Consider the following 134,057-nt stretch of genomic DNA (forward strand, 5'->3'; position numbering starts at 1 on the left):
GAAGACATAGGACAACCCATACAGTAGCCAACTGAGCAGCCTTTGGACCAAACAGACAGGTATTGTAAAAAGAAGCAATACACATTTATGATCAATTTTCTATTTATTTTAGGCTAGGTCCAGACGGGCCTTGTGTCGGCTCCAGAGTGAATATAATGGGTTGATTTCAACTTAAAAAATCTTGGGTTTCTTCTCCAAAATCCACCAAGTGTGTGGAGTCAACACAAGGCTTCTGGACACGATTCCGGATTCAGTTCAAGGTAGGAGCTGAAATCGGCCTGCAGATTTTAGCAGACAGATATCGGCCCTGTCTGGCCCTAGCCTATCAGTTCAGGCAGACTGCCCAAACAATCAGAAAAGCAGGAAGAAAAAGGAGCTGCAGCCCTGCAGAATGATTGGAATGGGTCAAGGTAAAGAACAGATCTGGGCTTGACTGGCTATCTTATGTTTGTACTAGCTCAGTACATGACACATATTGTGTGTCAGTCTCCCTTGGATCTGTTATCTTCTCAGAGTAGCAGACACCAAGATTACCATAAAGAAATACAAAAGCAGCCCGCCTGACTGAGGTTTGTAAATCACACACAAAAATACCATGGACTCCAAGCACATAAATGAACAAAACAAAGGAAAACAAAGGGAGGAACCACTCTCCAGGGGCACCAGATTCTTTAGGAGCATTTTGGGGTCATTTCTTTACTGGAGCTGTATTTCTGGGTCTGATATTGTTCCGCTCTTTGTTATGTTCACTTGGTTTGGGTTCGTTGTTTGCTTTTGTAAGACTGATCTATTTTGGCATTTCAGCAGTACCATTTTTATTTTTCTTGGCCCAGTAATTGTTCTCACATACCACAAAGAATAAAGCTCTCTATACACCCCATAGAGCTTCCAGGATTTTATCCTTCACAATTTGGGAAATGTGATGCGTTCCATTCTCACTGCATTTGAAAAGAACATTATAATAGAGAGCCACGCCAATATCCATAGATCTGCTCACAATACACAGGTCACCAGCCTATTTTGTCACAGCAAATACAGATTAATGGATACTGCTTAATTGTAACATTTTATTTTTTTTAAACTGGAATCTGTATTTTTGTACAGTTTAAAAGTCAATGAACTGTGGCTTTTTAAGGAAAAAATCATTAGAAAACTAAATGAAGAGAGATTTATGGCTCACTGATATGTAGTCAGGAAGCTGTTTTTGGGACCCTGGTTAAACAGCAGGGTAAACTGGGTCATTAAACACTTTGCTTGTGCCTTAATAAAACCAAAAAGCAGTGAGAGATGTTGTGCATGGGTGAATGTTTTTCTTCTCCAGTTGATTCATGAGATTCCGTTTAATACACAAACAGCCACATTCTATAAGGGTCTGAGATGTCAGGCAGAGCACACAGCACAGTGGAGGAGGGGTGCACAGCAACACATTACCAGTACAACAATGGACTGCAAAACAAACACATACCAGAAAATGGTGAAAACTGCACAAATGAATAATTATTATGCTCAATCTATATAAAGCCGACATATTACATATTATTTATAGAACAGTATATACTGTATACTGGTATATTTATACCAATAATGTTATATCTAGTTAATCCACTGTATACAGTGTGGAATATTAGTGCTTCATTAATGCTTGTTCATAATATTATTAACAAATTCACTCACTAAAAGGCAAGTTTTAATACAGGGCTCTGTTAAGTCTGTGCATGCTGTTTTTAGCACCTCATGCACAAAAGTGGGTACAACCTGCAAATTTGTCCACAGATCTAGTAAACTGTAGATGCATGCATTCAGAAAGAATCTTAAAGGGATCTTGTCATTGGAAAACATGTTTTTTTCAAAACTCATAAGATAATAGTGCTACTCCAGCAGAATTCTGCACTGAAATCCATTTCTCAAAAGAGCAGAACAGATTTTTTTATATTCAATTTTGAAAATCTGACATGGGGCTAGACATTTTGTCAATTTCCCAGCTGCCCCTGGTCATGTGACTTGTGCCTGCACTTTAGGAGAGAAATGCTTTCTGGCAGGCTGCTGTTTTTCCTTCTCAATGTAACTGAATGTGTCTCAGTGGGACATGGGTTTTTACTATTGAGTGTTGTTCTTAGATCTACCAGGCAGCTGTTATCTTGTGTTAGGGAGCTGCTATCTGTACAGTAGTAAAGAGTGATTTTTTCAGAGCATGACTTGGGGCAGCTGGGAAATTGACAATATGTCTAGCCCCATGTCAGGTTTAAAAATTAAATATAAAAAAATCTGTTTGCTCTTTTGAGAAATGGATTTCAGTGCAGAATTCTGCTGGAGCAGCACTATTAACTGATTCATTTTGAAAAAATTTTTTTTTCCCATGACAGTATCCCTTTAAGACCGGGGGGAAGATAATACATCCAAAAACAAACCACAGTGCAGTAACACGAATTTTTGCATGGTTAAAATGCACCAATAAATGTTTTAAGTAAGCTGCGCATTTTTCTAATTTACATTTAGTATTTGAAGTGGACCTTTGCACAGTTCTTACTATAAAGATAGCATATGCCCTAAAATTCTTAATTATATCCACTCAAACATTCACCTAGTCTATTCTAATGAATTGTACACAAGTGCACTTGTGACATAGGGGAAGCACCCCCTGGAGGTACCTTCAGCCTAAACATGGCAGTAATTTGAGGGTTCCTGCTATGGGCTGCTTTAATAAGTGCAGCAGATTTGTATGGGGATGGGTAGATTTTGAAATGTTCACAGCGGTGGAACCTAGGTGGTAAGGTCCACTTCTCGAAACTCCAGTACAATGCTGCCTGGTAACATTTTTCTTAAAACAATAGGCATAAAATACATGAGATCTAGGCTCTTGTCACATTTAAAGGTTCATTTACTTGCACCCTTAAGTGAGGCTGCATCCCAACGTGCTCCTTACTTATTCATACACCCCCTGTCTGTTCTAATGAATTGTACACAAGTGTGCTTGTGACAAATGGGAAACCTGGAGCTACCACCAACCTTAAAATGTTGGTAATTCCAGGGTTCTCAATATGAGCTGCTTCAACAGGTCCGGTAGCAAATCACTACCAGAAAAACACCTGAATTTTTCCACCACCTCTTATTGACATAAAAGAACAGTAACACCAAAAACTGAAAATGTTTTAAAGTAATGAAAATATAATGTACTGTTGCCCTGTGCTGAAACAACTGGTCTATTTGCTTCAGAACCTCTACTATAGTTTATATAAACCAGAAACGTAATATGGTGTAGTTTATTCCAATTAGGTTATCTAACACCCTGTGTGTAGAGATATGGGGGTATATTTATCAAAGAGTGAAGTTAATAGTGAAGTTCCGCCACTAGAGTGAAATTCCGCCACTCTCTATTCATTTCTATGGGATTTTTATAGGCGTATTTATCAAAGGGTGAACTTTCACTTTCACCCATTGATAAATACGCCTTTCAAAATCCCATAGAAATGAATTGAGAGCTGCGGAATTTCACTCTAGTGGTGGAACTTCACTCTTTGATAAACTTACCCCATAGTTCCTATTTATGCAGTAAGGTGAACAGTTTCTTTAAATCTAACAACACCGCTTCACTCCAGCAGCCTTCACCAGTTTAGCAGCAATGCCTACTTACAAAACCCAATCTTGGGGTAGCACAAATATTATTTCCCCGTGTAGGTCCTTCTCACAATGTACCTTTAGCTCCAGTACCTACAGCATAGTACCACCATACAAGCAGATGTGCACTATTGATCAAGTACAAAATATCTTGAATGCTAACCAACATTCTATATCATAAAATGTACAGAGTGGCATCAAGCAGCTTATGTACAAACCAAAATGTCTTAAGTTTCTATGAGCTTCTTGCAAAACCTACTGACTAACTATCAATGTGTTTTAGCAACTTCTACAATCATGTATAATACCATACCTCCCAACATTTTGGAAGTAAAAAGAGGGACAAAAAAATTTTTTCCACACGTAGCGCAGCAAGTTTTTTGACCACACCCCTTTCTGTGGCCACACCCCCTAATTACCATGTTTGTTTTACAAAATTTGGCAGGTTATGAAAGTTTGAAAATATTTCTCCTTATCTAAACTGTGTTTTTGTGTCTCAAAATTGTTACAAAAGTATCTTATTTGCACCTGTTAGTTGTTCTGGGCTCTCTGCTAAAAGCCAATTAAGTGAGAAACTTTGTTTCTTTTTCTGGCTGTTCAGTGCATAGAAAAGAGGGACTTTCCAGTACAAATGAGGGACTGCGGGTTGAGCTGTCATAAGAGGGACTGTCCTTCCGAAAAAGGGACAGTTGGGAGGTATGTAATACTGCAACTACTGGACTTTGCCTTTTAAGAGTTTGATACCTCCCTCAAACTAAAACCACCCTTGAGATTTTAAAGATATATCCTGTTATCATGGACTATTTGGACTAATCTAATGGGAGAAAGGTGTTTACTACCCTTTTCTCACTATTTCACCCTCCTTTTTTTTACTTTCCCTTTTCTTTTTCTTTTCGTCACAAAATCTTATAGTGTGTGGACAGTTTTACATGTCCAGCTACCAGGGTCAAATGAGCTCTGACAACATCATTATACACTAAGTTTTAAAAGCTGGTTTTGCAGTATGAAAAAATGGTAAAGGTTTGCACAAGATAAATCATTAAACTATGCAGTCACACTTCTTCGGAAAGATGTTTCATAGCTAATGTGATGCAAAACTAGTAGAGTTCATGTTTGCCCCATGTGTCAGGCTGATCTGGGTCATGTAAGTAAATATCTAAAAAATAGTTTTCATCTGAGCTGTGTTTAAAGCAAACAAGTAACCTACCAACTTTAGCAAATATTCTCTGCTGCTAATGTAAGGTTCTGTTTAACTTTGATTCTAGTAGCAGAAATTTAAGTCTGTATCAGGTTAGGCATTGTGATGAGCAAATTTGTACTGAGAAAAATTAGCGAAATGCATTGAAGTCAATGGGCGTCAAAAAATTCTTTCCCTGCAACAATTTTTTGAAACACTCAACAGTTTTTTCGCTCCCAATGCATTAAAGTCAATGGGCGTTTTTTTCTTAAGGCAACATTTTTGTCCAAATGCATTAAAGCCAATGGGTGTTTTTTTATTGCGAGAATGAAAATTTTATATAATGTAAGAAACTTTCTAAATACAATCAATGCAAAATTATGTACTGTTTCTGAAATAATCAAGTTCATCTTCACTATCCCTCTCTCAGCATCTGTTTCTCTTCATTCTCTCTTCTTGCAGCAGTTGGATGTCAGATAATCATTGACAGTTAGATCCAATATATCTTATAGGGGGGCTCATTTTGCCTAGAAGATGTATTAGAGCTCACTCTATTAAAATCACCAGACATCATGTCTCTCTACATGCAGAATTTATTAGATTTTTTTTGTACTGGAATCAGTTATTTGAAATGAGCTCTAATACATCTGCTAGGAGAGGAAGGCCTCTATAAGATATATTGGATCTAAGTATCAATATATCTGATACCCAACTCCTGCAGGAAGACAGAGTGAAGAGAAGCAGATGCTGAGAGAAGGATAGTGAACATAAACTTGATTATTTCAAGAACGATGCAGAATATTTAACTTATTGTAATTACAAAGTTTCTTAATTATGTATGACGAAGCTTATATTAAATTTTCATTTTCGTAAAAGATCCCTTTTACGGTGACTTTTTTGTCCAAATGCATTAAACTCAATGGGCGTTTTGTTTTTTGCACAATTTTTTTTGTTGCAGCAAATTTTTGCTATAGTTTCACAAAAAATTTGCAGATGGAAAAATGTGGAATTTTGCTGCGAATCCATGGCTGGCAGAAAATTCACCCATCACTAGTTATGCACTGTATTGGGGATAGAAAACATGTATCCATTATACAGAAACCTTCTTGTCCATAGAGAAAGGTTAATGGCTAAGGGATGGGCAGCTAAATAAATCTATACTGAAGGCTGTCAAACTGAATCATGAGTCTTGAGTCAAACTGAGTCATGTAAAAGATTTTAGTTACCCCTGTTGCACTGGCCAGATGACTGCAGTCACCAATATGAAAGCAAATTATTTATTATGCATTCCATCTACTATTTGAAAAAATAATATATGTTTTATTTTAAATTCTATAATGCATTTTAAGAATGTTTTAGATGCTTTCATGTGTGATTTGCCTATGGTGTCAGACATCATAGTATTTATAACCTGTGCTGCCCTAGGCACTGGTCCTCCATGCATGCTCTAAGACCTCCACCTGTCTTAGAGCATGCACTGATCATAGTAAACATGGGTAGCCACAAGCCATCAAGCCACAAGTATCTGGTGGCACAATTTTATTTTTGAACATTTAAAAAAAAGTATTTAGGAGCACTCACGGATGGTTCTTTGAAGTGTCTTTATTCAAATGTTCATATAATCCCCCACATCTACGCGTTTCGGTTCTCTCTGAACCATCTTCAGGATGTTCAGAGAGAAACGAAACGCATAGATGCGGGGGATTATATGAACATTTGAATAAAGACACTTCTAAGAACCATCCGTGAGTGTTCCTAAATACTTTTTTTAAATGTTAAATGTGCCGGTGTACTTTGAAACTATTTATATATATATATATATATATATATATATATATATATATATATATATATATATATATAGATATATATAATGGTGTAGTAGAACCGGCACTCACCCTCAAAGCATCAAAACCCCGGGTGCTACTTCAGGAATTAGCATATTAGATCATTTAAGAGCACTCACGGGTATTGTGAAGAATACTTTTTTATTGGAGTGTTACAATCTACCCCACATCAACGCGTTTCGGTTTTCTCTGAACCGTTGTCAGGATGCTGATATATATATATATATATATATATATATATATATATAGTCCATCCAAAAGTGACGGCACTCGCAGGAAAAGAAATTGCAACAATCCAAACTGTTTTCTTTCCCTGACAAAGGTTCCAAGAAGGAACCGAAACGTAGGATCACAATAAACCTTTATGGTTTCACTTCATTGGATTGTTGCAATTTCTTTTCCTGAGAGTGCCGTCACTTTTGGATGGACTTTATGGCTTATATTTAGGCTGGCACCCAGGCTGTTATTTACCTCATGGTGTGTGCTCCACGAACGGACTATATATATATATATATATATATATATATATATATATATATATATATATATATATATATATATATATATATATATATATATAGGTCCATAAAACAGGCAGAAGGTCTTGGCAGGCAGCAAACAAGGAATATCCGGTGAACAGACCTAGGTCTGGGGCAGGCTGAAGACAGAAGTCCAATAACAAGCCAAGGTCAATACCAGGAAATCAGGCAGGGAACTGGAGCAGGGAACAAGGACACAAAGCGGACACAGGCAGGAACAGGTAGGGACTCAGGAACAGAGACAGGAATCAGGCACGGGAGTCACGGGAACTGCAGGCAAGATCAGGCTTGGGAGCTTTGATGATCAAGCACTCACTGTTGTGTGAGACAAGCTTCTATAGCCCCTTGATTGTGAATTTACAGACACATGGGATTAATGAGGGAGGAGATGATGTGCGAGAAAATAACAAATGGAGACTTAAAATTATGTGAAATACTGGGTCCCAAAGGCTCCAGTGGCTCAAATGGATAATGCAAAACTACACAGCTCAGAGTTCAAATACAGGCAGTTTCTAAAGCCAGATTTGTTAAATAAACTTTACATTTCCATGGCATTCCTAAACAGGGCCGGCCTTAGGCCTATTGGACCAATTGGGCCCAATAGGGCCCCGCACCTCTGGGGGCCCCGCACCACAGGGCAGCACAGATAATATTTCCCTCAGCACATGATGCTGCCTGGCCTGCCCCCAACTTTGAGAGTCCAGCCCATCCCCAAATCCATAGGTCCAGCCCACCCCCAACTCTGATAAGCCAGCCTATCCCCCCAACTCCATAGGTCTAGCCTGCCCCCAACTCTCATAGGCCCAGCTTTCCTCCAACCTTGATAGGCCCTGCCTGCCCCCAATCCAACCAAGCCTGCTCCCAAGCTGAATCGGCCCAGCCTGCCCAAAACTAATTGGCCCAGTCCACTCTCCTATTTCCTCTCTCTCTCTCTTATCCTGTGTGCCCCTATTATGTGCCCCTATTTCATACCTCTCACTCTCTTACCTTGTCTGCCACTTTCCTTTCTATTTTGTGCCTGTATGCCCTTATTTTCCTAAATACTTGGTGTGTCAGTAGCCAGCAACACTTTGTCTAGGGGCCCCGCCAACATGGTCCCAATTGGGCCCCACATTTGATAGGATCAGCCCTGTTCCTAAAGCATACCATTTGTGTTGTTTTGAAGGGCCCTCCAAACAAACTCCTGCTCATGCCCAATCAGCAACACATTCTGTGATGCCTTACTATTTCATTCCATTCACTGGTTATAACATTGAAACATGTAGGGCTGATCAAGCTTGTTGGATAAGACATTCCACAATTTTCAAATTTCTAAGACAATGCTTAGAACAGTATTGTCGCTCTACTTGAATTTATGTGAGATTGACACAGTATCCAAGGTTATGATATGCCAATTTAGTTAAAAGCTTTGGGATGTGTGTTATAATCTGTTACTTCAGTGGGTCACACTCTCTTTATCACTGGACAAAAAAAAATTATTTATTGTAGCCAATGTTTTGGTCTCAGCTGGGACCACGTTCAAGTGTAATTAAAAAAAAAATAATAAAAAAATGAAAGCTTTTTAAGTAATTTTACTGTTGAACTGCTGAGTCAACAGTGCTGTTTGCCAGCAAAAAGCTATTAATATCTTTAAAGTGCCTGAAAATGAAAGGTAATTAAGTCCTCAGAAGAGTGCTGTGACCAAGTTTATTTTAATTTAGATTTTTTATGTATGTGCCCCTTTCAGTTTAAATGAAATCTGATATGGTTGCCACTCCATCACATGCACAGTAAGTGGCTTTAAAATATAGAGAATATTACTTCCCTTATTAATACTGCATATTCCCTTATCTATCTTACTTATCTTTTTTTGGGGGGGGGGTGCAAACACACTAATTTTTACCTGTGCCACATCATATGTTGTTCTGCTCCAGTAGCTCAGCCTGCATTATATGCAAGATAAACTGTCTGCTGATAATGCTGACATTTAGCAGTTGGGAACTGTCTGACCCTAGGCCAGTGACCAGAAATAACAAATATTTGGCCTGGCATGAAGGACAGTCAGCAAAATACACATGCACATTCAAACCTGTTGTTTCCTTGAAATGTAGGAAACAGACTGCAGCAAACTTGCTCTTTGCATCGTTAAATTACAAGAGACACAAGTTAGAAAACTAAACTGCCACAATTGAAAAAAAGTGGACAATCTACATGAAAATGTAAGCTTACTGTTGTACCCATTTTTCCTACTGGCTGTATACATACAGGGAAAACAGGGCTAAAATAGATGTTGAATAATATGATCCTGCAGTTAATTTCTGTACATGTAGGTTGCTTTTTATGTACTACTGCCATTTACTCCTCATGTAATTCTCACATATATAATATTAGATACCTTTATCTTATTAACTGTTAGTTTTGCTTTAAGAATATATTAAGAGATTTTCACTATGCACAGACAAACCATGAGCCTGGTTCCCCTTATGTTGCTCCAATCCTTACTACTTAACTGTATGAAAAGTCTGGACCGTCCAGGAGCTGGTCAGGTAGGGTTGGCTGCTAAATATTGAACATTTACAATTGGGAACAAGTAAAGTCATTGCTGAAACTTTTGTTTGATATTACCTGATATAAACTGCATTCATATACCAGTTTTTGGCTTTATGTTGTTAGGCAACTGGCATAAAGAAATGGCAGTCGTTTCACTCTATTTCAAAGCAGTATTTGGGCTTACATTCTAGTCTTTATACATTATTTCGGTACCAGCTGATTTTTGTACTTTGTTAATGCCAAACATTGATTTTTGACATTTTGCTTTTTTTCATTTTCAGGGCATTTGTGAAACCTTTTTTTAAACATTTTTTTAAAAATAAAATTACATTTCTAAACCTGTCTAACTTCTAGTTGTATAAGCATACCTCCCAACATTTTGGAAGTAAAAAGAGGGACAAAAAAAAAATTTCCGCACGTAGCGCAGCAATTTTTTGACCACACCCCTTTCAGTGGTCACACCCCCTAATTACCATGTTTGTTTTACAAAATTTGGCAGGTTATGAAAGTTTGAAAATATTTCTCCTTATCTAAACTGTGTTTTTGTGTCTCAAAATTGTTACAAAGTATCTTATTTGCACCTGTTAGCTGTTCTGGGCTCTCTGCTAAAAGCCAATTAAGTGAGAAACTTTGTTTCTTTTTCTGGCTGTTCAGTGCAGAGAAAAGAGGGACTTTCCAGTACAAATGAGGGACTGCGGCTTGAGCTGTCAAAAGAGGGACTGTCCCTCCGAAAAAGGGACAGTTGGGAGGTATGGTATAAGTGTTAGAGTACTGCTATTGTTGCTAGTGTAGAGTGAGGGAAAGTTAGGAGAGGAACTGCAAGAGTTAGACATTGTGAAATCAGTGAATAGGGTTCCTCCTGCAGAATTCTATACTGAAATTAGTTTTATATTTAATTTTGAAATTTGACATAAGGCAAGCCATTTCCTAACTTTCCCAAGTGCCCTCTGCCTTGTGATTTGTGCTCTAATAAGCTTCATGCTCTCTTTATTGCTGCACTGCAAGTTGGAGTGATATCACCCCTTCCCTTTCCCCATAGCAGCCTAGCAACAGAACAATGCACAGGTAACAAGATGATAGTTCTTCTGAAGGATGCAGCTGCCTGAACTGATAGCACCTTTCCATGTTTCCATGCTGCTTCAACTGCTATGCTTTGGGCTAATAGCATGTGCTAGTAGAGAAAGTGTCCCATATTTTCGTGAGCAGGAAAATGGGCAAAACTGAGAACACTGCCTCCCAGTAATTTTAAGGGCAATGGCAGATGGAGCACTTAAAATATAACACTACAGTAGAAATAGCACCCAAGGCATTTTGATAACTGATGCCAGACAGGGGTGAACTAAATTCATAACTAAACCATGCATTGTTTTGCTAACAGTTACAAACTGAGAGTTCTCAAGTCTGTTGTTCTTGGAGTCAATTGGAAGTAACCAGGAGTCAAAATGACTCCATGCTATTGTAATTTATGGATTTAAGAACAGGATCTGTGATGTGGTTTGTAGTTTAAATCTCAGCCACAAAGGATGACAGGACTGCTCCTGTTTAAAAAAACATGGTAGAGATGCAGCAACATGACTGACCAGATCATGCACTGTTCACATCACATCAGAGCGGATCAGAGCTAACTAGTGGGACCCCAGTGGCAAATACATGTAATTCTCCAGCCTAATCATCAAAACATAAACAACCTATTTAATAACAAAAGACTTGCCAGAGTGGCAATCAGCTGGAACTGAGGAATGCTCATGCAGTTACAAGGGGTCGTTTTGGGACCTCCAATAGTGATTCTCTACATGAAAGACCTAAATGGCATGGAACACCTATTGCCACGTGAAGAAAATCATGACAAATTGCTGACCTCAAATACATTTTTTTGCATTACAGACACAATAATGGTCATGTTGCCAGCCAGATTTTGTTTTGGCAGTGGGATGTTGTTCTTAATGAAAGGGTACATGTTTTTGTTTTCACACACACAGAAGACATGCCTGAAATCGGAGACAGTAAACAAGCTATTAGTAAGCACAGGAATTTCTCCCTAACAGCAACAGCACATTAAAAAAACACACACAGGCCTCTAAAGGTCAGTGAAGCAAAAACAGTAAAGTCATAAAGTCAATGACCCAGTGCCCTCACATCACTTATAAACCTGGATGGCTTTATATTTTCCATTAGCAGAAAAGTGGCATGGATATAGTCAGGATCTCAAAGTACATCACAACACAATAGGTGTACATAACAATCTATTTGTAAGAACAGCAAGATTTATTACATTACAATTTATTTATGCCAATGTCACTAAAAGTAATTGTCCTGCAAAGAATAAAAAACATAGCTCTCTTAGACTCGACTCTTAGACTTAGACTCTTTTCTCTTAGAAAATGCAATATCAGGGGAGTAATTATAGATGAAACCAACGCTGTGACTGCTGTGTGGTCCAGGATGTATAGGGACCCAGAGGTATAAAAAATGTCTTATTCCCAAAATATAATGCTGCCCTAAAATTATTTTGCTAGAGAGACAGTAAGTGCACAATACTAATTGACTTAAAGGAGAAGGAAAGGTTAAAACTAAGTAAGCCTTATCAGAAAGGTCCATCTAAATATACCAGTAAACCCCCAAGGTAGTGCTGCTCTGAGTCCCCTGTCAAAAGAAACACAGCATTTCTTTCCTTCTATTGTGTACACATGGGCTTCTGTATCAGACTTCCTGCCTTCAGCTTAAACCTCATTGCCCTGGGCAAGAGCATGCTCAGTTTGCTCTTCTCCCCCACCCCCTCCCTTCTCTACTGTAATCTGAGCCCAGAGCAGGGAGAGACTCAGGCAGGAAGTGATGTCACACCACATTAATACTGCAGCTCCTATTCTAAACAAACAGAGAGCTTCTAGAGCTTTTTACTCAGGTATGGTAAAACATTCTACAGAATAAATATAGCATTCTAGCTTGCACTATTGCAGCTAATCTATTGGCAATAAAATGCCTCCGTAGCTTTCCTTCTCCTTTAAAGGAACACCAAAAACTCAAAATGTCTTAAATAAACAGAAACACAACTATAGTTTATATAAACAAGCAGCTATGTAGCAATGGAGGCAGCCATTCGAGTACAGAGTACTCAGATAACAGATAAGTTCTGAAGAATGCCATTGTATACTACAGAGCTTGTCTGTTATCAGCTGTTTATCCTGTGCCTTTTCTCCTTTTTCAGCTTTGAATGTCTGACCCCATGGCTACACAGCAGCTTGTTTATATAAACTATAGTAGAGTTTATGAAGCGAACATGTCAGTTTTAACAGTGCAGCACAACAGTACATTATATTGTTATTACTGTAAAAGACTTTCCCATACTGTGCATCTGCTCAGCCTAAGAGCATGCTAGGAATACCTGGGAGCTAAAGAAACATAGAGCTGTCTCAGTCCCCAGCCAAATAACTCGGAGAAGAGGCACTTTTCTTCAGGAAAAAGGTAAACTTTTCATTACATTCTATAATCAGCCACTGTAATATTTAAATGCCTGGCACCTGACTCAACTCTATGGCAATTATAGATAAACTTTCCCGTTCAAGAATCCCAGTCTTGTTTGTGTGTAAGACTGCTAAGGAAACAGAAGCTGAATCAACTATATTAGTTAGCAATGCATAACATTTTTACAAGTAGTTGCTAGAACACGCATTTTATGCAACGTGGAGTGGCTGCTCCATTGCTAGATTGTTGACTTCATGACACTTTGGGCTTGCCGTCGCATTGTTCCTTTATTGTTAACCTGTGGAAACAGGCCAGGCAGATACTAGTACCACTAGCACCAAGGATTACCTACTACAAGCAAGAAAATATTACAATTTTTGTTTCAATACCATTAAAGCCAATCAGCTGCCTACAAAGAAAATTGAAATGGCAAATTGGCAGTGAGTGGGTTGAAGGTGCCAGTAGCTAGAGTAGGGTCATTATTTAAACATATGTGATATGATGAGTAAAAATGCCTGTACGGAGAGATTCATTAGGGGGACAAGAGCTGCTGTGCCAGAAGAAAACATTAGCGCAACATGTGTAGAAGAAGACTACATTCATATTTGCACATTGCTATCATTTGTAATTGAGTTTAAAAGTGAGGTGATGCTGTGGTTCAGTTATTGAATGCAAATAATACAGCTAGCTACATGCATTGTCAGGGGCGTAACTACAGAGGAAGCAGACCCTGCGGCTGCAGGGGAGCCCAAGAGGCATAGGGGGCCCCATAAGGCTCTAATAAATTAGGAATTTTAATATATATTGTTAATACAGGGCAACCACTGGATATTTTGGGAGCCCTAAAATTATTTTGCTGTGGGGCCCAGTAACATCTAGTTACGCCACTGCGCATTGTGTAGCAATTGTAGCTTTGTTATCATGTGCTGTATAGTCAAATTTCTGCAGTACCATACAATTAATCCACCCTGCTTTATTTTAGCTGTTAGCCCTGTGGTATATTATGCCTTATATCCTCTAACAACAATCTGTTTCTTTTTTTTTTTTTTTAGAATTTTAGGTCTGTTTTTATTTGTAATTGTTTTTTCGTTCAATAGTTTTTTATTGAAGAGATTTCCAACAAAAGGAGGGGGATACAGAAGAAAGAAAGGAGGAGGGGTATATGGCAAAACAAAAGGAAAAAAAATGCAAAACAAATAAAGGTGAGGGGTTGCCACACAGTGGTTGCATAGAAATATCTACAGTCATGGATCATGTCAGCACAGAACAATTACACGCTATGAAGTATAAAATGCCATACAGTAATATGCGGTATCGGAGAGCCAAGAAGTATAGGGACTGCCCATTACCTAGATTTACCACAGAAAGTATTCCTATAGGTCATTGTTGCACATCTAACTGAATGGTCATCACAGGGAATGGTTTATTGATTTGGGGACGGAATAATCTGGTTTCTAAGAACATGCTGTGAATATCTAGCCCTCTAGCAGGTACCCTGGCTATGTTGTTTGTATGTATCTGAGTCTCTAAATAGAAACCACCGTAGCCATGTGTCCCTAAAGGATTGATTTTGTCGTTCAGTTCTAGCTGAGAGTTTCTCAAATTTTGCCAGCTCGTTAACCTTACAATCTGTTTCTTAACATTGAGTCCTCGGATGGTGCTGGACTACAACTCCCAGCATTCCTCAACCTACAATGAAAGGTATAATTATAAGTTGAGGAATATATCCCTTCCCTATCCTTGCTTATGGACAAGGAATATTCTTTTGGGAGTCTATAACTAGTAAATAAATTCCTACATTTCTATTCCAAGCCTTTTTTGGCAAAAGTGCTCTGGCCCAGTAATCTACAGTACCATTGTAGGTATTCTGAATTCCAAGGAATCCCATTGGTAGACTTGAGCATGCACAGTATAATACAATTGTAAATTTATAGTTTATTGTACATGTCCATTAATGAAGGCTTGGGATATTAAGTACAGCTTCTCTGACCTTTTTCACATAAAATTTATTTTAAATCGTTTTATCCCTGCCAAAGTTACTGCTGAAGGTTTTCTTGTGGACAGAGCATTAAGCACAGCACCAAAATTCTCTCTCAACTAGGTGGGAAGCATGGCTGACTGCTGAATTAGTTGTTGTGAACTACGGGTGGGCGGGGTAAAGAGGAGGAAGCAGCGAATGAACAGCAGGAAGTGCATAGGAGGAAACAGTATTACTGTACCATATCCTGCAGGTTAGGCCCTTTGTGCACAATGTGTATTACTGACATTGAATAGGGAAAAACAAGATAGAAAGTTTTCAGTCATATGACTTACTTTAATGTACTTTAATCAATGCAATCCCCAAAGTGTGTCTTCTGCTTGACACATTTCTTCAGACTGCTTGTCATATACAAAGTACAGGGAGACACAGAGGGAGCTGCTGTCTGGGAGAGAGACAGTTGTTTATGTGTGTGTTTGTCTTTGGCTTTGTAACTTTGTGTGTTACTGTGTGTCTGTGCATCTGTTTCTGAGTGAGGCTGTGTTTCTGTGTTATTGTGAGTACCCCATATCTGTTACAGCCTATGTGTATCAGCATGAATTCATGTGTTAAATACTGTGTATGTTGTGTATATTTCTGTCTGATCCTCTATATAAGGGGTTGTATATTTCTGTGAGTCTGTGTGTTTCTGTGAGCTTGTTTGCTTCAGTAAAGATGGCCATACATGGTCAGATTTAAACTAGTGTTTTGGTCCCTTCAGACTGACTTGGCAGGTATAAGGCTCTCCGACAGGCCTGCCCGACGAATATCTGTATAACTCTCCACCTTGCAGTTTCAGCAATCTTGTTACTAGGGTTTAAATTACCCTGGCAACCATGCATTGATTTGAATAAAAGACTGGAATATGAATAGGAGATGGCCTGAATTGAAAGATGAGTAATAAAAAGTAGCAGCAATAAATATGTAGCCTTGCAGAGCATTTGCTTTTTAGAAGGGGGGCAGTGATCCACATTTGAAAGCTATCAAGAGTCATAAGAAGAAGGTAAAGCATTCAAAAACTATAAAAAAGAAAAAAAATGAAGGCTAATTGAAAGTTGCTTAGAATTAGCCATTGTATAACATACTAAAAGTTAACATAAAGTTATTTGTAAATGTAATTGTTATTGGAAGCAGTGCTGGTTTATCCTTTTGTGTTCTCTTGATAGTACTCTTAAAACTGTGTAACATGGGTCAGGTCTTCTACGGGTCTTATTACGACTTGCAACATTGTTTCGGGAGTAAAGAGACTATAAATGGCCACACAGATACTACTGTTAGTTGCAATTTCCAAAAAGGTTAAAAACACAAAAATATTATAAGCAAGGTAGATTTGAATATTAGTTGAAATATTATTTTATTTCACTGTGCAAAAAAAGTTTTTGGGTGGAGAATCTGTTAGAACTGTTATATGTACCATAAGTAGATTTGGTGAATAAAGCAGGTTGCTTTTCTTCAGGTATGGACTGGTTCCACTGCAATATGTGTTTCCTAAATCAGAATGAAACCTTTTATATCACCAGCTGTGGGCACATACTCTGCCAGAAGTGCATCACACAAGGTCAGTACCATTCCCTATATAAGACTGCTTATAATATGAATGAACTGTCCCAGGACAAGGATCTCGGCTAGAATGCCTCACAAGGAAACTTCGGGCGACTTCGGAAAGCTGAAGAGATCCGAGTGCCATCTAGCCGGCGGAAGGCATTTATGGGAGATTAGTCGTCTGAAGAAGAGGCGATTTGTCGCTGGTCGACTAATCTCCCCAAGTAGCAGGGTGAGCCACTGCCCTTAACCAAACCCAAGCACTGAAGGTATTTTCACACTAGCCAGTTTCTCGGTTTTTGCCAACTTAGTATTTTTGCCTTTGTGGGAGAGTAGCAGAGTTCTAAAATTCACCCAAGAGATGGGCCCTGCCTAGTGACAGGCACGCAGAAGTGCTGCATTTCACCTACTGTACCATTACCCTAAAAGTTTTGTGCCATTGAAGCTCTAGACAAATGAAGGCATTAATTAATGTGGTATTTGCCCCCCTTCCCACCAGTTACTCCTGGGGATAGTGCTGATGTAGCTAGCACCTAACAAGAGCTGACCACATTAGATAGGGGAACCTAATTACTAGAGTGCTTTGGCCTCCCTATCTAAGATCATATCTATGAATGATCCACTGCAAAGGAATGAAGGAAGAACGCTTGCATGTAAGAGCTCTAACAGATGCATAACTGCTCATATGTTATCATGCTTCTTGCAAGCAATACTGGACCTCTATTATAAATTTTTAATTACATAATAGTTTATATATATACTTTTTGTAAAAAAAATGACAACAGTTGTTAAATGGCACTCACAAAAAATGGATGCCTGGATGAAGATCACAGGAACAGTAGAACACAATCTGAGGTATGAAAGCCGCACATACAGGACTTATGAAAATAACAGTAGTTTTATTGAAAACAATAAATTAATGTTTCGGCTGTGGCACCGGCCTATATATATATATATATATATATATATATATATATATATATATATATATATATATATATATATATATATATATATATATATATATATATATATATATATATATATATATATATATATATATCTCAAGAGAGAATAAAATGCTATGCAATTGTAACTTAAAAGCTATGTTGCTGATGAGTGATTGGGCATGTGAGGATAAGAAGGTGACAGGTCATTTCTCACAGGCAATGTTATATGTGGTTTTTGTGGTCAGACCCATGTGCATAGTATTATTTCAAAACCTATGCTAAGACCATGATCAGGTGACTCTCACATCAAAGCTGCCCTTCCGTACTCTAATCTTAATGTGACCTGAATGAGCATCAGCCTTGCTACAAAAGTTTTAATATTTTAATACACTTCTAGAAAAAAAGTTACATTACATCTTAACAAGTAGTAAGTAATATTAATTGTTTTAACCAGTTCTGTGTAAAATTGTACAGAGGCTAAAATTATGTTCTTTTGTTCCCTCCTTGAAATTTCTTATCAGTTTCCTTTTTTGCTTTTTCTTGTTTATGGGTACGAGGGTTGAAGTAAGCCTAAATGATTGCTGATCTCAACAAATGCTGAGTTAACTGCTGAAGTCTGCAATCTCACTTGCCTTTTCTGGATTTTACTGCACTGTGCAGGCCTTTTAATTGCATTTCTTCTACACCCACATTATTAATTAATACCAAGTACTGTACAGGTATAGGATCCATTATCCAGAAAGTTCTGCATTTCGGAAAGGCAGCCTCCCATTGATTCCATTATAATCAATAATTAAATAATTAAAAAATTATTTCCTTTTTTTCTCTGTAATAATAAAACAGTACTTTGTACTTGATCCCCACTAAGATATAACTAATCCTTATTGGAAGCAGAACCAGCCTATTGGGTTTATTTAATTGATTTTATAGTAGACTGAGGAATGAAGATCTAAATTTTGCATTCTGGATAATAGGTCCCAGACCTGTACATCCAACGAATTACACTGATTTTCATACTGACATAATACCAATATATTTTCAGGAAATGTGTCACCCACGGTTAGTGACAAATCACCTTGGCTGGAGATTGGTCCTGAGAGAGACAACCCACTGGAAAATACCATTACATTTCCAATAGAATTGCTCTATTCCAATCCCACCTAATTATTAGAGAATTTGTAAGACATTTTCTTTTATAGGGACGTAAATCTTTATATTCACAAGAAGATATTCTGTTGCCTTCTAACAGCTGTTATTCTACATGCTGGTTCTGTCAGTGCCTGCTTCAGGATAAGGGACAATGTTCTACAACTGTTCTACACTCCACATGCTGGTGACAAAGCTCCTGAAAATACTTTGACATCCAGATCCATTAGAATCACTGCATGTAAAATGCTTCACATGTGGCTATTCTGGGTAATGATGAGAAAATGCCATATATATTTAGCTTTGTATTGACCCTGTCAGGAGTTGTCTGGTAACCATTCTGCAGTACCAGGGCATTGGCACAAGCTATTTTTGTAGTTGGAGAAGGGAGCACATCACTTGGCTTTGTCCGTGAGGTTCAGGTTTCATGTTCTACATGTGTCTTCTTGTCAATTCTGAGCTTCAAATGAAAACAATACTGTCTATGCCAGCATAAAAAATGAAAGGTGACTGGCTCAGGACAAAATATCTGTATCCATCGCCTACTCTATCTGTACTCTTCTATCTCTCAATGCAATGAGGGGATAATACAACCTTTATTCTATGCCTTCCCATCAGAGTTTTGTTTATGGGCTGGTATGCAGAGTAGGCTTTAGGACTCAACTCCAGGAGCATTTGACAGAATGAATGCCTGCATGACTTTTCTCTGTATCAGTACTTCATTAAATTTGTCAAAAGAAGCAATATCCCCCGTGCCAGTCAGTAAGCACACATTGGGGGGAATTCACAAAAGTGTCGGGAACGAAAAAATGTCTTTAAAATGTCGTAAAAAGTGTCGTAGCAACAGCCAACAAATTCACAGAGCATTTCTCCGCCAATTTTCCGACATGTGCGACACTTTTGAATTAGTGTCGTTAAAAGTGGGCGTGGTTTTTTCGGCGCCACTTTTCCCGCCATTTTTATGAATTACTCGTAAACTCATTTTTTTTACCGACAATTTTTCAGACACTTTAGGCTCTCCAAAATGAAAATGTCAGACAAATTGTCGTTTAAAAAGTCTTGGTAAATGTCGTTTGTACGATGAAAAGATATACGACATTTTAGAAAATTGTCAGACTTACGAGACATTCAGAGATGGTAACATCTGCCTTTGTGAATTTGCCGTTCATACGACATTTTACAAATTTGTCAACCGCCACTTCTGGGTTACTTTTTTTACCGACACTTTTGTGAATTCCCCCCTTTGAGTGACAACTGCTGGGGCAGTTTAAATGCAATTGTGGGAAAGGTCTACGGAATAAATATGTACACTTCTATGTTTTTCAAGTAAAAAAAAGAGCATTTGTATTTAGACATGGTAGGATTTCAAAATCTTTTGTTAGTCTAGATTTGTGTGTTTTTTATATCTCATATACTGTAATATATGAAGATTACTAAAACAGCAGCACAATTTTTCCTGTCCCCAGTATAACACCTGGCTTGCATGCTTAGTGGATGTTGCTGAATAGCATTTGAACCCTGCCCCTCGCACTTTGAGCTAGCACTTTATAGTAGTTAATATCTAACGTTGACCATTTTCTTCTCCTTTGCAGATAAATGCAGCGTGTGCAAAAGAGCCTGCAGACACCTGTCCCTATCAGATAATGTGAGTGTGTGGAATTCAAAAATATTGCTTTATGAGGCACTGAAAAAAACATTTTGCACCACAAATATCCTGCTGAGTAATATCCATCAGCTCAAAAGTTTGATTGATATATATAGTCCAAATGAATAGGAACGCTCAAACATAAGTAGAATCCGAAAGCTGGGTGCCAGTCTTAAAATTTCAAATAATACTATTGACGACGGCACTCCATAATTAATCGGACTTGAACAGAAAACCAAATCATTCAGAGGTTTATTAGTGGACCAACGTTTCGATTTTGCACAGAATCGGAAATGTTTGTGATATATATATACTGTATATATATCGATATATCTATATATATATATATATATATATATATATATATATATGTTTATTTTTCCCCTGTAAATGCTACTTTACACATTATGCAGATGTGGTTATTTGTTTAAATAGGACACTATGGGAAATGGCATTGCCATGTTCTGGGGCTTTCTGGAAAACAGGTCTCTAGATACAAGATGTCATATTTTTAACAATATGCATTAGCTTTTGTGTTCTTTTTTTTGTATGAATGTAATTAATAGTTTTTTTTTTCTTTAAATAGATGAAAGCTCAGGAGAAGATATTTTTCAGAAATCACAAGCAGATAGCCCAGAAGTACTTTGATCACTTGGCTCAGGTGTGTTCTGTAAATATGATGCAGTCAAGAGCTCAAAAGCTATAGTCTGGCTTTCCTACTTATTTGCATTGCCTACAACAAACTTAGAATTAGTTAGCCCTTTAGAATGTCTCTCTCCTGCCGTTCTTTTTCAGTCTCTCAACTGCATACAAAAATATCACAAAAAAGAAAAATATTGTCAATAGAAATAAATATACCAATACTTTCTTGTGGAACAGCGCATTGCCTACTAACCGAATTTGCAAATTGCAGTTCAAATTAGGTACCATTTGCAATTTTTCCTCTGTGCATTTAATAATTTTGCTTATAATGTCTGTTATAATGTGCTAAAGAAATGTTGCCCCTTTGTGTCCTCCATGGATTTTGCTTTGTTTTTAGTGATCAGAAGAGATGTGAATAATGAACAATCTTTGTGAAGCACAGCATAATTATGTGGGAGCTAGACAAATACAGCATATACCTTAGTATACTGTATATGAAAGTCTCTGTACATGCTATTTCTTGTTCCCCTATGGATTTGTCTGTGCAGCTATTCTAAATGGAGCTAGTTACATTAAACAAGAATGTTCTGGGTGACTTGGCTATCTGTGAGATTTTAAAATTCTAGATTTTAAAATCCTATGTCCACTCCAAATTCCTTGCTCTCAAACTGTACCAATATGGACCCCCCAATTGTGCCGGGTTTGCAAATGTTCTCTTTCCAGTGACTGCTCATCAGGAGCATGTGCATTTGAAGTTAGCTGTTGATCAGCTCTACCCAAAAATGTCATTATAAGCAACTTTCAGATTTTCAATGTTTTTAAAGGCATTTTTTAATGTAATTTCAATCGGAATTAGCATTGTTTCTCCCTTTTTTGATCCCCAGTTCTGACTCTTACAAAAATGTTTTTGATGGGGTATTTCATCTTTAAGTTAACTTAATACTTAAAAAGAAGTATTTTATAAAATGGCCTATGCTTAGCAAATTTTCAATTAGACTTTTTTTTTCTTTTTAGATTTTTATAGGTTTTGAATTATGTGCCTTCTTCTTCTGCCTCTTTCCAGCTTTCAAATGGGAGTCATTGACTCCAAGCAGCCAGATTTCTATTGTTCTAGCTTCTACAATTGTGTTGTTATTGTTGCATTTTATTACTTGTCTTTATATTCAAGCCCTGCTCTATCCATCTTTCAGGCTCTCATTCAAACCACTGACTGGTTGCTAGGGTAAACAAGGCACTGCTTTGAGCAGGACAAAACACCCACATCATGTTGTATTTCACTTGCATTTGGCATCTGGAGGTGCCTGTGTCAGCACGGGTCCATAAAAAGGACTAAAGTCCAAAAATATATTCCCAGTCAATACTCTCAAAGTTAAAAAATCACTCTTTATTTAGCATAAATATTAAAAAGTAGGCATACAGACCAATTGATGCTCCGCCTTACGCGTTTCACACCCACAGGCACATATTCATAGGCATTACTGTTGTTACATTTGGTCACAAAATTTATACCCCAGGAAATCCCTCCCCAAACATTAAAACCAATCAAGTGTTGCCACCTCACGTTTCTTTTCTTAAAGCAACATACATATCCCATCAAATTGGTCATATTAACATTGTTTCTCTGCCTATACTCTATGACATCTCAGAACTATTTAATTCACATATTAGGATACCCACATTTAAACAAGTATTTTAATGGCAATCACTGCCCCATTACATTAGGTTCTCCTCTAATATTATTATTTGTATATGTCACATTCTCTTATCTGCCCCATATAGCTCTATATCCACCTCATTATAGACATATCTAGTTACATTATAATTTATGTAAAACATGTTACATCAAACTCGTAGTTCAAACCTAGTGGTAACCGAGTATGCAAATAGAAAATCCAAAACAGTTCTCTTTTTGCTAACAGCCCTGCCAAATTTCCTCCTCTATTACCCAATCTTACTTTTTCTATTCCCTGTACAGAAAAGTACGCTACATCACTTCCATTACATTTTGAAAAATGTCTCGTTATATTACTCTTTTCAACTGTTTTTGGATTTTTTATTTGACTCAGATGTTCCCGTATTCGCTCCTTTAGCGTTCTACTTGTGCAGCCCACATATTGTTTCTGACATTTCAGACATGTTATCAAGTAGACCACTGTGGATGTATGACAATTGATATAGTCTCTTATTTTAAAGCTAGTGTTTGTCACCGTAGACTTAAATTCTTTTGAAATTTTCATATGTTGACAAGTTATACATCTACGACTACCACATTTATGGCTACCTTCTACCTTCAAAAAACCCTTATTTCTTTGATCTCCCCTATTCGTTTCCCTGTACATACTTGGTGATAAATGATCCCTCAATGTATGAGACCGCCTTGGTATACTGTTAACTCCTCCTATTAGTATTTAGTATTTTATGGAAATCATCATCTGCATATAGGATCAGGATGTATTTCTTCACTATATCCAATACCATATAAAACTGTTTACTATACCTAGTTACAAATGGGACCTTTTCTGATAGCCCTTGTTTTACTTTTTTCTTTTTCTCACCCATTGGTTCACACTCAGTAGACTCCTCCTTTCTGTTTGTCTTGCTCTCTGATAGGCCCTATCCACAGTTTTTCGTCCATAGCCTCGTTCTAAAAACCTCTCCTTCATCTCCTCTGCTTGTTCCTGGAATGTCATATCGGTGGAGCAGTTCCTCCGGAGCCTGAGGAACTGGCCCACAGGTATCCCACCCACCAAATTCTTAGGGTGGCAGGAGGTGGCATGCAGTAGTGTGTTCCCACTACACGACTTCATAAAAATAGTGGTTTGTATTTCCTTATCTACCACCATTAGTTTCACATCCAGAAATTCAATTGTTTTTGACCTATATTCACTTGTAAACTTTAAATTTAATTAGTTCTGATTTAACTTCTGTACAAAGGTTATGAAACTCATTTCATCCCCTTTCCAAACACATAGTAGATCGTCTATATAACGTGTGTATAATCTCAAAGATTTCCTCATATCTGCAGAGATGTGGGTCTCCTCCCACCAGCCCAAATAAAGGTTGGCGTAGGAGGGAGCAAATTTCGCCCCCATTGCTGTCCCACATCTCTGCAGATAATATACCGAATCAAATGTAAAATAATTGTGCTCCAACAGGAATCTAATGGATGCCAACAGGAACACCTTGACAGGCCTTGACAGGCATGTGTAGACTGCAGCAGCTGAGTAATAAGTGTATTTTGCATAAAAAGGACTAGACTGCATTTGGTCCTGCGCTTTGCTGCAGTGGAATGCAGGAGAATTAAGCACAGGCGAACAAGGGTGAAATTCAAGTGTATAAGTGTAGTTAATGTTTTGGTTAAGGAAAACTTTCTCTGTTAGGTATCATTTATCTCAACTGCTTACAGGTGTCAAGCTTCCAAAAGCAGCAGTTTGCACTCCAATTGGCCTTTTATAAACATTACCTTTGCAAGAGTCAGCGTGCATTGCAAGATGCTCTTCAGAAGGTCAACAGCCAAGAAAGGTATTAAAATATAAAATATATGTATGATTGCATATACAGCATATTTTCTTAAGATGATCTAACAACTGTATATTAGCATGAAGATTTTAGAACAAAGTTGGTGAATCATTTGTCCCAATAAAGGAACCAGCAAACATTCTTCCTTGACTAGTTGAAATGTTGTGATCAGTGTCGGACTGGGATGCCAGGGGCCCACCAGAAAATCTTAGACCTTGGGCCCAGTTTCCAAATTATTATTCCTCTTCTCCTCACTCAACCTCTTTATTCTCCTAATCTTTTATATCTATATATACTGATCTAGTTGTAGTTGGATTGAAGTATGAGAAGAAAGTCTGCTTTCGGCCCTTGTGCTTGTGAATGCTGTTTTCTGGGACTATTAAAGGCACAACTGCCATTTTATCCACAGTTAGTGACATATTCCTTTTTCTTAAAGTGAGTTGAAATCCATGAAAAAAGACAATGCTGAACTCAGGACACTGGTTAGTGCCCTTAAGGTAATGGAAGATTATTTTTACTATGCTGAAGGTAGATTTTGTAAATGATTTTTCTTAACTAAATTAATTATTGTTCACTTAAATTATCATTGAAATTAATGGATGTCGAGATATAAAAACAATGCATTTCCCAGTGCTTTTCTTTCATGTGTGTGGCTTCCCTCTTTCTTTTTTTTAGGGTTCCCTGAGTAGATCACAAAACAACAACAGGTGCATTAAGATACTTATTTCTATTTTTCACTGAACAAATGCTAAGCAAATGTTTTTATTAATGTCAGAGTGCTGCTTTGTGGTAAGAAGAGGTATTGCTGCAAGTCTACGTTGAAAACTTTGTATGGTTTCCTTAAGGAGACTCTTCCCACCAGTATTGTGCTTTCTGAACTAATTTTGTGTCTTTGTATTTGTCCTGTTAGGTTGTGCACACCTCGACCTGTTGCCATCACCTCTCCTTCTCAGACAGGTAAATGAAAACTGTACTCTTATCAAAATTATGACTTTGTTATCAGCAACCTTTTGTAAGCGACTATATGGATTAATACTGTCTTAGGTCTTGAATTTAAATCAGTGTTCAAATGCCACATTATGTTTAAGTTGAGTCTTCAAACAAGTGTATATTGTGTATAAGTGTATATTGTGGGAAAAGGTTGGAAGAGTGATAAGTCCAAGTGGATTCTGTCATTTGAAGAGCTAGGTTTTATGCTTGTTTGAAGAGATGAGTTTTCAGTAAGCATTAGAACATTTCACTTGCTTGATCTAATGTTCCTAAACTGAATGCAAGTGACATGTTGTGAGTATCTGGATCCCGGTAGTAGAGGTATTCCCTTGTAGTCTTTGTGCATAAAAAAGTCTTACCTTATGTATGTTGTGCAACGTTAACCTTTACCGTAAGTGCAAAAGCACTATGGGGTACAAAATTTTACACTTTTCCTTCAATCATTGCATGATAATAAACCTGTGCAGTGTTTGAATGGTGGCCATTACTGATTTAGATATGTGCATACAAACATTGCTAGCTGTTTTAGTTGTTTTGGCCATGTTAAGTTTTTAGCAAAAATAGGGGGGGGGGGAGAACACAACAAGGCAATCCAAGAACCAGAATGGAGTGAAGATATAGGTGTCATCTGCACATGGATGATACTGACAGTCTGACACCCATAGGAGTTGATGAGATAATTTCCCACTAGAAATTGGAAATTCTTTGCTAGTCTGCCTTTCCTTTAGTTATAAGAGAATGTGTATCTACTACTAATCATATTGTACAGATAATTTCTATTCTGCGCTGTTGCAGACCCAAAGAAAGGGTTACTAGAGCCATATTAAGGAGACATCTATCAAATACATGTGTTTCAGAGAGTATTCTCCCAGGACCTAGACTGTTTAGCAATCCAGCACATGCATTTTATAGTAAGATAACTAGTTAAAATATGTAAAAGGACAAACAAACCCCAGATAAAAGGACAAAAAAAAACATATTTAAATACATGAGTAAATATGAAATGTATCTTTAAATTAACACTAACAAACTACTTGTCAAAATCTTAATATACATTGAAAGTTATCTATAGGCCATATGTTACTTGTAGTACCTAAATCTGACAGTTTTGCCATCCTGACTGCTCCTTTTCAACATGTCTTTTTTACACTAACTATCACAGCACAAACATGTCAGCCCCAAATAGAGAAACATGGAGGTTCAGATTGGTAAAAGCATCAGGCAAATAACTTTATGGCAAAATCGTAAGATTGTGATGTCACTATGTCTATGTCAGGGCAGCAAATATTTGACTGCAGTCCTATAAAGGTTATGTATTTATGCAGCCATAAACAGCCCACATTTCTTAACTCCAGTCTTGTCCTGAAGTGCCTCATAAATTGAGAAACTTTGGAAACTTTGAGTAATTGAAGCCCCATGCAAAAGTGCTTCAAAAAGCACACAATAAAGGGCAGTTGGACTCCCCTTAGAAAATTCAAAGTCCCAAACTCCACATCACTTGGCCAAAAGGCCAACATTGATATTAACCTTTGTACAAAGACTTTATCCTTGAAATCTACAGTAATAATCCACAGAGTAATCCAGGTGCAGATTCTGAATTACAATTATGATTTGCTACATTAGCTGATACATTTCTCAGCAGTTTCTGTGAAATATTAGCAACTATTGTATCAATTCTAACAGCTGCCTTTAATGTATCAATTTAGAACAGTTGTGAACCCCCCACGCGTTTTAGAAAGACATAATAAGGATAACAAAATAAATGTGACCTACTAACTAGGGGTAGTTCACCTCAAAAGACAATTTTCAACTGGGCTTAATTTTTTGTGCTTTGAAAAATTAAAAACGTTTGTTGTTAAAATTATACCAGCAATATAGTTGGCAGTATGAAAGTCAGAATGGCATATGCATCGTAGAGGGTCTGAAAAGAAAGATAAGGGTAATTGCACACATTTCCAAGCAATGGATTTTTGAGGTGACATAATGATACAGATCTTCCAACATGCTGCTTCCTGAAAAATATAAGAACATAATCAGCGCCGGATTTCATTGACGACCGCCCCTAGGCCGCGCGGTCCGACCAGGCGCAGCTGCTGTAATTGAATGGGGACGTACACGTCCCCATAATGCGGCTGGGCGGCATGCCGCCCGTATTTTTTTTGCGCCCTAGGCCCGGGCCTATGCGGCCTTGCCGCAAATCCGGGCCTGAACATAATAATAACAATTATGGATGCACCGAATCCACTATTTCGGATTTGGCCAAATCCTTTGAGAAAGATTCGGCTGAATACTGAACCGAATCCAAATCCTAATTTGCATATGCAAATTAGGGGTGGGAAGGGGAAACATTTTTTACTTTCTTGTTTTGTGACAAAAAGTCACCCGATTTCCCTCCCTGCCCCTAATTTGCATATGCAAATTAGAATTTGGATTCGGGTCGGCCTGGCAGAAGGATTCAGCTGAATCCTGATGAAAAAGGCTGAATCCCGAACCGAATCCTGGATTCGGTGCAACCCTAATAACAATATAGTTGGATTCAATTCAGTCAATCTGATTTTGGTCGTTGGGGTGACAACAATATAGCATTTTCACTTGCAGGCTGTAAATAGGCAGAATACGAATGCATATAATTGACAAACCACACAAAATATAATATGAAGTCCATGGATTATAGCAGAGAAATAATGATGTGGCTATTCCTTCACTCTAAATCATTATCATAGATAATTTCTTGTTATAAAATGGCTATTAGTCTATCTAAACCTGTTACTTAACTTTTTGTGCTCAAATCTTTTCAGTTACTCCTCAGCAGAGCAACCATGATATAAGGTATGGAGTTTATATTAGAGATGTTAACTGTCTCTATTCAATTTAGCTTTGATGATGAAGAGCAGACAAGCATGACCATTGCCCTTTTTTTTTTAAAGCCATCCGTCTTCAGTGGAATCACTGCTACGTGGAGTATCACGCTCAGGAGGACAGAGTGTAAGTGTCTGCTCGCTAAAGGCCTATTTTGCTAGAATAGAAAAATCCAAATATATCCAAACATAGTGCAGCCAAACTATACAGCTGGGTATGTCTTCATAGAATGATATATAAATGTACTATTCCCAGATGATATTGTATTTGTGTAGAATTTTATTAAAATTTCACCAGTTCACCAATGTCATTACCCATAGCAACCAATCAGATATTTGCTTTCATATTATGTAGTAAACTGTTTAAAGCTAATTGGGTGTTATCGGCAACTGCACTTGTTGGTAAGTAAACCCTACCGACACCCCACACTGTGTTTAAGTTGGCTACTCACAGGATATTAGAAAAAGATTAAAGAACAGTCTACAGTTATTGAGGGAGCAACAAAGGATAAGGGCTGAGAATTGCTTAACTGCATTTGTGAATCATAAAAAACTTGAACCTAAAAGGCTCAGTAACACCAAAAAAGGGCCTATGGCATCCAACAAGTTTCTGACATATTCAAGGATGGATTACCTCAAAAGTCTTGCACAGATACCAGAAGCCATTTTGGATGCATGATTGACCTAGTTAATAGACAATTGTATCATACATAATGGCCTAATGCCATCGCAACTGTCAGCTTCACCTATAGAGACATTAGTAGATGGCATAGCTAATATATGTGTCTATACTGCAAGGTGCCCATTCATTAAGTTCGAGTGAAGGATAGAAGAAAAAAAACGTCGAATTTCGAAGTGTTTTTTTGGCTACTTCGACCATCGAATGGGCTACTTCGACCTTTGACTACGACTTCGAATCGAATGATTCGAACTAAAAATCGTTCGACTATTTGACCATTCGATAGTCGATGTACTGTCTCTTTAAGAAAAAACTTCGACCCCCTAGTTCGCCACCTAAAAGCTACCAAAGTCAATGTTAGCCTATGGGGAAGGTCCCCATAGGCTTGGCTAACTTTTTTTGGTCGAAGGATAATCCTTCGATTGATGCATTAAAATCCTTCGAATAGTTTGATTCGAAGGATTTAATCATTCGATCGAACGATTATTCCTTCGATCGTTCGATCGAACTATTTGCGCAAAATCCTTCATCTTCGATATTCGAAGTCGAACAGCGCCGGATTTGTTTCCCGGCCGCCCCTAGGCCGCATGGTCCGACCAGACGGCCGCGCGGTCCTAGCGCCCGCCTACACTTCCCCTTCCCAGCGTGCCGGCGAAAAAGCACCGGTGCAGATGGTGTCATTGAATGGAGACGCACACATCCCCACAATGCGGCTGGGCGGCATGCCGCCCCTATTTTTTGCCGTCCTAGGCCCGGGCCTATGTGGCCTTGCCACAAATCCGGGCCTGAAGTCGAAGGATTTTAATTCCCCAGTCGAATATCGAGGGTTAATTAACCCTCGATATTTGACCCTTGATACATTTGCCCCCAAGTGTTTGGTGTGACATGAGACAGCAGTGTTGATATAATACTATACATATCTTTTTACAGCAGCCAGTATCAGCAGGCAGAGTACAGGAAAGAACCACACCAATATCCAGTTATGGTAAGCATGAGTGCACCATGAATGAAAACACTGGAACATGGGTCAATAAGCAAGAAAATATGCTAGACCATTTTCATTCCATGCTTCGAAATTGGCGCTATGGCCTTATTTCTTTTCTAGATATCTCATCATAAAGAATAAACTGTTTTCTTTAATATCTAAACATTTTATCCATGTCAAAATTTCTGATTGTAGTTTATTTTTAGGATCTCCAATGTCTACAAGCAGTTTCTCCCATCGGTAAGAAAAACAGTTCATGATCACTAGATGAAATTTATACTATACATATGGGGCCTGTTATCCAGAATGCTCGGGACCTGGGGTTTTCCAGATAACGGATCTTTCCGCAATTTGGATCTTCATACTTTGTCTATTATAAAATCATTTAAATAAACCCAATAGGCTGGTTTTGCTTCCAATAAAGATTAATTATATCTTAGTTTGGATCAAGTACAAGGTACTGTTTTATTATAACAGAGAAAAAGGAAATAATTTTTAAAAATTTGGATTATTTTCTTATAATGGGGTCTATGGGAGATGGCCTTTTCATAATTAAAAACCTCTGGATAAAGGGGTTTCGGGATAACAGATCCCATATTTGTACAAACAAATGTAGTGCCCTTTGGGTAACCATAAATGATTCATTTATTTACATATGCAAACTGACACAGAAAAGAATCCATGTTTGCCCAAGGGACACTAACTTCTAGTTCTAAAGTGATCCAGGACACTATTTATCCACAATGGTTTTTTTCAAGTTGTTTTTAAGTAGAATTCTATTTTTGCTATCTGTTTTTAATGGAAACCTTAGTGACAAAATCTGTTTATTTTTTTACAGTGCAACGTCACAGTCTTCTTCTGTACTAAATGTCCCTCTTTTGGAACAACTCTCTAATGTATCCAGAGATTATAGTCAAACCCAACTTGCCAATAACTCTCCTCAACTACTCTCAGGTAATGAAATAAACCCTGTAATGTTGGCTGTTTGTGATGATAAAATAAAAGATTTATTCTAAAATGAAAATTAGTTCTCAAAGGAAAACTAAAGCTTAACTAAAGAAGTAGGCTATAAATATTGTACATTATGTTTAGGACTTACCAGCCCAAGGCAACCACAGCCCTTTATCAGTAAAGATGTGTCTCCAAAGATGCCCCAGTAGCTCCCCATCTATTAGAATTTAAGGGCTAGTCCACACGGGGAGATAGCCCTGCGTTTGCGGTCCCGGCGACAAAGCGCCGCGCCAGTCGCCGCGACCGGCGCAGGCGACAGTTTTGTATGGGCGCCTGGCGAGGCATTTTCAGGCGACTGTTGAAAAGCGCATCGCCTCGTGTGGTTAGCACAGGCGTTTTTACATAGGCGCCCATACAAAACTGTCGCCTGCGCCGGTCGCGGCGACTGGCGCGGCGCTTTGTCGCCGCGACCGCAAACGCAAGGCTATCTCCCCGTGTGGAATAGCCCTAAATGTCACAGTATAAGTCTGATTAGTAGATAATTCAGATTATTTGTACATGGCAGCTCAGAAACCAACACGATTAGCATTAGAATTTAAAACTCAGCCCTGTAACATCAGTTTATATGAGAGGTCAACCTCATTTACTGTTTGATGATTTGCAGTGACCTCTAAGCTTAGCTTTTCAACAGCCGCTGAAAGCCCACTGAGCATGTAAGTGTCACAGACACTCCTAACAAAATCCAGGATGGGAAACTCTTGTGATGGTTTTAAAGGCTTGGATCATTACTACTATAGGGAAGCTGAATCTTTAGGCTGGTTCAAAAAGTTCAGTATATAACACTTCTAGCCATATTAATATATATTTTTAGGGTTTATTTCCCGTTTAAGTTTCCAAGGGCTTAATTGTTAATTCATTAACAATTAATTAAATATAAAAGCAATATTAGAGAAACAAGGATAAACATAATCCTTCTCCAAGGCATATGTGAGAATTAATAGTAAACCCTCAATACAAATTAACACTGATCATTATTAAAGTCACTTGTGTGGGAAATAAAACAAGAGCTACCTGTATATCCTAAAACATGTGTGATACTTTCCAAATAAAGGGATTTGCAGTTTAACAGCACTGCTAGGCTCTGTCCTGATTTTGTTTTCAGCGTATGGAGCAATACTTGCAAGGGACATTATGAGGATTCACAATCACAACCCATGATTTGACTGTTTTAATGAATTCTATTTGTTTGCTGTTGGTATTGTGTTGTATTGTTAGGACTCTGCACTACTTTAGAGACATCTACTGGTGAGGCACTGGTGAAGTACACATATATATTTTATTCATAAAGAGTAATTCAACCATAAAGGGGTGGTTCACCTTTAAGGTAACTTTTAGTATATTTTAGAATGGCCAATTCTAAGCAACTTTTAAATTAGTTTTCATTATTTTTTTTATAGTTTTACAGTTATTTGCCTTTTTTTCTGACTATTTGCAGCTTTCAAATGGGCGTCGCTGCCCCCTTCTAAAAAGCAAATGCTCTGTAAGGCTACAAATGTATTGTTATTGCTACTTTTTATTATTCATCTTTCTGTTCAGGCCTCTCCTATTCATATTCCAGTCTCTTATTCAAATCAATGCATGGTTGCTAGGGTAATTTTGCTAAACTGCAAACTGAAGAGCTGCTGAATAAAAAGCTAAATAACTCAAAAACCACAAATAATAAAAATGAAAAACAATTACAAATTGTCTCAGAATAGGGTTATTGAAATTTTTGTTCATGGAATGTCAGGCTTGAAATTTCAACTGTTCTCGTGGGCTTAAGTTCATTGTCCATGTAGCAGTTTGGAAGTCAGAATTGAATTTTAATATGAGAGGGTCTGGAAAAAAGGATAACCACGATTTGTAGCAATTTGAGTTGGAAATATGAACAAAAATACTAATAATTTAAACTATTTAATAATAAAGGCTAACTAAGAACTAGTTTAAAATATATCCATAACATAATGTTGATAAGTCAATAAGATATTTACCACTCTGAGAGAACAGCAACACTAAGGGGCAGATTTATCCGGGGTTGAAGTGAAAATTCAAATTAAAAAAATTCTAATTTTTTTTGTGTACTTCGACTAGGAAATAGTCCAAATTCGATTATTTGAGTATCGAAATACTGTCTCTTTAAAAATTTGACTTCGACCATTCGCCATCTAAAACCTGCCGAATTGCTGTTTTAGCCTATGGGGGACCTCCTAGAACCTATTTGGAGTCAATTCGTGGACTTTGAAAAATTTAAGATTTTTTTAGAAAAAAACTTTGAATCGAATTCAATCGAATACCATGTTACTTCGATTTGTACGATTATAATTAGATTTTTTTTAATACATTTCGGTTGGTCTTTTTTTATTGGAATTTCAATGTTTTTTTAATCGAAAATCGACCCTTGATATATCTATCCCTAAATGCAGATTTCTTTTTAAATAATTGATTTTTAGTTTTTCTTTTAATGTCCTCTCCAATACAGATACAGACCCATATGACAGAGCCACATAGATATAAGACTGTGGACTAGTTCATAAGATAATTGAAACTGGCCTTCCATAGGTAAAGCTAAATAACGTAAAAGAAATGTGAAATGACTGGGGGGGTTTTAGACATCTATTAATCCTAGAAACATATTATATGTCTATATATAAAACGTTTTTTCTGCGGTCACACAATCCTTATTCCATATCTGGGTATTCATTACTCTAATCCTCCAGCAGGTGGTTTGATAGAATCTTGTATGACTCCAAGCAGCAATACCGACCGACTCAGAGCCATCCGAGTATGTTATTTTTATGTCCTGGAAAAATAAATGAATTTTATGATGTTTGTGCAAGTACAGTGAGACACATTTATCATAGGTTGAATTTTGGTGATTGCAGAGGTTTTTGAAACCACAATTACATTCCTCTAAAATCACAAATACCATGACAGTTATGAAAAAGTATAAATTTAAAAAAAAAACACTGGATGATGGACTAAAAAATACCAAAACCTCTACAAATTTGTGTTTTTTTGGATAATTAATAGGGAAAAAGAAAGCAGAAAAACTCTAAAAGTCCTAATTGATTAAAAAATGGTCCAATAGGATAAGGACCTCAACAGCTTTTACTTGGCAAATTTTTGTATCAACGTTTTTCGTGGTTTTAACACATAGGGGGTTATTTATTAGTTACATTTTTTCTGGTTGGACTTTTAAAGGGGAAATCACCAAAAAAATTGAATTTTTCTAGATTTATTAAACCTCGTTGGTGTTAAAAGTCCCAATAAAAAAGTAATGCAACTCAGACCTGCCGAGTTCATGTAGAAGTCAATGGCAGATGTCCCGTTTACAATTGGAAGATATCCTGATCTACACTGGGTTTCTTTCAATAATCCGAAGATTTCATGGTTTTCAGGCGATAATCCAAAAAAAGTGGAGGTTTCAGGAATCTGAAAAAGTTGCTGTTTTCGTCGACAAATCCAAAAAAAAATCAGAGTATTTGGATTTTTTCATGATTACTGTACACATCCTGCACACATTTTTGTGGAGATTTATTGATAAATAGGGGAAAAGTCAGAGCGTATTCAGTCGGAGTGGTTTTTAGAAAATAGTGAGAACATTTCGGATTTTGATAAATAACCCCCTGAATAACTGTCAAATAAAAAAAAACACAAATATTTAGAGACTCGTGAAAAAATAAAGCAATATGATTGTTAGTAAATAGGCCCCTATGTGTACAGCGTGCAGTGTTTCTGGTGTTATTGGCGGTTTAATAAGGATTATCATATATCTGCAACTGAGTCATATATTCTTTTGCAGCTAAGCTTCACTCCAAGAACTTCCTGCTCTTATTCCTCTGGAGCGTAAGTAAAGTATATATCCTCAAACTGAAAATTTTTCAAGCTATATATTCACATGAAATCTTCCTGTAGTTTGGAAATCATGTAAACATTAAATAAACCCAATAGGCTGGTTCTGCTTCCAATAAGGATTAGTTATATCTTAGTTTGGATCAAGGACAAGGTGTTGTTTTATACCTGATGCAACTAGGGCTGTGGGCAGTAATTAAAGGAACAATAACACCAAAAAATGAAGGTGTCTTAAAGTAATGAAAATCTAATGTACCGTTGTGCTGCGCTGATAAAACTGGTGCATTTGCTTCAGAAACACAAGCTCATGTGTAGCCCTGGCTGCTGCTGATATAGGAGGAAAGGATATACAGCAGGTAACAGATAAGTCAATGGGATTCTTCCAAACGTATCTGCTATCTATTGTGTATCCTGTGCTTGAATGGCTGCCCCCATAGCTACACAGCAGCTTATTTACTGTATATAAACTATAGTCGTGTTTCTGAAGCAAACACATCAGTTGTACTAGTGCAGGGCAACACTACATTATACAGTGAATAAAGTACCCCCTGTTGTAAATTATAAGGATATTATAAGTAACAGAGGAGTTTCATCGGCCGAGCGTTTTATACAGGTCATGGAACTCTGAGGTAACTTCTAATATCTTCATATTTTGCAACTGGGGGTACTTTATTTATTATAATACACAAGTTTCAGTGAGTCATGTGACTAGGGTTGCCACCTGGCTGGTATTTTACCGGCCTGGCTGGTAAAAATGCTGGTTGATCCCAATGTTATTTATAGGGAAAATAGATAAATATATAGGATGGCCGGTATTTTTTTACAGAAAAGGTAGCAACCCTACATGGGACAGAAATGACATCAGAACTCACCATTTATAACTGATGACATCAGAACTCACCATTTATAAAGATATTTTAACAAGACATTCATGGCTTTTGTGTATTACAGTATATTTTCATTCCTTTAAAACACTTTCATTTTTATGTGTTAGTGTTCCTTTAAGTATTAAAATTATCTGCATTAAAAGGAAACTACCTGAACAGTGCAGGTCGCTATAAAACTATAACCCGTTTGTAAAATACTGCTTCATCTAAATCAACTATTTTCATAAAATTAAGGGCCACCCCCTGACTCATATAATTCCCTGTGCTCATAAGCCAATGAATGGACAGAGCTTTGTCTTTTAATCCCATATGTCTTTTTGTTAGTTAGTAACATAGTAACATAGTAACATAGTAAGTAAGGTTGAAAAAAGACACATGTCTATCGAGTTCAACCTTTTTTTTTTTTTTTTTTATTAACTACCTATCTGCCAGTTGATCCAGAGGAAGGCAAAAAAAAACATCTGAAGCCTCTCCAATTTGCCTCAGAGGGGGAAAAATTCCTTCCTGACTCCAAAATGGCAATCGGACTAGTCCCTGGATCAACTTGTACTATGAGCTATTTCCCATAACCCTGTATTCCCTCACTTGCTAAAAAGCCATCCAACCCCTTCTTAAAGCTATCTAATGTATCAGCCTGTACAACTGATTCAGGGAGAGAATTCCACATCTTCACAGTTCTCACTGTAAAAAAACCCTTCCGAATATTTAGGCGGAACCTCTTTTCTTCTAATCGGAATGGGTGACCTCGTGTCAGCTGGAAAGACCTACTGGTAAATAAAGCATTAGAGAGATTGTTATATGATCCCCTTATATATTTATACATAGTTATCATATCACCCCTTAAGTGCCTCTTCTCCAGCGTGAACATCCCCAATTTGGCCAGTCTTTCCTCATAGCTAAGATTTTCCATAGCTTTTACCAGCTTAGTTGCCCTTCTCTGTACCCTCTATAATACAATAATGTCCTGTTTGCATGATGGAGACCAAAATTGTACGGCATATTCTAGATTAGATGTCTGCAGTTAGCATCTGATTTATTTCCTGTCAGGTGATCTCTAGGGGAGCACACAGACTATCACAAAATGGTGATGATTCAAGGTAAAAGGTGTAAAAGGCAGGGTCAGACTGGGCTGGGACACCGGGAAAAAACCCTTGGGGGCCCGGGCCCGTATGAGCCCTGCCGGCCCAGACCTAATCCCCAATTGGGTTTAACTTAAATGAAAATATGTATGGTGTGATGTGAGACGGATGCCCAATGCGCACTGTCCTCAAGATTTCGCGCATGCGTGCCAGATTTCACGTGTGTGCGGGGGGGGCCACAGGTTTGGAACCTGGTGGGCCCCAGATGTGCCATTCCGACTCTGGTAAAAGGGCAATATTTACTAATATATATACTGTATGTATCAGGACATACTGTATATATATATATATATATATATATATATATCTGATAAGATTTAATAGGTCACTTATGATATATCTGTTGCAGACATCTAATACAGACATATCACAAATGTATTACAATGTACTGTACATGCCCTATTCCCCCTGGAAAAAAATGACAGTTTAGAGGTCATATGTAAACAATGTAGAATTGCACAGGGTGCTTAATTTGAGCATATTCCTAATTTACATTCATTTCTCTAACCTATTAAGACTAGAAAAGGACTGAGAACTGGCCTTGGAGGTGCAGTCTAAGCAGTCACCATTTAGACATATATGTGTGTGATGTCTTGGAACAGATGGACATTTCATCATTCATTATCTCCTTATTTTCTTTAGGTTCTCCAACAAAAAGAATTAAAAAGGAGGGCGGTTCAGATCATAACTACAAACCCAGGGTATCCCTGCTGTGAATACGACTGTAATAAAGGTTAACAGTACCACAACTGCCCTTGTGTCATTTTGCTGATGAGCTGTGATTATCCATTCAGTGAGCAAACACGTCACATTAGGCAGAGAAACAGCCAATAGGAATGGATGTCCCCCCTCAGTGAGTAAAGTGCACGGGCACAGTGGAAGCCTGTGTGCACACAAGGAGAGGGGTTTGGCGTGAAAATGTGAAGGTATGCATTTTATACTCAATTACACAACTAGCTGTCATGCTAGAAAAATCTCTAGCTTAGCCTCTGCCCTGACCACAGCCTCTATAAACTGACAGTTTCATTCACCCCTACTTATTTCAGCACATAGTTTCTGTTATTATGCAATGAACGATAAGCATACCCCATGGGAATAAGAAAGCCACACTACTGGATTACGGTCTGCCACTATTGCTACTAAACTATAAACCGAGGACTGGTAACCTAGTTGGACTCCGGACCAGGCAAGTCTGTGCGTGCCTTTTAAATTGTCTAGCAGAAACCATCAGCAGTGACATCATAGCATGTTGCTGGAACATAGTACATACATTGGGCAACTGATTGTTCATGCCTGATCTTGCCCAGTATCTACGTTAAAAAAACATAACAGACGGCTGGGTAATAACCAAGACAAATATTTATAACAGTAACTGAACTAAGGCTAAACCTATTTTTAACTTATCAGTTCAGTCACCAAACGGGCTTCATGTGTGTGGGGCATATTATTATTATACTACATAATGTGTCTTATCCAGAAAGCAACCCTGAATGGACAAACTGCACAAGCTTTTGCCACCACTTTAATTCTTATCGTTCTAGACCTCTGCCTTGTAATTCTTCTTCATTGCTGTATATTTGCTTCTATGTGTAGACATATTTTAATTTACTATTAGTGGGTGCAGCACTAGGTACAAAAGCAGGCAATAGACAAAGCACAGCCTGTTAATATGAATGAAGCGGTGTGCCATTAACCATGTATTAAAGGGGTTGTTCAGCTTCCAACACTTTTTTCAGTTCAGTTGGTTTCAGATCATTCACCAGAAATAAAACCAGAAAATGTGACCATTTTTATAATATTGAAGTGTAAAGTTACATTTTTCACCTTCTAAAGCAGCTCTAGGTGTGTGTGTGTGTGTGTGTGGGGGGGGAGGTTCCGACTCTGTAACTGCCATAAATTGATTAATTTATTTTATTTTCTTTAGCCCTGCTGAGCAGAATCCCTGAGTAGTATTGATGACCGTCTTGCGGGTCCCGGTTAGGGTCCAGCTCTTCTGCCTGCTCTTCCCGCCCGCGACCTTAGACTGCCAGCTTCCTGTTTTATAGACTCGCGTCTGCCCCTTCCCTTTTGTGACATCATCAGCAGGGAGGCACAGGTCTATAAATGGAATGGGGAAGACGAGTGCTGGTGAGGCTGCAGCCCAGATGCCACCCCCCCTCTCCTGCTCTTCAATTAAAAATCAGCGTTGGAGCGGGTCAAAAGGGGACAGCATCGCTAGCGTAAATTCAGCTCTTAAAGTTAAGAGGCCACTTGTAACAAGCCTCTCACTGCCACCTGAGGCAAGGTTCTCACCTTGCATCATGAGGAAAACCCGACCCGCACAGCACTACGGAGTATCATTAAAGGCAGAAATGTATCTGCTAATATATCAAATTGTAACAGTTCAGAATCTGCTCCTGAATCACTGAGCTGCCAGACTGAGACACTACAGACAGTAGTGATGTGCAGGCCAGCTCGATACCCAATGCGACTCGGGTTTGGGCTAACCTCGCACCCCCCCTGTGTGGGTGGTGGGCGGGTGCAGCCACCTTTAACTGCCAGCTTCCGACTTCATAGCCGCGCGCCTGCTCGTCCCGCCACTTTTGTGACATCATCAGCAAGATGGGTCTGTAAATGGATGTCGGGCTCAGGTGAAGAGAAAACTGAACTGAAAAAAAAAGTGTTTGGCGAACAACCCCTTTAAATGCAGGGTTATTTTTGAACATTCACATGCAGCCATTTCTTTTCACCCATGTATATACCTATGCCCCATTCTTATGGAGAACTGTCCATACTGTTTTGTACTTTGCCCACATTAGAACGTTGCACCAGTGGGAGTTAGAGGCAAATTCCCTATAAAGCGGAGTTGCGCTAGTGCAGGCTTCGCCGGAGTGCCGCTAATTCGCTAAAATCCGAAGTTGAGCTCAAGGAGGCGAACGGTAGTGAATTTGCGCTAGCATTAATTCGTCAAGCAAAGCGAAGTTACGATATCAATGCCTAATTTGCATACGGCACCAAGTAAAATTTGAATGGATGTATATGTAGCAGCAAATATATTACACTACACAAGCTTGGGAAAGCTTTATAAAATAAAGTTGTTATTTTGCCCTATACATGAGCCCACTGTATAGTTTAGGTGCCATATGTTAGAAAATGTAGGGGGGAAGGAGGGTACCCCCAAAAAAATGTACGATCTTTTTCAGCCTATCACCCTTAAAAAAGTAAAAGACGCCAGCGTTTTTTGGGACTTAGAAAAAATTTCAACTTTTTTTTAAGCAATCCCTATTTACTCTATTGCACTTCGCCTGGTCTCAGTTGGCGAAGGCAAGTCTGGCGCAAGAGTTAACGTTCATGAAAATCCGCAAGTTAGTGAATTAGCGTAGTTACGTCCCTTTGCCATAGCGCAACTTCGCCTGGTGTAAGGGTGCGAAGTAGCGCTAGCGTAGGTCCACTTCGCTAGCGAATTTACGCCAGTGCCCGTTAGTAAATTGGCGAAGTAATGAAATGACGTCACGCTGGCGAATTTGCCCCAGCGTTAGTCACTTCGCCCTTTAGTGAATCTGCCCCTTAGTGTTCTTTATCACATCACGCAAACCTCACATCAACAGTGACCTCTTGTGCTGCAACTAAATAAAAAAGCTGCAGTTAAAGATATATATTTAGTCTTATAAATTAAAAATGAGGCGTTTATGACCAGAACATTTCTTATTTTTTACCAAAAACACAATTTATTTATTAAACTAGGGCAATAACAACACATTGCATTAAAAGAGAATAAATAAACATGCCATTTGCATTTATTCTCACACGGTGCCTCTTGAGAATGTTATATATTATATTCTGCTATACAAATGTACACTTAAATCTGAAGTCTTTTTGTAATATGTATATAAAATAGATGGGGTTTTTTTTTGGTCCTTGTAGCTGGTTATTCTTCATCCCAAAACATAAAAGAGAGATATATTAAAGTAATCATGTACAGAATCATTAACATACACTGCAATGTACCAAAAGAGGCAAAGTAAGCAAATGCATCATGGAAAATGGCTGACCTTTTCTTAAAACAAGTCTTTATGATGTGCGGACGAGTATTTACGCAGTTAAAATACAAGCAGATGGCGTATATATTGGTTCAAATCAGATACATGACTCTGTATGACACAAGTTGTATAGTCAACAGGGTTAAAACATTTGTATATGATATAGTACACAGATACAGATGCCCAGCAATATGGAAACAAAAAAAAAAAACTGACACAACTTGTCATCACGTGAATTAACAGATTTTTGATTTAACTGAAACTTCAGGGAACATGAGGCTTCTGCTTCCATTCACCGAGTGTGTTTAAATGGGTTGTTCACCTTTAAATTAACTTTTAGTATGATGTAGAGAATGATATTCTGAGACAATCTGCAACTGGTTTTCCCTTTTTATTATTTATGGTTTTTTAGTAATTTAGCTTTTTACTCAGCAGCTCTCCAGTTTACAATTCTAGCAAAATGATTGCTAGGGTCCAAATAACCCTAGCAACCATGCACAACTTTAAATAAAGTACTGGAATATAAATAGAAGTGGGCTTGAAAAGAAAGATGAGGAATGAGGCAAGTAGCAATAACAATTATCGTGTAGCCTAAAACATTTGAAATATACAAGATAGAAGTCAGAAGAAAAAGTCAAAAATGAAGGGCAATTGAAATTTTTAGAATTAGCCAGTCTATAACATACTAGAAGTTAACTTAAAGGAGAACCACCCCTTTATGAGTACTGGCACACAAGGTGCTTTTGAGCTGCAATTTGTTCCTGAGCAACAAAACATTCATTATAGAGAAACTGCTTTATAACCTTACGGCACACATATGCAGCAATTAACTTAAATTTAATAAACATACTAAAATGCCTGTAATATCCATTAACTACTGCATAAAAGGAAGCATTTTTGGAAAATTAACGGTGATTGCTCCGTTTGTAGAACACTAACAACAGGCAATTCATAAATAAATAGTTTTCTTTGAGTACTGTCTGACAACAACACTCATAACTTACTCCCCATTTGTAATAAAAGGCACTACATTTGCCCAGGTGCAGCAACCAGTAAGATGTTTGACTAGTAAATGCTACCTGTGGATTGGTTGTTATAGGTTACTGCACTAGAGCACATTTATTGCCTTTTATTAAATAACCCCCCTTTAGGGCAGAGACACACGATTAGATTCGGGGAGATTATTCGCCCTCCGACAAATCTCCTCTTCTTCGGGGGCGACTAATCTCCCTGAGCTGCCTCCCCATGGCTAGAATGTAAATCGCCGTCGGGATGGCAATCTGAGTGCTTCATTTTCCAAAGTCGCCCGAAGTTGTCTCACGAGGAAACTTCGGGCGACTTCGGGAAACTATCTGCCTCCGCCCACTAGAATGTAAATCGCCGGCAGGAGGCAGATCGGGGAGATTAGTTGCCTGAAGAAGGGGAGATTTGTCGCCGGTGACTAATCTCCACGAATCTGAGCGTGTGTCTCTGCCCTTAAAGTTTCACTTTGTATTTGATGATTTATTGGACTGACTAGATGGTAAAATCTCAACATATATCTTGCTGATCTGGCAAAAAAAAAAAAAACTGCTCTAACATATTTGGCTTTTATTACGCTCGTTAACTAACTATAGTGTTATTGCTAAAATACCTAGTTAATTAGCTACTTAGTTGTCAGCTGTACAGACATGCATTCAATACATTATCAACACTCTCTACCCACCTGGATTATCATTGAGTCACCCACATTCATATACCAGGTGGGGGCGGATAGATGGGAATAAATAAAGATGAGACATTGTGTGGGTGTAGTTAAAACATCTGGGGAGGCTGATTTCTGTGCTATTTGTGCTTAGAACTGAGTGCATAGATCAGTGTGTTCTTGCACAGGTTAAGGAGCCAGTGCCAATTGTGCATCCCACAGAAAATGTTGTATCACATACTGTACATATATACATCATTCACAACTGGCTATGGTGCTGTGTGTTGATTGACACACAAAAAGCTTAGATTAGTTACAAAAGGAACATATTTCCCCCATGCAGCTTAAAAAAAAACATTGGTATATAAGGGAATACTGGTATAGGCCCTGTCACTGCTATGCACTGAATACACATTAAAACATACAGAAGCACAAACTTCATCTGTTTATGGCAATATCTGGAAATAGGGTGTAGCTTTCCATCATGCTTTAGACTTCATAATAACATTTCCCAATGTCCCCTGTAATTAAGGTGGCCATAGACGTAGAGATCCGCTCGTTTGGCGATGTTGCCAAATGAGTGGATCTCTCCCCGATATGCCCACATTGAAGTGGACGATATCAGGCTCATAATGCATCCAATATGGGCGGTCAGATTGCGGGACTGCATACACGCACAGATGTGGCTGCGATCCAATGGGATTTTTTAACCTGCCGATCGAGATCTGGCCGACTTTCGACCAGATATCGATCGGGAAAGCCCATGGGCTGGCCCCACACACAGGCCAATAAGCAGCTTTTATCGGCCCGTGTATGGGGAGCCTTAAGGCATGCTCTGGTCAGCTGACAGGAACAGACTACTGTAAACTATAAAAGGTATTCCCACACACTGCACCGACACCCACAACAGGAGTGTGTACAAAACAGAATCCCTAGTGCATAACAACCTTAAAGGGCGAATCAAACCCAAAATAAAAATTTGCATTATAAAAGAAACCATTATTCTAAGCAACTTTGCAATATGCATTCATTACAAATGTTCTATGGTTTTTAAGTTATTTGCATATGTATTGCTATTGAAAGCAGAGTTTGTCCCTTTCTTTTCTCTGGCCTGATGGCGAAGACTGTTGATAAAATGTAAGGCAAGGCAGGACCTTTTGCAACATTGTTTAAAAAGTAACAACCAGGAATTATTCAAATGCTGTTTTCAACAGCAAACATTTTTACAAATAACTTTAAAAGCACTGAAAATGTTTAATTGATAGATATTGAAAAGTTGCTTAGAATTATGTTTTCATTTATTAGCCAAATTCTTATTTTGGGGTTGATTTGCCCTTTAATAAACAATTTACCTACAAAGTCATTGATACTCTACTCAGTATTAATTTGCTTTAAGTAATATCTAATATTTTAGTTTCCCTTTAACACAGTTTAAACATGTGGCTGTTTCATGTTATGACTAGTTCATGTTAAGACTAGTTAGTAGGTTTCAGGCCATGGAACTGTTGCCTTCTGAGCTTCGCTTATATGATTACAAGTCACAGACTGCACCGAGCAATAAAAGATAATAAAATGTCAGTTACTTTTGGTCTGTTGTAAAGATGCCTTCAGTAGCCAAAAAGATTCTATCACTCAGTGGTAACAAAACCAAATGTTCTCGGCTGCAGCACCTACAAACAAGGATTTTTAAACCCCTTAACATTGCTCAAACCAGCACACAATCATTTAGATTTAGCCCAATATATGTGTCTTTTCATAAGCCCATCATAACTGTAAAGGGTTTATTAAACAACCTGTATCATGTTGTTCTTTTGGATGCTCTTATTTATGTTCCATTCAACAGGCAAGAGGGCATGGTAAGTTATTTACCTTATTGTAATAAGATTTTTTGCAAAAAAGTTTTTCTTCTGCTTTACTCACTTGTGTGCTGTAATATTTGAAGGCCTCTTTAGGTGGTATAAATGTAAACAATGGAAACTCTCAGCATTTAGAATGGGTATGAGCCCAGGGAAAGTATTGTTAAATAGCGAATCCAGTGGGAGCCTGGCAGGACTGTGCTGGTTTTATTTTTGGCTGTAGATGCAGTCACCTGAGTAGCAGGAAATACAGCCTGTTACCAGTACCATTTAATATATTCCACAAAACATGCTGAAAAGGGGATTTTTTTTTCCAGAAATACTACTTTTCCCACACACCATGCAACGGCAGCATCATCACAACACTACAAAATGCACATTCAGTGCATTCTAACATAAGGTGGCCATACACAGGCAGATTTAAGCTGCAGATCCGGGTCCTTTAGACCAATTTGACAGTTTATCTGCCCATGTATGGGGCCTCTCAGATTTATATCTGGTCAAAAATTGTCTAGTTCTCGTTCAGGCAGGCTTGATTATTCCGTTGGCTCAAGGACCACACTGTCTCATTGATGCGGTCCCCTCTCTGACTTTTTGTATCCCCTTCATTGTGAAGCCAATCGATTGCATGGTCACGGTATCGAAAGATTTGCTTATTTGGTGACCTTACAATGTGTGCCCACCTATACTCTGCCAATCGCTTCATCACAACCATCAAATGTTCTATTCCATTTTTCTTAAAACACTTTTCTTGCAAGTTTTTATGTGGGAAATATATGTCTGAAAAAGCCACCCATGTGGTTTAGCCCTTTCCTATTCTTTCCTTCCCTGTTAACAACTGTTAATGACTGGCACACCACATCTGGTTCCAATAGATTCTTAAAGGAACAGTTAAGTGTAACAAAACAAACTGGGTAAATAAATAGGCTGTGCAAAATAAAAAAAATGTTTCTAATATAGTTAGTTAGCCAAAAATGTAATGTATAAAGGCTGGAGTGACTGGATGTCTAACATAATAGCCAGAAATCAACTGCTTTTCATCTCTATAACTCTGAGTCAGTCAGCGACTTGAAGGGGAGCCACTATCTGTTCAGTGAGTTTCCAATTGATCCTCAGCATTCAGCTCAGATTCAAAAGCAACAGATATGACTCTTGTGGCCCCACTTCAAGTCTCTGATTGGTTACTGCCTGGTAACCAGTCAGTGTAAAGCAGGAAGTTGTATTCTGGTTATTATGTTAGACAGTCTTTATACATTGCATTTTTGGCTAACGAACTATATTAGAAACATTTTTTATTTTGCACAACCTATCTATTTAGACAGTTTTTATTTTTATACTGAACAATTCCATTAAGGAGGTCATACACACAGAGATCCTAGAGGTGGGCAATATCGGGCTGATCTGGTCATGGGCCCAATGATTAGATCATAACGGGTGGGATTGCGGGGCCGCATCAATGAACAGATGCTTTCGGCCAGATATCGATTTGGAAAGCCCATTGGAAGACCCCACACATGGACCAATAAGCTGCCAACTCAGTCTGTTGGCAGCTTTTATTGGCCCATGTATGGCCACCTTTACTTCCATGTCACTTTTAGTTTAATTTCTGCAAAAGCTTTGGCTATCTTTGGCTAGAGCACCTTTACTTTACCTTTACTTAGCTGACTGTCGCTACACAAGATACACATCTGTGCTCTCATATACACAAAATCTACACACAGGGACATGAATAAGGATCACAAAAAGGTCAGTCTGCGCCAATAATATTAACATGTTATGAATTTAAAAACTGTTCTATAAAATCTCATTTTTGTTTTGTTTTTTAAATATGGCTCTAAAAACATATTCAAAATTTGTGAAGTATAAAAAAGGAAGACATCAGTTGCGATCCCTGCTTTTACCTCCTAAAAAGATCTTTTGCCTCATACATTTTTTTAAACTCTGAATAAAATACTCCCCATAGCCCACAACTACTAAAACTGCTTGAAAAGTAATGGTATTAAGAGACTATATATATATATCACTGTAATTTATAAAGTTTACTACTAATCACTAAAAATTTAGCAAATGCCAAACAAAATGGAGGTTCTAAATAATAAAAATCCAGATATCCTCCCACATAAAGGTCTTTAGTTTCCCAAATTAAAAAGATTAAAACTCAGTGTGCATCCTAAAGTATAGAGGACCTCTTTATAGTCTGTAGTCAGTCCTACATTTATCTATAGCAAGTGCACACTGCCATTACTGATGGCAATCTTGCTGGTGAATGTATAGCATGTAACACCCATGGGACTGTATGCAGTCAGGATTGTTTACAAACAAATGAGCAATTAGTCCTGAATAATCACATCATCATCTTCTTCACCCTCAATCACTTCCAAAACATATTCCTCCTCTTCGTCATCAACTAATATTTCTACCTCAGCTGCTTCATTAGACTTTTCTAACACAATATATTTCACCCTTTGACTGGATGTCCGAGCAGGAGAGGGGGTGGATGGATTCTTCTTCATAGTCTGTAAACCTGTAGGAGCCAACTGTTGTTCAGAACGTGAAGTGTTTCTAAACTGAAGCTTTGCACCTGAACCATCCTGCAAAACAGGCCGATTTTGTAAGACTGGTCCTAAAGAAACTCCCTGCTTACCATCCTTGACTTCTGGTGATTTTGCCAAGAATTTTAATGAGGTCTTATTAGGTATTGATGCAGATGTTGCTGCTGTTATCAGGGTTACAGGTGATGCCCCAAGATTTACCCTTGAATTCTTTATGGGCTGGATGATAATTCTGTTGTCTACTTGAGGCTCTCCAATCACTGGTGTTAAAGGAGGAGTTTCTCCAGGCATTGACTCAACTTGCTTTCCATTTTGAGACATAAGATGTTGAGGTTCTAACCAACTAGGGTGCTCCTGAGCACACTCTCGGAACCATTTCAGTTGTCCATGTTTAAGTGCATAACGAGTATCCCCAAACCACTGTATGATGTCTGCTCTTGGTAACCCTGTTATTTCCTCTAGCTTTTTGTAGTCATCCCGAGCAGCCCACTGGCACTTCACAAAGAAAGACTTGAGAATATCTAGCTGTTCTTTGGTTTTCCGCTGACGCCTTGTGACTGGAGTATAAAATCCCCTATTCTGCTCTAGAAGACCATGATCCTGTAATGTGTAATGACCCTCCGGATTGCAGAATGAAGTTGCCCCTTTTTTCAAAAGCTCTTCCTCAGATGGGAGACATGCAACAGCTGGGCTAACTTCTGTCCCATCTACACCAAACATCTGCCCATGACCAACAACACTTGGTGTTTCTGATGGATCCCATTTCTTATCAGAGCTATAAATCATGTGCATAGTAGCTTTTATAGATTCAGTCTCTGAAGCCATATACTCTGTTTTGAGCCTTTTAGCTTCTGGTACAGAATGATCTAAACATGGGGAAGTTTGTGGTGTTATCATGCTTTGCCTTTCTTCGCTCTTTGGAGACTGAACTTTTAACTCTTCAGGTGTCTTAAATATACTAGAATTTTTGGCAAATGCAAGCAAAGGTTCAAAATGCAGCTGATCCTGATTGTATAGTAGACGTGAACGTGTCTCTTCAATTTCTTCACATGACCAACTGATACCACAGCGGATCCGCTGAATCATAAACCAAGTCTTGACCTTTTCCATTTGTAGTCCATAGCGCAGGCACAGCAAAGCAATCTCAGGCAGTCTAGGATAAGGAAAGTAACTGAAGGTATGGAGTAGCTGTTGGTGATCATCTAGTTCATTGGTCAGCTCCACCTGAGCCCAGATCAACTTCAGGTCATCAGAGATGGGAGGCAAACACACAAGGCCTACATTGCTCTCTGGGCTTGAGACAGGATCCCTGTTGGTGGTAGGGGTCATTCTTAACTTATGGAGGTATTCCACAGTTATCCTGTTCAGTTCCTCAGAGAATATGTGACGACTTGGTCAATTTGCTTAGTTTGATGAAACTTCTGTAGTGACAAAAAAAAGTAGTCTTAAAATGTGTAACTCAAATACGAATATTATTACTGTTAATATATATAACAGCCCAATATATTGTTCAGAAATAACATCATAAGTTTACAAAACTGCTCCAAATCACCTGTCAAATCACTGGACATTTCAGTATGGGTTTTGGTTCACCTGGATACTAAAGTTTCAGCGGAGCATGAATCTTGCAGTTCTCCCAATGACACCCTAGATTCAGGATATCTCTAGTATATCTGGTGCTTATATACTTTTAACAGAGAGGTGAGCTAGTAGATCCATTCAGTTGGAGCATTCACATAAACTATGCTATGGCTGCTGCAGCAACTGTGGGAGAGGGTGTTCCTGGATGGTACAGGGAAGTAACAAATAGGCTGGATCAGTATAGAAAGCTACCTGGCACTAATCTAACATGTTCTTCTAAAAATTTTACATCAGAATCAGAAATTTCAAAACCAGGTATAAAAACGACTTGCAGGCTGTATAACTAAAATAACATTAACATTTCAATGAATATGTTTGCAATTAAAATTTGGAACTGCTAAATTTCATTTTGATTGCTAAAGTTTACCCTGAAAAGGTCATGGAGATTACCAGCACCGAAGTGCCACAACTAAACTGGTAAGAGGGATGGAGGGTAGACTGTCAAGGTTAGGATTGTTTTATCTGGAAAAAAGGTACTTGCCTAATGTTACAAGTATATTAGAGAAAATTACAGATAGCAGGGGATCTTGTTTGCCATGAAAAAAGATAAACGCATCAGAGACCACCCCTTTATACTAGAGGAACAGAACTTTGTGTGTAGGGGATTCTTCACAGTGAGGACAGGTAGGTTGTTCAATGCACTGCCAGGTGATTTTGTCATGGCTAATTCCATCAGAGTCATTAAACAATTTATTAACATTCCAATTCAAGTTTTTACCTTGGTACAATATTTTTTTTGCTCTATAACACACAAAAATTCAAATTAGAGTTACCGGAATTCAAATGTTCGCGTTATGAAGTGTCAAAAACTTAAAAATCTTGAATGTAAAAATTCAGCATCTTGAATGTAAAAATTCAGCATCTTAAAAGCTGGCAAGTTCATGTAGAAGTCAATTGGAGTTGTCCTAGCACAATTTAATTGATATTTTTCAATTCGAGTTTTTCAGGGTTTTTTTGAAAGTTGGTGGACTCAATGAAAATGTAGAGTAGAATATGATTATGCTGTGTCCGAGGGTTGTTGTTTTTTAAAGGGATCGGGTTTTTGAGACTCCAGTTTTAATACCTTCGAATTTGGTGAGTGTTGAAGTTTTTTTGATGAAACATAAATACAGTAAATGCAATTTTTTTTTATATATAAATGCCTGTAATAGAGGCTTCAATGGTTTATTGAACAAGCAAAGTTTTTTTTTTTTGGTCTTAAGATATGTATAGTTATATATGTGAGAGTATAAATAGGTCTGTTGAGTAGGTGTGTGTAAACTGTATATGCACTGAGGTTTGTTTAGAAGGGTTGAACTTGATGGGATTTGGTCTTTTTTTCAACTCAACTTAACTATATAATTATGTATTTGGCCCTAAGCTACTGTCCACTTTATCCTCTATTCCAAAATATCTGTCCGTATTTTATTACCCTATAAGTCACACTATGCAGCAAAGTTAAGAAAGCTTTTAAAGCAAACAAAAATGGCATTAAAATGTTTGTTTAAAGCTTACATGCTCATCCTTAGGGCTCGCCATAATGGGGGCACATTTGTACTGGACCTGTGCCTAAAGGAGTTGTGCAGCACTTATCGAATTAGCTCGGTCCCCCTTGACAACGCAGAACCACTGAACTCCGGAAGTGCCAAATTCCCGAAAATCCAAAGCCGCAAACGGAGCCAAGGCGGTGAAAGACCAAAGGTGGGTGGGATCTGAAAATAACCGAAGGTGGGTGGGACATGGGGCTTGGGGGCTGGGGTGGTCAGGGACCAGGGAGCCCAAAAAAATTTGGTTGTACGAGGCCCTGTGATTTCTGATGGCGGCCATGCTCTTCCTGAAATAAGTACTGTAGTATACTGCTAAATGAAGAGGTGACTTGTAGATTGAGTTATATAGAGAAATAGATGGAATCAGACCAGGAAAAGTGCAGTACTTTGCTGCACGTTTTCATTTTATTAGACACTACATGTTTCGAGCAGAGTTGCCCTTTATCAAGTGTGGAGCTCAACACAACCTGCTGGAATAAAGGGAATTTATTTGTAGATTGAGTACTGCTGCATTCCGCCTGAGAGGGGTGCTCTGTCTTATCAATGCATGAGCATGATGGCAGCAGTAAAGGGAGGCCCTAATCACTACAAGAAATAGCAAATCTGGGGAGGGTTTTGATTGTTTTCACCAGATAAAAACAGGTACCGGCTCTCTGCAATGGATACATCTCTAGAACACATATTTAACTCTGTTTTAGTTGCCTGTGTATTTATACTTGCTAAAATTTAATTGATGAGATATAACTCCCGCTACATTAAAGGACCACTAAATCAGAACAGTAAAAAGTAATCACATCACAATACAAAGTACATGTTAAGACAATATAGCGAGCATACATATTACAAAGCACGTTTTCACGTTAAACACACTTGATTTTAGCATCTCTTCTGAGTTTTGGGGGGTGGGGATGCACAGCACAAATGGTATTCTCTGTACGCTGCAAATAAACTGGCCTCCTCAAGAGTAGCTGTAGCTCAGACGATTCATATCTTACTGGTTGCGCCCATCCACCAAACCTGACACTACTGCAGTCACACATTTCCAACCCTTTACCATTATGCAAACCCACCACTCACTGGTAATCAATCCTGTGCCTTTGCTTAAAAAACACATTTGCCTATAAACATATAAAAATAATCAAGCAACTAACCTTAGATGATCCTGCTGTCAGAGCCCTGGTGTCACTTGAAGCTACATGATCTGTGGAAACATTCAGAAAATAATCAGGAGTTGCTCTGTATGGGGAGAGATTTTCAGCAAACACAAGGGGAAAAAAGGGATGCCTAAAGCACACACATTGCATGGGGGGAAGGAACATATTTCCACCCCCAGCTATTTAACGGGAGAACAAAAGGTTAACTCCACCTCCAGTGTCCACCCAGTCAGTCTGTCAGAGCCCTTTGTCTTCTAACCTCTGATGAATGGAATTAGCCCTATGATCTCTCCTCGGGAAATCCACAATATTCTCATACAACTGCAACTTTCTAAAATAGCGTGAATCCCTCTTAAACCCTATTACACACGCGTGCACTAGTGATCCAGTCACTGACGTGAATGTGCAGTGTATCAGATGGATGAATTGAAGTGATACAATTAGGATATGCAGCCAAAACAATGGTTCAAAGGGAGCCAGAGAGGAGCTGCACAAACACCATGTTGCCACGAGGAAGTGTTATTATGGATTAGCATACACATGCATTATATTGTGGTTAATGTGCCCCCTACTGGAAACTTACTTCAAAGTCACCGAGGGGTTACGTGTCCATATACAGGTCATGTATCTGCAGGGTCTACAAAACAGCAAACCCGTCCATTGTTCAGTGGCATAACTATAGTGACTGCAGACCACTCTGAGGGAATACACAGAAAGTGGTTCCAGTGGGCAGTTACGACCTGGCAGGTAAAAATGATGTTTGATGCCAATGATAATAATAGGGAGAAATTATAAAGGTATATGAAAGCTTAAAAATGTTGTTTCCAGAAAAGGTGGCAACCTAGTGGTAACCTACAACCCCTACTACCATCCAGTGCACAACCTGAGCTTCCCTATTGTTGCCACCTCCGCTGGTTTAGGTGATGGATTGCCCAAGGGGCATCTGTAGGGTTGCCACCTGGCCGGTGTTTGAAAAATGATGGTTGATACCCATGTTATTAATAGGGAAAAAAGATAGATATATAGGAAGGCCGGTGTTTTTTTCCAGAAAAGGTGGCAACCTTAGGCCTGTGCATGTGGCTGACAAGTGGTGATTCCAATTATCCATAACTACATCCCTTAATATATTTTTTTACCAGCTGTGTTTCTTACCATTTGCCAGCTACTCCGCTGTGACTGTTTTCTTCCAATTCCACCCCCAGCAGTTATCCTCCCCTGCACCATTCCTCATTTATCCACGTTTTCAGCATGTGTGGGGGGGGATGTGTGTGTGAGATAGTATGGGTGGAGAGTGCAGGGAGGTAGCTTCAGGCTTGAGCACTGATAGGGCAGGGAGTGTGCTTATTGGTGGGCAGTATGGTGAGCACTCTCTTTTTACTCTCTTGTGTATAAGCTAAGTGAAACTACAAGGCCAAGAGTCATGGGGCAGGAGGCAAGATTGATCATTTGAACTGCAGGCACATTTGTTCCTGTGTGGCCTCTATCAAGTAATGTAGACAACCAACAACTGACATAATTGCAGCAAATCTGTTAAGCCAAACCCAAAAAGTACTGAACAAGTTAAGTGCGTGTGTGGGGTTATTTAAAGGAGAATTATACCCGAAAGCAGAAAATGACAAAAAAAAATACCATATTATATATACTGAACTTATTGCACCATCGTATATATTCAGCTTGTCAATAGCAGCAATGAGCCAGGACTTCAAAATTCTCCCAGGGGGTCACCATCTTGGAAAGTGTCTGTGACACTCACATGCTCAGTGGGCTCTGAGCAGCTGTTGCTAGTTGCACTTGTTTAGGTGCTATCATGTAGTAATTATCTATATTAATTACTAATCATCCTTATATTGTGACATTTATATTCTATGTGTACTGTATATTGTGTCGGTCCCTAAGCTCAGTAAGTGAAGACATAGGAGACATAGATATTACCTGCTAAAGGGTTGTGGTTGCCTTGGGCTGGTACAGAAGCACAAAACATAATGTACAACATTTCTAGCTTACTTCTTTAGTTACACCTTAGTTCTCATTTAATCCAAAAACTGCATTGGACTTATATTGGGGTAATAGTGGTGTGGGTGCACGTGGGCATTGGAAATGTTCCGAAAAATGCCTCGCTGACCCCCATTCAACCATTGCATAGCACAACCTGTACATATTCAGAGAAGAATTTACCTGGGGTTCTCCACAGAAGTTTACATGTTGTTAAAATAGTGATATGTCTGATTGGGGTAACTGCAATAGATAGATAGAGGTGCCCAATGTAGCCACTAATCAGACATTGGGGTAATTTCATTAGATAGCTAGAGGTGCCTATTGTAACACATATACCAAGGATCCCCAACTTTTTTTGGCCGGGGGACCAAAAAAAGACGCAATTTTTTTTCCAAGGACCAGGTGGGGGGTTGGGAGGGGTCAGAGGGGATTGGGGATAGGGTTGCCATCTGGCAGGTATTTCACCAGCCTGGCCGGTAAAAATGATGCTTGATGCCAATGTTATTAATAGGAAAAAATGCCAAGAATATAGGAAGGCCGGTATTTTTTTCCAGAAATGTGGCAACCCTAGTCGGGGAGGGGGGTCAGGGAGGTTGTCGGACGGGGTCGGAGTCCAATTTGGGCGTGCCGGTCGGAGTCCAATTTGGGCGTGCCGGTGTCCAATTCGGCGCACCACGATCATTGTTCGGCGGCCCAGTTCAGGACTGTCCCAGTGGTTGGGGACTAGTGATGTGCGGGCCGACCCAAGGCTCACGGGACCCGGGGGTTTGGCCCGACCCCTGGATAAAATCCGTGGGTCGCTCTTCCCTCTCGCGACCTAGTACTGACGGCTTCCGGCGCTGGAATTTATAGACTTCCGCCTGCCTCGCCCCTTTTGTGAGATCACTGCGGGGCGGGCGCGGGTCTATAAATAAAGGGGAGCAGCGGGTTAGGGTCGGGTCAAGAAATTCTCGACCCGCACATCACTATTGGGGACCCCTGACATATACTAAGGAGTACCTGTAGATAAAATTACTTGTCAGTATGAAGAGAAAAAGTACAAATGAAAAACAAATGGGGAAATTGTGGGGTCATGAAATCCTTCACATACTGTGAATATGGTGCCACACTGTGCCTGGCATTGAGTGCCTGGCATTGCTGCACTGTGGCTTTCATGAAATGTTTGTAACAAATCAAGCACACTCAGGCCTTCCTAAACAGGGGGTGGAGGGGGGATAGTTGCTGACACACAAAAAGGCAGAAATAGATGTCAGTACAAAGCCCCCGCCAAACAATAGAAGAAATAGTATCCACCTCGAAAGTAATCCCCATGGCAACAAATGTAAATAACTCCCACTCCTGCCCAGCAAATCATCCCAGCGCCCCCTGCCCTCAGTCAAGCGTATCCCACAACTAACCAACATGAGTGGACGCTCTAGCTGACGGCCCCGTTGCTCTCTTTGGTTGTTATTAGGCAGCTGGCATTTTGTTTTGTACGCAGTGTATCTCTGTAGCTGCTACCTGTCAGGGTTCCATGTGTTCGGCAAGTACTCTCTCTAATCTGCCTGTGGATCTGTGCTGGTCTCTGGTGGCCGTCCGCAGCTCTCCGGTAGCCTCCTTCTATCACTGCGCACAGCTGACTATTGTCAATATTATTATTCCGTAGTTAGGCTTGTTCCTATCCATGGCAAGGATCTTAATGACATCACAGTCATGTGACCGTGATGTCAGTGTACTATTTCACCACCCATTGGAGGTCAGAACAGATTTAAATGGAAGGAAAACATTTAAAGGGACTTTTCTGCTGACACAAAACGCCACTATGTTCCGGCTTTCTGCTAAGCCAGGAGAAGTGCAAAAACCCCATGGTTAAAAAACCCATTGCCAAAAATCTCATGTGATTAAATCTCTGAGCTCTTTGAAGCTGTGGGAGACATGAGAATGGAAATCACAGATTTTTATCATTTAGGAGCAATCATAGCTCACAGCTATAGGTCCCCATAGACGCAAAGATTTCTCTTAACGAACGTCCGATTTTAGCGAAGTCCGACCAGTCCTTCGAAATTATTGTGGGATTCGAACGATCGAACGTCTTATGATTTTTCTGCCGACATCTTTCAGGAAATTGGTCGGGCAGGTAAAAAAATCTTTATTGGTCCCAGTGCAATCTATCTATGTTTGCAGGGCCAAGCAGACAGACAGACAGACTCCCCTTTGTTTTCCTGGCAATATCGCCTGAAATTGTCTTTTTAGTTGATGGACAATTCGTTGATCGTTTCGAGATAATTCTGGTCTCATGATGAGGTTCGGATCTTTTAAAAATCTTTACATCTATGGCCAGCTTAAGCCCCAGGTAGTGAAGAAGCGATTTCCCCACTGCCTCCCCCCTCTACATTTGATGTGCCATAGTTTTCCAGCGCTGCTCCGTCTTCCCTCCTGCACCCCGCCCCTGAGCTTTTCCATTGGAGAAGTTACATTATAATGTGTAAGTAGGGCTGCCACCTTTTCTGGAAAAAAATACCGTCATTCATATATATTTTTCTTTTTTCCCTATTAATAACATTGGGATCAACCATCATTTTTACCGTGCAGGTGGCAACCCTATGTGTAAGGCTTTGTTTCCCCTCCCTGAGACTTCCACATCAGGCTGGGACTGGTAATCTGTGTGTTCTGGCAAATGCCAGAGGGGCTGCTGTAAGATGCCATAGAAATTCACTATTTAGTGGGCTGGTCGGTGGCTGTTTGGGCCTCTGTGTGGCCTGTTGGGGCCTCTGGGTACCTGAAATGCCAGGGCCGATTTTTATTCTCAGTCCAGACCTGTTCCATGTTACTTATTTTACCTTCTCAAAAGAATCAGAGAGGGTGATGCAGTGGGGAATGGAGCCTAAGGGCAGAGACACACCCTCAGATTCGGGAAGATTTAGACGCCCGGTGATAACTCGACTAATCTACCCGAACTGCCTCCCACCGGCTAGAATCGAAATCCCAGACGGGATGGCACTCGGATCGCTTCATTTTCCGAAGTTGCCTGAAGTTTCCTTGCGAGGCAACTTCAGTAAACGAAGCGCACCGATTGTCATCCTGCTGGCAATTTACATTCTAGCCGTCAGGAAGCAGTATTGGGAGATTATTCGCCCACGAAGAAGAGATCTGTCACTGGGCGACTAATCTCCTCGAATCTGAGCACGTGTCTCTGCCCTAAAACTGACCATAGACACAAAGATCGTATGAAACAAATGTTTGCATGACCATGTGTGTTGTTTTATCCTGAGATTTTTTGTACCGTGGCAATTGGTTGTTTAGTTCGACAGGTTAGAAGATAATGATAATATATCTCTCAGATGATATCAATCGGTGACTGTTACTACTATTTGTCGGAAATAACCTTCGTACAATTGCTGTCATGGCCAGAACATCGTCTGATTTGTGCTTTTATTACTTTATACTGTATATTCTGAATGGTTAGTTGGAGACCCCGTCTCTTAAACAGCTATGAAGGTAGCTGTAGTTCAGCTACATTGTGGAATGTGAACGCTGGAGACAGATCAGTATGCAGATTCAATAAGGCAGGACAAACAGTCAACGGAACACAGAGGGCACTATTTATTATGCTGTGTAAAATGAAAGTCAACAAAAAAAGGATGCAAAATAAATGGCGAATTTATCAAGATGTGTTTTTATTTACGCTGTGCAAACACCAGCTTTGCTGCCGATATTGTACACTGCTTCACACCTTTGTAAGTTAGATCTGGCAGAAGCCAATTGCATAAAAAGACACCATTTGTTGCACATAGCAAAGCCTGGCAATGTGTGTTGAATTTTGTTGCTGTTTTTACACTGCATAACAAATCTACCCCCAGACTGTTTAAACTGTTTAAACATAAACAGGAACAGACTACATCACAAACCAGTAATCAGTTGAATAACAGTACCAAGGAAAACTTGAGCTGAGCCATATACAGACCAGAACATTCATTTCAAGGAGATTTAGCTGAAGATTTAATAACAATGTATTGCTGAACAGTGAATTGCAGCATGTATACATATTTAAGACTTGCTACAAACTGGCCTCCCTAATTCCAATTACTATGCCCCACTCTGTCTTAAATGTTACTAAGGTCCTCTTACTTACAGTTTTACAGCACTACAGTTGCCAACTCCTCCCTTCAAACCAGAGTATAATTCCACAGCTCTGAGTTAGGTAGTATACACTGTAAGCCTTCATGATACATATACAATTACTTTGCACCCCTCGGTGAATAGGGCTGGGTAAAGGAAATGACCATATGATAAGGTTACCTAATTAAAAATTCAGGGGACACTTGAATGCTGTCTAGACAAAAAATGTAAATATTACCAGTTCAACCAAGCAATGAACATTTATTAGAAGTGCTACTGCTATTAATTTATATCTGGTAGCCTTACTTCTATATATATCAGCTATGAAAAGAGATGTAAAGATGTATATCGGTGGTGGGAAAACATACACATCGCTTTGGTTATTTCAAGTAGCCTGAATTTTCTTTGCAAGGCAACTTTGGGCTAATTTGTAAAGGCAAAGTGACACCTTAAGAACGATGGAAAAAAAAACACACGGGGCCTATAATATTATGCTATTAAAATAATAAAATTAGAAATATGCTATGTAAAGTAGCATTCAGTTATGTATTTGGCCAGATCTTTTGTGGAGGATTCAGTAATTGGCTGAAAGTTACTTAAGTTACAAAATAACTAAAGTTATGGAATATACAGGTTCTACAAATACTGAATATATAACACAAACAGTACTTTACCTTTATGATGATTATTTACATCTGTTACATGCAGAAACAGGTTTTTATTTTATATTCCTCATAAATGTCTTACAACTTGCTAATAGTTTCTATGTCTATTTCCCTTAAACATATGGGTTTACACATGTAAAAATTTTGACTGTGATGTCCCTCATGATCTTTTTCAGACAAAGTGGCCTAGTCATTGGAGTAACAAGAAAAAAAAAATTCTGATAGAACAGCTTGTATACTGGTCAGCTGCACAAAGCAAAACCCCCTTGTCACTTAGTGTTGAAGGCTGAGGGCGTCCTTGTGAAATGCCCCCCCCCCAAGTGTGCAAGTCACTCGCTCGCCAAAACAGAGTTTCTGGCAGGCCAAAACAAGGGGAAGGCAGACAGAAGAGGTATATGCACATGGGCCATTCCACCATTGCACCCTCTAGTTCCAGAAATCTTGTCACTGGACCCACAGAGCGGTTAGCTGGCACGGGAGTAGCAGAGCAGTGGTACATATGTTGCAAAAAAATGTGAGTGGAAAAGTCATCAGAAGGAAACCATACAAATTTGTTCCCTGAAGTGGTTGGTTGACATTCTTTTTACTTAGTGGAAACAAAAAACAGGCGACTAATCACCTCCAATAAAGCACAGGCTTTATCACCAATGGGAAAGCCTGGGCTACTTATCGTCTCATATTTTATGTATCAGCATCTACCTTGATCAGTATTTTTAAATGAGTCAACAGTCACAGTGTCTTCCAAATTGGGATATTTTTAATCTTGGCCTTTTAAGTGTCATTGGTGTCTTGATATAGTCACTCTACTTTTACAAATTTTGACATTGTAACTTCTAAGAAAACAGGTCTGTTTATTAACAGCAGCGTTCCCTTTGAGCAATAACATTTCCCATAGATATAAAATACAACATGATCATTACTCATTACAGTATGTAGATACCATTATCCAGCAGCCTAGAGCCACCATTTTTTTAAATTCTTATTCCTCAGCCAAATAGTTCAGGAAAACAAGGGAATAAGTTGCAGTTACTGGGCCTGGCAAAAGAAAAATTCCCTCTAAGAAGACACATTAGATGTGCAGTGACTATGCATAATTCATTCTTTATGGCAACTAGTCCACACTTTGCAATTGTGTAATCCTAAAGTGTCCCAGTGGGTACAGGGTTAACTGACTCCTGGGGGGTTATTTATTAACCCCCAAATTTTTCTGAGTTTTGCTGAATTTCTGAAAAAATCATAGCTTTTGGGTGATTTAGCAAAAAAAATTGGTTTCGAGTGCAAAATCCGAATAATTCGTAGGATTCAGATTTGTGAAAATTTGGAAAAATCTATTAATAAATTGGGGGGGAAAGTCGGTGCGGATTTGGTTTTCAGAAAAAAGTGAGAACATTTCGGAGTTTGATAAATAACCCCCCTGATGTCCAAATAGAGGTAGCTGCTTTGTTGCATGGGTATAACTGCTTTGCAGTTTGCTGTTGCACTTTGAAAGATTAGTCCCCAATTGATGCCCGATTTGTGAACTGCTGCTTATGACTTGAGCCTGAATTATTGTGCAGCCCCAAAGATACAGAATAATATATTTTTTTTTTAAGAAACCAAAAGAACCAGTCCTGCCAGCCAGTGTAACAATAGAGCTGCACAATGTACAGTTTGCTCTGTAGTAATTTGTTTGGTGTGCATGCTCACATTCATACTGGCAATCTGTGGGTTCTGGCAATTGCCAGAGGAGCTGCTATAAGGTGCCATAGAAAGTCAGTATTTAGTGGGCTGGTGGGGGCTGTTTGGGCCTCTGTGTGGGCTGATTGGGCCTCTGTGTAAATGAAATGGCAGGGCCTATTTTAATTCTCAGTCCGGACCTGCATTCATGGTCCTATAAGCTTTGGAACTTTGACAGAAATAGTTTGATGGTAAAGACACAATTTTCTTTTATTTAACAAAAACAGCAGCCACCTTGTACAGTATATGCCGTGATGTGTCTGTAAGATACACGCATTATTTTGCATCAACTATGTTTAAGGCAATTGAGTATTGTGTATTTGTTCCCTTTTGCTTTTATTCAATGGTGATTCTAGGTTCCTCTCATACTGTAGCCCTCTCTTTTTTCCCTTCTGACATCATCACTTTGGGCTGGCATTGCCGACAAATAGTTTCTTTGCTTCCATATCCATGACAGTCTGGTCCCACACACTGACAGCAGCCATTGTGAAACCAACGATACTTGGATGATCCAACAGATTCACAGGACTGATGGCAGCGTCTCATGGACATGCAAGAGTTAAAGTACAACACTGTGCAGAAATCAGATGTGTTTGTCGAGGGTAAAGCCGTCACAACTGTAGTGAAAGAGAAAGACAGACTACTGTTAAATTCTGATCCATTTAGCAACTGTATATCTATAGCAGTGATCCCCAACCAGTAGCTTGTGAGTAACATGTTGCTCTCCAACCCCTTGGCTGTTGCTCCCAGGAGCTTATTTCTGAATTCCTGGCTTGGAGGCAAGTTTTGGCTGCATAAAAAGCAGGTGCACTGCCAAACAGAGCCTCAATATAGGTTGACAATCCACAAAGGGGCTACCAAATGGCCAATCACAGCCCTTATTTGGCACCCCAGGAAAATTTTTCATGCTAGTTGCTCTCAAAATCCTTTTACTTCTGAATGTTGCTCACAGGTTCTAAAGGTTTGGGATCCCTGATCTATAGACTCACATCCATCTCACAGATCTTTGCTTCTGTCTGTTACTACCCTTGTTTTAATTGTGTTTACTGATAGTTTATGCAAGATCTCAAAGGAATACTCAAGGGAATTGTGCAGGATTAGGGGGCATTAACCACTTGGAATAAAATGCTTGCAAGAGCAATTCGAACTCTACACTACTGTATAAAACTGATTCATTAGAATTTGCTGCTCATATATCAATCTTGTCGGTTACCACATGCATGCAGTCTGTATCTATAAATCTATATAAGCCCTACATGATCAGCCATGTTTAACAACAAAATGGCTAGAATAAGGATACCCCCCTGGGAAAGGGGGCTCAAAGCAGTGTGGCTGGGGCAGACCCAACCTGAGGTCAGATAAGGTGAAATTCAAATTTTCTCTCCTAGATACTCCTTTAAGTACAGCTTGAAGGTTAAAAAGGCAGTACACACCATTATGTTAACATTATTGCAATGACTAGGGTTTGTGTTGAACATAATATTGACTAGGAAACCCCCTAAATTATTCAAATTTCATTTACTACAACAGAAATGTCCTACTCCGTGTATTAAAAAGGCCAGGCAGTAAGGAGTGTGAGTGAGACATTTAAATCAAATTTCTTTAAAATGTAAAAATCTAATGTTGTTGCAAAATATGGAACATTGTCACCTGAATGTGCTCCTAGCAAGATATGGTCCATGTGAGAACTCTGTGCAAGCTCCTCCAAAATAGGAAAGGTATGAGCTGTCCATCCAATGGCTGACTCTCCTTCTTGCATGGAACTCACAGCTCGGAATAAAGAGGGGACAGGGACAGGCAGCTCTTCCAATGAGCTTCTTCGAGCTGAATGCTTCCTGCCTTCCTTATTTTTGCTGCATAATCCTGAGACATAGATTGGAAGAGGATTAGTTTACTCATATTTCAGTTTCCTTCGCTGACTCTGACCCTCTAATTATACTGGTTGTCAGTTCATTGGAGCTAATACTTCATTTCACTATTCATACACCTTCAGTTTTCCCAATTATTTTCCCAATAGTTATTATCTGTTAATTATATAGCACCAACACATTTAAAAGGTTTTCATAAAAAAAGGGAAATTTATGCAGTGTTTTCCTAAAACTTCTGCAATTTACTTTTAAAAGTAAAAGCTCTGGATTAAAAAAAAACCTTATGCGGGCAGCTTCTCCAATAAGAAATGCCCTGCATAAGGAGCCTTCCTAGCATTTTCAGTGCGCAATATTTTTATAGGGATATATTGTCATAACATAATCAGCCTCTTTTAAAAAGGAGTTCACTGTTAGTGTGACGTAGAGAGTAATAGTCAAAGACAATTTGCAATTGGGTTTTAATTTTTTATTCCTTGTGATGTTTAAGTTACTTTGCTTTTTATTCAGCAGTATGCAATTTCAACAATCTGGTTGCTAGGGTCCAAATTACTCAACTATGCATTGATTTGAATAAGAGACTGGAATAGAAAGATGAATAATAAAAAGTAGCAATAGCAATAAATCTGCAGCCTTACAGAGTATTTGTTTTTTAGACAGGGTCAGTGGCCCCCATTTGAAAGCGGAAACGAATCAGAAAAAAAAGCCAATTAATTGAAAAAAATAATAATGAAGAAAAGATTAAATACAAGTTTAAATGGATAACTCTTTTTATTTCTTGCATAAACTGTTCTAGATGACATATTCTTTTGCAGAGCAAGCCATGCCATGCCAGGAACTGAAATAGATCAAAGGGGTATTTTGCTGTGAATTACTAACTGAAATAGATCAAAGGGGTATTTTGCTGTGAATTACTAGCACAGAGCAATGAAAGAGTAACACGTGTGTGTGCCCTGGCACTATCACAACCATCTTACCAACACAGTCACAACACTGATCCCACAGGCTCCCCATGCACAGTATACACTCAGGACAACAGGAGCAGTTTCCATCCTTAACTTGGCACTGACAGAGTTCCTGCAGGGAATAAAGAAAATAAAGGCATAAGGGCTAAAGTACAAGAATACTAAATAGCGCAAGCACAATTGTTAACAGCAAGGAATCAGCAGTTAGTTTTGAACAGTCTGCTACAAGTTAGAAAGACAGCTAAGGCTTGATTGGCTGCTAATGGCATTGGCACCTCGGTTCATAAATGAGACCTACAGACTGGTTATGTAAAGCATCTTAACTAAGGAGCATATTTATTATGCTGTGTAAAATTAAATTTGCAGAAAAAATAGTGTAAAAGGCTGTGCAAAAAAAAAGTGCAACCATACGAACCTCAGATTTGATTCTACTTTGCTTCTGCGGGAAGAAAACATGGAAAAAATGTACAAAATTTTTATGCTGTTTTTTTACACAGCAAAGCCTGACAATGTGTGGTGTATTATCCCGCTGTTTTTTTACACAGCATAATATGAGTTCAGCACAGTCCTAATCATCCCTGTGAACTGACCTGTCCTCTATTATAATTTAGACTCAGAGCCTATTATATTTGGCTTTAGAGCTGTAGATTTGTTCCTTTTGAATGCTGTTAGTTTTGGATTATTACCATATCTTACAGTAGTACAGTATAAACCTGATTTTATGTACTTGGAAATACAATTTTTCTGAAAATGACTATTTGGGAAGGGATTGTAAAGTCTTTAAACGGAGGGGAGGGGGTTTTCACCTTAAGATTAACTTTTAGTATGTTATAGAATGGCTAATTCCACAACTAGCAACTTTTCAATTGGTCTTTATTTTTTAATTTGATAGAGTTTTAATTATTTGCCTTTTGCTGACTCCAGCTTTCAAATAAGGGTCTCTGATCCCATCTAAGAAGCAAATGCTCTGTAAGGCTACAATTAAGTTTTTATTACTACTTTTATTACTTGTTTTTCTATTCAGGCCCTCTCCTATTCATATTCCATGGTTGCTAGGGTAGTTTGGACCTTAGCAACCAGAATGCTGAAATGCCAAACTGGGGAGCTGCTGAATAAAAAGCTAAAAACTCAAAAACCACAAATAATAAAAAATGAAAATTGCAAATTGTCTCAGAATATCTCTCTCTACATCATATTTAAAGTTAATTTAAAGGTGAACAACCCCTTAAAATACATAATTGTACCACCCTGTACTTTTATTAACAGCTTATTACCATCTCACCTGTAAGAGACATTTACTGACATCACTTGCACAGAGGGCTTTATTACATCCAGCTACCAAGGTGACTGCAGAGCATAATAAAGCTGCAATAAACAGTAATACTCCTGGGTGCCATTTTTTCTTCTGTACTATCTGATGAGCTGCACCACTCACATCCTCAGTAGAACCCTGTAATACACAGTAGAGCAATCACACACATTTATATATAACTCTATATCACATTATATATAACTAGAGAAGGTCTGTGAGATATGATAAGTAAAGTCTGAGACAGAGGCAGCTTAGACAAAACTAAAACTGCAAGATGAATCCGTAACACTTTCAAAGAATGTAGGGGAAAGTAAATAATTATACTTTAATCTCCTAATATTTCCAACATGCAAACACAAGCAGCAGAGGCCCGCACTTTGCAAAATAGTTGCAGACAGGGAACTTTGCATCAAGTTTGCATCTAACCAGTGGTGCAGTAAAATCCCTGAGTGGTGTGATTTGGCATCCCTTTGACTGGTGTCACACATGTTATTTACTGTGCCATATGTATTTTTGCATGAAAATCCAATCTGTGTGTGCATTGACGAATGTTTTGATTTGTAGCGCATACTAAAGACAAGGAGGAAGGCAGCAGAAAACACACATTTATAAGTATCATACTTCCCCAGAGCAATCACAAATTCTTGCTTTTTATGTTTAAAAACGGACTATATTCCTCTTTTAATATACAATTACTGTCTTTTTTTTTTTTTTTTGCATAACACCACTCTCTGGGTGGCGATAATTGGCAACAATTTTGTCTATATTTGTAGACAATTATGGCGATAATCTTTAGAAACCTTGAGACAACTTGCATAGCATGAATGCGATAATAGGTGTTTATGTATATATGTTTGCCAGAATATTCACAATGACAGAAGTGCTTGTATTTTAGTAAACTTGCTCTTGCAAATTTTCTGGTGTTTTTTCTTGTGCAGGCTATTATCGTTGCTTATCACACCTTGGTAAACTGATGCCCATGTGTGACAGTAGCCTAAGGGCACAAAGAAGCAGGTGCAAAATTAAAGGCACACTAAAGCAAGGGAGCCCTCAATTACAACCTACATTGAGTTACTTCCATTGCACATGCAACTGACTTTTAGAACTGAGTTTTAGAACCTCTACACTCGTGGGTAAGTTCATAGACAATTCCTAGTCAGGCCAATCTAGCTTTATATAGGTAAATGTTTTATCTACTGGGGGGTTTCTTAGTGCGATTTAACCTAAACTGCAAAATAAAGGATTCATAAGGGGACTCTGAGTAAATTACCCTATATTATAAGTGTTTTCTGTAAAATGTGTGATTGCACAATTGTTTTAATTCTTTTATGATAATTTTAACAGAAATGCTGTCACATAATTTGTTTCATAATAATGTCTAATTAGTACTGTTAACTGTTCACTCTGAAAATATCTTGTGAATATTGTGTTATTGTTTATTCTACTTTATTTTAGTCAACTGTGTCTCTTTAACTTCAATAATATCCTGGCAACAGTATCACAGTTGTACTCAGTTTTTTTTACTTTGATTTACGTTTGAACCTTGATTGTGTGTACATCTTTTGGCTTTTATGATTCTGCTACATTGTCCTATTTACTTTATTGGAAAAACTCAATCAAAATATTTGAAAAGATAGAATGTCATGTTAGAATGCACCTGCAGGGAATGATTAACTTTTTTATATGTTCTTAGCAATTTTAACTAGATCAGAAGCACTTCTATTGTCCTTTATTTATACTTTAATTAGAATTGGACTGCTCCCACAGCCCTTATTCCAGGATGAGACTTCCTAACAATGCATTAAAACATTTCTAAATGTTACATGGGAAAATGACTTTGTCTTAATCAAATGTGAATCTTGAGGAAAATGAGTAAACTAAATCAACACTGAATGCATATAGAAAAGGAAGACAGGCAGCCAACATGTCTGCTCCTTCATCTATTAACAGCAGCACAAATACTGTATATTAAACATTAGGATATACACAGCATTTCTCTTGTCTTCTCTGAATTCGCTGTAACGCTTTAGTTTTACATTAATAACATTAGCTCAATAAAACATTAAAGAAGTCATTCAGAGTTGTTGGCTTGCCAGATCCACACTGTTAAACACAGCATAGATGTGTCTTGGCTCAAGACTGTTAAATAGATAGGAGGCTTGCAGTCTCAGGAAAAAGAGCTCAGTTGAGATGTAAGACCAGTTTCTCAAACTCATTCGTCTGTGTTTCTGGCTAAAGCTAAATCAAGTACACATTATATACAAAATTATATTGTGTGATAATTGGAAATGTGTTCTTTGCAGGGAAAAAGATTGCAAACGGTAAAAAAGGCTGAGCAAGGACAGTAAAACTGATTTATGCGCCTGAAGAGTAGGAATGAGACATACTCCAAAATCCAGTTCTCTGTTTACAAAGGCAGCAGTTATACCCCCCTCACTAGAATAGGCCACAGTTCTAACCTAAACACAACCTAAAGAATAAGAAGGCAGGCATTGACTAAACAGTGTGAATTGGTCAGTTTAAGAAGATATTTTCCCAGATGTCTCCAAGTTTTCTGCACTCACCCGTCTCCCCATCCTGCAGTCTTGCTGCTCCAGCTCTCAGCTCTGTGTGTCTTCCCTTCCGCCAACAGATCTATGTCCAGGGAGGGACAGAAATATTCATGTAGGTAGAGCCCCAGACTGCCAGGCAGGGGGAGAGAGCTTTGTGTGTGCTCCGGGGGGAGTGGAAAGTGGGAGAGGGGATGTCAGAAGAGAAAAAAAAATGCCACTTATGCAGAGTAAAAAAAAAAACTAGAAACATGTGGCAAAGATCAGAAACCAGTTGTAAACCAGAAACAAATAGACAGAGGGTGAAATAGATGCCTAAAGAGGGAGTTACATATATATTTAATGTAATGGTATACACAACTAATGAAGAAAAGAAAGGAGTATGGTCTGAAAATAATTTGTAATATGTACCTCACTTAAATTTGTGACTATGGGCACTATTTGCAAACAGAAATTACTTGACCCCAAAGTAAAAATTTTTTTGGAATCCTCATCCCCAAAACCTATGGACAAATATATATCTGCTAATCAGTTTGCTCAGCTTATGCAGAAGGAATCTTAAGTGAATAGCCAATTTCAGAAAGGCAGCTGACAGCCCAACATGTCACTTTAGGGCATATTTATCAAGGGTTATAGTGAAATCGAGGGAATTTTCTAAGTTAAAAAATGTGAAATTCGAAGTAATTTTTGGATACTTCGACCATCGAATAGGCTACTACGATTTCGACCTTTGATTCAAGTAAAATCGTTTGACTATTCGACCATTCGATAATCAAAGTACTGTCTCTTTAAAAAAACTTTGACTTCAATACTTCTCCAACTTAAACCTGCCGAAGTGCTATGTTAGCCTATGGGGACCTTCCAGAGCATTTTTTTTTTGTATATTTTGTAGTTTTTGTATTCGAAGGAAAATCGTACGATAAAATCGTTCGAATCGTATGATTCAAAGTACGATCGGAGTACAATCGTATGATCATACTATGATCGGAATACGATCGTACGATGCAAAAAATCCTATGAATTAGACTGAATTTCGTAGTATTCAATTCGATGGTCGAATTTCTAAGTATTTTCCACTTCGAAATTCGACCATTGATAAATCTGCCCCCAAATTTTAGCTCATGGATCTTGCTTTATAAAGCACAATATGTGACATTTGGTCTTTTACAGACATCTAACACAGGGCAAGGCACCTAACTGAGACACAATCAAAAGAGGAACCCACATTAGCAGGACAAAGTAGTATACACTTCATACAGTGGCTAATATTTCAGATTAGAAGAAAAAATATAGAACTGTCTTGTATTGTACAGCACAGTATATTGGCTTAATTTTACAGTGTGTATAGAAATTGACTGACATCTACTGGAGTGCAGATAATTAGTACAGATCCTTTCTGACAATCACCTAGTCCCTTGTAAATTGCCAAGTATTGTCCCACAGGAGCAGCCTTAATTCATTGTTAATATGGAGATATTATATATATATTTCGCGGCTTTGGGGCTTCAACTTCAGCTCCTTTTGAGACTTCGGGGCACATTTACTAAGCTCGAGTGAAGGATTCGAATGATAAAAAAATTCGAATTTCTAAGTCTTTTTTTTGGATACTTCGACCATCGAATGGGTCAAATTCGATCGAATCGAATGATTCGAAGGATTAGAAGTAAAGATCGTTCGACTATTCGATCATTCGATAGTCGAAGTACTGTCTCTTTAAAAAATACTTCTACTACATACAGTACTTCGCCACTTTAAACCTACTGAGCTGCAATGTTAGCCTATGGGGATATTCCCCAGCATTTTTCTAAAATTTTTTTGATCGAATAAAAATCCTTCGATCGAAAAAAACGATTGATTCGAAGGATTTTATCGTTTGATCAAATGATTTTTACTTTGATCGTTTGATTGAAGGATTTGCACTAAATCCTTCGAATTCGATATTCGAATTCAAAGGATTTAACTTCGAGGGTCGAATTAGAGGGTTTATTAACCCTCAAAATTCGACCCTTGATAAATGTGCCTCTCAGAGTCTTTTCGCGGCTTCGGGTCTTCAACTTCGGCTTGTTTCGTGGCTACGGAACTTTGGCTGTTCGGAAGAGGCGGCACTGATTTACTGTATATAATGTATACGAATACATAAAAACATGAGTGGTATGGTCGAATTAAAAATTGGTTGAATTGAAGACTTGTGTATATAATCTATAACAAAACCTTTTCTCCATTTAATTGCGGTTTAATGGACCATTCAAATGCTATCACACCTGTGCCAGCAGTACTCAAAGCTGCTCAGCAGCACTATAAACAGCAGATATCTCACTTGCCTACAGAATGAATAATGTAAGATATACCGGATATACAGTATTGCAGTAGTACATCACACACCTGCACTTTCCATTTCCCAAACCCCCTTCAGCCAGCAGTGTACACAGTTGTGTAATCATATGACACACTTTAGTAAATTACTCAAAAACACTTACAGCAAGAAGTACTCAGTAGTATGAGCCAAGCAGAGTTATTTACACAAGGTCACTGACTAAATGCTCTACTTTTCATGTTAAACATTTGAAATGGCCAAATATAAATTTAGTAGGGGATATGCAGTGTAGACGTGGAGGACGGGAGAAGAAAAAGACAAAGGGGAGTAGTGGAAAGAATATAGAAAGCGAGAGAGATAGAGATAGCGAAAATGACCAGTGAAATGAAATTATATATTTATACAGATAGTTGTGCTTTTAATTTGACACCCATTTTATCAATGCACTGGGACATATGACGTTTCTCAAACACAATTATGGCCCCCCTTTTCCCTGGGCCCCCTGTGACGGCTTCCTCTATAGTTACATCACTGATGGCTGGCAGTCCTTCCTATGTCCCAGGAATCAGAGTTTGACTCTCTGGTGCCTTGTGCCCAGAAATTGTTATGCCTTTATGGCCTTCAACAGTAACTCCTGCAAGAAAACATATTTTTGCCAAACAGTTGCTTAAAGCACCATGATTTGTATTTAAAAACTGATACACTTTGTAAGCTCTTGTGAGTAGGGCCCTCCTATCCAATTCTTACTCTGTAAACCCTTGTTTGTTATTATTGTAACATCTCTGTCTGTTACAAACAGGGCCAGAACTAGGGGTAGTCAGAAGAGGCACGTGCCTAGGACACAACGAAGTGTGCCCAAGCTCTTCCTTCAGTCTAACCCTGGTCCGGACCCTTTCCCTCCCATTGGCACTGTCCAGCGTACTTCTGTGCACGCCGTCTTCCCCCTCCACGAATTTAAATATTGAGCGCACATGCGCACTCCGGGATGCGTGTGCATGCGCACTCGGAGCTGTGCCAGCAAGGGGCGAAGCGGCCGGCCGGGTTGCCTTGGGAGCCCAGCTGGCTTGGCCCAGGCCTGGTTACAAATGTTTCATTTATATTAATCACATATTGCGGACCTGAGCCGAAATCTCTGCAGCCTCAGTTCTGTATTCCTTCCAATTTTCCACTTTAAGAAAGAATTAATTAAGTACAGTGAACCCGATGTGGGGCTACACTGATTTCTGCAAAGCTCTGCATGATGTATTTTTCATTAGTATCCCTGTTCAAAGTGATATATTGGAAGGTGTTCAACTGCTCTAACAGATTGCTATGCATTTTCCTTTTTGATTGTACAGCATGGTTACCTTGAACTTGTTAGGTCATATATAAAGTTATTTATTATCAGATTATTTACTATATAGTCAAGCAGTTACAATAGTCTCCAGTGATTTATTACTCTCAACACACACAGCAGAAATGAAATGTGTCCACAAGAAATATAAATATATACATTAATTTTCTTCAGGTGGATAACCCTGTGTTGGAAGAAAGGGACCAAAGGGTCACTGTACCAAGAATCCATTATGTGCAGTGCAAATTATACTCAAGTTAAATTAGATATGCCCCTTCCCATCCATCTTTTAAAAGTCAGTAAGGTCTGCTAAAAAGCAGCAAGTACGAGACCTGTTATGAGGACCTGGGGTTTTCTGATACTGTATCTTTCTGTAATTTGGATCTTCATACATTCCGTCTACTAGAAAATCCTGTAAACATTAAATAGTTTTGCTTCCAATAAGGTTTAATTATATCTTAGTGTGGATCAAGTCCAAGGTACTGTTTTATTATTACAGAGAAAAAGGAAATCATTTTTAAAAATCTGGATCATTTGGATAAAATGCAGGCTATGGATAACGGGTTTCCACAGTGTCGGACTGGGACACCAGGGGCCCACCCAAAAACCTTAGACCAGGGGCCCACTCTCAGTACTTTTTTTCTTCCTCTCCTCACTCAACCTCCATTCTTCTAATCTCTATTCTTTTCATACGATAAACTATTATTCCATCTATTTAACTTCTTAGAAATAGGGAATGGGCATGAAATAGACCAAATATTTAACAGCATGAAGGCCCACTTACACCTGGGCCCACCAGGAGTTTTCCTGGTATCCCGGTGGGCCAGTCCGACACTGGGTTTCCGGATAGCAATTCACACCAAAATATAGGCACAAATAACTAGTTTTGAGTAAGTAACATGTAACATTTACTTGTTTAACTGCTAACTGCTGATCTAGCGTTTCCTTTTAAGGAGATGAATAGCCAAAAAAATTATAATGCAAATTATTAGTCACGATCAAGTGCTACTTAGTCATGAAAAAGTAAGCTTATAAAAAATGGAGTTTATGGGAGATGGCCCTTTCTCATGTTTTGAAGTGGAACACATTTAAGCTCACATCTTTATAGGTCTTTGTACTGAGCTATGCCTATTGCTGATGTCCTTGACCTGAATGGTAGCCCTTTTCTCAAAAACATTTCATATATTTTTTATATTGTTCCATTATGGTATAATTTCTCTAATATACATAATATATATTGATTGCTGTGCTTCTTAGCGTGTATAATCAATAAATAGCACTCACTATAGCTAAATGTTCACTATCCCCATAACAAAGAGTTATCCAAATAAGACAAGAAAAATGAGAGCCCATTACTAAGTGCCCTAAGTGGGTGCGAAACGCGTAGGGCGGATAGAGATGCAGATATAAATTTTTTAACTTTGTATAAATAAAAATATTTTTTTAACTTATTAACTGGTCCTGTGGATCGATTTGAGTGTCGGTCAGCCCTGCTTCTTCTTCACATTCCTTGTTATCCAAATAACCCTCATTTATTCAGTAGCCCTTATACTTTCCCTATCCATTCCATAGCAAATGGTAGCTGTTACCATTCTTTATTAAATAACGCCCATTTGACATTTTGCTGGGGTTTTAAGATCAGTAGAGAATATTAACCATGTTCCTTTACCTGTTACATTATATGAACCTCTCCATTTATATTTAGCTACTCATTTTAGTAGGTTAATAATAACTACTATGTTGTATTAGGGAGCACAATATACAGTATTAGAATGGGAAGGTGTATGTTGATGTCACTCTACTATGTAAATGTCTTTCTTCCATTGTATTTGTTGATTAAAGGAGTCTATTGCACCTCACCATTTCTGTAGGAATTCCTTACATAAGATTAAAAAGTAAGACTAAAGTAAAATGTTCACCAAATTCAGGGGGTATGTTTGGCGTATACATGTCCATAGGATAAACTCCATAGGATAAACTCTTGTGGAGTCCAGTGGCAGTGATAAACAGTAGCTTAGTAGAACTTTATTATATAAACACTTCAGAAATTCTGTAGGTTTTCATGTATATTTTATTATTATTATACAAACTACACACAAAATACACACACAGTTACACTTACATTAGCTGAAGGATTTATTAGTATTTCACCCTTGGCTTACGTGGCTTGTATAAAAGTTAAATATAGAAATAAGGCACTAGTAAGTCCTCTAGAGTGGAAGAAGGTACATTTTCAGCATTATATTAATCTCTTATGGTAACAATTATCCTGGAAAATGCATGTTATCGTCCTTGCTATTATCAGACTTGTTAATTCTTCAGGAATTAAAGGAACAGTAACACCAACAAAAATGTTAAAAGCGTTTTAAAGCAATGAAACTATAATCTACTTTTTCTCTGCACTGGTCCAACTGGTGTGTTTGCTTTAGAAACACTACTATAGTATATATAAACAAGCTACTGTGTAGCCATGGGGGCAGCCATTCAAAGCACACAGCAGATAACAGATGTACTCTGTAGAAGTAGCCTGAGCCTTTTCTCTTTTTTTTTGCTTGAATGGCTGCTCCCATGGCTACACAATAGCCTATTTACATAAACTATACAAGTATTTCTAAAACAAATGCATAGCAACAGTACAATATATTTTAATTACTCTTGTTCCTTTAACCCCTACATGGCTAAACATTTTGCATAGATTTGAATGAATGAGATCTTTAGCTGTACTTTTCAAATTCCCCATAACTTTTCTCTCACTTTTCCCCAATATATACAGAATCAATGATTCATTATTGCTTCTCTCTATAATTCTCCCACTTCTCTTGCCTGTTCTCACTTGTCTGTTTCAAAGCACTGATATATATATATATATATATATATATATATATATATATATATATATATATATATATATATATATATATATATATATATATAAAATAATATCCCTAATTCACTTACCAAGCTCTTGAATAATACACATATCCTCATTTTTCAGCACATGCATTTACTTACTAATTACACGCGTTACACTACAATTGCTTTGATTATTTAAGTCATATACACACATCAATTGCCATTGGGTTATTACATGCAGCTCTGTGAGCACCATTCATATTCTATAAAGTATGAATTTTTATGAAATAAAAAACAGTCAGTTAAGCATACTCTATGCTTAACTGGTTGTGCTCTTTAAACTGGCATCATCCTGAGTGTCCATATGATTTTTTGGACTATAAGTACCGTAGTGCTGCTGTTTTTTCATTTTTATCTATTCTTTTTTAGTATCATTATGTCTTTGAAAAAAAGTTCTGTAGTTTTATCATCTATCCAACTTGTCTCTTAAATTATGTTAAGGCCTCTCTAGGATGCTGAGTAATGTAAACAAAGAAAATCCCAAGCCTTTAAAGGACCAGTAACATCAATTTTTAAAAAAAATTCTTTTGTATAGAACGAAAAAAAGAACACCAACCCATATGTAACTTTAAAATCACAAATTAAAAAATAACTTACTGAAACTCCGCTTGCGCTCCTCTTCAGAAAAGACGAGATCCATCATGCGGTGCTCGATTTCTCCTCCCTGCCTCTATAAGAGATAGCCAGGGAGGAGAAATTGAGCTTTTCTGAAGAGAAGCGCAAACGGAGTTTCGGTAAGTTATTTTTTTCAATCTTTCTGTAATTTAATTCCATTTTTCTATTGAAATAGACAGTGAACCAATAGGAGTGTAAGGCCTCATCTAGTGGCTTTCGAGGGGCTGGCAGCGACGCCCGCAGTCCTGATCCTTTTGCGCCGATGCGCACTTCTCCTATGGTGCGCGCGGCCATGTACTTCTGGGTTTATGCTGACGGTGCGTGACGTCATCACACTGCAGCGCAAAAATTCAAGTATTTAAAGGGGCTTCGGGCTGGAAATCTTTGCCCGTTGTTAGGTCTAATCTGTTTAGTTCCTGGGTGCGATTTGTCTGAAATTTCTTTTGATCCCTGCCTACCTGCCTGACTATTCTTGAACAGTGCCTATACCAACCCTGGCCTGCCTGACCTTGCTTGAACTCTGCCTGTACCAACCTGGCCTGTCTGACCACGCTATATCACCTACTCCTTTTGAAGATGGTCTTGCCTTCCATCCTAAAACTTGCATTATGAATGTGCCCATTTGCTTGTCCAAAAGTCTTAGCATCCTCTCATATTAAAGGACCAGTAACATCAAAACTTTTTTTTAAAAAAAAAAACCACCAAGACAAATTAAACTTTAAAATTGCAAAACCTTTATTAAGAAATAACTTAACAAAACTCTGCTTCCGCTCCTCATCAAAAAAAGGCAACAGGGCGACGATCCATTGTGCGGCGCTCGATTTCTCCTCTCTGGCTAACTCCTATAAGGAAGGCAGGGAGGAGAAATCGAGCGCTGCACAATGGATCGCCCGATCGCTTTGTGAAGAGAAGCAAGCGGAGTTTCATTAAGTTATTTCTTAATAAAGACTTTGCGATTTTAATTTGTCTTGTTGTTTTTTTATTCAATGTATACTAACAATTTTTTTTTTTTTTTAATTTGATGTTACTGGTCCTTTAAGTCCTGGCGGCATCTGAGTAGCTGAGGGCTCCTCCTGAGGCCAAAAGTGGCTGCTACAGGCGGAAGACTGAGCCAAGACCAGGAGCCTAGCACTAGTTCTGGAGTCAGGGTGCCGATCGTGACAAGGAGGATCACACCACCCCAACCCAGAGTGTCATGCCAGAAGCCAGTATTACTCAAAAGGCAAAAGGAAAACCGTCTTCATTTATGTAAGCAATATTATGAGGTTTTTATACTCCAGTATACCTGCTACTTGGGATGTGGTACAAACTGAATTAACGTATTATAGTATGATAGAAAATGCACCCTTTTTAGCACTTGTGTATTGCAATAACTGAGAATCTTACATTGATTTAGTAAACCTGTTATATAATTATGTATGACCTCCTATTATATGACCTGTGCCCCAGTTTAAAATGAATAGCCTGTATGTCTACTTGAAATGTAAACCTCCCCAATAAATACATTCTTCATTCAAGTTCAAGGACTAGAGTGACAATGTGTGGCAAACATGTTTTCAATATCCCCTCTGTACAAATGTGCAATTAATTCACAGAGGGGTGCGTCACTTTATAAAATTTCTAGGAGAACATAATTTATTAGATAACACTAACAGAGGTTTATTTAACCAGTCTATGATCTTCAGTTATATGTGTTCTGAGATATGTGTTCTGAGATACAACAGTGCTAAAAAGGTGCAGCATTTCATGTGTCAGATCCCATCGGTAACACTAGGGGGAGAGTTGTTAGGGATAAAAATAAAAAAAGGTAGGCCTCCTTTGGAAGTGATACTGACACGACTCCTATCATTGGTAGTAACCTGACAGTATAATTTTCATTTAACCCCTCTGTGACCAGTTTTTTCCTAAGTTCACTGACCCACTGATTTCTGCAAACATCCTTGTAATATCATGCATTTCTCTTTCATATATTTCAGTATAGTCCATTATAGTAATAGCGATTATAGTTTAAATTACATATTGTCCACTATTCCCCTATTTTTCAGCTCAGTAGCACCCACAGGGGCTGAATTTGGACCTTGCTCTTTAGTGTCAGGATTAGGCATTTGATTGCTTTTAAGAATATGTGCTGGTGCATAAAGATACTAAATGAAATGTATCCTTCCATTTTCTGCATCCTGGGCAGATGAGAGCTGTGTTTCAGGGGGCCACAGACTGTCATTTTTACCCCCATTATTGTCCCAAAATTCCTCCTCCCTCACCTAATAACAAATCCTGCTGTCAAATCAAATACGTACACCTATTCATGGCCAGTGCTTCTAGTAAACATACAGAGATAGAACTTCATGCACAGAATAAACAGGAAAGAAATATATTCCTATGCTTAGTATTAGATTATGGACAATATGATACAGGCATCTAATTCTGTGCATGAAATCTCTCTGGTTTTCTGCTGTTGTTTAACTATTGTTGATATGTTAGGGTACATAATATTGGTACCCCCAGTGAATCAGAGCTTCTTTGTCCTTAATGCCCATTTATTACAATCATTTGTAGTTACATGTTTTCTGGTGAATACAACTCTGCCTGAGTTGTGTACAGTCTAATATTAAAAGTATTGCTTTTCAGCAGAAAAATTATAGGCAAGTTTTATCACTAGTTTTAGGGGGTTATTCAAGGGCAATGCACCAATGAGGCGACTGCCAAATAGGTTACCAGGGGCGGCAAAAAAAAGTGTGACAGAACGCAATTGTGCTCTAAGCACTAGTGTTGTGGCTTCCCGCCGAACCTTCGGAAAGGAGAGTGGGCGAGGGGTGGTATTGCAGGAGTCGTCTCAGTTCATTTGACGCCTGAAAACTCAGATTTTTTAGGATTCTCATCCAAAAACCACAAATTAATCGGATAATTGTACGAAACCTAGTGCAGATCATGTAATCTTCCACAAGGACATCTGCCATTGACTTCTACATGACCTCGGCAGGTTTGAAATGGAATACTTTCTTATTTGGACTTTTAGCAGCATTGGAATTTAATAAATCACGCCAATAAAAGTATCACCTTTATACCACATTTTTGTTATTTTTTTGATCTTTGACTGGCTAACACGGCACAACAACTTTACCCCCTTAAAACTCAGACAAGAAAAATATTGACTTTAATAAATAAACCCCTTACAGTGAAGCTATTATGAAAACTATTAATGAGCAAATCTGTCCTGTTACGCTTTGCAAAACACATTATAGTCTATGGTGACTTATTTGTCTACTGCAAAATTTTTGTCTGCCTTGCAACATTTTGGTGGCGCGCTAAACTTACCGCATGGTGAATTTTTGGAGGTGAAACTCAGAAATTTGCAGCGAACCCATACATGCCAAAAATATTCGCTCATCACTACAAATAACACATTGTATATTTTTGATACTCATAAGTGAAATCCTAAAGTGATACTGACACTAAAAAATGTATTTTCAAAATATTAATCTGCATTAAAATTTACCTAAAGATCATGTTGATCGTTTTTCTCTGATAGTTCTGCTTTTGTAAGTAATTGTTACGTGAAGTTCCTAAACCTACTGTTTTGCCAACCTGACAGTCCCTTCTCAACCTGTCAGTTAGAGTTTCTAATACTAAAGGTGGCTTTCCAAGAAGGATCGTTTGTTTCAATACACATGTGTAGAGCTGAATCGTCAGATATAGAGGTAGAATTCAGCACTAACTAATGGCTGATGTGTGGGAGCCGATCTAAATTTTCCGTCCAGCCCGTTCGACGAGCCGACCGTTATCTAAGTCTTCTGCCGATATCGATCAGCTTGTTTCCCACCATACACGCACTGAATACCATACGAAAATTAGTTTCGTACAATATTATCTGTGTGTCTATGGCCACCTTAACCGTTTCTAATGATGCACAAATATGGCAGCCCTCTCATAGAGCAACATGGGGCTACGAAAGGTAATGTAAAAAGCATCACGCATATATTTTTATGGCTAAATTATGAATAGCATTCAAAGGTGTTATGATAGATATAAAAAAAGTTTATTTTCTGGTGGCACACAGGTATATTAGTCTCCCAGTGACAAATCTTGTCTACTGCGGGAGACTAATCTCCACAAAATGTCTTCCGCCGGCGATTCGCATTCTTGATGGCGGGAAGGCATTTCGTGTGGCTTCAGTTTTCCGAAAGTCGCACGGTTTCCTCGTGAGTAAAGGAAATTCAATGATTTATGAATGCCGTTCATTGATAAGTGGATGCAACTAGTACAGTATTCTGCTTTGTGACAGATATTTTGCAGTACTTAATATGGTTTTCGATAAATGATGCTTAGTCAGTGATAATTTTGTCATGCCATGTTTAAAGTGATATATTTGTTACCAATGTGCCCTAAAATTGCAATACTTGCAATACTTTGCAGAAATCTGCACTGACCTGAAATGTCCCCAAAAATATGCAACATGTCAAAATAAATATTGGCAATAAATTGCATTTGTTTCATAAGTAATAGCGGCTAAGATAATTGATTTGCACTTTACTAAAAAATAGTTTCTTGTGAACAGGATATTTTAAAGTCTCTGAAATGACCGACTGTAGCTGAAAAAGCCAAAGTCAGATCTAATTGAAGCCTCATGCCAGGGGCATAGCTTTAGAGAAACCAATCTGGGGCCCAGGTAAAGGGGGCTGATAAGCATTTGAGACAAGCAGTATGAGAAATATCGTATTACTAATACTTTTTCTGTGGGATTGCAGCCTAGTTGCTCCACTATTTTATGCCCAGAAAACACTCTGAAATTGAATCATTAATACCAGACATATCTCAAAAAGATAACCTTTTGTGGGCTATATGCTGTGGCAGCATCAATAACGTATTCTCCCCCATCATTAAAACACATCATCACACACAACAACTTAACTTATATAAATCTCACATGTGTCTTCCCTGGTTCACTACCTTGTACACTTTTACAATTGAGGGTTTAAAAAGAGATAGTGTGATAAGCATTAATAAAACCAGAATCCCTGCCCCCTGCCCTAATATCTGTGGCATAACTAGAAGAGTCAGCCCTTTTGTAATAAGTACCCAAAGGTCACCAGAAGGTGTTAAGGTGCTAAAAAGAACCCATGATAGTTGGGTATTGCGTATAACAATATGAACAGTGACGTTCTATTACTGCAATATAATTGATCACTTGCCCCAAGCAGCTGCAATGGGGTAAGTCGTATCATGTTAGTAATGGCTGGGGACAGTCAATATCATTCATTTACTACATCTAATATGGCTGGAGATTCAGCAGAGTCATGATATATTAGTGACAAATTTTTTTTTTTTTTTCCAGGAAAACAGATTAGACTAATGACTCTCCAGTGATTCTCATATTTATGGATTCTTGCTAAACCTAATTGAAATGTAGGTATCATGGCCATTTCAACTCCAGCATCATGACAATATATATAGTTAATATATTGTCAATGAGAAATGCTGAAGCAGATCTAGTCCAGTGGTCTAGTGATTTTGATCAGTGCTTTGAAGGAAAACCTGTGAGGATGAACACCACTGTGTGGTGAAAGAAAAAAAGCTATTTTGCACATTATATAATATCCCATTGATTATTTTGCAATGGACAATGAGCCCTGTGTAATGTGGTAATTGATAAAACAGTGGAGTGTAAGAAAAGTGTCCAGAGATATCAGTTATAGACTAATGCTTATACATACAGCATACAACACTCTTCATAACTTTTCACATAACTTTTTCTTCACAGTTCTTCATAAATTTTTTTGATTTCATATCAACTAACTGCCATGCTTTTCACAAAAAAATCCCCCTTCCCACAGCCTGTGATTGGCTGTCAAAAGTCCCAATCCTGTCGGCTCCTTTCCCCAAAGTCTCATCACAATCTTGCAAGCTGAGACTGTGATGTCATTCCTCACAATATATAGGGGGTTATCAAAATCCGAAAATATCTCATTATTTTCTGAAATCTACTATGACCAAATCCGCACGGGTTATTTCCCCTTATTTATCAATACATTTTCCAGAAAATTTCCTGTGCTGGAAAAACTTGAAAAAATCGTGAAAAATTCAAATCACGTGAATTTTTCTGATTTTCTGCCCGAAAAACTCAGATTTTTTTCCTGAAATCCATTAAATCTTCTGATTATTGCACGAAACCCAGCACAGATCAGGATATCTTCGGAACTTCTCCAACTCACTTATATAAAACCTTTGGCAGGTCTAAGATGACAGATTTTCGGATTCAGACTTTTTCCATCCTCGGGGTATAATAAATCCTGAAAAAGTTTTTTTTCACAAAAAATTCGGGTTTTACAGTAAAAAATTCGAGTTTTTGGCATTCGGGCTTTAATAAATAACCCCCATAAAGTATTTCAGCCTGCACAGGACTTTTGGGGTGGGTGTCATGGCACATTGTGTCTGTCATAAAATGCTTTGGGCCCAGGGTCAGACTGGAGGCTTGGGAAGGCCAAACCCGAGCGCTGGCAAATTTTCTCATTCTCCTTGTGTACAAATATTGGCTTTTTATCGTTAAGGCAGCTGGTCAACTCTAGAATGTGGGTTAGACCGAGCGCTGGGACAATGGTGTCTACGGCCAGGACCGCCATCAGAAATCACAGGGCCCCATACGACAAAATTCCTGGGCCCCCTGGGCTTGCCCACTACAAGCTCCACCTACAGGTCCGCCCCCCACCACACAGTAAAAAAACAAAAAAAATATTGGTGGCTAGGGTTCCCACATGTTAATAAAAAATAAAAAGTTATTGGTGGTCAGGGCCCCCCATAAAAAAACATTTGTGGTCAGGGCCCCCCATGAGAAAAAAAAATTGGTGGCCAGGCCCCCCCCCACATTATAAGAAAATTGGTGGCCAGGGCCCCTTAAACGTCCATGCCTTCCTGAAGTCAGCAGCTCTCAGAAAGATGGGGAGCCCGGCTTATCAAGTAAGTGTGGCGTGGCTGGGCCCCCTACAACTGTCCCCTCCGATAGCTGCCCTGTCTACGGCAGCTGGTCAACGCCACATCATGAGTTAGGCCGAGCTCTTTCTGCAAAAAGTATTTCAGCCTGCACAGGACTTGTGGCGAGGGTGTCATGGCACATTGTGTCTGTCATAAAATGATTTGGGTCCAGGGTCCGACTGGAGGCTTGATGGCCCACCGGGGCTGCAAAAACTAGGGCCCTCCAGTCCTGGCAGTTCCCAGGGGCCCCCTTCCAACCTTAAAACTCTCAGCCGAGATGAGTGCATGTGTGAAAGATTTCCAGCGGGCATGCCGCTGCAGCGCAGGTCTTTTTGGGCCGCCGAGGGAGCAACTCTGGGCTAACGAGGGACCATGAGGGCCGGGGCCCACTGTTTTTTTTCCCCAGTGTCCCACCGGCCTAGTTCAACACTGTTTGGGCACACTGTGACATGAAATGCAATATGTCATGATATTGTGTGTGGGGGGGCTGCAGTCTGTCTATCAAAAAATACAGATGCAACTAGTGATTTACTCCTCCTTATGCTGCCATTCCAGTAAAAGCGGTTGTTCTGGTTCAACGGGTGTGGTAGAACAATGTATTCACTACAAAGTGGGTGTTGCTAAATGTATGCACTACCAGCAATTCTGTGCATCCATCTTTTCATTTTCCAAATTTTGGAGTTTACTTTTTTACCGGTTAGTATTCATATTGCCCCTTGTTTCACCCTGCAAAGGTAGGTACTATCCAATTGTCAGGATAGTTGACTCCATCAACCACATAAAAGTTCAGCTGGTGGTTTAATAATATATATTTTTTTTATTCTATTCACATACCTCCCAACATTTTGGAAGTAAAAAGAGGGACAAAAATTTTTTGCGCCATGTAGTGTGGTGAATATTTTTTTGTGGCCACACACCCTAATTAGTTCATTTTACAAAATTTGGCAGGTTATGAAAGTTTGAAAATATTTCTCCTTATCTAAACTGTTATTTTGTATCTCAAAATTGTTACAAAGTATCTTATTTGCACCTGTTAGCTGTTCTGGGCTCTCTGCTAAAAGCCAATTAAGTGAGAAACTTTGTTTCTTTTTCTGGCTGTTCAGTGCAGAGAAAATAAGGACTTTCCAGTACAAATGAGGGACTGAAGGTTGAGTTGTCAAAAGAGGGACTGTCCCTCCGAAAAACGGACAGTTGGGAGGTATGTATTCATTCCCTATCTTACTGATCTTATAGGGGAAAAAAAACCTAAAATAATCTTAGCACGGTTTTTTTTTAAAGAATACTACTGTCTATGCTAAAAATATAGGAGAAATTCTACAGGTTTTTCTTTTGTGTTGAGCACAGCCCTTGAAGAATTCCCATTAATTATTTTTTAAAAAAAATGAAATACACACGTTACTAACTTTCCCACCCTACTAGGTCAGACGCCAGAATAAAAACGCTTTTCGACATTACTAGGACGGCCCTAGGAAGAAGAATGCGCAGTTCAATCACACGCCAGAGGAAAGGCGTGGAACCCTTCAGTCAATGGGCAAAGTGGAAGGCGTGCATCTTGACGTCATCGGGCGTCGCCATGACACAACCGGAAGTGGTGGCGAATTAAATCCGAAAAAAAGGAGAATAACGGCGTAAAGAACGGAGATCGGGAGAAAAAGCATGAGACTGGAAATACCATATTCCGGGGGAGCCCCGATAAGTACCTGACGGGTGAGAGTCGCTTTTGCAGTAATTAGTCGCCGTTTGCTTCTCTTCCTTTTGACAGGGAAGAAGAGACTACTAGTTATCCTGCTTGTCTCTCTTGATGCAGTCAGGGCTTAATCACATGCATGTGGCTTTGCCATTTGCAGTGAATAAATAGTGCTAGGACCCTGCATTACCACCTGTCATACAGTCTCTATGTTGTGCCACGCCTACCTGATGCACACTATGGGGCTACTACCATTTAGGATCTGTTCTATGGTCAAAAGGGGCTAAACAAATGACCTTTATGCTTCTGCTCCATCTCTGTGTCTGTAACATCCTCGTGAATTTGGTGAAAACATGTCATTATCCTTAAAAGGTGCCTCTTGTATTGTACAATTGCTCCTCAATCAGGTATATTTCATGGAGACATTTTGTGTAAAAAATAAGAATGTACCAGTGCGTTATACTCGTTTAGATATAGAAGAATTGTACTTAAAAAAAGTAGTGTTTCAGGCTGATTTATTGAATATTTCTGCAAAAACCCTAACAATCCCTTCCTTCTCTTCCACTTTCTGCTCCATGTATTCCCAGGCTGTGCAGGGGAGCCTGCAGCTCTCAGCTCACTGAACTGTAGGACAGGAACCAATCAGCAGCTAGCAGGACCTGATAGGGAACTGAAGCCTGTCTGTGCTCCTGTGACTGCAGGGCTGTGATTGGTTGTTCCCACTCCTACTGTGCTTCAGGCAGGGACTGTTAGGACACACCCACCCCTCATTTAAAACAGGGATCAGAGACCATCTATAGGAAGCTCTAATAAAGGGGCTATTTTTAAAGATAATATACATTTTTAGCACCATGTAAAAGCAACACCATATAATACTTATAATTGCCTACAAAATTAGGGGTTTTTCATTTATCCTATATGTATAGTTTTACCTACTGATGTGCCCATTTTAGGGTTAAAGGGCAAGGAAAGAGGTATTCAGTTTGTTACACACACCCTCCCCCATAAAAACAGTTGTGTACTTTTGGCCAGCGCTCCCCTTCTGCAAAAAAAGAATAAAAAACAGTAGCTTGGGGTACCTTTGCTGCTCTGCCGTTTGCATGTGCAGTAGAGAAACATTGGTAGTGGGACAGCTGCAATGGAAACCTGGAAAATTTTTAACTGAACGGGTGTGGTAAAAAATAAGCAATTAGATTTATTGTGGGCTGCCTAACAAATTGGCATCCCCAGTAATATCTTTGTAACTGGAACAGTGTACAGAGACTCAATCATCATACTTTTCCTTTCAGTATCCTGGTGATACTAGTTGCCACTCCTTATAGGGTAGGGCAGGTGATTATGTATTACAAGTATGCAATGCCCGCTACTTATATGTGAGAGAGAATTGTAACTGGTTAAATGCTGGATTCACCAGAGTTGTGCTGAGATTGTGTTTCATGCCCTTTGGGGTTTGTGGGTTTTGTATAGGGGTTTGAAGACCTTTATTGCTATCTAGAATATGAAGCCCTAATTCACATACCCATCAAGAACCCATTTTCAAGTGAGACCAAAATATCTCAAGTGTTTTAGATAAAAAAAATTCCATATGTGTATTATTATACACTTTTAGCCTGGGTTAATTGAAACATGAGGACATGCATGTCAGGGAAGTTAAATATTATTGGTGAGTACACTTTTATAGGAGTAACATTTTTTGGGATGAAACAGTTTAGTGTTTGAATGCAGATATGGACAAAGGTACATAGAATCACATTATTAAAACTATGATGCCCAGCTCCTCTACACCAAGAAAATTTCTAAATTTCCTACAAATAACCCAAATAGTGTTTCAGTCTGTAGCATTTAAGCTTACTTCAAGAACCTACTAGGCATTATAAAAATCAGACAACAAAGCCGCAGTGATGTAATGTAATTATAAGGAGGTACCAGAATCAAAGAAATTCATGTGGAAATCACCTTCAGGCTTTTTAATATCTGTACTAAAGGAGAACTTTAACATACACTAACGAAAATTCCAACAGAACAATACTGAAAGATGAATCCACCAAAACGTGTTACTGGAGCTATATACTTCCACATATAGAAAAACAAATTATAAGGTTTAAGCAGGAAGAAAAATATGGATCTTTCCAGCTAATAGCCATTTGGCAGACATGTTGACGTTTATCCAAGAAGGATTTGATAAGGATGTTAAACTATCTTCGCTTAGAGTACAGTGTCTTGTCTTCCTATAATTATCCACCCCACGCTTCAAAATCATCATGATTAAAACTGGATTGTAGCAAGGGTCATAAAAGTAGAATTAGTTTAATTAAACTTTTTGCCCTCATCAGGAATGTCCGTTGGCCTGGAGTCTTAGATTAACAATTATATTGAATCATTGTTCCTAGCAGATTTGCACCCCCTGGTAAATAAACTGTATTTGTACTTTAATTTGTAGTTACAAGGGGCAAATTGATCATGTTATACCTGTCATTGGTGCATCAGTTCTCACAGTACAAGTCTGTATCTTGGTTCCTACTCACAATGAATAAAAGTGCTGTGGATGAGCAGAAGAGGAACACTTTAACACAGTTACACTCACCAACTTTCTATTCAGTCCTATGGGATTTTTAGAATTGTTTTTTATCAATGAGTGAAAATTAGAATTTCATAAATTCGATTTGAACAATCCCATAGGAATGAGTAGAAAATAGACAAACTTTTCTCTCTCTCCCACTTGTCTTTTATTACATAGATATATATTTATTTTTCATCTTGCCAATTAGTGTATAGAGATAAATATTTATCCTGTTAAGCTGGCCATAGACTCAAAGATCCGTTCGTTTGGCGACAGGATGTCGCCAAACGAGCAGATCTTTCCCCGATATGCCACTAACGGCATGGCTATATTGGGGGTAATCCGAACGTTCGGCCGTATGGTCGAACGATCAGTTTACAATACGCCAAGGGGCTCCGACGGGTCGGTCGGGTAAAAATCAAACCTTCCCGATCTATATCGTGGCCAGATATCGATCGGGAAGACATGTCGGAAGCCCCCATACACGGGCAGATAAGCTGTCAAATTGGTCTAAATGACCGATATCAACAGCTTTATCTGCCCGTGTATGGCCACCTTTACTCTGTCAAGTCTACCAGAAAAAAAATCTGCAGCTCTTAATATTCAAAGTTGAGATCTACTTCTTGGACCATTTTGGTAAAGTAGAACTCAAGTCAGAACTATGTTACCAAATGTTTCTTAAATGTCTTGCCATAGTCTTGGAATAGTAACTTTTTATGCTGGTATATGACTGATATTTTGTCTTATGTGAGCCATATTTGATCTATTGTAGAGCAAGGCTGGATGGCGCAGTCTGACCTAGGATCCCGGGCTTTGGTAGAGGATTTTGTGAGGTACAAGTTATGCCAGCGTAGTCTGGTTCCGGAGCCTTCAGGAGCAGCATCCTGTGCTTTGCATTCGGCTATGCGTGCTGCAGGGGATGAATTTGAGGAGCGATTCAGACAAGCATTCAGTGAGATCTCCACACAGATCCATGTGACCCCCGGCACAGCATATGCACGCTTTGCAGAAGTAGCAGGTAGCCTATTCCAAGGTGGGGTGAATTGGGGTCGCATAGTTGCATTTTTTGTTTTTGGTGCCGCGCTGTGTGCTGAGAGTGTCAACAAGGAGATGTCCCCTCTTCTGCCACGGATCCAAGACTGGATGGTGACATATCTGGAGACAAACCTGAGAGACTGGATTCAGAGCAATGGTGGCTGGGTAAGCATTAAGGTATTTCTGTACAGTTCAGCATGAATACATTCCCTTTCTTTTTTTCCTCTGTACCTTTGCATTAACTTTTAGCATGATGTAGAAAGTGATATGTCCAGACAATTCACAATTGGTCTTCCTTTTCTATCATTTGTGGTTTTTGAATTATTTCCCTTTTGTGTTCAACAGCATTCCAGTGTGCTATTTCAGCAATCTGGTTGCTAGGGTCCAAATTACCCTAGCAACCATGAATTCATTTGAATAAGAACCTGGAATATGAATAGGAGGGGGCCTAGAATAGAAAGATGAGTAATAAAAAGTAGCAATAAAAATACATTTATAGCCTTACAGAGCATTTGTTTTTAGATAAGGTCAGTGAGCCCTATTTGAAAGCCGGAAACAGCCAGAAGAAGGCAAATAATTCAGAAAAATGAAGGCCAATTGAAAAGTTGCTTAGAATTAGGCATTCTATAATACACTAAAAGTTTACTTAAAGGTGACCCACCCCTTTAAGTTTGTTTTCTTCTTCTTACCACTTTTGGACATAAAGTAAACTCCTTTTGCTGTGCATGCTCTTGCTATCCTGATATCTGAGGGTCCCTTACACAGTAGTGATTAATCTTTCTTTGTTTTGTCGTCTCTCTCACTCAGAATGGGTTTCTAACTCTATATGGGGATGGTGCCATAGAAGAAGCCAGGAGGCAACGTGAGGGGAATTGGGCATCACTGAAGACTGTCTTAACTGGAGCAGTGGCTCTGGGTGCTTTGATGACAGTAGGGGCCTTGTTTGCCAGCAAGTGATATAGACTTAGAAACCAGACAAGTAATAGACAATAAGAATTACCTGATACAGTTTAATCATGTACAACCAGTCTGAAGGAAGTGTGTGTGCTCATGAGTGTTAATTTGAGTTTCAGCTCACTCTCTCTCTCTGTTCGTCCTTATATGTTAATCTTATTTTGTTATAGTCTGAGTGATGTATTTGTGGAGGTCTGTGTGTGTGTGTGTGCCTTGTATTCACGAGCCTCACAGTCTCATTTTAAGTGTGCTTAATTTGTTTGATTGCCTGTGCTGCTTTGCCTGTTAAGCATTTGTATTTTGTCCAAGTTTCTTTTCTCTTACACCTGTTGGTCTATGCAGAATTTATATGTTCTCTGGTATGTGTAATGTTTACTGTATCTTTGTTACAGCGTGACTGTTGTGTTCGCTTGTATTACTCTGTTTGGATATGGGAGCAGTAACTTTAAAATGTGTGTGTATGCATTGTACTTGGAATCAATGATTCTGTGGAAAAATGCTGATATTTATCACTTTTCTGTTGGCATTTGATGCTATGTGCAGCCTCCTGATGAAGTAGGAGTTGTCTTAAAGTCTTCTCTCTGGTAGCCCGACTAGTCGACTACTTATTTGCGGAGAGGAAAACATTTTCAGTCTATTGGTTATGGCTCACTTGCCACTGGAGATGTGACCTTATTTTTTTTTGCTAATGCAGGGATCCCCAACCTTTTTGAACCAGTGAGCAACATTCAGAAGTAAAAGGAGTTGGGGAGCAACACTAGCATGAAAAATGTTCTTGGGGTGATTGGCCATTTGGTAGCCCCTATGTGGATTGTCAACCTACATTGAGGCTCTATTTGGCAGTACACCTGGTTTTTATACAATTAAAACTTGCTTCCAAGCCTGGAATTCAAAAATAAGCACCTGCTTTGAGGCCACTGGGAGCAACATCCAAGGGGTTGGGGAGCAACATGTTGCTCACGAGCTACTGGTTGGGGATCACTGAGCTAATGTGTGATTTGTATGTGTGTTCCTCCAGCTCTTTGTCAGATGTTCTGCCGGAGAGCTGCTGCACACTTCTCTGAGTGATCTATCACTCTCCCAAACAACAAGGCTGATTACAAAGTCAGTTAGCAAAGCCTTGGTTTTCCCCCAGATAATAATAATCATTCCTAATATTTCTGTACTTGCTGCTGTCTCCAAAGTGTCGTTATCTCTGCAGGGTTAGGAGCAACTGCTCTCCTTCCCAAACATCCTGATGTGTTGTCATTTACCTCTCTGCATAAATGCTAATGAAGGGGAGCCTGCTTCACACATGGACCGAGATGTCAATGGAACCCACCCAAGCAGAGAAGCTCTGGCAGAAAAGGGTGGGGATGCACAAGCCACCTTCACAAATGATTCAGGGGGTAGTGTTTTGTATTTGCTCTGTATAGAACACTAAGGGAAGAGTCTGGTATAGTTCTCATTGTGCATTAAAGATTCCTGGCTGAGGATACTTTTCTCATTCATTTCACATGGATTATTCTTATTATTTATACATAGCTGAAACTTGCTTTAATTTAGTCCTATGTTTATTGGTGAACAGCTGTAGCTCTCTGTAACTCCCTTTATGGCTGATGGTCCGTTTGGCTTTTATGTTAATAGCCTCATAGATGTTATTTGTGTAACTTTTTTGGCTGCTGCATTTTTTTTTATTTTTCAGCCTCATGCATACCCTAAAACTTTGTTTCCTGCCCCATTTGAAACAGTGTAACCACAATAATGACTTATTATTGTTATGTTATTATGTAATTATTACAGTAATTACAATGGAGTTGGTGGCTGCCATATCTTACTGTAACATCGGTTGTGCTGGCTCCCAGGCTTTGATTGCCTGTTAGGAATATGTGCACTGAAAGCTCATTGGGTCCTGTTTTCCAGTTGGTGAGTAACACAGGGGAGCCTGCACCCTGTATATAAAGTGGCCAGACATGGCAGCCACCAACCCTTCTGCTCTACTCTGCTTTACTTTAAAAAAGTCAGCCAAGGTGTTTTTGTTCACTTTCAAAATAAGCTGATGTATATTCATTGTAGCATATCTGCAGTACCCTAGAATCCAAAACGAAGGTGATGAGTTGTGTCGTGTGCACAAAAAAGCAGATATAGCCCCACTGTTTGCACCCCAAATACTTTGGTGCAATTTCTTTTTGTAATGTAGGAGCCCATATAGTGAAAGAGACCAGGTTTAGTACCAGCTCACATTTAGGGGCATATTTAGCAAAATGTAAAATTAGAGCTCCCCTCAAACAATCTCATTCAAAGATATCAAATATAACTATTGAAAATACATTTCTAACAAGCTCTAATCTGGCATTATAATAAATCTGCCCCCCTGCTATCTCTAATTTAGATGTTCTATGAGAATTTGTCTCTATTATGGTTTGTATCATTTCTGAACAACAAGAATTGGATATTTTTTTAGATTTGTATTGTAGTTCTTTATCAAGGGCATTTTGTTTTCATTTGTTTTATTTAATTATAAATTTCATATATTACACTGGCTTAAATGGCACTGTATAATTTTCTGTTTAATAACTGCCAGCTGCATAAACTGGTGCTTTTACAAAACTGAAATCTATTCTTTACAGTTTTTCTGTCTTACATCCATTGGTTGTTCTAGTATTTAGCCCCCTCAGTGATTGGTAGAACCACTTTTGGTTGCAATTAAAGCTGCAAATCCTTTGGGGTTAGTCTAATATCTTTGCATCCTGCTACTTTTGCCCATTCTTGGCAAAATTAATCAGTTATTTGTCAGTTTGTATGGATCATTGCGAACAGTCATTTTTAGCTCTTAGCACAGATTCTCAGTGGAATTAAGGTATGTGCCGTTTTAAAACATTCCAATGCAACTTTGGCTGTGTGTTTTGGGTCATTGTCATCTATGTTCTCCCAGCAAAAAACAAAAAAAAACCTTCATGCGAGGGAAAAAAAAGAACCTTGTCACTTTTGGCTTTTTTGATTCTACCTAATACTGAATCCTCCACAAACAATTCAGCCCAATAAAAAAAAAAACACCAATTGTCAAAAAATTGTTGCAGTCTGTGTCCAGAGCTTCAAAGTCACATGACTTCGAAATTGGATTTAGTTCAACAGAATCCTGGATATATGGATTGTAAGTTACAAATTTTCTATAATTGAGATGGGGACCATTCTAGGCCATGTTTTTTAAGCACTACATCAGGATATTTTGGTGCAGTCTTTCATCCTCTTTCAGCCCCTGTGTGGCACTATCCTTTTGCTCATGGGCAAAGATCTTCAGTTTGATCTAATCAGACGATAAAATCTTCCAATTGACTTCTGTGTCTCCGGTGTGTCTTCTGGTAAACTGTAGATAAGATGATGAGTTTTAATTAACAGTGGTTTTCATAGATGTCATTGGTCTCTTGGTGGCCTACCTTGTTTGTATCATTCTTGCACAGTCACTGACAGCCTGTCTTGTCAGATTTACAGTTGAGCCATATGCACAGTGTAGTCCTACTGTAGCCAAGCTGCCATGTCCTTAAATGAATTATTCAGTATACAAATAAAAACAGGGTAAAGGTAGTAACCGATCAGTGACTTGGGGGGGGGGGAGCACGTTGCTTTTGAATCTGAGCTGCATGCTGAGGATCAATTGCAAACTAGACATCCACTCACTCCAGAGCCTTTATAGATTACATTTTTGGCTAGCTAACTATATTAGAAACATTTTTTTTTATTTTGCACAGCCTATCTATTTGCCCAGTTTTTATTTTTACACAATGAAGGCTCAGTGATTCTTTTCTCACTGCTTTCTCAAGACTAGGTTTTGTGCTCCATACTAGTTACATTGTGAAAAAATAGTTTTATTAAAAAAGTGATATTTGCCTTTCTCTCTACAAATGCACATATAGCTATACATACCAATAGCCTATGATGCTATGCTTGCCCAAGAAATCATTCCAACGACTTTTAAAGGGGTTGGTCACTTTCCAAACACACTTTTTTCAGTTCAGTTGTTTTCAGATTGGTCACCATAAACCAGGCATGTCCAAAGTGCGGCCCATTTTCAAATTAACACCGGCCCTCAGCCTCTGTCATAATAATAATGAGGCCCCCCAGCACAGTGCAATCAGGAATCCCATAGCAGTAATATTAAAGCACATTAGTGAAGTGATTTGCCACATTTTCACCTCACCAAATCTGGCCCTCGTTCAAAAAGTTTGGGCACCCCTGCCATAAACAAATACATTTTCAGTTGTTTTCAATCTGGACCTGCTAAGACGTATAAATGTACTATTACTCTCTTGGATATATATTTAAGTGAGTGTATGAATGGGTCAGTATGTATGTATGTATGTATGTATGTGTGTATGTATGTGTGTATGTGTGCTGGGCTGGGCTGAACCTGATGGACTTGGTCTTTTTTCAACACAACTTAACTATGTAACTATGATAATATACCACCCCCTACTGTAATTTATAAAAACCACAGAGAAGTTGTATGGCCATATAAAGCACAAGGCTGCACAAACAAGACATTGAATAGAGCAATAGTGGCAGAGCTGGGGCTGAAGGGTAGCAGTGCTGTAATCATCATCCTTTAATTATATAGCGCCGACAAGTTACGCAGTGCTTTACCCTTATTAAAACAAACAGGGAATAAATGTTGAATAACAAACAAGGGTTACAGAGTACAATAGGATTAGAGGGCCCTACACCTGAAAAGTTTACAAATTAAAGGTTAGGGTACAATTGAGACATTAGGATTTTAGAAACAATTTTGTGATTTTTGATACAGCAATGATTGATCAATTAAGGTACATTGAATAAGCCTCATTAAACAGGTGGATCTTTAAGGAGCGTTTGAAAGCTCGGAAAGAAGGAGAAAGTCTTGACAGCTCGAGGCAGACAGTTCCAGAGAAAAGCAGAAGCCTGACAGAAGTCTTGTAGCCGAGAATGGGCAGAAGTGATGAGAGGAGAAGCGAGGCGAAGGTCAGATGCAGATCAAAGGTTGTGTGAAGGAGTGTATTTTGAGATCAGAGATGAAATATTGGGAGGGGCTTCACTGTTAAGGGCCTTCAATGGGAGTGTTCGTATTTTGAATTTGATTCTAGATGAGATTGGGAGCCAGTGAAGGGACATGCATATGGGAGCAGCTGATGTTGAGCGGTGAGATAGATGAATGAGTCTAGCAGCAGCATTTAGAACAGATTGGAGTTGTGAAAGACGACTTGTTGGAATACCTGTGAGGAGCAGGTTTGAGTAATCAAGGCAGGAGATGATAAGAGACTGAATAAGTGTTTTGGTTGATTCTGAACTGAGGTATGGTCGTATTCGGGCAATGTTGTGCAGTTGAATACGACAAGATTTTGCAAGTGTTTGAATGTGTGGTGAAAAAGACAGATGCAAGTCTAGGATAACTCCTAGGCAGTGTGGTGTTGTTTACTGTGAGCGATATCTGAGGGACAGGGGAAGATCTTGGAGGAAATATAATGAGTTCTGTTTTTGAAAGATTCAGTTTCAGGTGATGCTGTGACATCCAGGAGGAGACAGCAGAGAGACAGTCTGTAACTTGGGAAAGGACAGAAGGAGAGAGAGGTCAGGAGTAGACAAGTAGAGTTGGGTGTCATCAGCATAAAGGTGATACTGAAGTCCAAACAACTGAATATGTTTTCCTAGTGAAGTAGTATAGAGCAAGAACAGCAGAGAGCACAAGACAGAGCCTTGAGGAACTCCGACAGAGAGAAGGAACATAATATAAGTAGAGTTAGAGAAGGCAACTTTAAAGGAACGGTCAGACAGATAAGATGAAAACCATGAAAGAGCAGTGTCACGAATGCTAGCTGAGTATAGAATATCTTGGAGGAGAGTATGGTCAACTGTGTCAAAGGCCGCAGAGAGATGTATGGAATAGTGACCTTTAGACTTTTCTAGTAGAAGATCACTGTTTACTTCGGTGAGTGCAGTTTCAGTTGAGTGTGTTGGGTTGGAAGCCAGATTGCAGGCAGTTAAGAAGGGATTTGTGAGTGAGATGCTGGATAAGGCTTTTGTAAACAAGCTTTTCCAGTAATTTGGAAGCGAATGGAAGAAGGGAAACTGGACAATAGTTAGCGGGAGAACTGGGATCAAGGGATGGTTTTTTGAGGATAGGAGTTATTAGTGCTTGTTTGTATAAGGATGGAAAAGTACCAGTACAGAGTGAAAGGTTAAATAGGTGGGTAAGTGCAGGAAAGAGTGTATCAGAGATTGGATAAAGGAGGCAAGAATGTATGAGGTCAAGTGAGCAGGTTGTGGGTTTTGAGCAGGCTAGAAGTTTACTTACTTCATCTAGTGTTGCAGGGGTGAAGGAGTGCAAAGTGGATGTGAGTGGACTGAACGTTAAGGCCCCAATACACGGGCCAGTAAAAGCTGCTGACAGACCGAATGGGGCCATCCGACGGGCTTCCCCGATCGATATCTTGCTAAAAGTTGGCCAGATCTCGATTGGGCAGGTTAAAAAAAATCCCTTCGGATTGCGGCCGCATCCGTGTGTTTATGTGGTCTCGCAGTCCGACCGCCCGTATCGGATGCATTATGATCAGATCGTTGGGGTCCTAGGACCCACGATCGGATCAGCCCAATATCGCCCACCTCAATGTGGGCATATCGGGGAGAGATCAGACGGTATTCTCAGCCTAATGAGAGCTATTTTTTAATTAAAGATATGAGCCCCATTAAATTATAGACATCATGTCCTTACATAGAAGTTTGCTGTTTTCAAGTATATAATTTACAATTTGACCCCTAAGAAAATTGTCAAACTGTAGATGATGTCTGAATATTGGCAACTATGAACATATACCATACCTTTACCTGCCAACATTTGAAGATAATAAAGTGGGATAGAGAAAAGGAAATTTTAGCCACACCTCCTTTGTGACCATTTCCCCAAATACCGTGCCCGTTTAACAAAAACACGCCTTTTTTCCTGGTTGGAATACCAGCATCAGATGCACAAAGTACACTAGCATATTAAGACAGAAACAGTGGCCCAACTTCCTAAAAACGGAACCCTGAATAAAGGTCTTTGAGTGGTATGGGGTTTAGTAAGAGCTGGAGATGAAGTCTAGGCATTAATTAGAAAGTGGGGAGAATATATATTTTCATGCAATTTTTGTACAAGCTGTTATTGCTGCAAAAACTTTAACTATCTTAAAATGTTGGGGCTGAATACTTCTGCAGTTAGTTATTTTCCCCTAATATAATGTCACTAAATATTAACTATATGTGAGATTCGGTGCTTTTAAATAAAAATATCATAGAAAATTAGAGTATCAGTATCAGAGTAAGCCTTGGAATCTGTACACTGAGCAAACTAATCAAGGGGTTGAATGTTTTTGCAAGGCACTGGATTTTATAATAGAGGCCTGCAATGTTCAGGGGTGTCATTTAGCTTTCCTATTACAGGTATGGGATCTGTTATCCAGAAACCCATTATCCAGAAAAAGCCTAATTACAGAAGGGCTGTCTCCCATAAACTCCATTATAATCAAAGAATCCAATTTTTTTTTGCTCTGTAACAATAAAACAGTACCTTGTATTTGATCCAAACGAAGATATAATTAATCGTTATTGGAATCAAAACCCTCTTATTTTGTTTATTTATTGTTCCAAGATTTTCTAGTAGCCTTAAGGTATAGAGATCAAAATTGTGGAAAGATCTGTTATCCGGAAAACGCCAGGGCCGTAGCATGCTGGATAACAGGTCCTGTATCAATAAAGTTTATTTACATAGCTCCAATATATTCCACAGCACTTTATAGAGATGAAATATTCATATCCGTCCCCTGTAACTTTAGGGGCTAGTCCACACGGGGAGATAGCGACGCGTTTGCGGTCGCGGCGACAAAGCGCCTGGCGAGGCATTTTCAGGCGACTGTTGAAAAGCGCATCGCCTCGTGTGGTTAGCACAGGCGTTTTTACATAGGCGCCCATACAAAACTGTCGCCTGCGCCTGTCGCGGCGCTTTGTCGCCGCGACCGCAAACGCGTCGCTATCTCCCCGTGTGGACTAGCCCTAAGGCAAAAGACACATGGCCGCCCGTGCTTTGTTGCCCCAATAAAACGCCAGAAAATACCCTGCCATCTAATTCCTACTCTGTTATGTGCGCAAGAATATTCTTATGTGCACTCGTTTTAGGGCTAGTCCACACGGGGAGATAGCCACGCGTTTGCGGTCGCGGCGACAAAGCGCCGCGACCGGCGCAGGCGACAGTTTTGTATGGGCGCCTATGTAAAAACGCCTGTGCTAACCACACGAGGCGATGCGCTTTTCAACAGTCGCCTGAAAAAGCCTGGCGAGGCATTTTCAGGCGACTGTTGAAAAGCGCATCGCCTCGTGTGGTTAGCACAGGCGTTTTTACATAGGCGCCCATACAAAACTGTCGCCTGCGCCGGTCGCGGCGCTTTGATGCCGCGACCGCAAACGCGTGGCTATCTCCCCGTGTGGAATAGCCCTTAAAGTTGTGCGTATTTTTGAAAACTGTGTGCATGGGTCAGTGTAGATGCAAAAGAAGACAATTACTGGTACCTGGACACCAGCCTATTTGTACCCCCTGCCGGCACATTTAAAACTAGCAACATCACACGACGCGCTTATACGCTCGCTATACCCATGACTGACAAATGAGTGGACCAATCACATAGCACCGGATGGGCAGGGCTTTTCGCTGGCGCGTGAGGAAACAATAAAGTGGTTGCTGTGCCAATCACCGCAGAGCTTGGTTTGAGTGACAATCCCAAGCACTAACCTTAGGTATCGCGGTTGTATAAGGGCTGGTCCCAGCGTACGGTCTCAGTGCAAAATGGCTGCGGTGTCCTCAGTGGCATCGCTGCGTGGGGCAGATTACGAGAACGGGCTACGCGGCGTGGCCGGGCCGAGCGATGGAGGGCAGGACCCAGGAGAGGACGACCCAATGGGCCGCGGCACGCTAGATTTGGAAATGGAACTGCTGGAGCAGGGCAGAAGAAGCCGGCGGGTTGGGGGCCGAACGACTCCAGGCAGAAGATCGGGGGGACGCGGGGGCTCGGGAGGAGGTGGAGCTGGTGGCTTAGAGGAGCTGGAGGATGAGGAGTTGGAGGAGGAAGAGCCCGGGGAACTTACGGGAGACCAAACCATAGAGGATCCGGTAAGAGCTGCGGGAACACGAGGGGCTTCAAACGAGCCGTGAAGCGGGGGATGGTCTCTGCACTAAAGTAGCGGGAGGTGAGTGGGAGGGCTGGCGAGGAGGAAGAGGTTGGCTTTCTATAACGCTGCTGGGCCTCAGACACCCTCACTCCTACTATATCTATGGCAGCACTCTCGCCTCACTTATATATTTATTTATTAATCCAAACCCCGGCGAGGCTTGTGTGTTCTAGGCCTGCCACCTACAATATCCAGGTGTGTCAAGGAAATGACCTAATTATATATGGAACATCTCAGCTTGTGATCCATTTCTACTTTCTCTTTTCATTCCCATCTGTACGATGAGCTGCCCTGCCCCCATGCTTGTTTGTGCTGCACATTCGGACCCCTCCCTGATCAAGTAGCATCATACACTTCTGTTCTACTGTCTGTCCATATCTCTCTGGTCAAAAGGTAAATCTTGTCAGATCTGAATGGCCACCTAAAGCCCCCCGTAGACTCAAACATTTTTCTTTGATGAACGACCAATTTCAGTGCAATCCAACCAATCCGTCAAATTATTGTGAGGTTAGTGGGAATCAAATGATTGTGCATTTGACGATTTTTTTTTTTTTGTCCGGTATTGGCCAGAAAATTTATCGGCCAGGTTAGAAATTTTTTATTGGTCACAGTGAAATCTATCTATAAGTCCATAGGCCCTACAGTAGGACGGGCAAATTTAAATTGCTCCCTGCCTGAAAGAGTCCTCACAGTGGATAATTCTTTTAGTATGTACATAGGAACCATATACACATATAATACACACAAGCCATGAATATCTTGTAAATAACATCCTTATAAACGGGTGAGTTCTGAGTCATTTCTGTCCCATTACTCACTGAAACTTGTGTATTATAATAAACTACCCCCAGTTGCAAAATATGAGGATATTAGAATTTACCTAGGAGTTCCATGACCTGTATAAAAACACTCGGCCTTCGGTCCAAGTGTCCCTCAAAAGAATAATCCTAAGGCCAGTCCTCCAGTGGACCCCGGAGAACTTTTCTACCGACTGTGGCAGCATTGCTATTTCAGGGAAGATGCTTCACTTGTATGTTATTGCTGATTGTGGGCTCTGCAAACTAGGGACGCACTGAATCCATCAATTACGGTGAATGCCAAACCCAATCAAAATTTGTATATTGAAATCAGGGAAAATTCCAAAAAAAGTGACTTAAAGGAGAACTCAATGTCCCAATAATAAAAAACCCCTACCCTCTAACCTACATAGTCCCCCCCCCCCTGCATAGGTGATTACCCCTGAAAGTGTCCCTAATTCATTACTCGGGTATAGATGCAGAGAAAGAGGCAGCAGCCCATGAGCTCTACTGCGCTTGCTCTGCACGTGTGTAAAATTAAAAAAAAAAAAACAATTCTGCATCATGATCGACAAGCCGACTGATTCAAGTTTTCTGCTAATATTGGTCAGCGCGTCTCCTGCCAAACAAGCACCTAATATTGTTTTGTGCAGTATTATCAGTGCCTCTATGACTACCTTAACAGACACCTGTGTGTTCTGGATATTTGTCTATTGCCTGTGTTTCAAGGTCTCATCTGTGGATGCACAATATCGGCCAGTGTATTAGTGATGGGCGGGTTCGGGTCGACCGCAAACTGCTCCTTGGGTGCAGGTTGAGCTCTTCTTCTGCACTCCCCACCCGCCACCTTCAAATGCCATGTTCTGGTTTTATAGTCTCGCAGCTGCTCGCCCTGCCCCTTTTGCGACGTCATCTGCGACGCGGGTCTATAAAAGGACCCCGGAAGCGCGGGCTGGGGCAGGACGGGAAAACCCTGACCCGCACATCACCACAATGTATGGTACAATAGCTAACTAGAAAGTGAACAGTAAAGCTGGCCATAGACATAAAGATCCGATCGCACAAATGGAGGATTCGTACAATTTTTGGACCGTGTGGAGAGTCCCGACATTTTTTGTCCAGCAGAGATCGGTCGTTTGGTTGATCGGACAGGTTAAAAGATTTCTGTCCCCTGCCAATAATATCTCTGCATGTATTGCCGATCGTACGATTTTCAGTGGGAGACTGTCACTAAATTTTGTCGGACATAACTTTCGTACGATGCTGTCAGGCAGATCTGATGGGGAAGTTCGATCGTCAAGGATTCGAGCGATTGGTTCTTTGCATCTATGGCCAGCTTAAGTCTCTGCACTTCTGCTGTTTATATTGTTTGGGTTACAGCCCTTTTGTCTATGGGCATGGTCCCACAGTATCAGTTTGGCTCATGGGCTGAACATTTAGATTTGGTATTTTTCCTATTCCCTGAATCCTTCCTGAAAGATTCCGCCAAACCGAATCCTAATTTTCATGTGCAAATTAGGGGAGGGAATGGAAAAAGTGGGGGGGATATTTTACTTCCTTGTTTTGTGACCAGAAGTCATGTGATTTCACAGGCTTATCTGTGTACGCAAATTTGGTTTGGTTAATGCTGCTCTGTAATCCAAAGACACACTGGTGATACAAATACGTTGCAGGTAAATGGGTTAAAGGCATAGTAATGGATGTTTATCTATTTTTCAATACAGGAACTTGAAGCTATTAAGGCTCGTGTGCGAGAGATGGAGGAGGAAGCTGAGAAGTTAAAGGAGCTTCAGAATGAAGTAGAAAAACAAATGAATATGAGCCCTCCTCCAGGCAATGGTGAGTGACCAACTATATATCTGAGCATCTGTGGGGATGTCTCTCTCCAAACTAGTACATAACCCAGTTACCCTACCATCTGGATCTCTAGTCTGTCATTTATTACTGCCTGGTAATTGGTGCCTATCACTAGTAACACAACAGCATTTTAATTTGTAACTAAAAATGTATAGAACAAAGTGTCTATTCACCAAACAGATATATCTACTAACTGAAACTAATCTAATGAAACAGACTGTTCTTTTGGGTTGCCAACCTAATTTGCAACCTCCAGGGCATTGAAGGGATACTTTCATGGGAAAAATTTTATATTTCAAAACACATCAGTTAATAGTGCTGCTCCAGCAGAATTCTGCACTGGAATCAGTTTCTCAAAAGAGCTGAACAGATTTTTTTTTTTTTTTTTTTAATATTTAATTTTGAAATATGACATGGGGCCAGTTTCCCAGCTGCCCCCAGTCATGTGACTTGTGCTCTGATAAACTTCAGTCACTCTTTACTGCTGTACTGCAAGTTGGAGTGATATCACCTCCCTCCCTTTCCTCCCCAGCAGGCTAACAACAGAGCAATGAGAAGGTAACCAGATAACCGCTCCCTGACACAAGATAACAGCTGCCTGGTAGATCTAAGAACAGCACTCCATTGTAAAAATCCATGTCCCATTGAGACACCTTCAGTTATTTGCAGCAGTGCAAACAGTGTTTAATTTAGAAATAAAAATCATGACAGAATCCCTTTAAATTTTCCCTGGGCCACTACTCCATTTCCTCTGTTCCCAGTTATCCCTTGCATGGGCTTTCTTAAGTACAGTATACTTGTCAAATGTTAGGCCCGGATTCCTCCCCCAATCATGTATGTATGTTTTTACTAAGAAGTACTGGCACAGAGTTTTTAATGTAAAATGCCTCTGTCCAGAGGAGGAGCAGTACTGCTGCAGAGGTCTCTTTTATTTTTTTTATTTATTTTTGGTGCACGTACAAACTATTTGTCATTATAACTAAAAATTAACCTGTTAATGCATATATATTGAAATAAATTGGATATTATCCCAGGTCCTTATCCTAAAACGGAATACTAGATTTTCTGCAGCTCGGCTGTCCTATGGAGTACCCTAAACCAGAGCTGTCTAACTGGAGGATTCATAGATTTCATTGTATAGTGGCATATTTTTCATTTAATCTGCCCCTCAAACATGGTATATCAGCAATAATCTGACTGCTACATGTAATAAGTACCCTCCCTTCTCTCTTGCATAATGACCCTGCTCATTGACCAGTTCTGTTTTGTCCTTCCTTCACTGAGGAAATGTGTTTGCATGTTGCTAGTTGTTTTGTAGGGCACTACCGATGCTGTAAATGTGGGAAAGTTAAATCTTTGCTCTCTTTTGCAGCTGGGCCAGTCATCATGTCGGTTGAGGAGAAGATGGAAGCTGATGCGCGATCAATTTATGTAGGGAATGTAAGTAAGCCAACACTTTTTTATTTTTTTCACATTCCCTGTCCCTGCTCACAGTATATAATTGTGTAGCCAGGGCATGGGGATGGACATCAGGTCCCCCATTCTGGTGCACAAACAAGATTTTGAGATGATGCAAGGCTTGTCTTAATAACCGTGTCCACAGAATGTCGCCTGCCTGCTTGCTATAATTAGAACATCTCAGACTAAAAGAAACAAAATTCAAATAATTTATACAGTGTAATTACTTCATTTTGCTTGCCTAGCGTGATAAAATAGGATTTGTAATATTTTTTTTGTGTGACGGGTCTATTCTTATTCACTTGTCCGCCAGCAGCTGCAATAAATCGAGCAAAACAGTCTGTATGTGTTTGGCTGTGTGACCCACTGGTTGACAAAGCAATGCATGCGTTAATGTCGTCTTTGTTTGGTGTGCCAAATGCTTCTTTCTCCCAGTAGGCACTTTTGTGAACTTTGTTAAAGCAATCGTTCCTAGTGAGCATTCTGGGTAACACCAGCAAGGCCTGTTTTATACAGCATGTAAACCCACATTTATTAGTTTAATCAGGCATGGTGCTTCTTATCAAGCTGGACATACATGAGCCAGTATAAACTACAGAGTTGGCTGCTGATTGACATGTGCTTGAGGCTTCACAAAGGCCTGTTTTATTGAAATCTGGAGAATTCAAACATTTCAATCATTTGGAAACCTTGCAGTCGGAGTAGATCTCTGTGTATGTCCAGCTTTATTGATTTTGCAGAGGAATTTATTTTGTGTAGTTTCATTTACTTGTTTGACTGAAAAACAAATATAGATTACCAAATACTGCTACTGTATAAGTTTTGTAAAATATCTTGTGTTAATGTAAATTTCCATTGAAACAGGTTGATTATGGTGCAACAGCAGAGGAACTGGAGGCTCATTTCCATGGATGTGGCTCTGTGAACAGAGTCACTATACTTTGCGATAAATTCACTGGTCATCCAAAAGGGTAGGTATTGGGTCTGAAAGTGCAGTGTTCCTAAGGGTTAGTTCACACGAGGAGATTCGGGGAGATTTTGTCGCCTGGCGACAAGCTCCCCAAACTGCCTCCTCGTGTCTTCCCATCCACTAAAGTGAGAAGTCGTCTGCGCTAAAGCACACGCAGCGTTTTCCAAAGTCGCCTGAATTTCCTCGTGGGGCAACGCCAGGCGACAATCTCTCTAAATCTCCTCATGTGAACTAACCCTAAGGGCTAGTCCACACGGGGAGATAGCCCTGCGTTTGCGGTCGCGGCGACAAAGCGCCGCGACCGGCGCAGGCGAGAGTTTTGTATGGGCGCCTATGTAAAAACGCCTGTGCTAACCACACGAGGCGATGCGCTTTTCAACAGTCGCCTGAAAAAGCCTCGCCAGGCTTTTTCAGGCGACTGTTGAAAAGCGCATCGCCTCGTGTGGTTAGCACAGGCGTTTTTACATAGGCGCCCATACAAAACTGTCGCCTGCGCCGGTCGCGGCGACTGGCGCGGCGCTTTGTCGCCGCAAACGCAAGGCTATCTCCCCGTGTGGAATAGCCCTAAAAGTGAAAACCTCATGCTGTGTAAATGGGTCTCAGTGAAATTTGTTTGCTTTTGCAGGTTTGCCTACATTGAGTTCTGTGATAAGGAATCCGTCAGAACTTCACTGGCCCTGGATGAGTCTTTATTTAGAGGACGTCAGATTAAGGTAAGATACAAATCTTGTGTATACAATGCTGTTTTCAATTTATATTACTTTGCAAAAACATCAGACTGCTGAACCCAAATAAGGCCCCATACACTGGCTGATATGAGCTGCCGACTGATTAAGTGGTCAGCTTATTGGGCATTGTATGGGTCTCTCCAATGTGCTTCCCAGATAGAAATCTCGCAGAGAGTTGGCCAAATGTCGATTGGGCAGGTTTTAAACTCCTGTCTGATCGAGGATTGCATTGGTTAATTGATGTGGTCCTCTATCCAACTGCCCCTATTCTCCTTGTTGTTATCTGATGGTTGGGCCCTAGGGCCCACGATCTGATCAGCTTAATATCACCCACCTCAAGGTAGGCATATCGGAGAGAGATCTGCTTGTTTGGTGACCTCGTCAAATGAGTGGATCTATGTATGTATGGCCAGCTTTAGTGCAAGTCATTTTTCCAGAAAAGATGGACTGCAGCACTTCATATTTAGTACTGTGACTTATTTGACTGATTAAACAGTGTAGTCTTCAACATGCAGACCACAGTCTTGGTTTACAACCCTTTTATTTTAATAATGACTTTCTGCCTGGGATACAGTAGGGTTGAATGAGAGAAGCTCATCATACTGAGATTATTCACAGTACACACACTTTTTCAACACAAGTGCAATGAATAGTCCTTGCGCTGATCATAGGTTTTGCCTATTTTTTTTAGCAATGACAATTATTTTTAAACTCCTTGCAAGGTAGATAAATTATACTGTATTACCAGTAGACAACCCCATGTTGTCACCACTTTGTAGTAACTGTTTTAGTTTTGGTAATCTAATTACCCAGATTTCTTGTGCATAAAGCAATAAGCAAAAAATGCATGTTCAGAGCACATTCCTGAGCAAAGGGGGTATACTGTCCACATAAAATGAATTTCTGAATTCAGACGAAGGGAGCTGGGCTTATTGCTATGCTAAGTGATTACCTGCTGTCTTGTTGCATCTTGTCTACAAAAACAGCAGCACAGCAGGACGTTTTTAGGTTCATTTTACTTGTGGGCAGTTATACATAATTATTGCCACAAAGAAGGCATCCTAAATTGACTATAATGCTATACACAAGTAAAAGCATTACTTTTATCTCTCGACAAAACCGAAAGCTAACATGATTATACCAAGTTGTGTTACTACCTGTTTCGTGCAATCCCATTTACTTCCACAGATGCTGCAAAATCTTGTCTCTCTTTTAACAGGTCGTACCCAAGAGGACCAACAGACCAGGTATCAGTACGACAGACAGAGGCTTCCCACGAGCAAGATACCGAGCCAGAGCATCTTCATACAGTTCCCGCTCCCGTTTCTACAGTGGCTACACCCCCAGACCCAGAGGACGTGTGTACAGGTCTGACACTGTTGTACTGTTTTATGTAAAATAGCTGGAGGGTTTGTCTGAAGACTTTTTTGTTTTTGGGTAGACATTCTCCACGTTGTGTTTCACTTATACAAAGCTTGTTTTTTTCAGGGGTCGGGCTCGCGCGACGTCATGGTATACTCCTTACTAAAAATATAACGTTAGGAAGACCTGCAAATAAAGCAAAAAAAAAAAAACCCCCAAAAAAGAAAAAAAAATGGAAAAAAAGAAGACTGGAAAGAATTTTAAGAGTATATTAATGAGATCCTTTGTGGATCTTTTTTTTTTTTTGTTGTTTTTTTCCCTTTTCTGCTGCCCGTGTATGTTCTCCAAGCATGTATATAGATAGCAGGTTGGGGACAGTCAGATGGTGGGAATATTGCAACATCTGGTCTCAATACTCCATGTATGATTTGCTCCAGGGATGTCATGGTGTGCTGTGACTATTTTGGTGGGGTTTTGGAGGCCACTCTTGGCATGTGTAATGTATGTATGAAATGGGTGGTCCTGGTCAACTGCTTTCCTGGCTTAGCCCTGAGTGGGTGTTGGGTTGGGGGTGATGTCTGCTAAACCTCCTACTGTTCCCTTTTTGGTTTTTTTTGCGTGTTTTTATCTTTGCAGGTTTCTTTCTATGGGAGAAGCTTGTTTTCCGGAGAGACTGCTGCCCCTGTCAACAGCCCTTTCTTTAGTTTTATTCCGGTTCAGATTCCCGCATTCTTTTGGAAGACGAGGGCTAAGATCATTTTTGTTTTTAGACCTGTTTTTGGTTTTGTTCGTTTTTAAGTCCAGCTCCTTTTTATAGTATAGCAGGAAGGGTGAACAAGGGGATTAAAAAATAAAAGGTTACAAAAAAATTGCACTTGTTTCTCTTATGTGAACAAATATCTTTTAGGCTCTTTTGTTTGTCGCAGGTAGCTTTTAATAGCTAGTCTTGATCATGGAGGTGCACCTTCACTTGTGTTTTGTAACTGAAGAATGGGCATAGCCATGCAGGGTGGTGTTACTGACCCTTTAAACAGACACAAAATGGTAAAAAATATGTTGTATGCATTGAAATGTACTTTCCCCTAGTAATTGAATGCTTTAGTACAGATAGGGCTCCCCAACTGGGGAGCAGCAGAAGCATGAAAAAAGTTTAATACCAAACAAGGCCATTTGCTAGCCCCTCTCTAGAAGGGAGGGGTTTAGTTTGGAGCGTTGAACAAATTGCCCTGTTATGAAAAGAAAGGGGGGGGTGTAGGTCCAGTAAAAATAGCCTAAAATTCAGATTTGTGCATAATTCCAAAAAAATGACATTTAGACTTAAAAAAAAAAAAACCATAGACGCAATGTAACTCCAACACAAGTCCTATTTAACGTGTTTCGTCTTAGCAACTGTGTGTCTAGGTATCTGCTTGAGCTTTAAATGAATACAATGGTGTGTATTGGTAGGTATGTATGCAGCCATGATCTGGTGCATTTGTCTTATTAATAAGATGGCTAAGCAAAAACATTGTTTATGTAAGTCGATCACTCAAGCCCATAACTCTTTAAGAGTCAGAACTGCACATATCTGAGGAAAATGTGGCTTTTTACTTAGACTCATGTATCGCAATGTCCTTCACTTTGTAGGGGGTTAGTCCCCCCTTTGCTGCTCTAACAGCAGGTTTTCTTAACTGCATGTTGGAACATTATTTGAGAGCGTTCCTGAGGTTGTCACCGATTCTGCGGATCACTTCTAGCTTGCAGGGAATCTACAATAGAATACAAAAGGAAGCGGGCACATAGAGTAAAATTGTCTTGATTAATAAAGATAAGTGATAAAGCCCATAGTACCACAAAATGTTTCAAATGGTGGCTGGAGAGCTGTATTGCAGAAGTTCCACCACTATTATACTCTTCAAGATTCCCCCTTTTGGTTACATACTCACAAGATTTTTTTTTTTTGTGCATAAAATGTCAGCCCTTTGCCTTATGATTACCCTCTAGTCATTCACCAAGTTTTATTTACTGATCACAGACTCAACTGGAGAAGCCTTCCTGGTCTCAGAGAAGTACGGACTTTTATTTTGCTGTGGGTACTACATGCTTTATGATCTGGCTATCCTTGTGAGTAGAACTTTGCATTTTAGTTAGTGTAGTGGTAATTGATTTTCATGTGAAGTGTTCGCTGGCGACAATTCGCCTCAATGTCTTATCTGCCTGTGTTTCCAATGAATCTCACTATTGGGACTCGGCAATACTGCTCGTGACCTACGGTAGACCCATTTTAATTAGCCCTGCAAAAACATTTTTATGACTAGTGATGAGCTAAACTTTTCGCCATGAAAAGACACCCATAGACTCCAATGGGTGAAAAAAATTGTTGCGTATCAAAAAGATTTGTTGCCCATAGACTCCAATGTATTTGGCAAACTTTCGACAAAGTGAAGCGGGTCAGATTCTCCCATCACTATTGATAAAGGAGCCGATAGTTTTGCCTCTTTATTAAAATGTCCATTTTCCACTGCAGAGTAAACACAGGAGAGGCCCTGCCATCTACAAGTTTTGGGCACAAATTATTTTAAATCTTGCACCAGCAAACACACACATAAATATAAAAGGAGGAGGCGAACAGAATGCAACTTTCTTTATCTACAGCATGATTGATTATCATGCTGTAGTTTACAGTATTTATTTAGGTATCACAGTGAAACAACTTGTTTATAATACAAAATAAATAACTTGCTTAGAAAAAAAAAAAAGCCTAGCAGGCTTGTTATACAGCATCCGATCTTCAGAGCCAAGTTCTGTCCTATGGCATTTGTGAGCAGGCCATCAATAGGAATCCAGATCCTGTGAGCTCATGTAGCCAGGTGCTGCAGTAAGTCTGTAAAGCTGTGGGCACAAGTACAAAGCACTGAGACTGTAACTGCCATTTGTTTGAGTGCAGCAGGGGCTGGGTAAAGAGCAGCTGCCTCCTTTGTTGCCAGCACAACATCTTTCAGTGCCTGACACAGTACTGCACCTTCTCCCGCTAACCGTGTCTGAAGGGGAGGGCAACTAAGCAATCTTCCAAGTGTATCACCAATGAACACCAGCTTGTGTGCTGCAATCACTAACTGCTTCCCATGCCCCACAAAGACACGAGGGGGCTGTGAGCTGGCACTTGCTAGGAACGTTCCTACACAGGACAATAGTGTCTGTAGATGGCTATGGCTCTGAGTGGCATAGAAATGAAGCAAATGACGATCCTCTTCAGACAGCTCAGGAAAAGGGTCCATCTAAAATGTAAGAAAGTGAACATCTTTATTTAGCAGCCAGTTTAAAGCTCCCCACAGCAGAATGCAAACTGAATGCAACTATCTATTTACAGTGCTCATTGTGGCTCATGTATTAAATGGTCTCCTCCTGTTTTTACTAAAAAGATCAGTCTACAGTCAGAAATGGTTTCTAGGCCTGTTTTTTTTTGTGTGAAAATGCATTATTTTGTAACATCATTAAGCAGAGGTGAGTGCACAGGCTATTTATTTAGTCTTAAATCTGAAGCAAAAAATATATATATATTTATGGCACACTGCCTCATAAAGTAAAAACCAATGTTTATTGAAACATTAAAAAACACAGGTGGCTGCTGTGGAATTAATCTTACATGTACTTAGTCAAGAAATAGGCAGGTAACATTTACTTTTTCAGCTGTTTGAAAAGAAACATCTGATTGGCTACTGTGGATCACAAAACCTGAGTACAAACTTTAATTACTTGACTAATAGTCTGTTCCACTGGCTAAGATTAAGATTTCTATTATGTGGACCAATTATACACTAGCTCATGTTTCGGGCCAGATTATGCTAAAACTTGAGTCCTGTGGATTTTGGGCTTTGGGTGCCATAAAAGTCTCTTGGAGGGGCACATGCTCAAAGGAACAGTTCAGTGTAAAAATAAAAACTAGGTTAATAGATTGTATGTGCAAAATAAAAATGTTTCTAATATAGTCAGCCAAAAATATAATCTATAAAGGCTAGAGTATTTCTGTTATAACCAAATGCAAATTAAACATTGTAATGGCTCTTTCCTTTTACTTCTTCTAAACAGGATCAATAATGCCAAAAAACAGCTGTCTGTGAGGCAGATATTGAAAAAGAGTGGTTACCATAATACATGGGTGTGTCTAGTAGTGTCTGCCTGGAAGGCAAATCCAAGGGATTCAGCTCACTGAAGCTGCTTGCTTGGGAAAATGAATAACCTGAAAACTTCCAGGTGGTGCTCTGGCTTTTCATAGGGATCACTTCATATGAAATGCTGCCCTGGTGTTAAATTGAGCCTTTGGGATGTATTCAAAAGGAATGAGTGAGGAGTGATGGGGATATATGGGATTTCAGCAACACCTGGTAGGCTGCAGGTTTAATGGTCAATCACTAGAGGTAAACAATGGCAGAAAGCAAAGGGCCCAAACCTGTTTAAGTTGTATACTAGTAGGATATTCTGTAAATGACACATAAAGGATCTTATAACTTATTATAATATAAATTATATTGCTATAAGTTTATATAGTGCTTGTAGGGGGACATGCAAACAAGCAATGCAGCAGTAAAGAGTCACTGAAGTTTATCAGAGAGCAAGTCATATGACTGGGGGCACCTGGGAAATTGACTATCTCTAGCCCCGTGTCAGATTTCAAAATTAAATATAAAAAAATCAGGTTGCTATTTTGAAAAACAGATTTCAGTGCAGAAGTCAGCTGGAGCAGCACTATTTTTTGGGAAAAAAAACATGTTTTCCCATGACAGTATCCCATGAACCAGTTAGAATCTGCTCTTACCTGTTTCTCCTCCTGGATGCTGACTTGAACCGTATCTGTTTGTCTGTCTTTGTGCTTTGATATATTCTGAGCAGTAATGGAACCCTTAAAAAAATCAGAAGCTTAGTTAATTGGTTGGATATTGAGAACAGTGCAATGTTACTGTATAAGGGTTTGTTTGCAGTGAAGGCAAACAGTGGGAATAGAATGTTTGCTGGGTTTATTGGTCTTACAACTAGAACTGGGTAAACATGTACCGACAACTATAGCCACAATTGGAGAAAACATAGTGCCACATTCTCTGTAATAATGCAAAGCAAAATGCAGAGGATGTTGGAGCAGGAGGCAAATTTGTGAAAATCTTTAAAAAATCAATGATATCTGAACATCTGTATCAATAAAAACAGTAAAACATATAAGTGCACAGTAATATGGCTTCCCTCCGCAAAAGTAACCTAAATAAACAACTCACTACCTGAATTTGCGTGAATTTTGTAGTCCATGAAGAAAGCCCATAATACAAGTTATTTGATTTATTAAAGGAACAGTTCAGTGTAAAAATAAATAGATAGGCGGTGCAAAATAATATATAGTTAGTTATCCAAAAATGTCATCTATAAAGGCTGACTGGATGTCTAAGAGAAGAAAACACTGCTTCCTGCTTTTCAGCTCTCTAAAGATGGCCATACACAGGCCGATAAAAGCTGCCATTAGATCGAGTCGGCAGTTTATTGGCCCCTGTGTAGGGCCATCTGACTGGCTTCCCCCATCTATATCTTGCCGAAAGTTGGCCAGATGTCAATCAGGCAGGATTAAAAATCACGAAAGATTGCCGCCTATCGGTTCATTGATGTGGTCCCGTGGTCCAACAGCCATATTGCCTGAATTACGATCCGATCGTTGGGCCCTAGGGCCCACAATCGGATCATCCCAATATCGCCCACTTCAGTATGGATATATTGGGGAGAGATCCACTTGTTTGGCGACATTGCCAAACGAACGGATCTCTATGTGTATGGCCACCTTAAAGGAGAAGGAAAGGTTAAAACTAAGTAAGCCTTATCAGAAAGGTCCATCTACATATACCAGTAAACTCCCAAAGTAATGCTGCTCTGAGTCCCCTGTCAAAAGAAACAGCACATTTCTTTCCTTCCATTGTGTACTCATGGGCTTCTGTATCAGACTTCCTGCCTTCAGCTTAAACCTCATTGCCCTGGGCGTGAGCATGCTCAGTTTGCTCCTCTTCCCCGCCCCCTCCCTTCTCTGCTGTAATCTGAGCCCAGAGCAGGGAGAGACTCAGGCAGGAAATGATGTCACACCATGTTAATACTGCAGCTGCTATCCTAAACATAGAGAGAGTTTCTAGAGCTTTTTACTCAGGTATGGTAAAACATTCTACACAATAAATATAGCATTCTAGCTTGCTCTACTGCAGCTAATCTATTGGCAATAAAATGCCTCGGTAGCTTTCCTTCTCCTTTAACGCTGAGTTAGTCAGTGACTTGAAGGGGTGTCACATGGGACATAACAGTGAGTTTGCAATTAATTCTCCGCATTCAGCTCAGATTCAAAAGCAACATGTGCCCCCCCTTAAGTCACTGATTGGTTACTGCCTGGTAACCAATCAGTGGAAACCAAGAGAGCTTCAAAGCAGGAAGTAGTGTTCTGGCTATTATGTTAAACATCTGATCACTCCAGCCTTTTATACATTACATTTTTGGATAACTAACTATATTAGAAACATTTTTATTTTGCACAGCCTATTTATTTACCCATTTTATTTATTTAGAACAATGGTTGGTCAACAGTTGAAAGCCTGATTTGGCATTGAGCATGGGTGGCCAAGTTGGAAAAAATTACATTCATCTGACTAATGTATTTTTATGTTAAACATTAGCCTTTATGGTTGTAGACCCTTGCGCGATAATGTAGAACCCACTACAGTAATGAGTATGAGCTACACAATACTCTTTAATATAGGTGCAATAGGAAAGTGTGAAACATAAATGTAGTTTGTTTTTTATTTTAAGAAAAACTTGTTCTTCAGATTTGACATTTGTACACTCAAATTCCATTTTACACATGGCCCAAAGACAAAGGAGGCAGTAAAATTTGAAAGGGCGATAGAATTGTTCTTATTGCATTTTTTACTGTTTCTAATAACCTTTAATTAATTTTAAGAGTCATTTGTTTCCAAATGACAATTTTCTTTTAAATGATGGTTCACTCCCAGATTCCCTCTACAAGTCTATAATTGTTTCAGTTGGAAACTGACAATAGGACTTAAGCAGCCAATCTCCCTACTTACAGCTGATATTAAAACACTGGGCATAGTACTGGCTGGAAGGCTTGTCAGCAATAGTACAAACACTGATTAATAAACATCCTTTCAAAGCATTCATTTAATCAGCCTGAAGAGGAAGACTCAGAAAACTTTAATGTCTATACTATGGTAAAGAGGAGAAATAATAATATCAATAGTCAGTAAAGTGTGACATAGGTGAGAACAGCTGACTTGGTATTGGAATATACCCAAAAAACCCTAAGCACCCAGAAATAGTGAATAAGGAGCCATAATAAAAAGTGGCAATACCATGTGTGGCCCTTCTTACACTCGCCATCTGTTAATATCATCTGTTTGGTCACCATTGTACCCATCTGTTTCAACTGTTTAACTTCTTTAAGGAGGTAGTTCACGTTAAAATTAACTTTTAGGGGCAGATTTATCAAGGGTCAAAGTGAATTCGAGGGAATTTTCGAAATTCAAAGTAATTTTTTGGATACTTTACTCGAATATTCGACCATTCAAATGTCTCTTTAAAAAACTTCAACTTCAATACTTCGAAGTTTTGATCGTTCGATTGAACGATTTTACTTCAACCTCAGAATACCCAAATTCGATGAAAAAAGTTTGAATTCAAAGTATATTTTACTTTGAAATTTGACCCTTCATAAATCTGCCCCTTAGTGAAATGTAGACAATGATAATCTAACACAATCTGCAACTGGTCTTCATTTTTTTATTGGTATTGAAGTTATTTAGGTTTCAAATGTCAGCAACTGTCTAAGACAATCTGCAAATGGTCTTCATTTTTTATTGGTTTTGAAGTTATTTAGGTTTGAAATGTCAGCAACTGTCTGGTTGCTAGGGTGTAAATTACACTAGCAACTAGTCAGTGATTTGAATGTGAGAGTGGAAATGAATAGAAGAGGGCCTGAATTAAAGGAAAAATAATATAATTAAAAATATAGCCCTGCAGCAAATTTTGGCTGCCCGGGTCAGAAACTCCCGTTTGAAAGCTGAAATGAGGCAGAAGAGAAAGGAAACTTCAAATAAAATGAAGACCAATTCTATAACTTACTAAACATATAAAATACTAAAAGTAAACTGCCCATTTATTACAATGTTGATGTCTAATGTTTGTTATGATGTTTTATTTTAAGAGGATATCTACCCAAAAATCTTTTTTCTATAATGAAAGATAATGTAATTCTATTCCATTGCACCTAAATAAAACATTTTACTTTTTTTTATAGTTATTTGTAAATGAAAATAGTTTAACACTATTCCTGCCTTCCTTTTTGCTTCTCAGTGTGCCAGACTATAGAAACAAGGTATCAGAAATCAGATCTACTCCAGCCAAGACTCCCATTATCACAATACATTGCACCATGCTATTTAGTGGCTGTTAGCTATGTAGTTGGAATTCTGGTAAACATTGCTTTGTGGTTAAAAACATAGTGACTGGCCACTGAATTCTGCAATTTGCACATGCTTCGTAAATGAGCCCCCTTGAAATTTTAATGGTATAAGTAGCCAGGCAGAGTAGAGGAAGGGATAGTACAGATACAGAGGAAGGGATTAGACAGATAAATGATTCTTTCAATAGCATTTACATTTACAAATGTCTGAAGTGTTTGAGAAATTCTTTCAAATACATTTTTTTTTAAAAATGAGTTCTTTAGGTAGATATTCCCTTTAGGATATTATAAAGTATTATAATGTGTGTAATGCTTAATGACGTGTAAAAGGAGCAGTTAACACGCCGCTCACCTGCAGATGTACATAATGATTGTCTCTACACTGTATCCTTTCATACTCGCTGTGAATATCATCTGAACTTGCTACATGTTGAAGTGGTGGTGGTGGTGGTGGTGGTAAAGGACGGTCCTGGATGCTGCCTTTTCGTTGGATGGCAGGAGAGGCTGTAGGCAATGCAGGAAGAGGACGTCGGGAAAGACTCTCACTGGAAGAAAGCCTTGGTCTCGGAAAAAGAAGGCCAGCATTGGCACTAACTAGTCTCATAAAGCAATTGCTGTGCTCCTGAGTTAGCTGCATCATTGGCTTTTCACTGCCTTTGTCTAAAAGTTCTCTAGCTACATGTTCCAGTTGGTCCAGATGCACTGAAAGTTCCCTATGCAAAGCAGGATCCGAGGCCTGGCAAGAACGAAGCCCAGCAACATGTGCCATAACAAGAAAATCCTTCAGAGCCCCTAAAACTTTCTTAGCTGTTCCAGAGTCATCTAGATCTCCTGGCCCTGAAGTCTTTTCTACTCCCGCAAGCACAGGAACAATAGATACCTGCAGTTCTTGATGTAACATCCTCAGGCCTTCCATCGTGCAGGTGCCATCATTACGAGGTTCCCATATAGAAAGTGATGGAATATTTGACTCTCGGCTTCCAGCAGAATCTGCTGAACGGGTACTGCCAGTGCTGCATACTGAGAGGCGCTGAGCTGCTGGTGACTGAAGGATTTCAGGGAGGTGTCCTGAGCCTAAAATATCTTCAGGAGCTTCATACAGATTTTGGAGCCCTGATGCCCGCTTCAAGTTAGATGGCATGGAATATACACCTTCATCTTTCTCATCATCATCAAAAGGGGATTTGTTAAAAGTAGGAGGAACATCATAAATATCTTCTGGAATCTCCTCGGGCACCAGAGCAGCTGAATCTGCAGCCTTTAACCTTAATGCAGGGCTATCGTAGGTGTCTAATGCTGAAAGTGGGTCTTTTTTTAGTGCAGAAGGAGTATCATAAACCTACACGTAAAATAAAAAGAAATGGTTACTGAAAAAGTCTCAGTCAGAGGTGGAATTGAACCTTATGCCACAATCATATCGAGACTTGTGCCATACATAGCAGTGTGTATGTGATATTTGCAAGGTTGTGGAAAAATGCAGCTCTGTGTATAGTCTAAATATGTTGTGAAGATACTATCAAATGTGGGTGTGTGCAAGAATGTTCTGATCATCTCACCTCTGATGGCTGTTGTTTATGTGAGCCAACTAGACGCGGTGAGTTATAAATGTCATCCTGAGCACTAGCAGGTTGAGAAGAGAGACAAAGACGGGCAACAGAAGGGACCTGGTATACCTAGAAAAGAGAATGGGAAATATCAATTGAATTACATTCTCTGTCAATTGTCATAATTTTTGATGGCAGCCAATACAATCTACTGTATATATAACTCACCTCAGTTTCAGTTTGATTCTCGGATCCCTTCTCTTGATTTTTAGGTTCCTCCCTTCTTTCCCGTGCTCCCTTTTCAACTTTTTGTACTGTTCCAGCCTCTGCTGTGACCCCAAGAAAGCGGGGAGCCTGATACTCACTTTCCTCTTGTGGTGTCTCAGGGAGAAGCTGAAGACGATTTCCAGGAGCAATTCCTTGCTGCCCTCTCAGAGAACAACGCCACCAACCACCAAGGGATGGAGCATCTCGCTCTAGAACTAGCATCACATCGCCTCTGCGGAAACTCAGTTCCTCTGGGCTTTCAGCAGAATTATCATACAAAGCCTGAGCCAGCTGTGTCTAAGAAGAGACAGAAAACAAACGCCCCAATTAGAGGGCAGCAACACTTGTAGCACTTATACACAAATGATCAGTAATATATGGAACTAACAATTCGCTATAGGAACATATTTTTTCAAATGGACCAAACTATATACAAATGTGTATTCAAGCTAATGGTTTCTGAAATGTTTACAGAATAGGGTATACAGAGCTACACTTTTTAGCAACTAATAAATAAATGCCTTATTGAATGGGTATTTAAATGTGAAAGGGCATACTATGGCACATTTACTATTCAAATAAATTTGCTTGGCAGGATGAATACTTGTGTAACGTCACTTATGTGCATTACACAGTGCTTCAAAAAAATCACCTAAACACCCAAATAAAAACATTGAGCTTTTGTCACAGTTTGGCTCAAGGCACATGGGAGTTTCTGAGAGACACTACTTCAGAAAGAACCACAGAATCTTCACTGGCAGGTACTTTCACCTGAATGAAAATCATATTGCCTATGACACAATCTCGATGTAACACTGACATCCATCACCCGAGTGACACCACAAGCATTGCTCAGGAACAGGCATTTTGATCTCGGAAACTGCCATGGGGCTTTTACACAGATCAGAATTAAATATGTCCAGAACTAAAGGAAGATGGTCATTACAGGGGCTTCTGTTGAATACACTTTATACCTGCCCCTCTCTTTCTCTTTAAAATAATCCATGTTCCTTACAAAGGAAATAATTAGAAAATCTCCCTGGATAATGGAGTATTGCTAACAATGCTGTCAAAATAAAGGGGAAGGGAGGTGGTTGTATAAAGGCAATCTTATTATCTTCCTTACAAGGACTAAACATGGAGTAGCTTCAGGTTCCGTTTGCTCTGTTAAGGTAAAAAAATAACAAAAAAACAAAATGTTTCTGGATTAAAAAAAAGCATGCTCATCACAAGCCCTAATCACTGCACTCATGTTGAAAGAGAGTATACTGTCCATTTAAGATAATGTCATGACATCATTAAAGGGATACTGTCATGGGAAATTTTTTTTTTTTTTCAAAATGAACCAGTTAATAGTGCTGCTCCAGCAGAATTCTGGACTGAAATACATTTCTCAAAAGAGCAAACAGATTTTTTTTATATTCAATTTTAAAATCTGACATGGGGCTAGACATTTTGTCAATTTCCCAGCTGCCCCATGTCATGTGACTTGTGCCTGCACTTTAGGAGAGAAATGCTTTTTGGCAGGCTGCTGTTTTTCCATCTCAATGTAACTGAATGTGTCTCATTGGGACATGGGTTTTTACTATTGAGTGCTGTTCTTAGATCTATCAAGCAGCTGTTATCTTGTGTTGGGAGCTGTTATCTGGTTCCTTCCCATTGTTCTTTTGTTTGGCTGCTGGGGGGTAAGAGGGGGTGATATCACTCCGACTTGCAGTACAGCAGTAAAGAGTGATTGAAGTTTATCAGAGCACAAGTCACATGACTTGGGGCAGCTGGGAAATTGTCTAGCCCCATGTCAGATTTCAAAATTGAATATAAAAAATCTGTTTGCTCTTTTGAGAAATGGATTCAGTGCAGAATTCTGCTGGAGCAGCACTATTAACTGGTTCATTTTGAAAAAATTTTTTTTTCCCATGATAGTATCCTTTTAAAGAAGCAAACCCAAAAGTTAAAAAACCCCTACCCTCTATATAGACCCCCTCTCTCCTCCCCCCAGCCTAAGTGTTACCCGGGGTTACTTACCCCTCTGTGTAGATTCTGTCCAGCGGAGTTCACGGGCACCATCTCCTTCTCTTCGTTAATCTTCGGAATGAGACCGGCAGGAGCGGCGCATGCGCAGTTGGAGCAATTTTCTGTTTCTCGACAACTGCGCATGCGCCAAAACTCATGAAAATTGCTGAAGCATCTGTCTCATTCCGAAGATTACCAAAGCGGCTGAAGATTGCACCCGTGAAATCCGATGCCTGAATCTGCACCGAAGGGTAAGTAAAAAGTTAGGGGCATTTGCCCGGGGTAACACTTAGGCTGGAGGGAGGGGGGTCTATGTAGGGTAGGGGGGTGGGTTTTTTTTTACTTTTGAGTTTGCTTCTCTTTTAAGGGTGAAACAACTGACACACGTTTTTTAAAAGTTTAAAAAGTTAGGTGGGGACAGCCCCAACACAGGACAAGGACAGAATAGTTAGGTGGGGACAGCCATTGTACATGGAAACTCTCACAGAGCACCTACTAGGACAGCCTTAGTGTACTGTATTTACCTGTACATAGTGGAAAATAATTTTGACAAAACTTTGCAACTGGATAAAGGCCAGGGAAAATTGTCTGTACTCTACAGACTTTTTTGGTTAAACTGTTTTACAGAGTCCAACTTTTGCCCAGGTCCTCCAAAGTAGGCAGGCACCAAATCCTGGATTTAGTTCAGGATTCAGGGAAATTACAAGTCTTTTTAGGCAGGATTAGAATTTTTCTGAATCCATAAAATCATGTGACTTTAGACATGTGACTACAGAAATTTATTTTCAGTGTATGCTTTTTTCTGCCTGGCAATATGCTGATTTGCATATGCAAATTTGGATTCAGACTCAGTTCAATATTTGGCCAAATCCTTCAAGGTACATTCTGTATTTGGCCAAATTAAAAAAGTACAGTCAGTGCAGCTCTACTCCAAACACATGCTACCATTAAAAGTCCAGAACAACAAATACTTATTAGAGCTAAAATTAACTGCCGTTCGGGCTTTGACCATTACAACAGTGATTTGCTACACACCAATATTACAACTAAAAAAATACAATTGCTGGTTCAGGAATTACATTTTACATGGTAGAGTGAATTATTTGGAGTGCAAACAGTGTAATATAGAAATAAAAAGTACATCGTAAAAATCATGACAGAATCCCTTTAGGGTTAGTTCACACAAGGAGATTTTGTCGCTAATGCACACGTGGCGATGCACTTTCCATAGTCGCCCGAAGTTGCCTGTGTGAGGCAACTTCAGGCGACTGGAAAACGCATCACCGCATGTGCATTAGCGCAGGCGACTTTTCGTTATAGCCTATGGGAAAACACGCTGAGGCAGTTCGGGGAGATTGTCGCTCAGAAGACGAGGCAATTAGTCGCAAGGCGACAAAATCTCCCCGAATCTCGTTGTGTGAACTAACCCATAAGGCTAAGGCCACACTAGGCGATAGCGCGGCGATTTGACTCGCCGCGACTTTTCGCCGCGACTTTTAAGCCGCAATCGCTGGGGAAAATTTTGCGCTGGCGTCTATGGGGAATCGCGACAAATCGCCAGCGTAAAAACACACGCGGCGATCTTTTCTCTACTGTCGCTCGAAATTGCCTCGCTAGGCGATTTCGAGCGACAATAGAAAAAAGATCGCCGCGTGTGTTTTTACGCTGGCGATTCCCCATAGACGCCAGCGCAAAAGTTTCCCCAGCGATTGCGGCTTAAAAGTCGCGGCGAAAAGTCGCCGCGAGTCAAATCGACGTGCTATCGCCTAGTGTGGCCTTAGCCTAAGGGTCCTGAACTAGTATTTGATCAAGTGTTGTTCCACCAGTAAAACAGGTTGACTAATAACCTGTATCCTTTGTGTGCATGAAGCAATAGGAAGGCAAACCTGAATGGCATGGGGCCACACAAGGTGCATTATGTACTCTACACCTGTGAAAACTTGAAACAAAAACATTCATTCACACATCAGGCTATTCTGAGAGGCTGATTATCTGACACCATCTACTCCTAAAAGAAAACAGACAAAACAATGGCAATGTTACAACTACACCAGCCATTTATTGCAACCACTCACAGGAAGTACCCGCTATAATATGTGCTTCAGTCTGTAGCCACTGCATGTCCTGCGTATATAATGGTTAACACTTCTCTAAATCAATTAGGAAAACAAAGCAGAGACAGAAATCTGTGAAAAATGTTAATGTGCTCCAAAGTAAATCTACAATCCACACTGCAGACAGACAAAACCTTACTAGCACTCATGTCACTAGAAATGGGAACCCATCCCAAAGAAGTTCAAAATGACAATTTGACAGAAAAAAAATTAATAAGTATCATTGGTTTTTCAGTTTTATACATATTAAGAAAATAAAAAGCCCCAAATATAATTTGTGAACTTTCTAAACCTGATTGATCAGGTATGTACAGTGAAACCTCAATTTTACATTTGTACGAGTGGCCCTACCTACAGTATATTTATGTTTAATACATTTCCCTGATTTTATACCATATTTTGCAGGTCCTCTGAAAAATGTAAAATGGGGAATACACTGTATATGTTTCATAAACACTGCTTTTTCCGTGTCATGTGCCCAGCGTGACAGAGGCTTATCCCTCATTTTTATTATAACAGATTACTATGGGCTTCTGTTTAGTACAGCTCCAAAGGTTACAATGAAATTCACATTTATTTCCTAAAGAATGGTTCATCTAGTACTTGTACTACAAAAAGCTCTTACTGTAGATACAGTACGTCTGTTGTACAATGGTAGAGGTTAAAGATACCTTTAAGAATACAGCTAAAGGGTAATTATACCAGTGCTCTATATTCATTGACTATCACAATGGTAGAGGTTTGGCAACCTCAAAGTTGCTCTTGAGATTCTTCACTTGAGACACAAATATCCCTGTCTAAAAACATCTGAAACCAGACATCCTATATACTAACCGAAGGCCTATCTATGTCCCGAGTGGAGGGGAGGCAGATGCGCACGCAACTTCGGTTAGGATCTATGAGATGCGCGCGCAACTTCAGCCGAAAGACATAGATGCGGCCTTCGATTAGCAGATGTGCTGGAAGGTTAGGATCAGAACAGGTTAGGATCGGGGAGGCAGATGCGCTGGAAGGTTAGGATCTAGGGAGGCAGATGCGCTCACCGTCTCCTTCTGCCTCCCGCCGCCTCTTCTTTCCTGCTCACTCAGGCGGCGACCGCTGGAAGGTTAGGATCTAGGGAGGCAGATGCGCTCACCGTCACACTAGGGGAACCGGTTGCGTACCTGCACGAAAGTCTGTATAAGCGTCGGCCATCTTGCTACTCCTCTGCGACTTTGTCATCCGCCCACTGCCAAATCCGCCCACTAAAGTCTGTATAAGCGTCGGCCATCTTGCTACTCCTCTGCGAGTTTGTCATCCGCCCACTAAAGTCTGTATAAGCATCGGCCATCTTGCTACTCCTTTGCAAGTTTGTCTAATGGCGGCGCTAGCGTCACTCTAGGAGGGGAACCGGTTGCGTACCTGCACGAAAGTCTGTATAAGCGTCGGCCATCTTGCTACTCCTCTGCGACTTTGTCATCCGCCCACTGCCAAATCCGCCCACTAAAGTCTGTATAAGCGTCGGCCATCTTGCTACTCCTCTGCGAGTTTGTCATCCGCCCACTAAAGTCTGTATAAGCGTCGGCCATCTTGCTACTCCTTTGCAAGTTTGTCTAATGGCGGCGCTAGCGTCACTCTAGGAGGGGAACCGGTTGCGTACCTGCGTGGGTGGCCATTTTTAGCAAAACGGGCTATATTATCTCCAAAAAATATTGATGTTGACATGATAAACAACCAAGTGATTGCATTACTTCCTGGACAAAGCTGTGTCTTTCTGAGTACTGACTGTATTGATTCTGAAGACGAAAGTGAGAAACTTAACTTCCCATTAGAATATTTAAACACTATCAACAATGCTGGATTACCACAACACAATCTTATACTCAAAGTAGGAACAATAGTCATGCTGTTAAGAAACCTTAAGGGTAGGGGCACACGGCGCGATTTCGCCGCGATTCTGCGCTAAGCGAGTTGTCGCTGCGTTTTTTAAGCCGAAATAGCTTTGCTAACTTTGGCGCTGGCGTCAATGCAAATCGCGGCAAAATCGCTGCGCTAATTCACACGCGGCGATTCGTTTTCTATTGTCGTCCGAAGTTGCCTCGCTGAGCGTTTCCGGGCGACAGTAGAAAAAGAATCGCCGCGTGTGAATTAGCGCAGCGATTTCGCCGCGATTTGCATTGACGCCAGCGCCAAAGTTAGCAAAGCTATTTCGGCTTAAAAAACGCAGCGACAACTCGCCCAGCGCAGAATCGCGGCGAAATCGCGCCGTGTGCCCCTACCCTAACACTAAGCAAGGTTTATGTAACGGTACACGGTGGGTTGTGAAGAGCATGAGACAAAATGTTATCAAGGCAGAAGTGCTTACAGGATCCCATAGCGGTGATACTGTTTTGATTCCCAGAATTGACCTTACCAGTTCTGACCAGGAATTACCTTTTAAACTTAAACGACGACAATTCCCCATTAAGGCTGCATTTGCCATGACAATCAACAAATCACAAGGACAAACATTGGATAAAGTCGGCATTTACCTATCTGAGCCTGTGTTTGGTCATGGTCAACTTTATGTTGCATTTTCAAGAGTGCAGCGTTCATCTGATGTTAAAGTCAAGATTTTAAGTACAGCTCACCAGGGAGAACTCATTCAAGGACAGGAGAACATTTTCACAAAAAATGTTGTTTATAAAGAAATTTTTCAGTAACACTTTACTACCAATAAACTCAAAATTTAAGAATTCTAATAGCAGATAGGTAATAACAAGCAATAGGCACAGATTCACTCTACATCCCCACAAATTAGCGTCGCCAGTTGCTGCCTGGGGATGCCGAGTGAATCAGCACCCATCGCATTTTGCTGCCTCACTGTTGTTACCATTCTTTCATTAACGATTCTTTAGAGAATCGGGGGTTTACTGGTACCAGTCTAAGATACAGATTCCCCAGTGCAAGTACACAGACCATAAACATACCTTGAGACTTGAGACAGCCTATTCATAGATGGAATCTTTAATTAAGAGTCACTTCCAGCTTCTTTGGTCACAAATGTGATGCATCCACAAATAGAAACTTCAGCCTACAAACTCTGGTGAACCACACACAGACTATGATAACAGACATCTAAATACTTAGGCAATTGCAATAAAGACATTTGTTGTCACCTTTGTGAAATGTACATAATAATGAGAATTACTGTTTTTGGCACATATGAGTACCCATCATTATGAATCCCATTTCCTATAATAACAAGAAAAAAAGAAATTTGATATAGTTTCTGATAATAAAATGACCAAACTCTGTAAGAATACCTTTTCTAGGGGGGCGGCGTGGATACCTGCAACGCCCACTCTGCTGCAAAATGCAAATGATGCGCACCTGTGCCGCTTTTGGGTTTGAAAATTCAAATATTTCAAGGGGCCTCGTTCAAATACTCACTGCCCAACGTAGGTCTATTTTCCACAGCTCCTGGGTGTGTTTAACAAGTCTAATCTTTGTTCCTGACCATTGCCTGTCCCTGACTTTGCTATCCTGCTGCCTGTACTGACCACTGCTTGTTATTGACCATTCTTCAAGTTTTGATTCTGTACCCATTACTGTTTTGTTTTTTACACCCCCCCCCTTTTGACTAAGCTTCTGTTTTCTGTTCCTACTACATTGCTTGTTTGGTACCAACCCATCCTGACCTGTTTCCCGTTTTACTGCTTCTTGGTCCTCTCACATGAAGGCATGGCATCTGAGTAGCGGAGGGCTCCTCCTGAAGCCAAAGGCTGCTGCTATAGGCAGAAGAGTGAGCCGCAACAGGGTCCTTGGAGATAGTTATGGGTTTGGGATACCTTACGTAACACTCTGGGATTCATTTTTTTAAACAATAATATAAATAATAACCCAAAACAGCCAATCTGTATAAAAAGCCACCCTTTAGAATGACTTTTCCTGCATAAAAAACATGAAAACTGGGTTGTTGAGTATTTTAGCCAATGACAATAATGAGTCCTGCTACATCATAGACATAAAACCCTTCAACATTTCTAAGAGATGCAAATGTACAATTGGAAGGACGCATATAACCCACTGACATTAACAGGAATACCCATGGTCAATAGTAATTTAATAGTTTAATATATTTACATACATCTACCAGAAAGATATGTTATTTCCCCAGCACTGGGCAGTTCAATTCCTAATACCACATGTCACTAACATAAGTAAATACAATACTTGTTAAACAATAAGTACATATTGGCTTCATGAATGGACGTGCTTTGTCCTTGTAGCAACATTATTGTAAAATGTTTATTATAACATTAATGCAGACCTTCCTTAACAGCACAAATGTTGAAGCAGCACACCGTTTAACTATAAAGTTGCCAATAAACTAAACAAGGAGATCTGCACATTATTTGGTCACCCATGCACTGGGCCAAATCAAGCAGATCCAATCATACAGAGGGGCCTACTGGCTCTTGAATGAGGGCCACATAAACACACAGATGCAATTCATGGGATGGGAAACTGCCCCATTTATGGCCAGATATCAGTTGGACAGACCCATTGGAGTGTCCCTTACAAGGACTTACAGGCTAGTTGGGTGAGGATCACATCAGCACCAAGGCAGTCCACACTGGACCAACCTGACAGATTTATAACCAGATATTAATTGGGCAGACCCATCTGCAGGCCTCATACAAGGGCCAATAACAGCTACTGACTAGCCCTTCTAGACTTAGCAGCTTATTTGACCGGCAACACTATAACAGAATTATGCCACTCTTTTTTAGACTGGGTCATATCTACTAAAGCCATAAACTAATTCAGTTGGGCTACTGTAGAAAAGGTGCACTATCAAACAAAAATGTAAATGTTTTTTTACAACAAACATACCTGATTTTACAGACTCAAAGGAAGCTGTATTACCTGTAACCATTTTAAATCCACCACTTAGCCTCACAGCATAGTGCAATCCTGTCCTCATTTTGTACCATCATGAAGTAATGGATTCCCACACTTTGATGTCCCCTCCGATTTCCATACTGGGACACATCAAGTCCCAGAATCCATCACTTGAACACTCTGTAAACCTAAGGGAGGGGGTGAAATCGGGTATGTCTGTGTAAAAAATACATTTGGAAATTCAGATAGTGTTTATTTGCCCCAAATGAATGAACTTTTTTGAAAAAGGGGGGTATATTTTGCCTTTAATTGCAGATTAAGGGATGGGGGTGGAGATGGAATACACAAAAGGCTAACCTAATAAATTAGTAGATAGTTTTAATTCCATGACAATAAATTCCAATACAAAGAGTGACAGGAACAACACAGATAGCTGAGCTTGCAGACAATACGGGGTATGAATACCACTCAGCCCAGAGACAAAGATCTCATTTCACAAGCAGCTGCATAAATCTAGGGACAGACAGCTGAGTGCAGAGATACACAATCTATAAACACGAAGGAGACATACACTTTACTTATCAAGTTGAGAGATCGCCATACGAACCCAAAGGCATGAAAATGCCTTATATTTTATAGCAAGGAAAAATGCAGGCACCTTAGGTCTTGCATACAGGGAACTTTGTACATCAGCGTACACCTCGGCGTAACACGAATTACAATTGCAATGCTTATGGTTCAGCAATCTACAAATAAATAATGCCATAAACAGTCAGCATTCTTTTACCCTGCCATATATAAGCTGATCGATAAAAAAAATGGCAGATAATTCACATCTGCAAATAAAACCCTTAACTCCAAAATCTGACAGTGGATTTCACTGAAAAAAGACAGTTACTAACCAACAAATGAAGAAAATCCCACCCCTCTATCACCACTGGTCAGTTATACACACATCTATCCCTTATTTTATTTGACCATAAAACACATTGACCCCCGTTACAAAAGCCTATCAATGATCTTCCTTACCAAGTCATGTCTCTCTCCCATTATGCAGAAGGTGCCTATGACTTTAAGAGAAGAGAACATGTGGCGATGACATCATCCCTGACAGAATAAAGAAACAGAGAGCGCTGTGTCCCAGTCAGTGCCCAGTACAACCCAGTTCATCAGCAGCATGAAACAAAGTCCTCAGACACGTATGGCTATACGACTCACACAGACACATATATAACATGAAGAACACAAAATATGCAGCTCTGAAAAGGCATAAGCAGCCTTTTGTGCTTCTACTCCCAGCTAGCTCTTCTATGAGAGTTGCAGTTTTTACAACTGCACAAATACAAAAAGCTATGGCACAGACAAGGTATATAATCACAGAATGTACATCCTCACCAATCATAAACACTGCACCATCATCATTAAGGGAAGAGGGTGTTATATCAATATAATTAGGAACCATCAGGGTCTATTTGAGTCTCTGCTACAGCATCTTTAGAGAAAGATGTTTAAAACTGAAATGAATTGAAATAATGGGGGCAGCCAGCACGAATAATATGGGTGTTACGTAGGGCAATATGTTTCCTAGATATCATTGCGTGCCCTGCATGTTTGTGCCAGATGCACCAGGTCCAGTTTCTATACCCTGAGGACCAATTCAGTCATGCAAGGTCTGTGTTCTTCAATGCCCCATACATAAAGGATCATGCACCAGAAAATCTAAAACAGAGACATCTGTGCAGCAGTTCAAGCTTGTTAGAGGAATCCTCTAGCTATTACCATATATTAAAGCCTGTATTAAAACAGAAGTGAGCTGTGAAAACTGCATATACCTCATGAGTTGTCAAAACATAAACATTTACAGAGGAACAGATGTGGGCCAGCCAGCCAGGCAACCAGTTTGTGGGAACATATGCAACTTGCTCACTCTGGGGGTGGCCACATTGCTCTGATTTCATGTCTCTTATACAGAATTAAAATTCGAGGAATGACCTATTTACTGAAGAGTGTCAACATTTTGGGCACTCCACAATGAATAAAATCATTAGCTTTGCACCGGCCTGGGGTTTGAATCGCTGCACTGGAACACCACGTTACCTTTCTTTCCCAGTGGTCCCTCTGTCATATTTAGATTTACTCATGTGCAATAGCTTAAAATTGTGGGAATAGACTGTACTGAGAATGTGCAAACCTAAATTGTAGTCTAAGGGGGTTATTTATCAAAGGTCGAATTTCGAAGTTATGTGAATTTTTTTAATTCTAATAAATTTTAATGTACTCATAACTCGACTGGGAGGTTAGTTATGAAAAAACTTGACCATTTAACATTCGATTGAATAGGAACGACATGAAAATTTTAATCAAATTCAAATCAAGTTTTCCTCTGAAAAAAAAAAAAACTTGAATGTCAGGAAGGCAATTAACATCTTCAAGTGGTTCAATGAACCTCCATTGACTTCTACATGACTTCAACATGAACTCGGCAAGTTACGGTGGCAAACAGTCGAATTAGAACTGTTTCTATGGTCGATGTGTGATAAATCTCAAATTCAAATTTGAGTTGGTGGTTTTAAATTTGAATTTAAATTCGAGGTTTGACCCAAAAAGAATTGAAATTCTTGAGATTGAATTTACCATTCGAACTTTAGTAAATCATGTTAGTTTACCATGTTCAATACTGTAGGCCATCTTTGGTGTGTCAGTGACACTCAATACTCATTATGCTCTGGGCAGCTGTTGCAAAGCTATACTTAGTGGTCTTTGGAAATTATCAAGCAAAAAAACTGTTTCCTCTGTCAAAAAAACTGATGCTAAAGGGCTGATAATTAAATGTGATTCAGAATGCACTGGTTTCCAAGCTCTGGCGTAATGCAATTCTGAATGAATTATTCATTATCCTTGTATTGTGATTTTAAATTGAGTATATAGGGTTGATGTCAATTGCATAAGCTCAGATAACAGCCAAGAGTGTGTGCTGTGAATCAGCAGAAAAGAAGATTGAGAGCTACAGGGGCACCTTCAGCAATGTCGGATCTCAGCTTGCTTTCCTCAGCAGGCCAAGAATCCATTGCCACACTGCTCTTGCTCTGTGGTGCATTTTGGCAACAAAAAGTGATATTTTGCATTTTGTGTGGAAATCCACCCACAGTTAGAAAGACAAGGAGAGCAACAGGGCAACGGATACTCTGCCTGCCATTTGCATGGGCATGGTCAAGGCAGGGGGTCTTGCCCATAAACATAAATTGGGGTCACATGAGGTTTATTACACAGAAAAATACTAGGGTCCTTAACAGGCTTTGCTCCTCTTAAACCATGCAGTAACTTAGCTGAAATATCTGTAAAGCTCAGTAACTTTTCTTCAAGGCATTATGAGCCTTTCTTGAACATGAAGGAGTATTTAAGCTTCACTTTTAAATACACAGCAAAAACATAAAAGGTCATTAACTAATGTAATCAGTAAATCATATTTGTCTGCAATAACCATTGCATTACAATTATTTTCATAAGTGTGATTGTTCATTGATACCAAGATTGAATTTTTTTTTCTTTTTAAATTAACTGCATATGATGAATTGGGCATGTGATGATTTGCCTTAATATGCCCCTCAGTCTTCAAATGTTCATATATTTACACTGGAAATCAGCTTAGCATGGGATAGTTTGATTTGTATCTTATAGCTTTGCTTTGGCCATGCCATTATCCATTGCCTCAATTCAGAAAAAGTTGCTTAACGCTAAAGCTAATGGATGCTTAGGCATTTCTACTGCTCTGCCCTTTGTCAGGAGTTTTTTAACCAATGTGGGAACTTCCTGCATCGGTCACAGACCTCTTATCTTTAACTACAGGTCAAATATTATCTGCTTACAATTATAGTTATTGTTATAGTCACCAGTTCCTGGGGAGAACATCAATAGAGAACGTTAGGCCAATAATGAAGTATAACTTAAGGTGTCAAAATGCCCAACATGCCAGACTTCCCAGTGCTTTATACAGTCAAGACTATATATTGATTTAGACACTTAAAAGGAAGTTTTTTTGCTCTTACAGTATGGCAAAGGAACCATTGTGGTTAGTGAGAGAATGGCTAGAATGAGCTATACATAATGCAAGACATGCAGTGAAAGCTTTCTTAAAATAGAAGGTGAACCAAAGTAGAACCTTAAACCATAAATCAAAGGCTTTAACCCCTCATAAGAAATTATGGGCAAATGATTCCTTAAAGGGCTTGTTCTCCTTCAAACATTTTTTTCAGTTCAGTTGGTTTCAGGTAGTTCACCTGAAATAAATACTTTTTCCAATTACTTTCTATTTTCTATGTGCGACCGTTTCTCTAATATTGAATCGTAAAGTTTCATTTTTCACCTTCTAAAGCAACAGTGGGGGTCGCCGACCCTGTAAACTGTTCTAAATAGATACATTTAGTTGATAAATTTCTTATCTCTATCCCAGCTGAGCAGAATCCCTGAGTTTCATTAAAGGCAGCTGTTAGACTTGATACAATATTCCAGAGGTGGTGCTGAAAAATGTATCAACTAATTGTATCAGCTAAATGTTGCAAAATTGTAACAGTTTAGAGTCTGCACCTAAATTACTGAGCTGCCAGGCAAGCAGCAGAGACAGGGGACATTAAAAGTTAAACTTAGATATTGTAAAAACTGTAAAAAATTTAAAGTAATCGTCTTTATTTCTGGTGAACAATCTATAGACAATTGAACTGAAAAAGGTGTTTGTAAGGTGAACAACCAATTTAATGTCGCTGTGTCCAACTGTGCATTCAGAACGTTGGTTTAAGAGTACAGATGCAGCCAAATAATTCAGTCAAAAATTAAAACCCTTGTTCAGTAGCACACGCAGTGTATACATATAAATATATATGCAAGCGGAGAAAAGGAGGCTCTTGCTTCCCACCGAAACATCTTGTACGAGCACTGGCAGGAACAGCATTGGCCCCAAAGCATACACATTGGGAAGATGAATTGGCCTGTTCTAGCTACTCCAGTGTGCACCACTGGCCTTAGAGTACAGTGAGACCAACAATAAACTGTGGGGTTTGCCACATGAAGACACCATCTGGAAGTTGGGAATGCTGCTTGGAATTTTATTCATCCAGTGCTTGTCATTCCTGAGTCTCCTAAGGGATTTTGGCTATTGAGGAATTTAGCTATTTTTATGAGTTTAGAAAAAAAATCTCATGTTGCCCCCTATATTGGTTCAGAAACACTGGGGATACTCAGAGATACAATCGTTTTTGTTTTGTTTTTAATTTGCACATTGCTCCGGTCCTGATGATGAAAATTCGTGTGAATAAAAAGGAGGGGATGGGGTGATGAACAACAGTGGGCCTAGGGGTGCCCTCTGTGTAAATCCGGCCCCGGATGAATAAATTTGACCTGATGTAACAGCCCTAATGAATACCAATGGCAACTGCTTGTCCATTCTGCCAACTTTGCAGTTACTGGGCACATAAGGTTTAACATGGACTAAACAGAGGTAGGAACTGCAGCTGGCAGCAACTTTATATATAAAATATGATTGTCCTTCCCTGTGCTGTTCAGATGAAGCAGCCACATCACATGTATCAATACAAGTTGCACAAACACTGCAGCAACTGCTCGTTTGCCCCATATTCGTTTACAGCATCAAAGTGTCAAGAAAATGATGAGGCCCAGCAGCGACTCCTGGACTACAACACAGTGACAGTCCCAACAATAGCCGGAGGGCCTAGGGTGTGAAATCCTTGTAACCGCAGTGAATGGCTAAATCAGCAACATTTCCCAAAAACAAACAACCGGCCCCACATCCGAGGGCTTCAACGTACCATTATGTGTCACTTACTGGCATCACGTCTGCTCTGGGCTCCCTCACATGCCACACAAGGGCGGGCTCAGCCAATGAAGTGTCGCAAAGTCTGGCACCGGCTGCAGCCCTGTGGGGACACACAGAGTGAAGGAAGAGCCTGTATAGGAGCGGCTCACACACACACAAAGTATCAGAGACACGTTGACAAGTAGCACAATAGTTACAGGACACACACACAACAACATTTACTCCGCACTCGCTGGGTTTATAGGCTTGCGTGGCTGCTGACTTTGGCAAATACAGGCAATGATCACTTGCAGCTTGTGGCAAAGTACGTGACGACGTGCGTATGAGTAAGAGCGGTACATGGGACAAAGTAGAACACGGGGAAAGGTAAACAGAGGTGGGAGGGGTGGTGCGCTCCCATTGAAAGAGGAGAATAGGGACAGGGACAGCGACATTTAAAATGGAGGGGGCAAACAGATGGGCACTTATGGCTATACTCACAGCAAACAGCTCACTTGCCTCGGCTCACCTTCGCTCCAGTCCTACAATTCTGTGCCAGGGCGAAAGGGGGAGGGAAAGGGAGCGCAGAAAGGTGGGGAGAATGAGGTGGAGGGCAGGCCGGGGAGGGGACTTACAGGAGGAGGGGAGCTTCCACAGGGAGGTCACAGTGTAACACGAGAACCCCCCTCTTATCCAATGGTATGATTGCTTTTTAGGAACCGGGTGTAGGACTGCGGGAATAGAAATGTAATAATTAACCCCTTGGAGGTCGGGGATTTCCATGTCACACCTATAGGGTACTACTGTGCTAAAAATCCCATTCCCACGTGACCTGCTCCACAGGGAAGGGGTTCCGTGAAATCCTCACGGATTCTCTGCCACAAGCTCGTCCTTAACTCATTCCCTACCTGGCTACCCCCAGAGCCGAGAACTAGCACAGTAAGCAACGCGCAACCCCTCCCTTAACACAGCGGGAGAATCAGGTTATTAATGGACAAAAAGTGCAGTACAACAATTAACTCATTCACGTCTGCAATGAATGGGCTCCTGTGAGAATGATTTGCGTGGGAACAGTAAAGCTCTTGTTCCTAGGGCCGGTCAGCACCAGTCTCCCCCCATTCTGCTCACGCACACACACATACAGGGGTCCTCTGTCCTGCTGCCACTGCCAGCCTCACTGACTGACAGTTGCTGGCAATATTTGCTCCCTTTGTATTTACATGGATACCGTTAAAAAAACACGTATAAACTTGTGCATTCTGTACATATGGTCGGTAGCCGTGGTGATATTAAGTTTAAACTATTTCATTATGTTGATTTCCCCCAGTTCCAGTGTCGGACTGGGACACCAGGGGCCCACCCAAAAACCTTAGAACAGGGCCCACTCTCAGGACTATTATTCTTCCTCTCCTCACCCCAGTGTCGGACTGGGCTGGCGGGACACCGGAAAAAACCCGGTGGGCCCCAAGCTCTTGTGGGCCCCACAGGCCCAGATCCGCATTCCCAGTGGCGCGACCCTGTGGGGGGTCGTGGAAAAATCAAAATTTCACACGTGCGCACTAGCGTTGCGCATGCACGCTAAGAAAATGCTAGTGCACACGTGTGAAATTTTGATTTTGCGCACTGACACATACACATACACGGCACCGGAGTGCCCGAGCACCAAGGGGTGCCGGAGGGGGGCCAGTAGCCCCAGTGGGCCCCCAGTCCGACCCTGCCTCATCCCCAACCTCTACTGTCCTAGTCTATTTTTTTTACATACTATAATCTATTATTCAATTTATTTAGCTTTGTTCTCATAGAAATAGGGAATGGCCATGAAATTGACCAAATGTTTAGAAGCAGGCGGGCCCACTGACACCTTGGCCCACCGGGAGTTTTCCTGGTACCCTGTGGGCCAGTCCGACACTGCCCAGTTCTCTGCTATTATAGGGTTTATGTAAAAATGGAGTTGCTTTATCAGTACAGCGTTGCCATTTAAAATGGCTTAGATGTACCAGTTCATGAAATTGATTCCAAATATGGTTGCCACCTTTTCTGGAAAAAAATACCAGCCTTCCTATAACATTGGGATCAACCATCATTTTTACCGGCCAGATGGTAACCCTAATTCCAAATCATTGATGACAGGCGGCTGGTCTCCATCCTAATGTTACTGAAGTTTTGCTACCACAACTCCCTTTCAAAATAACTTTGCTGACAGGGGATATTTGGGAGATGTAGTACAGCAGCTTCTGACTGCTTGTGTGAAGCTCTGTGAAACCAGTTACTTGTAGGTTGTTGTCGATTATTTGTCATACAACTTGTTCAAGCACCAGATATAAATAAAAACTGTGGCCAAAACCTTATATGCAGGTTCATTGGCTTCCCATGAAACTGACTAGTTTATTGTGTGAATGTGAGAGGAACCTTGGTTTGTAAACTCCACTGGGGCAGTGACTGATGTGAAAGATACTCGACTGGCCACACGAGGAGATTCAGGGAGATTTTGTTGCCTGGCTACTAATCGCCTCATCTTTTGAGCAACTATCTCCCTGAACTGCCTCAGCGTTTTTCCCCATAGGCTACAATGAAAAGTCACCTGCGCTAATGCACACACGGCGATGCGTTTTCAATAGTTGCTTGAAATTGCCTCACTGAGGCAACTTTGGGCAACTATTGAAAACGCATCGCTGCGTGTGCATTAGCATAGGCAACTTTTCATTGTAGCCTATGGGGAAAAACGCTGAGGCAGTTCAGGGAGATAGTTGCTCAAAAGACGAGGCGATTAGTAGCCAGGCAACAAAATCTCCATGAATCTCCTCGTGTGGACTAGCCCTTATGGGTCTGCACACTTAAAAAGAAAATTTGCACACAAAGGTGGTACTGCAAAAATGTTTTTTTTTTATGTAAATAATTGATTTATCATGCACAAGTAAAGATTTAAGAGTATACATTAAAGTCAAATTTGAAAAATCAATAATAATTGTCAAATACATACCACCAATTAGTAACCAGATTATGTAAGCAATACAAGGAAGCGGATACCTTCGCCAAAAAGTGAGAATTACCCCAACATTTCAGCGTAAAGACTTTTTCATGGATAAACAACCTCTGCCAGCATTATATAAATAACAGATAAAATAAATGTTAAACTATGGTCAAATAGTCAGTGTTTCTCGGCCTGAAACAGATATGAGTAACCATAGCCTTAAAGAGCCAGCGAGGACCATAAAAAATCATGGGCCGTGGGCCTCTATTCTAGATCCTGCTACCATAACTAGGGTTGCCACCTTTTCTTGAAAAAAACACAGAGCTTCCTATATATTTATCTTTTATTCCTATTAATAACATTGGGATCAACCATCATTTTTACTGGCCAGACCAGTAAAATACCGGCCAGGTGGCAACCCTAACCATAGCACACTGTGAGGGTTGTTCTTGAGATGGTCAGCTTGTGATTTTATTAATTGCTATTATTTTAAATGTTATTGAATGTGATTATTAACTCCTTTACAATAAGACAGCTATAGTACGTCAAGTGCCTGCACCATTGGTTAAAGGAGAACTAAACCCTAAAAATTAGTAGGGCTAAAAATGCCATATTTTATATACTGAACTTATTGCATCAGCCTAAAGTTTCAGCGTGTCAATAGCAGCAATGATCCAGGACTTCAAACTTGTCACAGGGGGTCACCATCTTGGAAAGTGTCTGCAATACTCACATGCTCAGTGGGCTCTGAGCAGCTGTTGAGAAGCTAAGCTTAGGGATGGTCGCAAATTATCAAGCAGAAAATGAGATTGGCCTGTAATATAAGATGATGCTAAGTTGCACTGGTTTCTGTGCTGCCATGTAGTAATTATCCATATTAATTACTAATCAGCCTTATGTTGTGACATTTATATTCTATGTGTACTGTATATTGTGAGTCGGTCCCTGAGCTCATTAAGTGCCAGCAGCACAGAGCATGTACAGTGAATCAGCAGAAAAGAAGATGGGGAGCTACTGGGACATCTTTGGAGACACAGAGCTTACTGCTAAAGGGCTGTGGTTGCCTTGGGCTTGTACAGAAGCCCAAAAATATAATGTACAACATTTCTAGGCTAATTCTTTAGTTTAACTTTCCTTGTCCTTTAAAAAAACCCTGTAGATGTAAGAAGACCCCCAAACCAAAAATAACATAATGCTGTTATAGTGTTACATAGTACTGTATATCAGTGACTGGTTCATTCCAAAATTAGCACTGACTGACATCAGCATGATGCCTGATGACCAGAGAATCAGGTGTTCAGAACTTCAAAACACAGGCATATGGATAAACAAACAAAAAAAGATGGGGATTTCCATATTTAAATCTGGGGAAGTTGGAGATACAATAAAGTTACTAGATTTATCAACTTCACAATTAAACTGAGGTATCTCACCCAGCTAGATCATATGGATAGGAAAGGTTCAATATTTTTGAACATTAACATGTCTTGAAATTTTTTTCCCCCAAAACGCATCAGTTAATAGTGCTGCAGAATTCTGTATTGACATCCATTTTTCAAAGGAGCAAACAGATTTTGTAATATTTTTTGAAATCTGACATGGGGCTGGACATAATGTCAATTTCCCAGGTGCCCCATTCATGTGACTTGGAATGATACCAACCCATTCCCCCACCCCAACAGCTTAACAGTAGAATAATTGGAAGGTAACTAGATCAAAGCTACCTGGCACAAGATAACAGGTACCTGGTAGTTCTAAGAGTAGCACTCAATAGTAAAAATCAAAGTCCCACTGTAAGTCCTCCAGTTACATTGAGTAGGAGAAACAATAGCTTGCCTGAAAGCAGTTCCATCATGAAGTCTTTCTCAGCTCTTTCTGAAAGCGCATGACCATGCAAAATGATTCAAGATGATTGCCTAGACACCAATATTACAACTAAAAAATATATACTTTTTGTTTCAGGAATAAAATTGTATATGGTAGAGTGAATTCTTTGCAGTATAAACAATGTAATTTAGATCTAAAAACGACCCCATAAAAATCACGACAGTATCCCTTTAAAGGGGTTGTTCACCCTTTAAATGCACTTTTAGTATCATCTAGAGAGTGATCTTCTGAGACAATTTGTAATTTTTTTTGTAATTATTTGTGGTGTTTGAGTTATTTAGCTTCTTATTTAGCATCTCTCCAGTTTGCAATTTCAGCAGTCTGGTTGCTACGATCAAAATTACCCTAGCAAACATGCATTGATTTGAACAAAAGACTGGGATATGAATAGAAAAGGCCTGAATAGAAATATGAGTAATAAAAAGTAGCAATAACAATACATTTGTTGCCTTACAGAGCATTTGTATTTTAGATGGGATCAGAAACCAAATTTGAAAGCTGGAAAGAGTCAGAAGAAGAGGGCAAATAATTAGAAAACTGCTAAAGATAAATAATGAAGACAAATAAAACAGATGCTTAGAATTAGTTATTCTATACCATACTAAACGTTAACTTAAAGGTGAACCACCCCTTTAATTAGCAGTGCTTGCAATTTAGAAACACAATACATACTATATTAATATAAGTTGAATGATTTGTGAAAGCATCTCCTTTTCCAGCCACTTGCCATGACCAAAAAGTACATTTTCT

The 134,057-nt window shown here is 39.6% G+C and overlaps 6 protein-coding genes across 23 annotated transcripts; 3 read left to right on the top strand and 3 right to left on the bottom strand.

Annotated features, from left to right (window-relative positions):
* Positions 1 to 9,216: 9,216 nt before the first annotated feature.
* Positions 9,217 to 37,759, top strand: rnf212b.S (ring finger protein 212B S homeolog). Of its 4 annotated transcripts, none has more exons than XM_041580176.1 (16): positions 9,217 to 9,376; positions 14,267 to 14,371; positions 16,643 to 16,744; positions 20,417 to 20,469; positions 21,056 to 21,130; positions 24,518 to 24,633; positions 25,067 to 25,127; positions 25,306 to 25,337; positions 25,541 to 25,587; positions 28,419 to 28,449; positions 28,548 to 28,605; positions 30,088 to 30,142; positions 30,349 to 30,382; positions 30,981 to 31,096; positions 33,850 to 33,914; positions 37,653 to 37,759. In XM_041580176.1, exons 2-16 carry the CDS (start codon positions 14,332 to 14,334, stop codon positions 37,746 to 37,748), a joined length of 981 nt encoding a protein of 326 aa, XP_041436110.1. In that variant the 5' UTR covers positions 9,217 to 9,376; positions 14,267 to 14,331; the 3' UTR covers positions 37,749 to 37,759. The 4 variants fall into 4 exon arrangements, with proteins under 4 accessions (XP_041436110.1, XP_041436109.1, XP_041436111.1 ...); XM_041580175.1 differs by lacking the exon at positions 9,217 to 9,376 and adding an exon at positions 12,975 to 13,169; XM_041580177.1 differs by lacking the exons at positions 9,217 to 9,376; positions 14,267 to 14,371 and adding exons at positions 15,327 to 15,400; positions 34,935 to 34,978 and having other exon boundaries at positions 33,853 to 33,914.
* An 8,557-nt stretch (positions 37,760 to 46,316) lies between these two features.
* On the bottom strand, positions 46,317 to 55,416 carry homez.S (homeobox and leucine zipper encoding S homeolog). 7 transcript variants are annotated; one of them, XM_018243915.2, is made up of 4 exons: positions 54,938 to 55,416; positions 51,440 to 51,489; positions 50,257 to 50,453; positions 46,317 to 48,542 (listed from the first exon to the last, which is right to left on the bottom strand). In XM_018243915.2, exon 4 carries the CDS (start codon positions 48,448 to 48,450, stop codon positions 46,900 to 46,902), a length of 1,551 nt encoding a protein of 516 aa, XP_018099404.1. In that variant the 5' UTR covers positions 48,451 to 48,542; positions 50,257 to 50,453; positions 51,440 to 51,489; positions 54,938 to 55,416; the 3' UTR covers positions 46,317 to 46,899. The 7 variants fall into 7 exon arrangements, with proteins under 7 accessions (XP_018099404.1, XP_018099403.1, XP_018099400.1 ...); XM_018243914.2 differs by having other exon boundaries at positions 54,835 to 55,416; XM_018243911.2 differs by lacking the exon at positions 50,257 to 50,453 and having other exon boundaries at positions 54,938 to 55,415.
* Positions 55,417 to 60,100: 4,684 nt separating this feature from the next.
* On the bottom strand, positions 60,101 to 66,715 carry twsg2.S (twisted gastrulation homolog 2 S homeolog; the record flags this gene model as incomplete). Its single annotated transcript, NM_001095289.1, is given in 5 exon segments — positions 60,101 to 60,533; positions 61,567 to 61,779; positions 62,759 to 62,858; positions 64,029 to 64,196; positions 66,623 to 66,715. Coding segments are annotated over 5 exon segments (747 nt in total). The 3' UTR covers positions 60,101 to 60,279.
* Positions 66,716 to 82,345: 15,630 nt separating this feature from the next.
* On the top strand, positions 82,346 to 87,046 carry bcl2l2.S (BCL2-like 2 S homeolog). Its single transcript, NM_001088104.1, is given in 3 exon segments — positions 82,346 to 82,455; positions 85,768 to 86,195; positions 86,838 to 87,046. Coding segments are annotated over 2 exon segments (567 nt in total). The 5' UTR covers positions 82,346 to 82,455; positions 85,768 to 85,778; the 3' UTR covers positions 86,988 to 87,046.
* Positions 87,047 to 95,801: 8,755 nt separating this feature from the next.
* pabpn1.S (poly(A) binding protein, nuclear 1 S homeolog) lies at positions 95,802 to 104,232 on the top strand. The gene is given in 7 exon segments (NM_001088588.1): positions 95,802 to 96,132; positions 98,713 to 98,827; positions 100,218 to 100,285; positions 101,168 to 101,274; positions 101,899 to 101,986; positions 103,221 to 103,369; positions 103,490 to 104,232. Coding segments are annotated over 7 exon segments (891 nt in total). The 5' UTR covers positions 95,802 to 95,808; the 3' UTR covers positions 103,530 to 104,232.
* Positions 104,233 to 105,982: 1,750 nt separating this feature from the next.
* efs.S (embryonal Fyn-associated substrate S homeolog) lies at positions 105,983 to 129,249 on the bottom strand. Of its 9 annotated transcripts, none has more exons than XM_018243916.2 (7): positions 128,979 to 129,249; positions 128,480 to 128,570; positions 113,612 to 113,947; positions 113,396 to 113,512; positions 112,192 to 113,178; positions 108,159 to 108,242; positions 105,983 to 106,620 (listed from the first exon to the last, which is right to left on the bottom strand). In XM_018243916.2, the coding sequence occupies exons 1-7, from the start codon at positions 129,230 to 129,232 to the stop codon at positions 106,201 to 106,203; spliced, it is 2,289 nt and encodes a 762-aa protein (XP_018099405.1). In that variant the 5' UTR covers positions 129,233 to 129,249; the 3' UTR covers positions 105,983 to 106,200. The 9 variants fall into 9 exon arrangements, with proteins under 9 accessions (XP_018099405.1, XP_018099406.1, XP_018099408.1 ...); XM_018243917.2 differs by having other exon boundaries at positions 128,951 to 129,098; XM_018243919.2 differs by having other exon boundaries at positions 128,463 to 128,570; positions 128,951 to 129,098.
* Between the last annotated feature and the right edge of the window lie 4,808 nt (positions 129,250 to 134,057).

The sequence above is a fragment of the Xenopus laevis genome, chromosome 1S, assembly GCF_017654675.1.
Source record: "Xenopus laevis strain J_2021 chromosome 1S, Xenopus_laevis_v10.1, whole genome shotgun sequence".
NCBI lineage: Eukaryota > Metazoa > Chordata > Amphibia > Anura > Pipidae > Xenopus > Xenopus laevis.

Coding starts and splice junctions, on each gene's coding strand:
- efs.S (XM_018243916.2), bottom strand. CDS start 129,232: ATGGAAATCCCCGACCTCCAAGGGGTTAATTATTACATTTCTATTCCC. Junction 113,948..128,479: donor CCAGAGCAGACGTGATGCCA/GTAAGTGACACA, acceptor GTCTCTTCTTAG/ACACAGCTGGCTCAGGCTTT. Junction 113,179..113,395: donor ATAAACAACAGCCATCAGAG/GTGAGATGATCA, acceptor TTTTACGTGTAG/GTTTATGATACTCCTTCTGC.
- homez.S (XM_018243915.2), bottom strand. CDS start 48,450: ATGACCCCTACCACCAACAGGGATCCTGTCTCAAGCCCAGAGAGCAAT.
- rnf212b.S (XM_041580176.1), top strand. CDS start 14,332: ATGGCAAAACAAAAGGAAAAAAAATGCAAAACAAATAAAG. Junction 16,745..20,416: donor CCAGAAGTGCATCACACAAG/GTCAGTACCATT, acceptor TCTCCTTTGCAG/ATAAATGCAGCGTGTGCAAA. Junction 30,143..30,348: donor CACACCAATATCCAGTTATG/GTAAGCATGAGT, acceptor GTTTATTTTTAG/GATCTCCAATGTCTACAAGC.